Source organism: Rhipicephalus microplus, chromosome 7 (assembly GCF_043290135.1).
Source record: "Rhipicephalus microplus isolate Deutch F79 chromosome 7, USDA_Rmic, whole genome shotgun sequence".
Lineage (NCBI taxonomy): Eukaryota > Metazoa > Arthropoda > Arachnida > Ixodida > Ixodidae > Rhipicephalus > Rhipicephalus microplus.
Window position 1 is genome coordinate 117,756,471 of NC_134706.1, and position 144,179 is coordinate 117,900,649.

At 45.0% G+C, this 144,179-nt stretch overlaps 1 protein-coding gene across 2 annotated transcripts; it reads right to left on the reverse strand.

Annotated features, from left to right (window-relative positions):
- Window positions 1-6,809: 6,809 nt before the first annotated feature.
- On the reverse strand, window positions 6,810-119,399 carry LOC119180338 (fatty acid synthase-like). 2 transcript variants are annotated; one of them, XM_075869600.1, is made up of 26 exons: window positions 119,262-119,399; window positions 115,653-115,805; window positions 111,368-111,694; window positions 109,171-109,371; window positions 105,878-106,000; window positions 103,576-103,809; window positions 98,730-99,031; window positions 95,798-96,187; window positions 91,237-91,426; window positions 88,623-88,852; window positions 86,061-86,264; window positions 78,233-78,490; window positions 72,541-72,757; window positions 69,860-70,114; window positions 69,255-69,428; window positions 61,676-62,900; window positions 58,482-58,630; window positions 57,151-57,366; window positions 39,684-40,013; window positions 31,689-31,808; window positions 28,843-29,198; window positions 26,391-26,741; window positions 12,829-13,072; window positions 11,444-11,680; window positions 9,525-9,752; window positions 6,810-7,047 (listed from the first exon to the last, which is right to left on the reverse strand). In XM_075869600.1, the coding sequence occupies exons 2-26, from the start codon at window positions 115,783-115,785 to the stop codon at window positions 7,001-7,003; spliced, it is 6,741 nt and encodes a 2,246-aa protein (XP_075725715.1). In that variant the 5' UTR covers window positions 115,786-115,805; window positions 119,262-119,399; the 3' UTR covers window positions 6,810-7,000. The 2 variants fall into 2 exon arrangements, with proteins under 2 accessions (XP_075725715.1, XP_075725714.1); XM_075869599.1 differs by having other exon boundaries at window positions 28,819-29,198.
- Between the last annotated feature and the right edge of the window lie 24,780 nt (window positions 119,400-144,179).

Below are 144,179 nucleotides of genomic sequence, written 5' to 3' on the forward strand. Positions count from 1 at the left end.
GTCAGATCTGTGACGCAACAGAGAGTGCTAGGAATCTGTGGGTGATCCACACAGGCCGCCATTTATGGCGACGTTAACGCTACAACTTTCTCTAGTGAGGCAAATCCTTCTGCGCTATTGGAGGAGCTAGAGAGTTTTCATTGGCATGTAGTAGGGTCCAGTGAAGTTGGGAGGATAGATGAGGCCTATGAAGTGCTACAGAGTGGAAAAGTTCTTCGATATTGTGGCTTGGCTGACAGTAGAGAACCGGGAATGTGATTTCTCATCCACAGTACTATAGCGGGTAAAAAAGGGAATAATATAGCATTAAAAATAAGGGTTGCACGCATTTTAATTAAACTCGTTAAGAGGTACAAAACGAAGATGGTACCGGTCTGCGCGCCTACATCCAGCTATGATGCCGTATTAGTTGAAACTTTCTATGAAGATGTGAAATCGGTAATGAGTAAGGTAAAAACTCAGTGTGCCATACTGATGGGCGACTTCAATGCCAAGGTAGGGAAGAAGCAGGCTGGAGACCAGGCAGAAAGGGGTCATTGCATCGGTACTAGAAATAAATCGGATAACTACAGAAACTTCAAGTACTGCATCATGGGCATCGCTTCACAACGCTAATGAATAGCTCGTGGCTTGGATTGCAAGTAGGGTATGTACAATTTTGAACAAGCAAGACCTTTTAACGGCCGGAGATGTGTTTTATTCCAAAGTTCACCAAGACTATAATGGCGTATTTCTGTCCAAGAGCACATAAGTAAGAATTCTCCTGACGAAGAAAACCACAAGAATAATTCATTTGAATGACCTGGGAGCCAAACTTATGACCCCTTGGTCCGCGTCACTTGGTGCATGAAGCTCCATTGCGCGACCGATGCTGCTGATTGTGCTTTCAAAAACGAGCCTTATATCTCTAACATCTCCTCCCTTTCAGACTCTTATTTTGTTGTAGGTGGATTGGGTTGTGAAAAAGAGCGCTCCGCTACTTTCACCTTTTTGTCAACAAGTTTAGGCACAGTGGAAGCGGCGGAAGCGAGCTGAACACCTTGGTAGTCTTAGCCATCGTACTGGCAGGAGTACTTAGGACTGTGGCGGATGTTTGAAAACATGTGACTTATTGGCAGGAGAACACTGAATAGCTTATCCTCGCATACAGACTCACGTAATAGTGCTTATACATGGCACTTTTCACTGATACTTTATCACCTCTTTTCTCTCGAGAACATAAATTTTTCTGAGACCACTGCATCGTTATTGTGCTGATTGATAATAGGAATAAATCCATGAATTTACACAAAGTGGTTGTCAGTTATTGGGCGAAGCGAATGATAATGTATAATTCTAAGGTGAATAATGTGTCTGTTTAAGTCGCCGACATGTATAAATGATTTGTCCTTGTATTTATTTATATTGTTCTGCCAGAAGTATGATTGGTATTAGTGTAATATAAACGTTTTTGATGTGTCTCACATATGCCACATGAGCGTGCCCCCATGTACTCTATATTGAAGGACATCAAGTCAAATATTCAACGACAAAGCCCGGATCTGGAGTCCTCATCTCTACGTTAAGGTCACCGACTAATGTAAATAGTTTTTGCTTGTAGGTGTACTGTATCGTTTCTTCACAGTTACGGTACACGCATATTTTGGCTATGAAAATGGTTTTTTTAACAACCATGAGAGCAGAGGGTGAGCTTCAACACCGAAGCTCGGTCCAAAGGTCCATAATATGTACGTTGAAGTCAACCACTAATATAGATGCCTTGTGATACTATGTGTTTAATATTGTTCTGTCCTGATTATGGTTGATATTAGTTCATTTAAAGCCATTTATTGCACGTCACATCCATGAATTTCCCTGTAGCGGGTGAGAAGCAGAAAGGCTAGGCCCTCAGAAGCTGCACACCTGAAAATCTAAATTAAAGCTGGCTTAGTAGAGCTCACTTTATTTTGTAGTTTTTTTGACGTCGACTCTCAGTTTCCTCCACACGCGCGCCTCTAAATGAGGAGCTCCCTGTCTCATTATATGCCTCTGTTTTCATCTCGGGAACTTTTCTGCTAAGGTAATAACACGATACCTGTTCAAATTAGTTGTCAGAAGTGGTTTTGCATTAAATAACATCGATAGACTTACTAAAGGCTTCACAGCCAATGGCGATAGGAATGAAAGGCGCCTGCTTCCAAAACATGGAATTTCTGTGGCCGAACATTTACTCCAGAGCTGAGATAATATAAGATTGAGAGGTAGAACGCAACAAAAATACATGCATTTTTAAGCAGCCAAGAAGTCATGTTTTAGTCAGTGACTACCGCATTAAACAGAGCGAAAAGCAAGGGTTCAGGAAGTCGAGAGCAATGTGAAGATGTGGCAATAGATTTTCTATACCTTCCTAGCCACCTAGTTCGTACAGGTTCTTGTGCAATATTGGTTGAAAGAAATCATGGAATGCGGCATTTACCAATTGCCCACATCACAAACGACACAGATTGGCAAAAATGAGAACTCTCACAAAGCCCTTTTAGTGAGCTTTGTGGTAATAGCTAAAAACTAAGAAAAATTCTGAAGTTGATGTGATCAGAGTCATTGGACCACGTAGCCTAAAATACAATATTTTAATCGAAACTCAACTATCAGATAGGCAATAATGTCCAATGTCTATTTCCTACGGGGACATACCAGGCGTCCAGTCTCAATGCTTGCTCAATACAAACAAAATATGCATTGCCCATACATGATACAGCTTCCGTTCAATATAGTGTGGTACGACGTGTATCGTCAGGTTGCATAGATGGTCACTGTTGTGAAAATCAGTGTTGCGTTCTTCGAGTAAGATGGTTTCATGTTCGTTGTGCACGCAGTTTAACTGCCTGTTTTTACCGTGGCAGCTACAAGTGGCTCATTCATGGATAAGGTGTGATTTTATCCACCCCTTCCCCAAAGAAACGAAATAGCACACTACAGTTGTGTGCACGTTAAAGGACCCCAAGTGGTCGAAATTTCCGGAGCCCTCCACTACGGCGTCTCTCATAATCTTATGGTAGTTTTGAGACGTTAAACCCAACATATCTATCATTCACGCCAGAGTTTTTGAACACAAAAATAGAATCAGTCATAGGCTGGCTACTTTACGTCACACTCGCTTTAGATTAATAAAAGCTTGTGTGGGGGCTCGTTGGAACATACTGCTGGAACATACTGCACTCGCTCTAGATTGCCCGACCCCGCATGCTTCTTCATTGCAATCTAATCTTCACTTTGTCTATTTCGAAAATTTTCTGCTTGGTGCATTCATTTTGTTACACCAATTGCAAGTTCATGATGACTGTCTCAGACTACCTGACATTTTTGTGATTCCTGCGAAAATGTGTATGTCATGAATTTCCCAGTTAAACTGTCCTAAAATAAAGAGGTAACAAAAACTTCGTGAAGGGATCACTTCAATGTCAGGCTATATGCCTTTAGCCCCAACGTCCTTCTGTTCCTTTTGTTTCTTGGACAAAAAGCCAATAAAAAAATTGAAATTAATTTACTTACAGTGAATTTTCTCTATCTGCAGCGACGTATTTCCGCCAGGACGTAAAGTGCAAGTGCGTAAACGATATAATCCTGACAGTCATTGGGTTTCCACTGAAGTGTGCAATTTTTTAATTAACAGCCAATTTAATCTTCGTCTGACATCATGGGCTCCTGTCCTTCACAGCTTACTTAAATTTAACTAATCCATCATTTTTTCTCAGACACAGCTGCTCTAAATTAGTTGTCTGATTATTTGACTGGTATTCGAAGAGTCTGAGCCTTTTGGTTAAGTCTAGGATGTGTCCGTCACTTTCATGTGTCTACTCTATGGAATCGATCTCAAAAAATAGAGAAAATGTTTTCTGCTGCGCATCTTCAAAAACTAGTGATTTCTACACCATGAGTCTATACCTATTTCAGGCTTTCATGCAAAGTCGTGCGACGGGGCTGCCAACAGGAGCGGGAAATGAGTGAATGATGTCATCATCTATAATATAGAAGACAAATAGGTGTTCTTGCAGCAAGGTTTATAAAAAAAGTGTCGTCAACTAGAGTTATTTAAAAACACTCATCCAAAAGTTTTTGTTATGACAAAATCTCACTTTATATGCCGACTCTGACAATCAACCTTTCTTGTACGAAATTATTTGGGAAGCACTAGATGAGCAGTTTAAATTGTCTAACGTCGGGAACATCTTCCCAATTTATAGATGTTTGAAGTTTGCTGAACCGAACGCTAAAGCTGTCGCATGAGGTGGTAAATCTCTCCTGTTCAGGTGGTCGACGTCCTGACAAATCACTAAAGTTCCTAGCACATGGGACAGCACTTTACACCGTGAGTAGCGTACAGCACCCAGCATACACTGAAAATTGTTGTGGTAAGAGACATATCAACTATGTGTGAACACCTTACACTGTTTACTTTATTCCGACGCGTTTGAACATGCGGTTATATTTCATTTTGGCATCAAAGCTTGGACGTGTTGGTTGAAGATTGCGTTTGTTTGAAGTCTTTTTAGCTAAGTCTGTCGAAAAGTCAACTAAGCTTGGCTTAGGTTTTCTTTTTACAGCTGAAAACAAAATCCAGCGAAAATCTGGCACCACACTTTTGCCAAGTAAGCTTGATTTGTTATTTGCTGACGACCCCTATCTGGTAAACGACTCGAACGCTCTAATAGGATTTTTAAAAGAAAGCTAAAAGAGCCAAGCATGCATTTCAGTCGATGTTAAACAGCAACAGAGAAAGAGGTATAGGAAAGGCAGAGATGTTAACTAGTGTAGAGTGACTGGTATGCTCTAGACTGGTTTCCTCACTGCCACGTGAGCATATGTTAAAATCTGTTGACGATTGGATTGATCACTGCAGGTCAACTTTATTTCAAAATGCCGCTTACATCACAGCTTATCGTTGGATAAATTAGTTGGCATTGTGAGAGAATTACACGGTTCATTGATTGATGATTGATTTAAATGTGGGGATTAATGGCCCAAAACCGCCATATGATTATGAGATAAGCCGTAGCCATGGGCACCAAAAATTTCGATTACTTGTAGTTCTCTAACGTGCACCCAAATCTGAGCACACGGGCCTCCAGCATTTTTGCCTCCATCGGAAATGCAGCCGTCCCATTCAGGTTAGCAGCCGAGTGCCTTAGCTACTAGATCACCATGGCGGGGTGTGGGGGAGAATATACGGTTGTGTGGAGGAAAAATTGGCCGTACAGCAAAAAAAAGTGATATTTACATAGGGTCATGCTAGATGCCTATCCTAAGTGATGTCTACCTCATCCATAAAGACCCCTAAATTCTACCTAAAGACAATGTGTCCGTAGCAGAAAATATGTGCAGATATGCAAATGATTTCTTAATTTTCATTTTATGTCCGAAAAGTCGTTTGAGCAAGCTACAAAAAAAGTAATAAATATACAGATGCAAAACGTCTATTCGTGGAGATGAAACATGAATATCCCAGAATATATTAAGGCTTTTCAACATGAAGCTATGCCACTCTGGCAATCATTGGTTCTTTGAACCAAGCAGGGCAAAATCGATTCTTTCTTTCTATTCTGCACAGTCGAAATTGGCGAATAAAAGCTAATGTGTGCCTCATAGAATCACACAAAAAATTAAGTACAAAAGAAGAAAATTAATGCCCTTAGAAGGTTATGTAAATTGTATAAAAAAACTCTTTCTACACCTTGGTTGGCGCTTGTTTATTTCTGGGTACTCGAAGGCTCGAGTTCCGGTGGTTGCAGAAAACTTTTTAAAGCAAATGAAGCATATGCATGGTAAAACTTACCGTGTGCCGCATGCACCTTTTCTCAAAGGAAAAAGCTTGCAGTAGTTCCACACATGCATGACCTGTTGCACAAACTCAACAGGTTTATATGCTAATATATGCTAATATAACCGTGTGTTTTCCACGGCTTTGCAAATTTGCTTCGAGTGACAGTCGGAATAGTTGTTCTGTGAGATACACAACGCAGTGCGTCCTCTGATGCACTGGCATGGTGTACTCTATGCAGCTGCCACGTGGGACAAAATATAAGACAGAGTGGTAGGTACTTTAAATACCGTCTAAGAGTGCATCAATACAATGTGTATAACATGGTTTTGGGCCACTTGTGCCTTCAATTTGATGACTGCGAAAGCGTGCCCCTCTCCGAAAATTGCGATTTACCGGCTAAGCTAACCCTCGGTTGACGCGTGACATTGCTGAAGCATATATCATCACAAAGCTTGATTGCACATGCGCCAGTACTCCACCAATGAAACTTTAATCTCAGGAAATTTTGTCGATTGACACGCCATTGTGGGCTGTGACGTTTGCACTATGCATAAAGTTCTGTAAGACGTTTTGCCATTTTACCTTGTTGCTGCCTATATGAATTGAGTATAATATAGCTTATCTTTACCTACTAGGTAATATACTGTTGTATGTCAGGGCTCTTTGTGGGTCACCCTTTCTTTACTCTGTCTTCTATTGCACTTTGTTGCGGGCTAAGTTACAGTAATGTGCTTACAAGTGAGCACGAGATGATAACAAGCAGTGCACCGCCGATGTATTCACCGTTCTAGCATCTCAGTATTTGGTAGTTCAACAGAACACTTCTGAGAGATGCTCGTTTGATTCAATACACTGAGACAAAGTGATATCACGAACTTTACCACACGCACATCGCGCGAACGGCCATTTCGTGGCAGAACAATTGAGCTCTGAGGTGACAATGCCATTACAACCTGTAGTTTATTCAACAGAGAGCTTTTGTTTCTAAATAGTGATGAGGCACACAAAGTAGGTTAGAAATTGGCTCCATGACGAACATCTTTTATTCAATTCATGGTTGTCTTGAAAGTTGATGGATTAAATCACACCATACGGCGTCAGGTAACAATTATCCCTCTTCGTAGGTACTCCTCCGTGGTTTCTTTCCATACATGCACTGTACCCAACTTCTGATGGCTTCACTGTGATGCTCACATCTTCTTAGGAAGAGGTTTCCTGAATGCCATCTGCTGCCTTCACTTCTGGAGCTTTTTTTGAATGAAGCAACGCAAAAAGATAAAAAAGAATCACCGAGGCATTGGTTCTTGACTTTGAACCATCATTAAATCACTTGTGAACTCACTGAGATAGCGGCTACATAACGTTATAGAAATAGTGCTCAAATACTGCGAATCGAGCGGAGCTCCATAAACCCGACAGTTAGCACAACACTCTTCAGAAAACATCTGATCGCTACATACATAAGTTGCGAATAAAATGCGTTATGGATATTGAAATCATTCGACACGCAAGAAAGGACCACATCTAATGAAACTGTGTTACTGATTCGTGCAACTAAGGAGAACACATTATGCGTCGGCCAAATGTACACCACGTTTGCAATGGAGGGTGTTCAACATAATATTAAGAAAGCAGAGATTAGCTGGGACAATCAACAAAACATTCTTGGGTTTAAGGCATGTTCAAGATTGTCTCAGTCGCACTGTACTTTCCTATTGCTATGAACCTACTGACCTAAAATATTGTCTTACTGCAACGCATTTCAGAACGATGTCGCACACAGCACAATAAAATTTCTGCAGCTCGGTGTTACAAAATTGAAGCTAATATAAACTAGCTGAAAATCACAAACGTTCTTTTATGCATCATCATCCTATAATCATTGGCCTGACTACGCCCATCGCCGGATCAAAGCCTCTCCCATGTTCCGCCAATCAACCCTGTCTTGTGCTTTCTACTGCCACGTTATACCTCCAAACCTCTTAATCATATCTGCGCACCTAACTTTTTGTGTCTCCTTCCCACCGTTACTTCTCTGTAAATGCAGTCAGTTACTCTTAATGACCATCAACTGTCTAGCTAGCCTTAATGACTAGCAATTGTTTTTATTCAATAGGTGTCAACCAGCAATTGGATAAAAAGAGTTTTGTGTTAGGTAGATGACGTTCTAGTCATGGTTAAGACTTGTGACTTACAAAGAAGAGTAAGTGATGTTCTAAAAGTGTTTAGGAATTGTGGTAAGAGGCTCAGTTTCACATTTGAATTGCCAGCTGAAAATGAATTACAATTCTCAGATTTAGGATTATTTTTGCGGTGAACATCGCCTTTGTTTGGTGTATTCATCTAGAGCTGATAAGCCATTGCTGGCACTTTCATCTGATCACTCGAAAATTGTAAAAAGTGGCATAAGTGTTGGATGCATTCAGTGTTCCTTGTTGAAAGCCTGTTACCACAAAATCCATCAAAGCGTCACAAAGCAGGCTTCAAGAGCTATAGAATCAGGATACGCTTAACGTGTTATCACGAGGACCTGTGAAAAAGTGGAAAAGAAAGCAGAGGTTGGGCAGAAATAAACACAAAATAACCACACCTCAACTTGACAGCACTTAGCTTTGATTCCATAAGTGCATAGGTTGTCGCACGGGATTCAAAATGTGGCTGATAGATACCAACCTGATGCTGTGTTCAGCGTTGGCCAAAGGTTGGGCAAGTATGTTCAGTGTGCAAAGGAAGGTTGAATGGCCAAATTGTGACAAACGGCAAAAATGCGCGACAAAATACAGGAATAATTTTATAGATTGTAGAAATATTGTATAGTATACAATATTCTGTCTTCTTGAAGCAAGGTTTACAATACAAAACTAGTCTCAGCGTAAACATAAAAATAGAGGGGCATGCGCATAATGTAAAAATAGCACATGTTCTCATTTGACCATGCATCCATTGTCAAAGAATCGTTCGAATCTTCCTTTTCAAAAAAGAAAAAGAATGAAAATACTGCATTTCCACAGAGAACAGCGCCAACGGGAATTCCCGTAGGCGTTTTATAAGTCACTTGGAAGTGATCAGCCAGCCTTTACAGCACTATAAGATGCAGAAGTTTCATAGCTCACAGATAGCTTGCAAGTATCATCATCCACTTCGTTTTTTGTTCTCTTGGTCACTTTCAACTTGCGCGATGGGTATTTTTGTTCTTTTTTTGGCTTTTCCAGATATTTATTCCGCGTATTTTAGTTGTGAGTCACCGCCTTGGTTTGTCATTTCTTTCCCATCCCCGCTTTGGTCGCGCTAATATTTGTTCAAGATGTAGTAGTGTTTGTTGATTGTCCCCTGTGCCTTTCAGCTGCTGCTGCATGAACATACCGGCGACTAACTATCGCCGCTACAAAGATTGTTTTTTTAGAACTATGCTCTTGAGGGTACGTATTCTTGAGGTAGGATCTTGAGGGTAGGTATTGAGCGCAGATATTGCGCTGTCGGCCACGGCACCGTTTTTTTTTTGTGTCTCTTGTCGTGTTTTTGAGTCTTGGCATGCATAATATTTTTTGTTTATTACCTTAGTGAAACTTTGTTTGCCCAACTGAGGAACTGTTTACGGACAAGTTAATCATCCACCAGTAAGGGAACCTCACGGGAAGCACGTTTGAAGTTTCAGAACTGATGGTGAAACATGAGCTCAGCTGATGGCAAGTGACGCACAGATATACGTCCTGTATCCGCATACCTGGTGTGGTGTCAGCAGCACCTGGCGCTTCAGACGCCGGAGCACTGCCGCTGCCGCCTTCGCCGATCTCCTTTAACTGGCCCACGGTGAGCTGCCGGATATCTTGGAAAGGCACGGTCATGTCGTAGTCACGCTCTAGTATCTGGCTGAGCTCGACACTCATCAGCGAATCAATTCCCAATTCACCGAGGGTGATGGTTGGGCTCAGCTTCGACTTATCTCGGATGCCTGCACGAGAGGTAGCAGGAGTAGTGCTCGTTATTCGCGTCAATTGTTTAGATGACGCATCAGGATTGGGAGTATGCATGTTACTTTTTACCTCGCAAACATTCACACGAAGAAGGTACCAATGTGTATTTCACGTAAACTCTATTATTATACTAATATTGCTTAGCCGCACTATTTTTAGCGATCAAAATCACTCTCGATCTATGTACACTGTTCAATTTGCAAGCTTAAAACTCAGCTAACTGATATATAGGAAATCATGGTGGCGTTGTAGCTTTTGCGAGGAACAGTACTTGACACCGAGTGGTTCATAATCTCGATGATTAAGTTATTCCTAACATCACACGAGGACGTTCTTACGTGACCATATCCACTCATGGCCAGGAACAAGTGCTTATACAAGTGTCCAGAAAAAAATCTCTCGTTTTTTAGTGCAGTTATCCATAATCAAGTGATCATTTATTGTGATAGATGTTCGCACACTAGACAACGCATTTTCGCGATAATAGAAGTTAATCATACGTCAATTTAAATAGACTGGAAAGTGCGTTTCTGCACTAAGATACATTACAAAAGCAAACTAGAGGTAAACAACGTTTGGACTGATAGACCTTTATCCCAAATTTCTATGTGAGACACTATCCAAAAGTGGCAAAAAGCGGACGATTGATGCTTGCGAGAAAAAAATCTGTAAACAAAAATATTGTCGTAGAGCCTGTGTTTTTCAAAGTTCATCTGTCTTCTTTAAGACTAGTTCTAGACCTAAAGAAGACAAGTCTACTTGTGGAATTGTCTGCTCAACCACACGACCCCTTATTACGGTTTCTTTTTTATATGAATGACGTGAATGTCATGGCAAAATTATGTGGAGCAACAAAACTTCTGTAAGCCTTCAGAAAACAAAATTACGCGGTAAAGATATCGTGTGAGTGTAAGAAATATTTCGCAAGGCTTTCTGTTATAAACAAAAATAAAAATAAATAAAGATAAATAAAAGAAAGGGCGTGAAACGATTACACTTGACCCCTTGCAGCTTATATATATATATATATATATATATATATATATATATATATATATATATATATATATATATATGTATATATATTTGTACAAATATATAATTGTACATCTATAATTTGCATCAATTACAACCACGGCAATAAACCAATTGATGTCTACAGTGGTGCATACAAGAAAATACTGCTTACAGTAGTGATTTCACAAAAGTTTTTTGAGTAGGTGTTAAAATTTTGTTTACAAAAAAGTAAGGCTTCAGTTCCTTAGCAACACAGCTCAAGCCCAGAGTAGCGTAAAATATTGAAGAGATAATACATATCATATTTTGTTCTAATGGCAAGTCACTTGAGCAGCTGCCTGCACAGGAGACAATTTTACGTAGCTTCTTGTGCTAGAGAACAGTCAAGCATGTTCTGTCGTTATAAATAATAGTTCACAATTGTAGACTTGTTTCTGTTTTATATATAGTGTAAGAGATAGAAAAATGTATATCTAAAGCACCTAACAATTCTTTCGTAAATATTCCAAACAACACAGCATTGCTATATTCATTTTAGTACTATTGCAGCATTGTTTAGGTTAAATAGATTGGGCGGACAGGATGAATAGGCCCCCTAAATTATGCGGTCTACAGGGAGCACTTTTTCAAGGCAAAAGCCAGCAGTACTCACCAAGTATGTGAACGACACTCTGAACAAGATCTCGTCTATCCTTGCTGTTTTGTATTGATGATGGGCTGCTCTTGACAAAGCAGGATACGACGGGCTGCTTTTGGCTCAGAAAGTAGTCCATCACCTCTATACAGGAAGATATTGGCTGTGGAAGCAGTCCAAAATATTCCCAGTCCACGCCCACGTTTTCGTGGACTACGCCAACGTCTCCGATGGGGCCCCACTGGATAGCCAAACCTGAATGTGTACCAGTGAACAAATAATTAAAATGCCAGGTTAATCTAGGACACTAATGTGTCCTGTTGGTCAATAATAAAGTTCTTTATTCCACCAGTCCACGTATGAACATCGAAACTCTCATACCAGTAATTTCTTAGCTGTAATGGCTTGACTGCCTCGTGAAATTGTCTTTCCTGCAATGATAAGTCATTCTAGCCTATATATATATATATATATATATATATATATATATATATATATATATATATATATATATATATATATATATATATATATATATATATATATATATATATATATATATATATATATATATATATATATATATATATGAAAGAGCCACACAAAGAAAATAGGAGAGGCGGCCGTTGTCATGTTTGGTTGTTCAATGCTCACTTTGATGAAGCGGAGTTTCCTTTTTTGAATTAAATGAGCCATCTTGTTCGGCAAGCCAATTTACTCAGTATTAAGGCACGGTTGGTAGAATGGTGCGTTCTCCAACCTTTCTGCAAAATATTTTTGTGCGAACACTTACTTTTTACCAATGGGCTATTGCTAGTTTCCTCACCAAATTTCCAATACATTTGCGCAAATAAACTACTTATTCTAGGTTGAATATTTATGTGTGTCAAGACTATAGACAATGCACCTGTCCTGGGTTGCCAGGAGGAGGTTCCTGAAACTTTTTGCAATGTGAAATTTAGAATGACGCGAAGAGTGGCAGTAGTTTAGTTGACGTAAGATTTTATTGATGACTGTACTTTTTATTTTATTATTTCCGAGTATCCAATTGCCGACTAAAAATAAAGTCCTAAATTGAAGAAATACGCGCCTATGTGCCGAAAAGGAGCTAATGCTGTTTTGCACGGTATGTCTATTACACCATCGAAAATTCACGAATGGTTTTCATCAATTTTATTGAAGGCTTTCCTAAGTCTTTTGAGCAATTTTACTAAGTACTTGAAGTTTCTTATTTCAATGTAATTTTGTACTTCGCCTAGCTGACCATTGATACAATTCGCATAATTTTGATATAATTTTGACCGATGTTTCCAGAACTGAGGTAACTTTGTCCCTTTTAAAGCCGACAATGTTGTCATCGATCATGTGAGCTCTACATTTGACGGAGGAGCAGCTGAACTCACCGGGAAGCCCGTCGGCGACCCGTCGCTCACACAGACGCTCCATGACGGAGTTTGCGAAACCGTAGTTTGTCTGACCAGTCTGACCACGACCACAAGACATGGATGAGAAGACAACGAAGTGGTCGAGTTCGGGACACTCTTTCCGCGACACGTTGTCCAGACACTCAGTGCCCAGAACTTTCGGCTTACACACGTCCATGTACATCTCGGCAGTCTGGTTCTCAATCAAGGCATCGCGAAGAACCTGCGAGCACGAGGTGACGAATTTGGCCATTTTCCCAGTTTAATGCAAGTTACGGGGGAGTGTCTGTAGTGCTTTTCAAGATTATAATAAGGTCTCCAACAGTGCTTACACCATCGGACCTTCTTCTCTACTAGAACGACTATATTCTGTATTTTTACTTATTAATATTACTGAATTGAATAAAATTTCAAATACCTCTAACCGGGCATCCGCACCAAGACAGCAGTGAATCGGTATATGTGTAGTTTGAATTGAAGATTTGCTGAAGGGGCAGGGCATGTGACTAATATATAGCATAAACTTTCATCATCACGTTTCAGCAAAAGCCTGCACAGTATATAAACCACGTATTTCTCAATAACTCCAAGAGAAAAAAAATTGTAGTTCACAAAATCTTTTCCTCTGTTGTTCTAAAACCTGGGACCAATGCTTTTCTGATGTGCTTCTCAGTAACGTGCTCTAAAGAAGAATTCAGAATATCGCAGCATTGTTAAGGGCATTCAAACGGCAGTTGCAAGAACTCTATCTCTAATTTGTATACTTCGTAATGGATTACTCTGTCTTCACGATACACATTTTTCACCCTCCTGGTCAACTACCATGACAACCATGCCTGAATGATGCTGGTCCCGCCTTATATTTATTGAAGAAGTATTGTTGGTGAAGCAGAAAATTTTTTTTCAGAGAAATCCGTGTGCATGACATGAAATGGAATGGAGCATATAGGAGGTAAAAATGCCGGCTAGTTGAATGTTGTGTGTAATAAAAGACTGTTAGCTTCCTGGCTGAAGAGGTGTACGTATAGTCATATTCACATGAAATATAACAAGCGCACTGTCCAAAAATCTGTCCACGCGTAATGGAAAAAAAGAATTATTTATCCATCAATGCTGCCGACTGAAGCGGAAATAAAATGCAGAGCACCACCAGTATACAAACCTGCAGCGTGAAGAGGAAGAAAAAATTTTGCAGAAGTTGCTAGATATTTTCGAAACTCCGCTGTTTCTCTCAACCTCAATAGCTTATTTTTCTTGTTGGTGCTCGCGGCGTTTCGACAGTTAAAGATAACACGGGATCCTAACAGCCTATTTCACCGACGTTGGGGCCCGCTTCATCACCGCTACCCGTAAGAGATGTTGCGCACAATGAGACAAAAGTTATGGACACTTGGCGGTAGTGCTGTAAGCCCTAAAAAAACCTCCATTGTTTCTTTTCAGTTTCCTCTTTTCTTTTCCCCGCTGCTGGTCTTTATTTTTCTATTTCCTAGTTTTGCCTGTCAGTGTCTCTCTTACTCTTTCTGTTTATATATGTTTTGTTTTTTTTCTTACTTTTTTGTGGTATATACCCGCTTTCACATGCGTTATTGCAAGCGCTGACAGCCGTAAGACCACCCTCGCCTTTAGAGTCTCTGTACTTAATGTCATCACCAAGGTGTGACAAGATCAACATGAAGACTTTCCACGCGTGCGCTCAGTATGTCTAAGCTGTACGTGCTGTTGTCTGCGTTATGCGAAGTCACATGAGACAACGACCGCCTGCGACAGGATGCGATATACATCTGCGTACAATTCTTCCACTTCAAATTTGGCAGATTTTGTGGGTCTCGAGGACAAGCCAACTACGTGTCAGTCCAGTATTCTTACACGCGTCACGGCCTGTTGGGCATAGAATCACGGTAACAGGAGCACTCGCCCGTGAAAGGATTATACGCCTGAACACGGCATGAAAGACTGAAAGTAGATTTGTAATGGCGCAAGGCAAGTTGCTTAAAGGCCAACTCCGGCGATTTTTTTACCATGGCAGGGTAATAGTGAGTCTGTGTTCCTGAGACACTCTTGTCACGCACCCGATAGCTGTAGTGCTCGGCAAGTATGAGAATAATGTTTAATAAGCAAAAAGACGCAATAACAAAAGCGAAACCCAACCGAGCACCCATTCTATGTATGACGTGGCGTTTGGTAGGAACCTAAAACCAGACGTCGTACAAGGCATGCTGCTCCTGCCAGCGCGATGTATGCAAACTATGAACGCGGGCCAAGCAGAGAGAGAGAGACATGTAGACTTTATCAATTTCCGGCAAATCGCTGGGATGGGCTCCCACCTAGGGGCCAAGGGAGAGACCGTGTCTCTCGGCAGTTTCCTTGGCCTGCCGGATTGTCCGAAGTTGCTTGTTCAGGCCCGAACTGAGCAGCCCAGTATGCCAACGCGCCCAAAGGTCTTCACTGGAGGCCACGACCCCAAAATTTCTGACTTATGTTGGACATTTTCATAGGATATGGTCAAGAGTGGCTTTAGTGGTACAATACTGGCAGAGATTAGAACTATAGACGTCTAGATATAAGTGGTGCATGATGACGGGGTTCGTGTATGTGCGTGTTGGTAGCTGCCGCCACTGAACGGACTGGGCCCGATTTAGCTTAGGGTGTGATGGAGGGTACTCCCACCTTAGCGCTCTATAGTGTTGAGTTATGTCAATAAATTTAGTGAGCCGATCGTTCCATTCCCACACCAGCGGAGAAAAGTCCGTTTGAATGATCGCTTTGTCTGACGTGATTCGGAACGTAAGACCTCGAACCACGTTGTGAGCCACTTCATTCGGACTGTCCTCCGGGTTACCTAGTGGTGTGTGGGCAGGGAACCACAGGATGTGCACGTATTTGCCCGCCTCGTGAATTTTGCCTGTGCTAAGAATCCACAATGTCTCGGGAGAGATTCTGCCTCTGGCGTAGTTTCGAACGGCTGTCGGCTAGTCGCTGAATACACATAAGGCGTTAGTGTGGGCTATGGCCATCGCGATAGCCACATCCTCGGCCATTTCTACGTTACCTGTGATGATTGATGCGCTGCTTTTGCATTGTTGTGTGTGGTATACGACAGCAGCCACGAAGCGGTGACATTCCTGGTAGCGTGCTGCGTCGACAAATACTGTCTCATGGTTGCGCCCAAACATCTTTGACATGGCACTGGCTCTGCTGACACGTCTGCCCTTGTTTTGTTCAGGCTGCATGTTTCTTGATATGGGTTATACTGTGAGCTTGGAATGAATAGTGCGTGGTATGTCTTGTTTGTTTCCGTGTTGAATGTGGTAAGAAATACCGAGATTGCATAGAATCTAGCAGCCTGGCTTAGTCTTGGCTAATCGCTCGAATTGGGAGATTTGTTGCACCTCAATAAGTTCCTCAAGGGTAGTGTGTAAACCAAGTTGAAGAAGGAGTTCGGTGCTGGTGTTTCGAGGCAAACCTAGCACTTGTTTGTAAATTCTCCTAATTAGGCTGTTGAATTTTGAATTTTGCAGTGAACCATCGGTGGTACGCCGCCGTAAGGGTGATGTGGCTTAGAATAAATGATTGGATCAAACGGATGATGCTAGCCTCTTTCGTTGCTATGTGTTTATTGGTAATGTGCCTAATGAAGTGCATCGTCTTAGACACTCTGGCTTCAATGTTGTGAACTGTCTTTCTATTGGTACCCTTACTTTCTATGATCAAACCTAGCACTCAGATTTTATCCACGGTTGGTATGGCGTGACCATCGCTTGTAGTGAGTTTTCTATCGGCCTATGCCTGCGCTTGGGGATTTTGTTTGGGTGGCCGACCTTTAAGTGTAGGGCGAAATAGCAGTAGCTCAGATTTCTTCACCGACAAGGAAAGTCCAGTTCCTTGCAGACGCTCTTGGTTTAGCTCGGAGCAGAGGTGAGTGCGCCAAACGTCAACTAACATGTCCGAGACATGCAAATTATCAGAGCCTTCCGACAGTGGCGACTCTGACGCGAATGATGTTGTTATCTCGCCATTTTAGGGGCGATGCTATTTTTGCCGTGGGTCGTGCGTCCGCGTTGTGTGTAGTAGTAGTAGTAGTAGTATTAGTAGCAGTGGTAGTCGCAGTAGTAGGTAGCGACCTCTCATTTAGTCCTTGGATTATCTACTGCATGGCGGTACTTCTACATGATGAATGTATGATTTCAAGATGCGAGGTGGCGGTACTTGAATGTTACAAGATGAACGGACGGACGGATGGATGCACGTACGAACAGACAGACAAGCAAACGATGGATGGGCAGACAGACAGATGGACGGATATACCGACACACGGACGGGTGGACGCATGGACGGACGGATGAATGGACTGACTAGCGGACGCACAGACGGACAAACAGACGCCGGCCAAACGCTGGCAAGACCCTGTTGTGATAAAACTACGGCGAGATATTAGCAGAACACACGTGTGCTGTTTCGCTCGGTAATCAACTGTCCTGCCTGATCGCTCTGATCACTTCTCACTGAGGGGGGGGGGGGGGGGTCACTGTCACGTGGAAAGCTGCTTTAGAAAACATTCTGCGTCTTGTGTGTGTGGTTTGTGCAACCCAGAAAGCAACACCAACTACCACTCACTGCACACTCTTTCACAGGGAACAGAAAATCAAGCGCCAAACCAGCGAAACGCCGGCCTAACGCCACGGAGGAAAGAAGATTACCTTCGAACACCACCGCGGTCGCATTGTGGTCAGCACGGTAAACGCTGCAGTGGTCAAGTTAGCGATGCCACCAGCCGCGTCACTTCCGTTGACATGACAAAGGTGAAGACACACAGTGTTGAAAATAATTTTGGCAAGCCATGTGAGCCATTTTGATGCAATCTTTAAATATAAATTGCAAACAATCAAAATTTCGCAAGCTTGTAATATGGCATAAATGAGGGTAATGTGAAAAGGAACGTATCCAGCAAATTTCACTGATTCATTGACCTCAAAAATTGCCAGAGTTGGCCCTTAAAAAGGGCGTGGCCTTGAGGGTGCCACTACATTTCCAATAGCTCAGCCATACTTCATCTTCCTCGGCCACCCTATCAACGAAGTATGCTTAATGCCTTATAGGCTTGTATTGCGTTCCCTGCTTCTACGAGGGATGTTTAATGAGGACATTGTGGGTACTATGATGCTTCGCGAATTCATTATCTGTTGTGTGAGGGGTGTTCGTACACTGTATTTACAGTGGTCACACCCATGAGACACAAAGTGAGGGCTCGTCTACAGCGTTATAGAGACATTTTTGCTTTCGGTAGTCTTGGGTTTAGATCAAGCTTAAGTTTCCAATTAGGCAGCTTATTCGGCAAGCTTTTATTGCTTAGGAAAAATAAACGCAGCATCTTCTTCAGTGAAACATATCTGACGAGTAAATAAATGTATACGTTTTTCTCAAAGACCTGGTTCTCGTTAGCGATACGAGTGAGCTGCTTGAACTGCGCTATTTCTAGCACTGCTCAGCTTGTTGTTAACAAGTGTGTCGAGTTCTGCGTCCATTGCTTATTACCATTGTTGAAATATAGTGCGCGCAAGAGTTGTTATTGATACCTGTAAATATGGCCATAATAATAATTACAGATCTTGTAACACCAACCACATTCTCCTTCGTAATTAGCCTTGGCACTCAACGTATTGCGATGTATAAATAAGTAAAATTCAATCACTGCAGCTTCATTCGCAACATTGTGCGACATTTGATGAATATCTTTGTGGAGTATGAGTGTGCCGAGGAGAAAAGTAATGAAGTTTAGTATCGGTATTCCAAGACATTTTTTTGTCTTTTGTTTGAAGTAATGCCGAAATATTTCGCTATGACAAAGGCAAATGTGTTGCGGTATATGTGTGCTAGACTTCCACTCCGTGCACTGTACTTTTTGTATTTCCGAACCCAAGCAACTCTGCCAGTCCTCGGTTTTCTCTGTTTTCTTTTAATTCGGTTTCTTCTCCTAGACGACGCAAACTGGCTCATCCCTTGAGCTTGAATAAGCCACTTCACTTTAAAGTGATAAAGCCTTAAATCAGGCTTTGAGCAGAGAAACAAACTTTATACCTCCAGTATATATATTTAATAGAAAGTTGCGACGTGTATGACCTTAGGTTGCGCTAATGACACAGCGGACAATTATTACGCAGATATAAAGATATCTGCGAGTTAGAGATATAACTCCTATACACAGACAGCAAATACACGAATGTGAAAACAGCATGAACAAGTACTCTCCCTACGGAGACCCACTTGGTCCTAACTCATTCATCGGCCATGCACAGGCTGTTCGAGTTTTGCTACTCACTGCCATTAAAACAAATTTCAAATTTCAAATTTCAGGGCCTGTTTTAGTTCCGAAAAATCTTTTAGGTCCAGTGAAGGCTCTACTCCACCCAGCATCTGACGTGCCAGTTCATGTTCTTTTACTTACAGTTTTGTTCCAAATCGTCAAAAAATTAGAAAGAAAACTGCTGAACCTCCATTGAAAGTTTTTGGAATGTAGTGATGCTTGGAAGAGTCAAGCACGATACTTTGTTCGTAAGCGGGCTTTCGAAATGTTTTCACACAACCAAGTAAATTTGCTCTCTTGTTGTTGGTGGAACAATATTTGTCGAATTTGGCACATATCTATCTAAAAAAAAAACAGTGCACACCAGACAAACAAGTGAATATTCTGTGCGCTCATCTCAGTCAATGAAAGTTGTAGATTACGTAAACCACAGAAATACAATCAAGTATTCTTTTTTCCAAGAACCACCCAAGAGTGGATTTGCCTATTACCCGATATTGTGGAGCATACAACAGTAGATTTATTTCTAAAAGCAGTCATCAAACAATGAACGAGTCCTGAAGCGCTTTTTCAAGGAACAATGAAATAGATTCACTAAAAGATCTTATTGCCTCAAGATTTCAACGTCGCGAAAATTTTAAAAGTTCGTCCAGTACGAGCAGAATTTCGAAGATTTGTCACGCGCTGCAGTCGCAATCTTTCAGCTCTCGTCCCGAAGAAAGCGCTGCAAGCTAAGCAGAGATGTCATAGGCCAAAAAAAATTACGTCGCGCACGCCCTGTGACCTTGAGCATGGTTTCTTTGTTTTTTATTCGAATACACGCTCGTGTTAGTGTGATCGCGCTTGCGCGCGTAGACGTCACGCCTTTTCGTGACGATGCCTGTAACAAATGCATGTGCCATATTTAAAGCAGCCAATGGCTGATAGATGGCCTTCTACGAGTGATTTTTGAGCTTGGTTCGTCATTTGTCGAGTGAAGAGAAAGCAATTTATAGCTGACTTCAACAATGTGTTGTCACTTGCAGGTGGCTTGCTGTGCTATAATATTTGGCTCGCGTGTTCTCGGGAGCTCCTGCTACCAATCGTCAGCGTTTTCTGACCATGCTTCTCTAAAAGCGGCAGGGCCCCTTTAAAAAATTGTGTTTTTACACTTTGTATAGTCACGCACTTCTCTCACAGATGCGCACTGCTATCCGTAGTATTTAGGACGTTTCATTGCGCAAAACTTCACTATTTGCTGTAGTGTCTTTCTCTTGTATTTCATAAATTATAACAAAATTGCTCAACTGCATGCTTTTTTGCATTGCTTGGTGTTCTTACAAGGAAACGTATATTTGCAGATATTTACGACGATTACACGGGACGACAATGCCTGGCACACTGGCGGGCTGGGACCAGTCTCTATCCATTTCGTAGTCTTTTATTTCAGGCAGGGACCCTCTACTGCTTTATGCCCCAATCCTACTACTGCGTTGTGGCACTACCCCATGGCGTTAAAGCGCCAACCCGGCGCTTGTCACGAAAGGGGAGTGTTGGGTGACACATAAGGCTTCAGTCTTACGACGTGACCAACAGTGGATGGTGGTGGCATTGAGTGCGCTTCGTCGACGACTCGCTGTATCTCGTAGGTGAGGTTGGTGATCTTGCGCTGGACTTTGTATGGTCCGTCATAGCGAAATAAAAGTTTTTCTGAGAGGCCGATGTGACGCCATGGGGTCCACAAGACTACGAGAGAACCTGGTGCATACGAAACTTCGCGGTGGTGACGATCGTATTGATCTTTCTGAGAGGCTTGAGAAAGTATGAGTCGTTCTCGGGCAATATGTCGTGCGGCGTCGGCTCGCTCTATGGCATCGCGGACGTATGTGACAGGGGAGCTTGAACCAGCGGGAAGGTGGTTTCAAGAGGCAGAGAGAGTTCCCGTACATAAAAAAGGTAGAACGTTGAAGAGCCTGCGGTGTCATGTCTGGAGGAGTTGTAAGCGAAGTTGAGTTAGGGTAACATTGCGTCCCAGTCACGGTGGTCTGGAGAAACATACATTGACAACATGTCCGTGATAGTGCGATTCAGGCACTCTGTAAGTCCATTAGTTTGTGGATGGTATGCCGTTGTGAACTTGTGGTTCGTGGAACAGGAACGTACGATATCCTGGACGACGCGAGATAAAATTATCGGCCTTGGTCAGTAACGAGCTGTCGAGGAGCGCCGTGATGCAATATGATGTCATGCAGTAGAAAGTCGGCGACAACGGTAGCGCAGCTGGTTGGAAGAGCGCGGTTGATCGCGTAACGTGTCGCGTAGTCGGTCGCCACGGCAACCCATTTGATCCAGGATGCAGAAGTGGAAAATGGCCCGAGAAGGTCGAGCCCTACGCGGTACAATGGTTCAGCAGGGATCTCAATAGGATTAAGAAGGGCAGCTGGAAGCGATGTTCGCCGTTTTCGACGTTGACAAAGGTCGCAGCTGGCGACATACTTTTGCACAGAGCGATATAGGCGTGGCCAGAAAAAAACAGCGCCGGACGCGATCATAAGTGCGGGTGACTCCCAGGTGACCAGCGGCAGGTTCATCGTTAAGCTGTCGGAGAACATCTGCACGCAAAGGGAAGGCACGAAGAGAAGGCGGTCAGGACCATTAGGGCGCATGTTGTGGCGGTAGAGAACACGTTCGTGAAGGAAATACAAGTTCAGAGAAGTGGGTGGAGTAGCGGAACCCAGGCTTTCTATGATGGGAAATAAATCCGGGTCGCGGCGTTGCTCAGAAGCGATATCAAGAAAGTCTGATATTGATAAGACGCAAGCCTCCGTAGCTCTCTCTGTGGCGTCTGGTGGATCCACTGGATACCGTGACAGGCAGTCGGTGTCTTGATGGAGGTGACCAGATTTATACACGACCGAGAAGGTGTATTCTTGGAGGCGGAGAGACCAACGACCGAGACGTCCCGTGGGATCCTCGAGCGAGGAAAGCGAGCAGAGTGCATGATGATCAGTGACAACAGTAAAACTGCGGTCGAAGAGGTACGGGCGAAATTTAGCGACAGCCCAAACAAGAGCAAGACACTCTCTTTCGGTGATGGAATAGTTCTTCTCGGCAGGGGATAAAAGGCGGCTGGCGTAGGCGATGACACCGTCACGTCCATGCTGACGCTGAGCTAAAACAGCACCAATTCCGTGGCCACTCGCGTCCGCACAAACTTCTGTCGGGGCAGTCTGATCGAAGTGGGCTAATATTGGCGTAGTCGTGAGGGCTGCAATGAGCGCCGAAAATGCAGCACTTTGAGGCGAATTTCAAGTAAATGGGACGTCTTTTTTAAGAAGCTCAGAAGCTCGGTGAGAGTGCGCGCGATACCGGTGAAATTCCGGATGAAGCGGCGAAAATAGGAGCCCAAACCAAGGAAGCTCCGGACATCCTTATGAGAAGAGGGCACAGGAAATTGAGTCACTGCGCGAATTTTGTCCTAATCGGGCTGTACCCCAGATGCGTTAACGAGGTGACCAAGTACAGTTAATTCGCGACGGCCGCAACGGCATTCGGAGTAGTTCAGCTGGAGACCAACGTAGCGGAATACTTGGAGAATACTGGACAGTCACTCAAGATGGCTTGCGAACGTCGGTGAAAAAGCAATTATATCATCTAAGTAGCATAAGCAAGTGGACCATATGAAGCCGCGCAGAAGGGAATCTATCATGCGCTCAAAGATGGCCGGCGCATTACAAAGCCTAAACTGCATTACTTTAAATTGGTATAACCCATCGGGGGTTACAAATGCTGTTTTTTCTCGGTCTCGTGGGTCAACAGCGATCTGCCAATAACCAGATCGAAGGTCATTGGACGAGAAAAACTTTGCGCCATGAAGGCAGTCAAGGGCGTCATCTATTCTTGGTAAGGGGTAAACGTCCTTCTTAGTGACCTTGTTGAGATGTCTATAGTCGACGCAAAACCGTCATGTGTTGTCCTTCTTCTTAACAAGCACGACCTGGAATGTCCACGGTATAGATGAGTGTTCGACGCCGCCTTTGGCGAGCATTTTCTCGACCTCTTTCTGGATGACAGAGCGTTCGGCAGCGGAGACGTGGTGAGGGTGGCGATGAATTGTGTTGGCATCGCCGGTGTTGATGTGATGGGCCAAACTGATCTCTGGCCTAAAGGGCGGTTGTCAAGATCGAATATGTCCGCATAGGATGTCAACAGACGGTGGAGGTCTGGTGCTTCGGAGGGCGAAAGATCTGGCGCTATCATTTTGGCAATGTCAATGCTTGACAGGTTGGGCGCAGTGAGCAAGTTGACGTGCGGAGTAGGTTGCTGAGCCAACAGTTCAGAAATATCACATTCTTGCAACGACGACATGATGCCAAGTTTAATACCAGCAGGCAGCACGTGCGTGGAGAAACCAAAGTTTAAAAGAGACAGATGGGTCTGGTTGTGGCGTACTCTCACCACGGTGTGCGGGACAGCAATGGAGTGCTTTAGCACAACGTCGGTAATAGGTGAAACGACATATTCATCATCGCGCACAGGCGGATCACACACGAGCTGCACGGAAGTCGCGGCTTGCGGCGGAAGATGCAGGAACTCGGTGGCACAAAGGCGACTTTGAGCATCACGGGCAACAGAGGCGTCAAAAGGCAGCTTCAACTGAAGAAGACCCGTCGAGCAGGTAATAAGGGCGGAGTGCGCAGAGAGAAAGTCGAGACCAAGAATCACGTCATGTGGGCACTGCTCAAGCACGGTGAACAATACGACGGACTGGCGCCCAGCAATACACACGCGAGAGGTGCACATGCCGAGAACGGTAGATGTGCTCCCATCGGCAAGCATTACTGCACACCTAATAGGAGGCGTTATCACTTTTCGCAGTTTAATACAGAGAGCAGCGCTCATGACTGAAATTTGTGCGCCAGTGTCTATGAGGGCTGTAACGGTAACGTCATCCACCAAGTGGTCCAAAATATTGCGGCGTGTAGGAATCGTGAACAGAGGATTTGCGGAACGGGTCGTTAATGCAGCGTCACCTGCGGGAACTTGATGGTTTAGTTTACCGAGGTTGAGGACCCAGGTCGTGCAGGGGACCTGGATCGAGAAATCATCGGCGAGAGAGATCGGCGGCCTTGGGGTGATGGTGACCGGCTGAACCTTCAGCCCTGAGCGTTAGTAGGAGCAGGCTGTGGATCGTACGGAGTAGAAAAGCGGCGAGAATTGCCTTCATAGCGACGCCATGTCCCAGTGTTCCAAGATGAATTGGATGTCCAACGATTGCGACAGTAGCGTGCAATGTGGCCGGCGCGAGAGCAGTGAAATCAGATCAGTCTATCATCCGACGTTCTCCATTCAGCAGGGTTCTGGTAGCGGAAAGGGTAGCGTAAAGGGTACACCCGCATCTTGTTAACAGAAGCCGAGCTCGCGGTAGTGCGAACAGCGCGAACAGGTGCGATGCCGAGATTTGCTATTTCTTGGCGAACGACGGCTTGGATGAGGGAGACGGTGGATGCATTGTCTTGAGGACCGTCGGAGGCGATGGCTGCAGGAGACTTTGCTTCGAGTTCGCGGCAAACGATTCGGGTGACATTTTCGAACGATGTAGCTTGCGTGAACTTGGGGCTGTCTTCGCTGGTTGAAGTGGCTGCAGTATTAGGCAGACGCGCAAACTGGCGGGTTATGCGGTGGTTCTTGGCGTGCTCGAAGCGCTGACATTCATTCACAACCGCGTCGACGGTGGCGCAATCTTTAACGATCAACAGATTGAAGGCGTCATCTGCAATTCTCTTTATATTTGAGCGAGTTTGACAGTTTCGCTCATGTTCTCGTCCACCTTTCGACAGAGGCCCAGTACGTCCTGTATGTAAGATACATATGATTCTGTCGATGTCTGCACGCGACATTCCAGGTCTTTCCTCGCGGCCTGCCGTCGCCCAAATGGCCTGCTGAATAACTCGACAAGCTTCAGTTTGCAAACGTCCCAGCTGGTCAACTCCGACTCATGCGTCTCATACCAGGTGAGCGCCGTATCGCGCAAGTAAAATACAACGTTGGCCAGCATCAACGTTGGGTCCCACCTATAGTATTCGCTCACGCGCTCGTACAATGCGACCCAATCTTCAACATTCACCTTGTCCTTGCCTGTGCCCAAAAAGGTTCCGGGGTCTCGTGAAGGCAGGAGAATCAGAGGAGGCAGCTGCTGCTGCGGCTGCTGTTGCGGCTGCTGTTGCTCTTGTGGGTGGGCCTGTTGAGCCTTTGCAGGAAAATGAAGGTGGCGACCACTCCGAAGTTCTGTGTTGGTTTGCCGGGAAAGCCAGGTAGGCGTACCCAGCACCTCCACCAATAATCTTACAAGAAAACGTATATTTGCAGATATTTACGACGATTACACGCGACGACAATGCCTGGCACACTGGGGGGCTGGGACAAACGACGGCAGGCACACAGCGGGGGTACTTCGCGGGACGACCAGAGGCCGAAAATTGAGACAATGTGTGCGCGTCGCCTCTGCTTGCCGGAAAGTGGTGTGTACAGAAAGTGAACTGATAATGTCGCGAGGCAGGCTTCAAGCAACCACGAAAACTCATGTTGATTTGATTATCCTCGGCCCGCCTGGTTGGCCGCGCAACCAGGGACGCTAAAGAAAAAAAAACCCTGGGACCAGTTTCTATCCACTTCGTAGTCTTTTCTTTCAGGCAGGGACCCTCTACTGCTTTATGCCCCAATCCCTCTACATCCTTGTGGCAGTATGTTTTCTGTATGGTTGTTTACAGTTATTACGGATTTCACTATGTTTTTGTGATGCTAATTTTGTTGTTCGTGCTGTGAACAGTTTTGTATGTCTATTCATTCTTAAGACTTGATAAAACGGTCAGCTGTGTTATAAAATAAGCCCCATAAGTAAATAAATTGCTCATCATCAATACATTCATAAGATAATCCTAAAATGATATGCTTTTCATTATAGTATTTCGTGATGAATAAATCGGACCAACAATAGCAAATTGTGCTGATACTGAATTTGAAACATCTCTACAGTATCTTATTACTAGTGGTATCTGCGTATCATTTCGCCAATTGGGTTAACCAAAATAATTACCTGATGAGGCAGGTACCGCCTCACTAGTGGAGCTTGATAAACGCAAAAGTGCTACAGGCTCGCTTTCACAGAGCTGAACAACGTTGATTCCTAAGATAATGCAGAAGATATGTCCTTGTAAAGTACATTTCACATTTTAGCTGTTTTGATGCCCAGTCAGCTTACCATGGCCAGGTTGAAAATGCCGCCCACCGGTCCCATACTCGTCGCAGTCTCCATAATTTTGCGTACACCTTCTTCCGTCGATATGTCATCACTGCTGACGAGAACCGTGGCGCCCCGCTCTCTCCAGTGCCTAACGCAGAGCCGCTGGTAGCCCGTGCGTACGCCACTTCTGGAGATTAGAAGCAGCTTGCGGCACCCACGTGTCACCATCCACTCAGCGAGCTCTAGACCGAAGCCACCGAGGCCACCGGCAATGATGTAGGACTTGTGTCCGTAGAAGTGGGGTCGCGCCACCGCTTCTAGGGTCAGGGGAGGCGCACGAATCCTGCGCTCGCTCTCTTCCGGCCGCATCTGAAATGAAACAGCATTAGTATGGAATAATATAAGAATCGTAGATAAAAAATCATTACGAAATCTAACATCACAGTTGCGCAAAGAAAGCAAAGGACGTTATGTCATGCACTCTTGTTTCCGCACAATAGCTGAGCTATAATCTGCGCACATGTAGATACAAAAATTAGAATTATCGTCACTCCAGTCTTTTTGAGGATTAAATTAAAAATTGAAAATTGAAGAATAAACTTAATTTCGACTGCATGTGCTACGTTCGATTAAGAAAGAGGTACTCGAGGGTGACGCGGAAGCCCAAAAAAACATTTGATAGTTTAGAAACTGCGTAGAGCCAACATTGTTCTCATGCGATTACAATTATTAGTATACTTATTACACTTGAAGGGATCTATCTATCCATCTATCTATCTATCTATCTGTCTATATATCTATCTATCTATCTATCTATCTATATATCTATCGATCTATCTATCTGTCTATCTGTCTATCTGTCTGTCTGTCTCTCTGTCTGTCTGTCTGTCAACGAGTAACACAGAAAGCACACGATACATATGCAAGCCCTCTAATCTAGAATCTTTATTTTAAAAGTAAAACACCTGATTATGAGACGTGGACTCATCATACTTTTCTAAGCTGTATCTACAAGGATGTATCTTCCTTTCAAGTTCAAAAGTGCCCCCTGAATAGAAAAAAAAACTACCACACTATGTATCGTCCCGACCCTGCACACAGCCTTTTCATGCCTGATACTTAAGCTTCAGCTATGCCTTTTTGCCGGACTGAAGACAAGAGACCGGAGACTGGTTGCCAATATACCAGAAGATAGCAGCGAGGACAACGGCGGTAAACAAAAGTGGGCCATGTAAGCGGGATGGCGAAAGCGAAAGTTACTTTTCCAACTACACTAGCTTCTCCTTTTAATATTTTTCTTTAAATTTACAAACTAATCTACTTCCTTCAACCGAGAATTTCGAAAGGGCGATATCACTCGTTTGTACGCAATCACAAACCTTACAAAAATATTTAGGACACATTCAACTCGTGCCCAGCAGCGAAGTAATAATTCACGGGTATAATGTAGCCCGCACAAGTTTCATTATTGGTGGGCATGATAATACAGTAGGCCGCATATAGTGCGACGTAGTTTGACATCAAAGAGTGTCAGATGATTATCTCATACCCTTCAAATTTCTCACACACTTCACTAAGGCGCGCCTGATAAGCCAATGGTTGCTTTGGTAGTTAAAGCTTTTCAAATTAATATTGTATCGTTATTGGTGTGGTCGAATAGACTAGTCGATGCACGATTGCCATTAAATAAAACAAATGTACAAAGCAATAGCCATGACGTATTAACATGTCAAATCTTAAGCAACGAAAAAGTGTACGAGATGTCATCCTGCAGCAAAGCTTTGAGGAATAGCACAATCAACAGATTAGAACAACAGTTTTTGATAAGTGCTTTTTGACGAATACCGTGCTGGCTCAGGTTACGCTACTTTCACACGGCGAGATCACCTGGCAGCCTTCGATTTATTAGGTACAAGTGACCTACCACTAGCATAGTCAGCAATATTTCCGTGACAACATTTACAGGGTCACTAATACTGCCGTGTCTTTGGCTCGTCCAGTATCTGTACTTAACGCCCTTGACATAAGTGAAGTAGTTTCCTACACCGCCTCTAAAACCAACCTATTGTTCGTTGGCATCCGTTCGGGCACCAACATTTCTGTTAAGACAACCAGCACCTGTTTCGTTGATACAAGTGACACAGTGCGCTTGTGATGAACGTCAAACAAGGCAGTGGATGCCATGCATATTTGCCTTGTCCATGGTATTTTCTTGCAGCACTGCAGCGTATTGGCAGAATCCTTTATGGTTAACTGGTTCAGTTAGTCATGATCATTATTTCAGGTAGTTTGTTAATTGAAAGTACTTTATTTGTTAGTGCGCAATGTATCAATTAGGTTAACGACAATTATGTCACTGAAGCCGACCACCTTCAGGGACACACTTGTGTCGCTACTGGTAGCGTGCTACAGCCCTATAAATAAACCAATCATTAGCGTGTAATACCTCATCGCTTTGAGCAGGACTCACCTGGACCAGAACTTTCCCTGTGTGTTTAGCCGCAGCCGAGAAACGAAACGCTTGTTCCGTCTCCTCTCGAGTGAATGTGTAGGCCTTCAACGGTTTCACCACTCCATTGTCGATCCCCTCCAGGATCAGTGATCTGATGTGACGCTTCATTTCCGCGGAACCGGGTTCATCGTTCAGCAGGCTGTCCAGCATGACCCCGTGGAAGCTGACGTCTTGGAGAAACACAGACAGGCCCAGACTTTTGTCCTCGAACAGGTCGAACTTGCCGATCTCCAAGAAGCGGCCATGTTTTGCCAAGCAGCGAACGCTGGCCAGTAGCTTATCGCCGACCAACGAATTCAGCACAAGATTAACACCTGATGGAGAGAGAGAGAGAGAAGGGGGCGGGGCCTAATAAAACACCCAATCAGGACGTTGCATCAGCGATGTTGACGATACGGGTGATGGATTTCGAAGATAAAACGATAATAAAGTGGTGTGATTGTCATAGGAGTAGGTTCAAAACTTTCATAATGTGCAATTTTCGAAACAGAGCTAAAAGAAGCTCCGCAAGGAACGAACCACCGAAAAGGGTGTTGCGTTGGAAAGTGTATAGGCGTCTGTAAATGAAGCACGGGTACTAAAACGTGCGAGGTACTTGCCTGAAAAAAAAATGAAAGAAAATTAACTAAGAACAATAGTGGTCGGACAGACAAGACAGATAAACGTGAATCGCAACTGTTGGTCAAGACATCATGTCAGCGTTATTAGTCGAAATGCAGCTCCTCGTTCACTTAAGATTAAGTAAAAGTAGTATCTAAGGCTGCGTACTACTATCATGGTGATTCACACTTTAGGACTACCATGTAATCATTAGGTGTGTAATAGTAAAACACTGTGCATTCACTTAGCCTGTCTTGAGTACGTTCCGTCATATTGAGGAGCATACTCAAAACTGTATGGCGGTGCCTGTTGAGTAGAACCGCTTTGGAGTGTCAAAGATTAGTTGTCGAACAACGCCCAGACATTTTCAACAAAAAGTGCGAGGAAAGGAATTCAGATACTTAAAAATCTGGAAAATTCGATGTTTGTTCGATGCCTTCACTATTAATGCTTCCGCAGCCACTAGCAGTTTAATACGGTTAAAAATATTTCGGACATTTATTAGATAAATTCAATAGTAATTTTTAAATGGGGTAGCAAGAGGATTATGTCAAATGAGAGAAGTAAAATAATCAAATCGTAGAATCCGCAGAGCCATTCAAATTCATAAAGGCGGCCTCTAGCACTATATTATTCCCAAGCAATGGAATTCACTGTGATTTACACCCGCGCTAAAACCGAAACGTGCAGGAGTGCAACGGCCGTATTCTTTCAAGACATACCAAATTAGTGAACGTCATTATATCAGCCATGAGCTGACTTTGTTGTGTTTGTGTGTGAACTGTAGTTGATGGTTATAGCACGCATAGCGCGTGCATACATTAACGAACGCCGGATAACTAGATCTGTACATTCATTGTCTTGAATGGTTTGCATCTGGTCTGGTTGCTGTTCTTGCACTGCCATGCCCTCGTGCTTCTCTCCTTCATGCCTGCGTTTAAATCTAGCTGGAACTACGTATTTGTCTTGAACAGTGAGGTCGTCTGCTTGTTGCACTCATCAGTGCTTTGGTATTGCAATTGATTTGGTTGCACACCACAAAGCTGTTATTTTATTATTAAGCCATTCTTTAATAATATTCGGTTGGATTTAATTTTCCAAAATCACTATATGATTATGAGAGACGCCGTCGGCGAGTTCTTCAGAAATTTCGACCACCTGAAATAATTTAACATGCACCTGAATCTAAGTACATGAACCCCAAGCGTTTTCTCCTCCATCGAAACTGCGGCCGCTGAAGCCGTGATTTGGTGCCGTGACATGCGGGTTAGCAGCCGAGTGCCTTAGCCACTAGTTAACCGTCTCGGTATAGCGGTCCTTTCTATATGCCTAAGCTGTGATGGATTATACGCACTTACAACTTCAATTTTCTTTCCTAAAGTTGCTACCTACCTGCACTAATTAACACGTTACTTCATACAAGTTTTCAAACTACAGCATCAAATGATGTTTTTAGCGTCACAGCAGGTCTACAGCTTCACAAAAGGCTACTGTAAAGGCAGCGAGCACATATCGCATTTTTTCCTACCTTTTAGGAAATATGCAAACACCCCTCGAAACACCTTACATATATATGCAGAGATCCTCCATGCACCAAAAATTACTCTGTATAATGCCGTACTGAAAAATATTCAAAAGCATATACAGAACCTCTTAGCCCATTTGCGTTTATGCGGGATTGCCACTTCTCGAGATATGCAGCAAAAAGCGCCTAATCGTCATTTCCTTCTTTCCGGTGTTTCCCTAAGACTGCGACATAGTGGCCTTATATGAGAATTATTTTTAGTGGCTTGGTGCGAAATATTTTATGCGGTTACTTGCAGAGAACTCCTGTATTTCAAGTTCTTTTGTGACAAATCGCGCATGTTGAGCGTATTTATTTGTTTGAGTAATGCTCTGATTGTACTTACACAACTTTTCACGCCACCTTACATGGAGACCGAATACACTATACCTAGAGGTATACAGTGCATTGTATTATAATGCAAACAACAGCGCACTTGCGAAACATTGACCACGCTAGCATTGCATGAAAACAACAAACTATCATGGTAAGCTTGCAGCTCACGATGCCTCTTCAATGTGCAGATTCTGACAGCTGTGTATGCCGCAATAATCTAATCTCGCGGCATGTCGTCATCGCACAATTCACATCTATGGTCACAAATTGAGATTCACGTTCTACCGTCAAGCAATGCGCTCACCCCGGCCTTCAGTTTCGCACATGACGTGTTCTTCGAAAGAAGTGTCTCGTGTGTTCGAAAAGTTTCGGTCTTGTAGCTCTGGAAACCTCTTCTTAAGAAACTCTTTCTTTTCTGGAGATCCTGCAAAGCACATAAATAGGTAAAAATGAAAGAGTATTACAAAGTACATGAGGGGTTTTGTTTTCCTGAACAAGCAACCAGCATTTATTGAAAGGTCAAGTAATTTTAACCACATAACCATGTGCCCAAGGCAGAAAACAAAAGTGGAGTGGTTTGTATTTAAGTCTTACTTTTTACCGCGGAGCTTTTCTAGAGCCGGGCTTAGTGACAGATTAGCGTCTCAATACTTCGCTGCAGTTCTCATGTACGCCCATAAAGGGCGTTCGTGTTCAGTAGCAGACCAGTAACAGCCGTACACTGAAACATGGAAGCATGGCTCTATAGCACTTTCTAGTAGATTTTGTGGTGGTTGCACCGGAGGGGAAGTGATCGGACGAGAGCGACGGGGGATGGGGCAGACTGGGACAAAAAAGTGTCAACATGCCATTCTACGGACATGCCTACAACTCGCAGGCATATACACAATATACGCAACAATCACAGGCATATACACAACGCCCCAAAGCATTACAGCAACATTGCAGTTTCTGCAGTTCCTCGATAGGGTGGTACTTGGGTGCATTTTCGTGGCTACTTTTTATATAACATATAATGAATAGCTGCTTCGTAATAAAAAGTGACGTTCAAGCAGACGCGAACGTTGAGCATTTTTGGTTGTAGCGCGAAATCGGCGAAGACGGAACACAAAAAAAAAACGCAGATGAGCGCTGACTGTGTCAGCGCTCGTCCATGTTTCTGCCGATCAGTAGTAGAGGCTCGCGACAACACGAGAGCCAAATAATCCTGCTGCCTGGAATTCACAATAACGTATCAAAGTCAGCTAAAAATTGCTTTCTCTTCTCTCAAGAAATCACGGATTATGCCCAAAAATCGCACGTAGCAAGCCCGTCTACAGCTATTAACTGATTTGAACATGGCGCCCTTGCTCGTTACAGAGATCGCCGCGGGAGGCCGCTACTTTTCCGGGCTTGCGCAAGTGAACTGACGTTCAAATACCGACACTGAGAAGCAGCGCATTCAAAGGGAAAAACGTGCTCTAGGTCACGAGGTGCACGTGACGTTTTCTGTGGCCCTGCCATCTCTCCCTGCTTAGTTTGCAGCTGTCGTTGAGACGAGAGAGAGAAAGCAATCGCAGCATGCGATAGACCTTTGTAACCCTACTAGCACTGAAGGGATTCTTCAAATATTTGCTGCATTGAATTCATGAGAGAATATGCTCTTCCAGTGAAGTCATTCCATGGTTACTTGAAATAATGTTTCATGGCCCTTTAGGAAGCGGTATTTGAGATAGCCTGATCATTTGCCAAAGAGCTGTCTGTGATAAAGTATGTATCCATTGCGTACGTATATTTCTTCGTATCTGTGTGAATGCGAATGTGCAGAATTTAGCGAAAAAATATGGTGCTCTTTGGTTGCGTTATTCGGCTCCATTGTCATGCGATGGTTTTGCTTACTATAACGGCAATTCACTGTAAAGTCTACAGTGTCGGAAAACTTTCAAGCAGGTTTATGCAATGAAAAATAATTTAGGTGCCCAAAATACCTCAAGAGAGACGTGGGAGGACAAGTTAGTTGCGTCAGTTGTAACGGAATAATTCGAGAAAAAAAACTGCATGTATACTGCGCCAAATATGTGCAAAGAGCCCTGCCTGCTGTGATCACTGCAGAAATCTACACAGGGATACCTATTCAAGCAAAAAAAGTAAACTTTGAACCGAGACGTGTGCGAAACAACTAATGTGACACTTTTACATAAGTCACCTTCCTTTTTTCTCTAACGTGTTTTTATTGTTTCGCGGGCTAGAGGATCTGAGCTAGGGCAAAACTAGAAATGCTTGACAATTTTTTCTCACAAAAGCAGGAATGGTAACGAGCAGGCAAATGTGCTGCCGCATTATTTCGAAGTGACAGCTCATATTCCCGAACACTGACGTTCAAATACCGACCGTTTCTCTGATAGAATCCCACCCACAACTAAGTGACATTTATTGCAACAAGCCAACCGACCTATCCACATACACCGGAGCCTCTTTCTTCCCACAAATTAGGGCTCTCGGTGGTGTAGAACTACATGGGCATAGGCCAGCCAACTTCGTGGCGTAGAAACAGAACCACAGCCACGTTCTATCAGTTTGCCTCGTTCATAAAGTTGTGCGCTATCTTTTGAACTTAATGTAAAAGCATAGGTCATTGCACAAAGGGCTGGCTGCTTTTCCTTGTGTCCTTCCACATTTGGAGGAAGGTTTCGAAAATGGATACAACGACAGAGTAAGGACAACCTGCTCAATGCAGCCGCCCAACCTGAATTATGTAACTATCCTGCATATTGTGCAAACTACAGTTAAACAGCGCTACCTTCATACACATAGTCGCAATGGCCATTTACAAGATTGAAATGGGCCGTATGAAAGTTTAAAACCATTTAGTGGGCCCTGCATTCTGTTCCTGTCTGTCTAACATGGAGCCACTACTGCTAGTCAAAAATATCGCCGCTCTTATGTCTCACTCCAAATATCTGGCTTTCTGCATCAACAATTGTTTAGCGCCTCTAGAAGTGTAAGTTCTGTTTGGACCTGTCGAGAATTCAATGGGTCATTCAACGAGAGTGGGTCAGTTGTGACTACACCTGCTGTAGCTTCTTAGCATTTAACTTGACTTGTGTTAGCTTGAAGGTGTCAATCGCTGTATGCTTTCTACAAAAGAGCCAATTTCTTCACGTTACAGCGAAAGCTCTACGCGGCTAAGCAAACAAAAAGACGCTCCCTAGAAGTTTTGGTTATTGTCTTCATTGGCTGAGCCATCAGTTACAGCATTCTCCACGTCACACCCAAGCGTGCGCGCCACTGGCAGTACTTTCAGTGATGCCATCTCCTGCATTGTACCCAAGCGAGAGCGTCTTTCGCTGCGACATTAGTAAAACCATTTCTCTCTTCGCAGTCATGACATCGAGTACGCGCTGCAGTATCAACTTACGAATTCTCTATAAGGGCGGGGGGTGCACAGATCACACGAATGCTAGAAACAGCAGACAACTATTGAAGTAACGCTCCGACAGCTTATTACTGAGTGAATTCATGATCGCCGGGCCGATGCTGTAGTACTGGCTCAAGAAGAGGCGAGGGTGGTGAAGGGCAAGCAGCAATTGCGCAACGATGATTTGACAGTTTTCCAAGCCTAATTCTAGCGCAAACGAACAGGCAAGGAACCGGCGCTGTGGGCAGAGCAGCATGAATGTTTCAATGGCGCGGACGCATTGCCTGGAGCCAACGCCCACTTTCAGCGGGAATCCTCGAATGGCACTTTGCCCTCAGCTGCAACGTCAACAACCACCTCTGGCCACATGTTTCAGCTTCGCTGGTCAAAAGGACACTAAAGGTAAACAAGAAGTCGATGTCGATTCCTTGATTAGCAGACCAGAAACCTCAAAGTGCTGCTTTTGTGCCAAAAAAGAGCTTATCATGAAAAATCGATCCATTCTCGTCGAATGTCTGTAGGAACCTCTCAGCGTGCTCTTCATCGATCACAAGGCCGTGGTAGGCAAGGCGAAACGTGCGCCAGCTCTGGTACAGTGGGCGTGTCCATGCTGAAGAAACTACAAGGCCTACACCAGCCATCGCTTCAAACGAATCTTCTGGCGCTCACTGCAGCACCCACATTAGTACCGTTCAACATGTGACGCCACCCGTACGCAATTAACGCAGCTGCTTCGCATCCCATCAGGGCTTTATCTGAAAGAACGCCCAAGCTTTCTTATTTCTTCCTGGTGTGCTCTAGTCGGAAAAGCTTCTTGGACTTCACACGCCTCCACAAGTCATGCACGGAAGAAAGAGGACCAACAATTATTAGCTCTTGCTCGTGGTGCCACGAAGCGCTTGCCAATAGGGCGTCGCGACGGTGTCAGCACCATGCACCCTCAAAGTTGTCGCTGGGTCGCTGGGTTGCGCCAGTAGTCGTTGATATACCGTCACGTCTCCCTGATCTTGAGAAGTCAATAAGGGGCAATGTGGAACGTTTAGGTGAGACAGAATGGAAAGTTTCAATGCTGTTTTTTTTGCTCAAGTCTTTGGTGGCAGGTGTGAAGAGCTTGTCCCAATAGATGTGCTGTCGTCATAGCTGCGCGCACCTTCTTCCTTTGATGGTGTGGCTCGACAATGAGGCGTCATGAATTTGGACGTGCCACTCAGGGAAGACGTAGTGTCTCCGGGCCTTAAAATTGCAGGTGGCGATAATGACCGTGGTGTCGCTGCTAGGGTGTACGGTAGATGCCGAGTAAAAGGTATCAGTTACTTCGTGGTTTCTAGACAATCTACTTGGCGACTTTCTTCTGTGTGACGTTCTGGTCTTGTGACCAGTCTTTCCGCTTCACCTTGCATGCACTTTGAGTACCATCGACAGAGACATCCGCACTAGCACGATCGGCCCGCTGCTCCTTGTCGACAGCATGCTCGGCACCCCATGCGCTCTCCGAGAGCCCGCCGCAGCTGTGACTTTTGAATGCTGGGGGATCCTACACACTATTTCGCCCACATCGCCGGCGCGAACTTTTCAGCGCCTGTCCATGGTTCCAGCTACGGGCATGTTTGTCAGCCGCGTCCGCTCGAACCGGCGAGTGCACTTTCAAATGAGCCCACCGCGTCGTTGTGAGATGCACATGTCTACGACCGCAGCGACACGGCGATTTCATCTCCGTCCACTGCGTTTCTCTCAATGCCGCCCGACGAAGATCTACTGCTTCCAGATGGCCCATACGCATTGACAACCTGGACTTCACAAATGAACACTTTACCGATTGTCGTTCATGTATATACCATTTGTGCCTCCCTGTCTTTTGTACATATGATTTGATCACGCAAATCGCTAGGGTAGGAGCCTATGTAGCGCCACCCTAGATTTGGCCAGGTGACCGCACCGAAAAAAATGGCAGCATATCCACGCAGTGAATGATGGAGAGTGGGGCGAAGCATCCATTCGTGCATTCGTTCTTCATTCCGTACGTCCATGCGTCCGTCTGTGTGACCGTCCGTGCGTCCTTTCGCCCATCCGTACGTGCGTCTGTTCGTGCGTCCGCACGTCCATCTGTACGTCCATCCCTGCGTTCATCCATCTATTCTACACTCCACGTACCACCATCTCGCATCTTTTCATCATATATTTCGAATATGCACTGCCATCCAGCGGACATTCCAAGGACTAAACGAGAGGTCGCACACGCACACTTTCTTACGGCTTGCGCTTTGTGTCTACTTCACACCTTTAACCACCTCGAGTTCATGGTATATACTAGTTCACTGTATTCATGGCACTGTGGCCCAACGCTCGCTAAACCTTTCTAAAACCAAGGGGGTTACGCCCAGCGAGTATAACGCAGCAACCCTTTCTTGTCAGATAGTGCTCAATGTACATGCCAATGGCTGCTAAGGGGGAATGAGAGACAGGGGAATTCGGCTTTTAGTAAACGCGCACGCTGCGAATTTTTCATTGTTCAACAACGCACAGAAGAAATCTCTCACCGGCACCACCTTGGAGGTCAAAATGTAAGACTGGTTACACACTACTACTACTACTACGACTATGAGAGACGTACAGGTGCCGATTTAAGGAGCTTCGCCCCTTAAAGAAGCTAGCCGCGTGGATCGTGCAGTGCGAGCCACGAGGAATTTCAGAACGGCCGAGCTTCTGGCTTGGCTAAACTCTGCAGCGGTGACTTGGCCTGCGCCTGCGTCCCGAATAAAGCTGTGACCTCGGCACGGGCTCATCGCCACCCTGTCACTTCTCCTTCCTCGACAAGCTCCTGCAAGTCGGCCAAAGCAACACCACCTAGACTTTTTTTCAAGGCCTCCGCAAGCCTCCGTCTCGTCAGCGTGACGTCACTGCTGTGAGATCTGTGAGAAAGCAACGCTCGACTGGCTGAGGTCGTAATGGCTTGCTGATTCTGTTCGCCAAATACACAGACAATCTTTTTTTGGTTCGAAACAAGTTTTCAGTAGGCAAACTGTAGGAAGTTATGAACTACTATCTAACAAAAAAAGCTTAGCAATATTTTATCTTTGAATTGATGTACTTATTTACTTGATTTATTCACGCTTTAAACATTTTTGTGCACAGCCGAGCGAAGTTGGCAGTGCATGAGAGTGCGTCTGGCCACATTGATCTTACGTGCTCGCTCGCTCTGCAAGCTGTTGTGGTTGTAGGCTAGTTGCATTTTGTTACCGCTCACGCTGCTTTTTCTTTCTCTTGTGCTGTGTGAGCATGGTTGGGTAAACTACGCAATATGCCTGGATGCTGCTGTGCACCGGGGTGCAACTCTAACAATGCTTATGGACCTAAAGCGCGTCTATCCGTTTCCGATGGACGCCGACCACAGAACCGCATGAACGAGAGCGGTCCCTCGCAAGGATTTTGCGCGGGGGGGCGGGAAGGGGGCCTCCTAACCTCTCCCTCCTGGCCACGGTCCTGCTTCTAAGTGTAAATCTCTGAGAAAAAAATGCTACGAGTGCAACTGGGCCGCGGAACGACAAAACGCGAGCGTGTGCCGGTCATTTGAATGAAGCCAGCTTCCAGGCAGATCTCACAATGATGACGTCACGTAGGCTTGCGGAGGCCTGAAAAAAAGTCTAGGTGGTGTTGGCCAAAAACGGTACACTGCCTTTCAGAAGGATGTGGTAGGCCTCGGACAGGAGTCGGGTGGTGGTATCGCTAAGTATGCGTAGCTTTTCCATCCTGGGAACACACCGGTGCTAGGATCTCGGCGTATTCGTATTTTTGGCAACAAAAAGTTGAGACAGAGAGGAGGTCAATACCTGCGTTGCCCTGGTTTAACACTTCGTTGTGCTCACACGCAGCCCTACCCTGCACTCACTTCTTCGTGCGTCTTGCGTCCCGCATGGCGTTTCGCGCTACCACTTTCCCGCGGTAGATTCAACAGTAGTCATTAACTTGCGTATGCGTTGTGCATACATTTCAACGTCTCGGCAAAAATGTGTCATCCTAGGCAAACTAGTGTAACGCGAAAAGCTTTGTTTTTTTTGCCGAAGAGGGAAAGGACAAAGAAATTACAGCACGTTTAACACAAACCTGCCAACTGATTCTTCCGCTCCACACCCTAATGGATGCTGGCCGTTTTACGCAGATAATGTCGAGTCTGTTGGAGAAACTGTGTGCTTTCGAGGAACATCGGTTACGATTTGTGATTCGGCGTTCATGTTCACTGTGTGGGCACACTCTTGTGGGCTAACGTGGAAAGTAGACGGTGACTCGAGAAGAGACAATGTCTCGGTGTACTGTGGTAACTCAAGAGCTTGCATATGAATGCATGCTAAATAAAATTATGACTTACGTTTAAAGAGCTGTCTCATGTGCCATTCTCTCTACGTAGAGACTAGAAAAAAATTATTTAAAAACATGCAAAACTTTAAACCTACCAAGTTTCAAGATCTCTGCGACTTGCACCATAGTAAAGGAGCTGACCACACTATAAAAAAGTATGTGTGAGTTCTTTCATGTATAGTGCTGACCTATTATGTATATACTCCTTTGTGATTGACAAAACTCACAAAATAGAGTGTGATTAGTGCCAAATGGTGTTTAAGTGGCTGCCTATAGAAATACATTCAAAGAATTTGAAGAATTTCTTCTTGGAGTGTAGACAGTTCATCAAATGCTACGTACCACACTTTTCTCACCCAAAACTAACAGTCACATTCTTAAAACACCGTGAACAAGAATCAAGTAAAACCCGTTTATATTATTCAAGGATATGACATGGCGGAACCATTGCCAACCCGAGGAAGTATTCTGTTTGTGTGCGTGTGTGAGGAAATCCGAAAGTTTATGAGTTATCTAACACGTCTAACTTATACTCGTAGTTCCACTCACCTACAGTGGTAAACACGGTGCAGCCCATGGAAAGAGCAATAGCGATTGCGGCCTGTCCAACGCCTCCGCTGCCACTGTGTATTAGGATCGATTCTCCCGGCTTCATAGCTCCACGTACGATCAGTGCGTAGTAGGCGGTCGAGTATGCCACCGGTACCGTGGCAGCCTCTTCCATGGTCCAGGCTTCGGGAATTTCCCACGTTATGTCCGGGTCGCCAATGACGAAAGTTCCTATTGACCGGCCCGCGATGCCTCCCATGACACGCCGTCCGTTCCAGTCACGGCCTGAATACTCCATGCCGAGGAAGGCCTCCTCACTGACATTGTCACCTGCGGTAGCATTTTGGCAGAAAAAAAATTGTATTTAACACGAACACGCAGAGGCTAACAGGTTAAGTTCTCAGCTTTTACACAATATCTGTATGCTAGAGAAACATTAAGCCCTTAAAGGAACTGAGTCCCGCTCGGTGGAACAGTCTCCGGCTGCTAACTCGAAGGTCACGCATTCTATCCCGGCCATGGTGGCCGCCGTTCGGTTGAGGCGAAATGGTACTGTGCGGTGTCAGTGCCAATTAAAAAAGCCTGAGGTGGTCAACATTTTTGAAGCGCTAGGCTACTGTGTCTCTCATTATTATGTGGTGGTTATTGAACGTAAAAGCCCCAATATTTTTATACAGTTCAAGAAAATACCAAGGACACAAAAAGCTTAAATTGGGGCGCACTCCTAATCTCTTATTCTGTGCTTTACCATGCGCTGCTTTTTGAGCTCCATTTACCAGAAAAACGTGTTATTGTTTATTTCCTCCAATCATGGGGTAAGCGATATTGAAAATGAACTAACTGAGCTCCATGTACCAGTGTGTAATTTCAAAGTTGCAGGACATGCGCGAATTATTTTGGGTGAATATTCAACACACGAGCCAGTTTCAGCTCTGCTACAGAAACAACGTTGTGTGTATAGGGTATTGAGCCTTTTCATGATCACGGCTACCACCATCATCACCATCATCATCGTCATAATGATCATCATCATCATCATCATTATCTGCAAAAGCAGCAGCAGTGTTAGTATAGTAGTAGCTGTAAAACAACATTTTGTAGAAAAGCCAGGCGGGCTAGAACCGAAGTCCCCTGTCGGGTAATATTTTCGAGGCCCGAATAATGATTCTGTTGAATATTTTCAATGTAGCGCGCGCATTTCCTAACTACAAGCTTTCAAAAAATTGCGTTACTTGCAGAAACTTTTAAATAGGTTGTTGCCAAATAACTTACGTCTGCATTGTAGTAAGCATGCTATGCTTACACATGCATTGAAAACATTTGACAACGGCGAATCAGAAGACGTCTTTGCCCCATTTTTTTCACTGACAATGATAAGTAACCGAGGGACTGTATAGTTGGGACAAACAAGCGGTAAATACCGTGCACATAAAATTGCCGAAATAATAGTTTTAAATGTATTTCGGCAACCTGCTTAACACTGGTGATTCAGGAAAGCTAAAGCAGAACCGCGAAAGGGTTAAAGTATCCGCTGCAAACTTTTGAGAAACATAGGGCAGCCACTATCAGGCAGCTGACATGAAACTAACACATCGCACCTTTAATTGTTGCGGGCAAAGCACCTGCGCGAAATCTTGCGGCGACACGTCTGGGATGAAGAAACAAAAGCCACACGCAGTGGGTTGATATTGTCACCAGCTGATTCTATTGGGTTCTCTCGACGCATGTGGTGAAGTGGCGGAAGCTTCTAGGTAGTCTCTCATACGTGAGCACGCGATTCTCGTGAAATGGAGCGCCAATCGAGGTTCTCACGTCATATATCTCAGGCGTCATTATGAATACCTAAAGGCGCAGTGATAAAAAAAATACATGAGCGTGGCGTTCCATACATATTTTTGCTTTTTTTTCTTCAATGTGTTCATAGGGGCCTCATAAAGGAACACCAAGGGCAACTATCAAGTCGACGTTGATAGTTGAAATAGTGATACAGAAGCCTCTTAGTGTTACTTTTGTGCCAAGAAAGGGTTTATACTGAAGTAAAGTTACGTTTTAGAGGTGCGCATCGGGTTAGCGCACTTCAAATCGCCCGCCTCAAGAAGCGGGTTGACTGACATCGCTGTTGCCGTGCGTAACATTGCCTACGCAGTCGCCGACACTAGTAGAGAGAACGAAAGTAGTGAGAGTCACAGCAGCCACAACGGCCATTGATCAATTTCCTGCTAAAAATTCGGAAATGGCAGACGTTTTTTTTTTGTTCCACTGGGGCTCGCTAGATGACACGACGTGTCCAGTGTAGCCACAAGAAAACCGAATTTTCGAACCACGCATCATTCCTCATATAACGTACGCCGGTTGCTTTTTTTCTATGAATCAAACAGAAACGAAGAAGCAGCATTTTATTGCGTCTCTTGATGCATGGAAGGTTCTTTATTTAGTGCAGCTAGATTGACCACTAGTGTATATTTGCAGGCAGTTCGTTTGATATCATCAGTACCATTTTGAAAATTTCATACTTTTGCGCATATATTCTTGTTGTAACGAGGGCAGTGGGCGTGGAGCTCGAGTATAGAAAAGGAAGAAGACTTGCTGTGATCGCAGGCAGTGGACCAGTTCCTACGCAATGGCGTCGCTTCCGTTCCTGTGGCCCTAGTCCCAAGCAACGACGGAGTCATTAAGATGAAAAACCCTAAAGTGATCCAGTCGGAACTCAAAGCAGCGACAACTCACTATCACACCATCACAGAGGTCCGGCAGTTTGGCAAGGGAGGCATTGTCTGCTTTTCTCCTGACCAGCTCTGTGTCAAAGACTTACTTAAATGCTCGATGTTCGCTACCAATCCGGTGAGCGCCTTCATTCCTCCTCACCTAGCATGCGTCAGAGGTATTGTCCGAGGCGTAGACATCAACATGACTCCAGCTGAGGTCCTAGAGATGTTCTCTGAGGCAGGTGCTATTGCAGTTTATAGATGCTCACGAGTTGTAGAACAGACAAAGATCCCTACTGAGTCTGTAATTGTCACATTTGCCGGGTCGATTCGCCCCACTGAAATCAAGGCGTGGCCTTTAATATTCAGAGTCGAACAACTGTCACCTCGTCCCCTCCAGTGTCAGAAATGTTGGCGCTATGGACACACTTTAAAAGGATGTAGGTCAGCTCCCAGATGCCGAAAATGTGGTGAGGCACATACTGCAAATGAATGCAATTGTACTGAAGAAAAGTGTTGTCTTTGTCATGAGCAGCACTGCGCAGATAACGCTAATTGCTCAGCCAAAGCGCGGGAGACTCAAATTATGGAAATTGTTGATCGCAGACGCTGTTCACGAAAAGACGCCATCGCTGAAATTCAGGCAAGAACCCAGGGATATGCTGGTGTTGCAGCCCGACATAATGCAACTTTAGAAGCTTCTCTTTCAGTGTCCATTGCAGACATGATTGAAAAAGCGATGGAGAAAGCTATAGATCGCCTGGCCACCACCCTTTGTGACTCCTTATCTCATATTGTAGCCACTCAGTTGACGCAAATATATGGGACACCAAGAGATATGAAGGATACTTCCCAAGACAACGTAACTCTCCCACCAAGTGAAGCAGACGCAGAGTCATCTCCTTCAGGGGTACAGGCTGCAGGGCCCTCTTGTACAGACAACCAGAGGATAGGTGAAGACATACTAGAGGATGATCAGGATTATGATGATATGGACATGGACATCAAATCCCTAAAGCGCACTCGATCCCCTGTCTCCAAAAATACTGGCTCTTCAAAACATTCAAAAAACAAAAAATACCAGAAGGAGAACCTATCGAAGAGCGATTTTCTTAAAGACAGCATTTTAGATAAGGTAGTTGCCGAAACAATTCTGTCAAAATGATAGGTTCTATCAAAATTCTTCATTGGAACTGCCGATCTATTCATTCAGCTAGTACAGATTTATTGTATTTATCTTGTAAATTCAATCCAGACATTATTGCACTGCAAGAAACGTGGCTGTCAGCACATAATTCGTTTTACCTACCTAATTTCCGGTCTTTTCGCCTGGATCGCCCATCCAAAGGTGGAGGTTTAGCGTTCTTTGTCAATAATAAAATTAGTTCAAAGATCAAAACTTCGTACAAAAGTATATCCCCCGAATGTGAAATTTTCGCTATAGACATCACCTTGCCTGGATGCTCTCCCTTCTCTCTGGTAAATCTTTACTTTCCTCTGGGTGTACAAGACACGCGATGTTTAGACATGGCTGTTAGTTCGTGGTGCACAGAAAAAATTATGGTTGGAGATTTTAATTCTCACCACACTAGTTGGGGTTTTAGGACTGATCAATGTGGACAACGCTTGTGGGACTGGTCTATAGACCATAATTTATCATGCCTCAACGCTAGAACTCCCACATTTATCCGAGACCGATCCCGCTCTGCCTTAGATTTGAGTTTTATAAGCTCGGGTATTTCTAGCGTATCTTGGACTACTCTAGACTGCGCCACCAACAGTGACCACTTACCAGTACTGTTTGAAATTTCTTGCCCCATTATTCCATCTTACTCCCAAGCTCGAACCTTTATCAATTATTCCAAATTTAAAAATGACCTAGAAGTTGCTTTGACTACCCCCACTGAAGACAACGATGAAAATAAAGCCATGAAATTAAGTGCGGTAATTAAAAGAACGTTCAAAAAAGCAGAATTTTCTATTGAGTCTGATACGAGAAAGCCTTGTAGCCAGTGGTGGAATTCTGAGTGCTCTCGTGATCATAGACGACGACAAGCGGCTTGGAAGCAGCTAATTCATAATCAGTCCCCCAAAAATTGGGCAGATTACAAGTTTATTGCTGCTACATTTAAGCGCACCGTGGCTAAAGCTAAAGAAGACTATGACAAAAAACATTTCGACTTTCTTTCCAAACCTAGAAATAAGAAAGCGTTATTCCGATATATGAGATCGCGCAAAATTCTGCCGTCTCTAGCTAACTCTGATTATGACAGGTTATCGACGGAAGAAATGACTAATTCGTTAGAGGCAATCGGAAGAGGTTTAGCTAACAGATTTTCGTCGACTTTGACAATCAACTGGCAAAAGTCCTCTATAAAGACTGACTACGAAAAAGTGACATTGTCCGAAATGTCAAGCGTAATTAGAAACTTACCCTCTTCGGCTCCTGGTCCTGACGGTATAACAGTTCCTATGATTAAAATTTTATTCCAGATATCACCCGGCGACGTCCTCAACCTTATAAACTATTCCTTAAGCAATGCCTGGATACCACATGACTGGAAAATAGCTAGAGTGATTCCCATATTAAAAAAACAAGGGTCAGGTTTTAACATTGACAACATCAGACCAATCTCTCTAACATCTCACCTGATCAAAATTATAGAGAGAGTTCTCAATAATAGAATAAAAGTTTGGATGGCTGACAAGCTAATATTGAAACCATTTCAAATAGGTTTTCGTAGCGAATGCTCAATTTGGTGTGCTCATGCCGACTTAGAGAGCCGAATACAGCTTGCCCGAAAAAGACGACAATACGCGGTACTAGTAACACTAGACATAGCTAAAGCTTATGATAGCGTTGAGCACTCAATTTTATTGAATTCTTTACACGAATGTGACTTTCCGCGTTATATTGTTGATTGGGTAGCAGAGTTTCTAAAATCGAGAGAATTTTATTGTGCAAAGGATGGATGTCACTCATCTAAATTCAAACAGCAACGTGGAGTACCTCAAGGGGCGGTCCTATCTCCGCTGTTATTCAATGTGTTGATGAGCTCAATTCCCATTGAACGAGATATCACTGTCTACATTTATGCAGACGACATTGCATTTTTCGTTGCAGATAGTGACATTTATTCTTTGCATCAAAAATTGCAAAAGTACATGTATTCTCTTGAAATTTGGCTGCATTCAATTTCATTGTCTCTAAACATAAGTAAAAGTGCGCTCCTGGTGTTCCCTATAGCAGATTCTATTCAAATTTCAGTACTTTATAATCAGGAACCGATTCCACAAGTAGAGTCTATCAAATATTTGGGCATTATTTATAACGAGAAACTTAACTGGAGCCCTCACATAGACTATAACGTGGCAAAGGCACAACGAGCTTCAGGCTTATTGCGAAGGTTGAGCAACAGAAAATATGGGTTACGTAGACACACCTTATTAATGATATATAAAATGTACATGCGCCCAATACTCGAATTTGGGTGTATATTATTTTCGGGTGGCCCTACGTACAAAATTAAACCGTTAGTTCTATTAGAGCGAGAAGCGTTACGGTTGTGTTTGCGACTCCCCAGGTATGTCGCTATTAATGTACTATATCAGGAAGCTCGCATACCAACTATTCTTTGCCGATTCCGTATCTTAACAGTACAAACATACTTGAAATTTTACGGCTTATCAGCGAGACGGTCTGCATATGCCTTTATTAGTGACCCCGACGCCTTCTTCCTCGCTCACTGGCCACGCTTTCGTACTCCCCAGATTATTTTTGTACAAAAGAAACTTGAAAGCATAAAGGTGGATATCAGATCGGTAATTGGAACCAAAGCATTAAATCACAATATTACGATAGAATGTGATGAAATTTTTCCCCCACTATCTAAGTTTCAATCTTCGAGTTACTTAAATGACAGGTTAGAAGACTACATAGCTCATGCGGAAATAAAGAACATAATAGCCACAGACGCTTCTGTGAATAAAGAAAAGGCAGCAGTAGGAATCGTCTCAGATTACCTCGGTTGGTCATTCTCGGTAAGACTACCAGACTTCACTCCGGTTTTCGAAGCTGAGCTCCTGGCTATTATTTTAGCGCTACGAAAACTTCCTTCAAACGAAGAGAGTGCAATGATAATTACTGATTCTCTTTCGCTGTGTACTACTCTCACAGCTTCAGAACAATCAAGAGCTCTAGCGACATTACAAACATTAGTTCCACCTCATGTGAAGTTCCTGAAGTTAGTCTGGGTCCCGGGACACTGTGGCATACGGTTGAATGAAATCGCCGATTCACTATCTCGAGCCACACTTGATGGCCCTGTGATCTCGGTACTACCAGAATCGGAACACATAGTGTCGATCAGATATAGAAAATGGGCTATTTATACGGATATTATGGAAAATATTACTAAATATACGGACTATCAGCACCTAACATACCCCTGGAAACCTCAGTGGAGTCAATCTAAAAAGTTAGAAGTTATTTTAACCAAATTTAGATGTCGTGTCCCTCCATTAAACTTTTACTTGCACAGAGCTGGTCTGGCGATATCGCCCCTGTGTCCATTCTGTGAAGAAACGGAAACAATAGAGCATTACTTTATAACATGTAAAAACTATTCATTAATTAGGAAAAGACTTTTAATTGTTCCGTTTCAAGCAGTAGGTTTAAATTTAACTGCAGATAATGTTCTAAGTTTCGGTGCCTTTAGCTTGGGACATTGCCACAGGAGCGTATTCGATGCTGTATGCAATTTCATTCGAGAATCAAAGCGCATGTCATAATAATGCCTGCTTAAATATATTTCTGAAGACACTTGTCTAATTTTGAATGAAATTTGCATATTCATTTGATTGTGACCGGGTGAGATAAGCTCGATTGTCTGGTCTACTCAAAATTTCTGTCTTCCACTGTAGTATTACCTCACCTTTTCTCTTCTTGATTCAATCTTCAATTATTTGTTTAGTTTAATATTCCTTTTTAGTTAATTATTATTTTCTATTACATCATTAGTGTTTTCATTAAGGATAAACCTTTTAATATATCTCATATAGGATACTTCTAGATTTCATGGCCAATCCCCCATAGTGGGTATGTGCCAGTGCGAAGGGGCAACAACAACAACAACAATCGCAGGCTTGCGTTCAGTTAGCCCTTGCGCTAAATAAAGCCCTCATTCACCGAGTCAACTCTTGCTTGTTCAACAACCCGTTTCAAGTGGTGGAGATGCTGGGTACGTCTGGTCCTCACCCTGGAACTTCGCAGCCGCACACTCCAACGACCTCCTACAATGACTGATCCGGGGCCATCTCAGGCCGCTACTTCAGATCTCGCACCTGTGCACATGTCTTCGGCAGCGCGACCCTCCCCCCCCCCAATATTTGGTGGCACAGAGGACCAAGATGTGGACAACTGAATTGCCAAGTATGAACTGGCGAGCGCATACGATAAGTGGAACGCAGCCAATAAGCTCACAAATGTGAGTTTTTACCTGACCGACGTGGCAAAACTATGGTACAGAAATCATCAAAGTGATTTCAGTACCTGGTCGGAATAGGCAAGAACCCTCTTCGAAGTCTTCGGCCGTCCTGCTGTCCACCGTCTTCGTGCTGAACAGCGCTTGCGGGGCAGAGTACAGAGATCAGATGAAACTTTCACGAGCTACATCGAAGATGTACTATTTCTCTGCAACCTCGTCGATTCGACACTGGACGATGCGGGCAAGATCAAGAACATCATGAAAGGAATAGACGACGGTGCATTCCAAATGCTGGCTGCGAAGAGTCCCCAGACGGTCGCCGAGGTAATTCAGCTCTGCCAAAGCTATGATCAGGTGCGTAGGCAGCGCGCTTCTACACGTTGCGCTGCTCAAGACACCGCGGACATCTCATCCCTCGACTATCGCCATCACACCGACGACCACTCTGCGTTGATGCCACTCATAAAGCAATTCATACGCGAGGAGGTCGCCCGGTAGCTAACTATCATCACAAGAACTACCGAGCCGATGGCACCCTTGTCGCCTTCGCTTCGCCAGGTCATTCAATCGGAAGTTGCCGAAGCATTGCCGCCAGCTCAGGCTCCACCAACTGTTACCGCACCACTAACGTATGCAGCCGCAGTTGCTCGGCCACGTGCGCCATCGTCCCGAGCCATCTACGAAGCTACTCGCCACGTTTATTCGCCGACGCCACCTGTCCGCTCGCTGACCGTCCCGTCTCCGGCTGTATACGAAACAGCTCAGAACGTTTATATGACACCGCCGCCTGCACAACCATTTATGGTACCTTATTCAGCGAACAGTGCCCCTACCGTCAGCCAATAGCGCACTCCGGATAATCGGCCGATATGTTTTTCATGTGTGGCATCGCAGGCCACGTAGCTCGTCACTGCCGTCGTCGCAGCTTCCCTTCTCACGACATTGGAGGGGCCTCACATTACATGCCCACCATGCCCACTCAGCCGCGATACCCCGTTCCTGCCAATCCACCTCTGGACGTACGTCCCGGTCGCTGACCATCCGGCTCAAGCCGTTCACCTTCTCCTCGTCGTCGATCTATTTCTGCAATGTTGCGTCGCAACAGCCCACCGCGAGGAGAAAACTAACGGGCGCTGTTCCGGAGGCAAGAACTGCGTTGGCAGCGAAAATTTTAATTTCTAACTGCTGTCCCACGAACGAAATCGAACTCTATATTGATGGCATTAAGATGCACGGACTTGTTGACACTGGAGCTACCGTATCTGTAATTAGCGAGAAACTGTGCCGAAACTTGAAAAAAGTGACCACGCAACCTACTGACCCATCTTTGCAGACAGCTACGTCCCATCATATTATGCCTCCAGTTTTGTGCACTGCACGAGTCGTCATTCAAGGTGCGATGTATGTCGTCACATTTGTAGTTGTATTCCGTTCTTCGCATGACGTTATCGTTGGGTGGGACTTTCTTTCGTCAAATTCTGCTCTGGTCGACTGTGCTCGTTCCGAACTCGTATTATCTGTGCCGTGGTATGACCCCGACGATGGCGCCTCGTGTAGAGTGTTTGCTGCTTCTGACGTTGACATTGTGCCTTTTTCAGCTGTTGTTGTCTCGGTGTCATGTGCCTCCCCTCCGAAATTGCCTGTGTTGTTTATTGCATCGGTCCCATCTGCGTGCCGTCGAAATATCATGCTTCCGTTTGCCGTAGTCGTTTTTCGCAACGGTCATGCTGCCGTTTATGTGTGCAATCCCTCGGACAGCCCGTCATCCCTACTACGTGGAGAATGCCTGGGAAGCTACGAACCTTACGAGTGCATTCTTCCGGCTACTGTACCCGATTCTATGGTTTCGCTCCCAATTTGTGCTGTCACTCCTACCAACGCGCCCAATCATGTTCTGGACGTATTCTCGGATGCCATCGACTCTGAGCTCGCACCAACTCAGCGCGAAGAGATTATAAATCTGCTACTCCGCTTTCGTTCTTCATTCGATCGTGACCAGTGAGGCTTAGGCCGAACCTCTGCAGTCGTTCACCGTATTGACACCGGTCAACAAGCCCCGCTAAGACAGCGTCCGTACCGTGTGTCATCTGCTGAACGCCGTGTCATTGACGAACAAGGGGACGACATGTTGAAGCGTGGCATCATCGAGCCCTCCAACAGTCCCTGGGCTTCACCGGTTGTTCCCGTCAAGAAAAAAGACGGATCCATCCGATTCTGCGTTGACTACCACCGACTCAACAAGATAACGTGCAAAGACGTAAACCTTCTGCCGCGCATTGATGATGCTTTGGACTGACTACAAGGAGCAGAGTTCTTTTCTTCGTTAGAATAACGCTCCGGCTACTGGCAGGTGCCCATGGCAGAGGATGACCGCCCGAAGACAGCCTTTGTAACACCGAATTGACTATATGAATTCACTGTTATGCCCTTTGGCCTCTGAATTGCGCCTGCCACTTTAAAAGGGATGATGGATACCATCTTGCGAGGTCTGAAATGGAAAACGTGCCTCTGTTGTTTGGGCGACATTGTGGTATTTTCAAGCGACTTTGCGACCCACCTCAGCAGCCTCGAGCAAGTTCTTTCATGCCTTTCCATGGCGAGACTTCAACTTAACTTGAAAAAATGCCACTTCGACGCTCGCAAGCTTGTAATTCTTGGCCATGTGGTTTCCAAGGTACGGCATTCATTGGTTGATTGATATGTGGAGTTTTACGTCCCAAAACCACCATATGATTATGAGAGACGCCGTAGTAGAGGGCTCCGGAAATTTCGACCACCTGGGGTTCTTTAACGTGCATCTAAATCTGAGCACACGGGCCTACAACATTTCCGCCTCCATCGGAAATGCAGCCGCCGCAGCTGGGATTTGAACCCGCGACCTGCGGGTCAGTAGCCGAGTACCTTAGCCACTAGACCACCACGGCGGAGCAAGGACGGCATTCTCCCGGACCCTACGAAACTTGATGCAGTCGCGGCGTTCCCAAAGCCAACCACCATCAAAGAGCTTCGAATCTTCATCGGCCTATGTTCTTACTTCCGGCGCTACGTCCGCAATTTCGCCTCCATTATTGCCCCCTTGACCAATCTTCTTGCCGGAAGTTCTGATTTGTCAGCGTGGTCGCAGGCGTGAGGTGATGCATTTCAAGAACTCCGACGGCTCCTCACCACGCCTCCTATATTCCGACATTTCGATCCGTCTGCTCCAACAGAGCTTCATACGGACGCTAGTGGTGTCGGGGTAGGGGCCATGCTGGCCCAACGCAAGGATGGCTTTGACGAGTACGTCGTTTCCTATGCCTGCCGCACCCTCAGTAAAGCCGAGAAGAATTAAAGTGTAACCGAAAAGGAGTGCCGCGTGATTATTTGGACAATCGGAAAATTTCGGCCTTATCTATATGAACGTCCGTTTGATATAGTAACAGACCACCATGGGCTTTTTGCTGGTTATCTCACTAAAAGATCCTAATGATCGGCTCGCTCGTTGGGCTTTGCGGTTACAGGAGTTCGATATCCGTGTTATCTACCGTTCTGGCCGGAAGCATTCCGACGCCGATGCCCTGTCACGTTCGCCATTGGCTTCAGAGCCTGTCGGCTTGCTTATCTCCACCAGTGCTGCCTTGGCCATTTGCATTTCGGACATGCCTTCAGAGCAACGCAAAGATGCTTGGAGTTCTTCTCTTTTGGACTTTCTCTTAAACCGGACTCCCACTCCAGTTCCCAGGACGCTTCGCCGTCAAGCAGGACACTTCGCTATTCGGGATAACCTGCTTTACCGCCAAAACTACAGCTTGATCGGCCGTAAGTGGTTGCTCGTCAGTCCCCGACATCTGCGCTCTGACATCTGTACCACTTTCCACGATGATCCGCAATGTGGCCACGCTGGTGTGTTAAAAGCATACACTCTTTTGTAGCTGCGGTACTACTGGCGCGGTATGTACCGTTTCATTCTTCGTCGTTACGTAAGGTCTTGCCTTACGTGCCAGTGACGCAAAATGCCCACTCAACATGCCACAGGTCCCTTGCAGCCATAGCCATGTCCAGCACGAGCTTTCCATCGTGTCGGAATAGACCTTTATGGTCCGCTTCCCTATACTTCGAGTAGCAACCGATGGGCATTGTTGCTATCGACCACCTAACGCGGTACGCTGAAACAGCTGCGTTACCTTCTGCTACCGCAAAAGACGTTGCATGTTTTATACTGCAAAACCTGGTTTTAAGGCATGGAGCACCTCATGAATTACTAAGTGACCGCGGCCGCGTTTTTCTCTCCGATGACATCAAAGCGTTGTTTAGCCAGTGTCGCATCATACACCGCACTACCACAGCCTATCACCCGCGAACTCATGGGATGACAAAGCGTTTTACACTTGGGGATATGCTGGCCAAGTACGCTTCATCCGACCAGTCAAATTGGGATAGCATACTGCCTTTTGTGACATATGCTTACAACACTGCAACGCAAATCACCACTGGATTTTCGCCTTTCTTCTTTATGGACGCGAGCCATCATCAACAATGGATACCATTCTTCCTTATCGACGAGACTCTTCAGAGATGACTACCGTTTCTCGAGCAGCAGCACACACTGAAGAATGTCGAAAGCTTGCTCGTGCGTTCATGTCACATGACCAGACGCGCAAAAAACATCGCCACGACGCGTCAACCACACCTATGAGCTTTGCGCCGAACTCACTGGTGTGGTTATGGATTCCTTCTACTCCTCCAGGACTCTCCCACAAGCTTTCGTCCAGGTACCATGGCCCTTATCGAATTGTACGTCAAACATCCCCTGTCTACTACCTTGTCGAGCCACTGGATGCATCTCCGGACAAGCGCCGTCGGGGAACAGAAATCGTACACATCTCTCGGCTCAAGCCATACCATGACCCTTCTGTGTACACCTGTCCTTAGGTCTCCAGGATGGCTCCCTCATCGCCCGGAAGTGATTGTAACGAGGGCAGTGAGCATGAAGCTCGAGTATAGAAATTGAAGAAGACTTGCTGTGATCGCAGGTTTGCGTTCAGTTAGCCCTTGCACTAAATAAAGCTCTCGTTCACCGAGTCCACTCCCGCTTCTTCAACAACCCATTTCATTGTCTATTTGCCTTAACTCTCAGCAAGTAAGGCACTGCTGCTGCTGCTAATATTGTCGTTTTAGATATTTTCTTTTTTTTTATTGCGACAAAGACTTGCCTTTAAGGCATAATATTTTTGTGTTAAATGTGTGATGTTAGGCCGGTGTTGTGTATGAAGTGGAGTAGTGTTTTGTGGAATCTGTTTTCATGTATCCAGAGGTTGTATCTGGCTTTATCACTGTAGCGAAGGCCGGCTTGAGCGAGGTGACTGGGGCGTTCTGGCTGCAACCCTTTACGTGTTCATAACAAGTGGTATGTATCTGCTTGCATCGCAGGAGTGGGACAAAACGGACACGTATAACGAACTCGTAAATGTGACCAGTTTCATGACGATATAACAGCCGGTGTAAGGGCCACCCCTGCCCGAAGCCTTCTAAGCACAACTTCCTCCGCCCTAGTAAGGTGAGGGAGGAGATGTGTGGCTATAAGAGAGAAAAAAAGAGGACAGTGATTCCCGTAACTGTCTCCATCAGGGTGCGACACCTCAACAGTAGCTCACAAGGGATGGGGGTGAGGACGGATTAAAAGGATGGGAATAAAGGTGTAGAGAGAGATAAAGAGAGATGCCCTGAGCCAGCGAGCGAGAACATACCGAGGGAATAGGAGGGTTAGGAAAGATGGAAACACGGTCACAGGAGTCCGAGGACGGGGCACCACTTGCGAGAGCTCTTGTCAGCGTCAGGAGATGGCGTAGGGCAAGTCCAGTAGGTCAGGGCTGCGCTGTCGTTAGAGATCCGCGTCAGGAGTTGATGTAGAGCCAGGCCAGTCGACCAGAGATACGCTGACGTCGGAGATGGCGAGGGCACAACCGGTCGGCACGGAATCCAGTGAGCGAGTCCCCCAAAGGGGGGAGAGAGCAGACACATGGTGGAAAGAGAGCACGTTTATCCTGCCGGAGAACATTTTTACGGGTATGGAGTATGTATAGGGGCTGAGGTGGAAGGGGAATGGCTGGAAGGTCTATGTTTGGAGGGCAGTGCGCCTGCTGGTCAGCAGCAATGTTGTGTGGGTTCGCAGCATGGCCTTGAATCTAATGTACTTTTACGCAAGCAGCCGTAATATGGTTCAGCTTATGAATCGCGTCGCAGATCTCCATCGCCTTGTGTACTTTATTTAGCCCCTTAATAACTTCTAAGGATCAGTGTATACGTCATTCTGCTTAACTGTGGGCAGCTTGGAGGTAGCATCCTGGATTGCGTCGTGGATGATTGAAGCTCCATCACAAGAGGAGTGGCTTCCGTGGATAGATAACGCTGGTGGTCTCTGACAAAAGTATGCATAGTGCTCAGGAATGATGTCCTTCCAACGTCTTGTAGGATAGGAGCATCTGTATAAGTTTGCAAGTATTAGCGCATGGGGCCTCGATGATGGAGCGTTCGCCAATTGTAGACGATGTATCGGAGCGCCATAACATCGTTGTTTTATTAGATGTGATGGTGGTGAATTACGAGGAAGGCATAGATTCGGGCTGGTTGTCAATGCGAGGACCACATTAAAGTTGAGCATGTAACGCAGCAACAACCGGTACAAGTTGCCTTTTGATTTCACAAGCTTTTTCTCTTTGCGTAACCAGCTCTGCAATCGTGGTAGGCTGGGCGTGCTCCTGTAAAGTTGGTATGGGAGTGATGCGAGGTAACGCTGTTATTGCGCGCATAGCATCACGGTTAATAGTTTCCAACTGTGCCAACTGGGCCAAAGTTTACTGTCGAAAATGCGCCTGGTATTGAGCTTTCACTGCGACCTAAATGGTTATTTGACTTCAGTGTCCTTTAAGGATAACACGGTGCATAGTTTCCTACAGCTAGCGACAGATACTTCAATACAGGTTTCTTGTAACCAACCATTCTCAGTTTCATGCTTAGAGAGCTCCAAAAACGACAAGCCACTGGGTGTGGCTGTCACCACCTACTGAATGCAAAGCTCAATCACATCAGCACGTAGAACTCTGCCGCACTTCCGTACGGCGAGCATCAAAAAGTCATTTCAAACCGGAAACCCGAAAGCATTGTCATTGAAAACAAAATTTTCATCTTGTGGGGCCACGGCCATTCACTCGTGAAGAGTTGCTTAGATATAGTCGGCTAGAACAAACACGGCCGAATTAAAATGAAGGCTAAAACTTCATCATCGCTTGCTGTACTGACTGCAGCGTGATGACGCGAGTAAAGTATAGGGTTTCACCATGGGCTCCCTTTGAGGTCGTCAATAGCGCCCTTGTGTCGATCACGCACTCAAGCTAAACAATTCAAGTAAAATACCTTTGAAGTTACTGAATGCGAAGCAGCATACGACCAAGCTCAATCCAGCGTGCCTGGTCACCCCTACTGCACATACCCAACAGCTGGCTCAAGCACTCCCAGAACGGACACACGTGCTAGTGCGTTCCGGCCTATGAAAGCGGTAGAGTAAGACGTTGTGGTCAGGACGCTCTGGCACGTCCTAGTGCGTTTGGGTCTGTGGAAGTACCTCTCTAAATGGCTGTGGCCTGTCCTCCTTAAACTCTTCTACCGTTTACGTGGTGGTGTCGGGGAAGAAGATTCGGCAGGGAGACGCACGATTAACGCACGCGCCCTTGCTTGGCGTGGCGTGCTCCGGAAAAATTTCGGGACGAGTAACAGCAACAGAAACTACAGTGAATTCATATGGTGCTTCACTTGCAAGAATGCGTTAATATAGAGCAAAGTGCCCGTAATGAACGGAAGTTTGAGTCGGCCCACGGGCTGCTTTGCCTGCTAGTTATGGTTATGTTATGTTTAAGTTGTGAATATTTGCTTATATTATTTTGTAGAAGATGCCCACAAGTTGACGGGAATTATTCTCGAAGGTTATGCAAGCGACGAAATTCCATTTCTTTATCCTTGCTACTTATGAATGAGAATGGGTGAAAAACAACTCGCTGTGGGTCCGAGTGACTGTAGATTGTAGCACCTGCTAATAATCCCAAGGCCTCGTATATAGTCTTCACAATATCCAGACTAGACAATGGGCCGAGGCAAAGCCGCACCTGCAAGGCTAACCAACGATTAAAAGTATAATTAGGCTAGCTGCTGCGAGTTGTCATTTCTGTCATTTACCTTAGGCTTTCTTAGTTTTTCTTGCAATATGCCTCTATATAACATTGCATGTTACAGTGATGTAGATATGAACAGATTGGAAGCATAGTGCATCTGCCCTCATACGAATAATGCCTAAAGGAGCACTGACCATGCCTTAAGGCAAGCCGAAAGGGGCTTTTTTTCTTTTTAATATAATGCACTATCAACGCACTCCACGCACTGCAGCCAGCCAACATGTATAAAATATTTTGCTATGAATCTAAAAATTTCTTCCGCCGCCATCTGCAGGCTTGCTGCACCGCGATAAAAGCTATTGTACTGCGTTATTGTACAGAGTACTGCTTTGTGTACTGTTTGTGTACTGCTTCCTGCATGCAGCGAATTAGCAGAAATTTTTGTCGGAGTTGCTGGATGACAATTCACTAATTCTTACTTGCGTGAATAATGTGCAACTGACAAGTAATAATAGAGCTGCTGCTTGTATTTCGCTAGTTAGAATTCCCGTGACTTGAGAGCTGTGTTCACACGTGAACAGTGAATCGCCCTCATCGACGCACAAACTCGAAGGGCATTTAGGGGCGAAGCATGTTAGCGTCTAGGCTTTCTGGTTCTCTTCTTGGGAGGATAGGAATATTGTACTCATCAGCTTGGACGCTGAAACTAGGTCCGAACCTACCGGGAGGGCAGGTGCCACCACCAAAAGTTTGGTGCTCCTGAACAATGACTAAAGGTAAAGGGAAACAATTTTCTTGATCTGTGACAGCCTCTGTGATCACCCTACCGTTTCTGAATGTGGCATAAATTGATGATGTCATATGACTACAGGCGTCGTGATGACGTGATAAGGTGACCCCATCCCGTGACCATAATTTTTGCGTCACTCTTGCTGGCGGCACTGACCCCGGCGGTGAATTATGAAGTTTGCTCAAGAATCTAAAGCTTTCGCTTTAAAGTGCATCTCTTATAATAATGTGTAGTCTTATCTACGAGAAAGCGCTCCCTGTGGGGATCCGTTAAATGAAGATAGGTGTGTTCGCTGTAGCGTTGAATACTCGTGTTAGGTAAACATGCGAAAAACATACTCACCGCGTGCAGTGTCCAAGTTCACTTTCCCAGTGGCAAGCATGACATCCCGGAAGTTGATAGCACCGTAATAAACGTTCACGTACAGATCTTCTCTGCCGATTACATCAGAAGGGGAGAGATAGCCCGTTGGCGACTCGTACCACTGAATACTCGACAGGTCTCCGCGCGTTTCGACTTGAAGGTACGCGAACTGTGTGGTCGTCTTTGCCTTGCCACCTGCAGAATGTTGAAATATTACGAGTAGATATGACAGTAAGTTTATGGCAAGGACACTCATCTAACAAATGCAGTACGAGCACAAACATTTGTGCAACCATGGTAGCAGTGGCCACATTTCCTTCCTGTTACGTCTCTGAAGCATGGTCATCCTGGGTGAAATACATTTTTAATGCAAAAAATGTATTCACGAACGAAATGTGTATATTGCAAGAAGTTTTGCGCGGGAATGGCAGCCTTCAAACTAATATAGAAAACTATTTATACTTGTAACCGGTCGTCACGTCGCACAGAAGGAAAGCAAACCAATTTTAGCCCCGATGTCCCTTGCGTGTCTCTTTGCTATAAGCCGCCAGTAGGCATCTTCGCTCCCTATGTAAATGTTTGTTCCATGTCATCATGGCAGTGGTGCACTCGTAAAATGTCCGCAAACATTTGTTCACCTGTCCTATTAGGAATGTTGATTGAACCAGCAATTTATAAGGTATGAATTCATTCAAGCACCCAAAATCAAAGGCATAGGTGGCCTTTATACTATGCTTTTCTTAACTATTGATGTGCATGGTACCACTCAGGCGAACGTGAGTGCTGTCTTTCTTGACATTCATCCATCAAAGTGCATGAGGTGTGAAGCAATGTTTAAGTTGAAAATGAAGCAACTTCACCAACTAATACTTTAAAATAAAAAGAATCCACCTTGCTTTTTGCTTTGCCTTCAAGGGGCGCTATACAATACTACTAGTTCAAGATTGTAGTTAGTTGATAATATTGCTAAATATTAGAAAACACTCTCGGCATCATATTGCAACAATTTATTGAATTTTTTCACTCATGTTAGCAAGTTTGAGACTGGCGAGTTTGGCATAGCAGACGGAAAGAAGGGGCTTTTGAGGGCCTCACACGCAATCGCTCTGCTCTTTTCAAGCAGTTGCTTATAGCTGTTAAAATAAATAGCTAAACAAATCAACCTGGGCATATAACTGTATGTAGACGAAAAGCAAACGTTTCTTAAGCCCTACGGTGCGACTCAGAGCGCATATATTAACAGTCAAAGTTACAAACACGTCCTGCAAAATACAAAGAAACAGACAAAAAAGTGGATGCTAACAACTCACTGACGGCGCGGTGCCGGTAGGATCCCCACTGGCCGTTCCGGTAGACGTTCATGACCAGGTCTTTTTCTATTATGTCCTTAAACACTGGGTTGGTGGGACTGAAGTTGGCTACGCTGTTGAAACCTACCAAGCTGGCGTCAAATACACAGCTGGAAAAAATGCAACGAGTAAGTTATCGCGCGTGAGGCTTTCGTAACGATTGGAACGTCGTTTTATTGGAACGCCGTAAATGATTATCCGCATTGCAGCCTAGCAATATGAGAACAAAGTTCGTATGGTCGGACAGAGCTATAGTCATCAATGCAGCTCAGAATGACTCTTCCGCCTCTCATATAGCTGTCTATCGACGTCTCTCTCATGACGCAAGCGGTGAAACAATGACTGACGTGCGCGCTTCCGTTTTCAAGTTATATGCATAACACGATTTGTCAAGAACCAAGATACTCAGAAGTATATAGCTGAAATGATTTCAGGTCGCAAAATGTCCGGTTGGGTTAGTGGGTGCCTATTCACATTTGAAGGCGTGCACGAAAAAAAGACCTACGCAAGGTACAGAGGGAACTACAAGAAGCTTGGTTCCCAGCTAGAATATTTGTGGTTTTTTATGAAAACTAATCATTTTTTAAGGACTTGCAGCTGAAAAACCCAATGCTCATGCGAGAAAAAAATTCTTAGTCGCTGATGATATGCGTGAACTTGCACACATGCGTCAAGAAATATTAGCTCCCACTACGGCGTTGATGCTGTTTTTAGAACACCAAAATAACGGGAAATCCCAACAAAAGAGTGGATAATAAAGGTACGTCTTGTGTGTTTAGGTCTCATGCAGTTACCCCCGAAACAAGTACGCTGAGTGTACAGTGGGAGTCGTGTAACACATTCCATTATCAACACGCCCCTCTGGCCTGTCTAAGGCACTCGTCGGTTGATTCGCAGGTCATGGAATTGAATCCTAGCCACGGTGGCCATGTTTTAGACGGAGGCGAAAATGCTTCAGACTCGTGCGCTTAGATTTAGGGGAACGTTAAAAAATTGGTCATGTTTGCACCAATTATATATTTCGTCATCCATTGACGACACGTAACGCCAAATATATCTGGAGCTAGAAAAACGGTATATCTGGAGCTAGAAAAACGGCCGCGAGCGCATCATAGAAGGCCCAATATACTCCTATGTAACGCTGACACGCGCGCTCGCTAGGCACAGCGACGCTACGTTAGCAAAACGCGAGCTCTCTATAGTCTGACGCGAGGCGCGACTAGCGTCCGTCGGGGCGGCACGACGGCAACCGGCGCGAAATTCTACATGCTGCATTTCGCGCCACTGCGTTACCCAGACAACACTGCATCTTCCTCTTTTCGTGGCGGAGGGACGCGGGACGCACCGAAACGCCCATTCGTAAAAGCAACACAGCGTGGCGCGTGCCTGCGAGTATATGGCAGGACCAGTGCCTGGCGTGGCAATGTCGACGTCACGCGACGAAATGAGCGCCGGTGAGCACACGCACCACGTCACGTCGAAATGTATTGGCGCCTTGACAGTGGTATGTAGTCATGTTATCACATGACACGTATCTCATGATTATCATGTTTGCACCAGTCACATACCTTCGCCATCCATTCACGTACCATAATACCAAATTTGGAATATTTTAAGCAACTGAAACGACTGCCAGTGCATCATGACCGTGGCATGTAGTCATGTTGCTACATGACATGAATGTCGTGATTATCGTGTTTGGATGTGTCATTTACCTATGTCGTCCATTCGCGTCGCGTAATACCGAGTTTGCTACATGTGAATCTAGCGAAACGGCCGCGAGTGCATCATGAGCGTAGCATGTAGTCATGTTGTTATATGACACACATCTTGTGATTACCTTGTTCGCACCAGCATCATACCTTTGTGATCCATTCACGTTCCGTAATACCAAATTTGGTATCACTGAAGCTAGCGAAACGGCCACCAGCGCATCATGATCGTGGCATGTAATCATGTTGTTACGTGGCAGGCATCTCATGATTCTTATGTTTGCACCAGTCACATATCTTCGCCATCCATTCACGTACCGCAATACAAATTTGGTATATGTGAAGCTACCGAAACGCCCGCGAGCCCATCTTGAGCTTGGCATGTTGTCATGTGGCTACATGACACGCATGTCATGATTTTCATGTTAGGGTCTGTCGCTTGTGTTCGACATACAGTCATGCCATAACATACAAGTTTTGCAACATGCCATGTGAACGAAACCACTGCAAGAGCTGCAGGACCGTGATATGTAAATCATGACATTCATTCGATACATATCATGATTGTCATGTTTTGACTAGTGAAGTATGTTCTTCATACAGTCATGTTATGCCATACCAAGTTTGGTATCGAGATCATTATCAAAACGGCCAGGAGAGCTAAACGTCGCACGCGGCTAGATAGATAGATAGATAGATAGATAGATAGATAGATAGATAGATAGATAGATAGATAGATAGATAGATAGATAGATAGACAGACAGACAGACAGACAGACAGTCAGACAGACAGACAGACAGACAGACAGACAGATAGATAGATAGATAGATAGATAGATAGATAGATAGATAGATAGATAGATAGATAGATAGATAGATAGATAGATAGATAGATAGATAGATAGATATATAGATAGATAGATAGATAGATAGATAGATAGATTGATAGATAGATTGATAGATAGATAGATAGATAGATAGATAGATAGATAGATAGATAGATCCAAAGTCGTCGATGTTCGCTAAGAAATGCTTCGCATTTATCAAACCATACAGCCCTGTTGTATTGCTTAATTAACATTTTCGAATAACCGGAAATTCCTAGCAATTACTAGTACTAGCTCATGCGCATAGGCCGGCTACCTAAATGTTGCGTTCCCATTGTCACATAAATTGTAGAGGCATCAGTGTATGAGAATTTCGAAAAGACTACAGCAATGCACTTTTACTCTTTGATAACGACAATTTTTTTACTGGAGTAGCTTGATACTTTGTTTACATATCCGTAAATGCTTGTCAGGAACTACACAGTAATGAAACTGCAATTTAATTAGACTCCTGCTTTTACTGGGAATATTTGCAGATACATCGCATGATAGGTATATATATTTGCGCACTTCGTATTTCTGTAAAAAAAAATTGCAGAGTGAGGTTCATACATACCGAATGCGGCCACCAATGTTTTCCTTTCGAAGGCAGTTGGTTAAACCGAGGATGCCACTCATACCGGCGTTTTCAGCGAGTAGCCATATATTTTCTTCTGATTGCTTGGTGTCGTATTCAAGAGATTTTTGCTTCAAAAACTCAACCCAATCAAACTGCCTATTTCGCACACTGATAATTGCATGCTTGGTGACGTCGACAGCCACTGCAACTTTCCTGAACAGTAGCAGTGTTGATAAGTTGTTCGACTTCAGAGCAACCATCCGAAATTCATGGCCAGTAAATGCTGCAGTCAATGCTTCCACAGAGTAAACTTCAAATGGGAGCCCAATCATTTCAGACAACCAAGCCTCAGCTGCAGTTAGCTTTGTGCGATAACATAGGAGAACGAACCCGTGTTCCTTGCACTGCGAAGCCATCGTTCCCGCCAGATCATTGAGATCACCATAGGAATTTAGCATACCACAGAAAGCTACCACTAAGTCAGCCCCGGGTTGTTTTTCTTCCGAGACCGAAGAATCTCCCTCTGAAACTGCATGCTTGCCTTCGGGTCCTTGCTGCGACGCGACGCTGACCGAGTTCACGCCTGTCACAGCGTTTTCTGTCTTGAGCCGCACATTATATGTGGAGAGCAGAGCTGACACTCGGGTACTAATGGCTGCCACACTCTTGTCACTCGCGATCTCGAGTACGGATAGCTTAGTGGAGCTTGTGTTTTCAACAACTACGTCAATGACATCCCGTAAGGGCTCCTCCTCTAGAAGGGCAGTGTTCAAGATATCTTCATTCAGGGCATTGGTGGTGGATGGTAGTGCCGATTGCAGTGTTGAGGTCAGTGTTGCCGCATCAAGTGCTTGTTTCTGGGTTTTAACAAGTAGCTGGAGTAGACTTTGGTTGGGTGCAATGTTCTCGGCATAGCGTTTTATCAGTTCTTCTGGCAAATTCATTGAACGCATTGATGTGCGATGAGAATGGCTGTTAGTTTCTGCACTCAATACCTGCAAGTGTCCACTGATGCAGTTGCACACGTCGGCATATTGCCGCAAATGGTTCTCCCGATCTCCACGGGTGATTTCGCTGTCCATGTAAGCGACAAAGCGATGCTCTTCTATGATTGGGGCATGAGGTGTGGGCCTCCGCTGCACGGTGTTAACCTTCGCGCCTTGAACTTCGACGCCACCAGCTCGGCGCAAGTTGTGGTGAGGATTATAGACGAGATCGATTCCTGCATACATAAAAATGGGGTGGTTCGGATAATTTGACATGTGGTGCTAAAATACGGTACTATATTTTGATTTCTTTTCGTTTCATATGTTAAGAGCACATAGACTGTGGCATAATCAATACTGTCAACCCATTTTGCAGTGATATTCCTTTGAAGTACAATGTCCCCAACTTGCCATTGCTATTAGTTGAGCAAGTTCTCTAATATATACAATTAACAAGTACAGGCTGGTGCTTTCAAATACTCGTTAGGTACTGCTTCGCATTTTTAGAGCAGTTTCCTTTAATGAATCACTACGTAGCATTTTACTCAGACTCCATTCCATACTCGCTTTCTCAATTTTCCAAACGCCTAATATATATATACATACCTTTAGAAGATACCCATCTTGTAGTTTGGGTCATGCTGAAGGCAGACGAAACAGTATTACGTAAGACAGGCGCGACAACTACACCAACAACCCTCTTTCAGCTGGAAGTTTTGTCTCGCAATCATCCCACGATTTAATTGAAACGAAGCTAGCAATTCTAGCCTCTAGTTGATAGAGATGCTCACATAGCTTGCAGAAATCCCATTGCTCAACACCTTCAAGGTTGTTTCCTGAGAGGGCGATTGATAAATAGCACAATTTGTTGGCGACCCTTTTGTACAAAAAAAAAGATGCTGGTTGATTGTTGCTCTGGCTGCTTTAAAAATAAATGTGTGATTTTTTTAAATTAAATTAGTGCCAATTCATGGCACCGGCCACTCCTCTGCTCTTGCACAACAGTCGTCGTAACATTAAAAAAACCAACGCAAGGCTATACACAAAGACACAGTACAATACTCACGTATTGGTTCCTAATTCCTCTATACAAACATTTCTCCATGAAATAATTTGAAAAAAAACTTATATTCATCGAAGTTGAATCTTCATAGAAATTAAAGTTCACAATTAATGTCTCTTGGGAGCAATTTCTTAAATGCTGCACTGAACCTGCAACAAATAGGTTTTAACGAAGATTTATCTGCCATATGGAAACAAAAGTATGTTGTAGCGAGAGACACGGGTTACAAATAACGCAAAAACTATTGATTCGCCGTAGTAGTATTTTTGTGCTATTTCTGATTCCTCCAGAAATTGAACTAATGTACACGCAGCGGTGCTTTGTAGGTATCATTTTGGCCGTGGGCTCAAGATTTTTCTCTATTCATGGTGGCAGCTCATCGAAAGAATTTACTTTTTGTAAAAGTTTATTTCGATGTCCATCATAATCTTAGATTGTAGAAAAATGTGATCGACATCTATTTCAGCTTCCACATATGCGCAGGTAGCACTGTCAGCTTTCCCTATTTTCCTGTTCTCTGTTAACTTTAGGGCTATATTCATATGTTTTCCCCATGTTTGACCATACCTGAGCATTTTCGTTATGCCCGTATGGCAATAATCAGCATTGCTTTTAATTCTAACTAATCGAGTCAGGTGCAATATTAAAGATTACTTTCTATTGCTAAATAATTGAGTCAGGCGTGACGGCCAAGTATCATAGTGTGACAATTCTGTATAGTAATGAACGCTATAGCGTTAATTGAAGATGAGGACAGAGGCAAACGAGGACGAGCCACTGATAGCCCAAGCCACTGCTCTTCCAAGTTCTGTATAGAGTGCGGTATGGCATTTTGCACTTGTAAAAAGGCCCGGTACATCCGCAGCAACAAAAGTATGCTTGACTCCGACGTCATAGAAATCCATTTAACACAAAAGTAGATCGTTCTACTAGAGCTATATAACTAAAGGCTGTTTTTTTCGCACTTGTAGCGTAATTTACCCGTATATGTATTTAAGTTGGTGTTGAAGGAAAGTGTAACTTTAAGAACTCATTTTTTTCCTTTGTTCGACAAATTACTGATAACTAACAAACAATAAAGCCAGGAATAGCATAGCGAATGTTCTTAGAAGTAAATGTAGTGTGATTGTGAGGAAAAAAAGTGGACGAAAAGATTAGTTGGCGCCGACAGGATCTGAACTTGCGAGCTTCAGATTATGCGCCTGATGCTCTACCACTCAGTTACGGTGGCGGTAATGCTTCCATCCATTCCGGTAAGAAGATTGGTCGAAGTGGTGTTATTGGAGGTAAAATGTATGGACGTAGCGCTGGCAGTAGTAGCGTAGGCCGATGAAGCTTCGGAACTTCTTGATGGTGGTCGGTTTCGGGAACACCACGGCTGCATTTGGTTTTGTAGGGTCTAGAAGCATAGTGTCCTAAGAAACTACACATGACCAAGACCTCCCGTGGAAAGGCCCGTAATAAATTGCTTGAAGTGGCTGAGGTGGCTTCCAAAGTCGCTTGAGAATGCCACAATACTAACCAAATAACAGAAAGCACGTTTTCTATTTCAGACCTTAATGTAGAGTATCCATCATTCTTACGAAAATGACTGGCGCGTTGCAGAGGTTGAAGGGCAGAACGGTGAATCCGTATAGTTTACCCGATGTTACAAAGCCTGTATTCGGGTGGTCATCCACTGCCATGGATACCTGCCAGTGGCCGCAGCGTAAATATAACCAAGAAAGGAATCTTGCTCCCTAAAGACAGCCAAGGCATTTTCAGTGTCACTGTAGAGAGTAGACGTCTTTACGCGTTCGTCAAACGGTGGTAGTCAACCCAGATCCTGCTGGATACGTCTTTTTTCTTGACTAAATCTACCGGTGAAGCCCAGGGATTGTTGAAGGGCTCGATTATGACAGGTTTCATTGTGTCATTAACTTTTTCGTCAATTACACCGCGTTTACCAGATGAAACATGGTACTGACACTGTCTTAGCGGGCCTTGTTGACCAGTGTCAATACAGTGAACAGGCCGAGCCTCCATGGTCACGGTCGAATGAAACGTGAAAACGTTGTAGAAGGTTTATGATGTTTTTGCGCTGTGTTCGTGTGAGTTCGGAGTTAATTGCATTTGAAAACACGTCCAAAACAAAATTGGACACGTTGGGAGGGTTGGCAGCGCAAATTGCGAGTGAGGACGTAGAATAGGGAATGGTAGCTGGAAAAACGCACTCCTAAAGTTTGTAGCTTCCCAGGCACTTTTCACGTAGTAGAGATGGCGGGCTGTCTGAATGATTGCACATATGAAGGGCAGCCTGACCAGTGCAAAAAGTGATGACGGCGAGCGGTAGCATGAAATTTGGACGGCACGCAAAAGCGACCGATGACATAAACAACACAGGTAATTCCAGAGGAGGGGCACGTGACACCAGGACAAAAACAGCTGAGAAAGACGTAATGTAGACGTGAGACGCAGCAAACATTTTACACGAAGCGCCATCAACGAAATCAAAGCACGGCAGAGATAACGTGATTTCAGAACGAGCGCAGTCGACCAAAGCAGAATTTGACAAAAAAAATTTGCCCAAGGATAACCTTATGCAAAGAACGGAATAAAACTACAAATTCGACGACGTATAGCTTGAATGACGACTTGCGCAGTGCCAAAAGCTGAAAGCAGAACATGATGGGACGTAGCCATCTGCAAAAATAGTTCGGTAAGTTGAGTGGTCACTTTCCTTTAATTTTGGTGGACTTTCTCGTTATTTAAAGATACGGCAGCTCCGTTGTCAACAAGTCCGTGCACATTGTTGCCATCAATACAGAGTTCGATTTCGTTCGGGGCACAGCAGCTAGGTCTTGAAATTTTCTTTGAAAACGCTGCTGTTGCCACCACAACTGCGCCCGTCAGTTTTCCTCTTGCAGTGGACTGTCGTGACGTTACATTAGAGAAATCGATCGGTGATGAGGAGAAGGCAAACGGTTTGAGCTTGATGGTCGGTGACCGGAAGGTGCTTCTGGAGGTGAATGGGTCGGAACAGAATATCAAGGTTGTGTGAGCATGTAGTTTGAGGCCGCTCATTGTCATGAGAAGTGAATCTGCAATTGCGGCAGAGACAAGCTAAGCGGCCTGAAATGCCACATCAAAAGCATATTGGTCGATTATCAGGAGTGCGCCTGTAGGGGCACTGTTTGTTGAATAAAGGACCGTTAAAGGCTGTGCAGAGGGCGGCCACGTACAATTGTTCTGAGTTTCATTTAGTGCCGAAGACGGGATGGTGAACGGGCGGGTAGGGGGTGGCAATGGATAAACGTTGCGAGTTGCTTCGTACATAACCGGAGATGGTGAAGCACGGGTCTGAGCGACAGCGGCAGCATGCTTCAGTGGTGCGGTAACAGCATGAGTTGACGGCTACCCTTCGGCAACTTGCGATTCAATGGCCTGGTGAAGCGAAGGGGACAAGGGCGCCATCGGCTGGTTGTTTTTGTGAATATAGACCGCGTTAGCAGCCGTACGAAGTTCTCGCAAACGAGTTGCCTAATGAGTGCCATCAAAGTGGAGTGGTTAGTGGTGTTATGGTGAAAGTCTAGGAATGAGAGGTATGCTGTGTGTTGAGCAGCACAACGTGCAAAAGCGAGCTGCCTACTGGAGCTCATCGTAGATCTGGCAGAGCTGAACAACCTCGGTGATCGTCTAGAGACTCTTCGGTGCAAGCATCTGGAATGCGCCGTCATCGATTCCTTTCATGATCTGCTTGATCTTACCTGCCTTGTCCAGAGTCAAGTTGACGAGCTTGCAGAGAAAGAGCACATATTCGAAGTAGCTTGTGAAACTCTCATATTTTCTCTGTACTTTGTGACACAAGCGCTGCTCAGCAAGAAGCCGTCGCCCGGCAGGAATGGCAAATACTTCCAAGAGTGTTTTTGCCAATTCCGACTACGTACTGGAATTCTTTCGATGGTTCCTGTACGACAGTTTCACCTCGTCGTACAATTAAAAGTTCACGTCCGTGAGCTTGTGGGCTGCATTCCTCGTATCGCAAGCGCCAACCATTTGTACTCGTCATTCCAGTTGTCCATATTTTGGTCGTCAGTGCCACCACATTTGGGAGGGTCCCGTTGCCGGAGAAAGCCAAGGCAGAAGACAGGCACAGGTGCGGAATCTGGAGTGCCCTGAGACGGCCCCAGATCAGTAGTTGCTGAAGCTCGTTGGAATGTCCAGCTTCAAAGTTCCAGGAGCTCCTGGTAGGGGAGCACATGTGCCCAGCACCCCCACCAAAAAAAACGGGGTGTTCTACAAGCAGTAGTTGACTCGGTGAACGAGAGATTTATTTTGCGCAAGGTGTAACTAGATGCAAGCCGGTGATCACATAGCGTTTTATGCTTCTTTTTCCATTCAAGCTCTATGTCCACTGCGCTCATTACAGCACATATATACACTACAAAATCAATGGAGGGATGACTGCCAACGTAGCTCAGAAGTAGAGCATCGGACGCGTTATTCGAAGGTCACAGGTTGCGTTCCTGTCGGTGGCAAGGTATCCCTTTTGTCCACTTTTGTTTCTTCACATTTACAATACAATTGTTTCTAATCACATCCCCTATACAATGCCATGGATTATTGTCGGTTTGTACTAATTAAATTGACGTTGGTAGCACTTCTTCAAACCGAAGACCAATGAACATGATGTATAATGAAGCCTTGGTGTCAACTGCAGTAGTTACTGTCAAGATCGGGATCAGAGGAAGCGGTGAGACAGCCAGCCAGATGAGTGCAGCTGATCGCACTGACAACTTCGCCGAGGCCATGATGCCGCTACCGTAAAGAGGTAATGAACGCTGCGGCCAGACTTGAGGGAAATGGACCGCACACCTGAGCCTTAGCCAACGGAGCTTGAAAAGTCAGCGGATGAAAAAAAATAAAATTAAAAAAAATTCAAAAGCCTTGTGGATGAAAGTTTCCAATGAACGAATAACTGTCCATTTTTGTGATGTGACTCTGCTGCCGCAAAAATTCCAATTAAGTGCCGTATAAGGAGGTTACAGGGTACAGAACGACCCAATTAGCTATCTTTGGTTTTTTTCTCGCCCTTCTCACCAAATCACGACTGCACCCACTTCGTCTACGTAACAACAAGGCAAGTAGTGTTTACGTCCACTTTGATTTCTTCACATTTACAATTACTTCTAATGACATTCCTTATGCTTCTTTTGGAAACAACTCGCCGTGGTGGTCTTGTGGCTAAGGTACTCGGCTACAGACCCGCAGGCCGCGGGATTGAATCCGGGGGGGGGGGGAGCAGCTGAATTTTTGATGAAGGCAAAAATGGTGTATGCCCGTATGCTCACAATTAGTTGCACTTTAACGAACCCCACGTGATCGGAATTTCCGGAGCCTTGCACTACGGCGTCTGCTACAATGAAATGGTGATTTTGGGACGTTAAACCCCTAATATCTATTCATCCTCTTGGAAACATTGTTTGTTAGTTCTCATCTTTACAGACCTGGTAACATAAAGGGTACAATTGGCAAAAACAATGCTCACCTTCATCTCCAGCTCCTTCGGCGATCTTTGCGTGAACGATGGGGTCGACACGGATTGATTGTACCGCAAGTGGTAGCAGAAATGCTCTTTTTGGCTTCCAGATGAAGCTCGTGTGCATTACCGTGTCCATGAAAGCCACCCAATTGCCATCCCACTTCAGCTTTGCGTATGGTTCTGCAAAATAGATGCTCAAGTGAGTGACGTCCTAACTTTATATCCTCGTGAAACTGGCACTCGTAATTTATTACAAAGATGTGCGTACTAAGAAGTTGATTACCATTACTGACAATATATTGTACTCCGGAAGACTTTCTTATGGCGTAACCAAGGTATGATCCACAATGTTAAGTAGAGAAGATATGCATAGAACGGGGGAACAATGCCGTTGGAAGACCTAAAGGCATCGATAGCCTTTTTATGAAGTTTCCAGGAATCAGGCAGGCATAATACTTTGCTTGAATAACATAATTTTCTTTGCTTGTGATGCACGTAAAAAGATTACTCACACTTCTTAACAAATATATACTAACAAAATAATTCGGAAGGAGCCTGAGCAGAACTCTACATATTGGGACATGTTAGTATTACCATTAAGTTTTTCTTACTTGTTGAGGAAGCCTTGAGGGTGCCCTGGAATGCTCCATAGTAATGATATCCGCGGAGGCTCAGGTTCTTGTAAATGTCTGCACAGTCCATGTCGTACTCAACGGGTTCTCGGGGCTTTCCAGGAGGGTCCCTCATGAGCACCGTCTCTCCTTCTTCGGCGAGGCGGATGCGGCCTTTGCACACCACCGCTCGGTTTTCGCACACCTCAAACTCGCCAGAACCGGGCAACACGGTGATCTGGAAACGAACTCCACCTGGGCGTTCCAAGGTAAGGTCGGGTGTTATTGCGAGAAATTGACAACACACAAGGGCTGAAGAGCACTTTTATTACTTCTGTTGTTTCATGATTCTGTTAGTTTTGTACCAGCAGCACGTGCTCACGTGGTGGTAATGTAACTAACTTAGAGCATACGTTTACAATGATACTCGTAACTAGGCTTCGAGCAAGCTAACGAAGGCAAGTAGTGCTCCGCCATCATAAATGCTAACAGCAGGGATCAGTTTTTGGCAGCCTACGAAGGCCACGACGTAGAGATCACTCTAAGACTCCCTTCTGACAGTAGAAAAAGCCCACCGCGTGCTAGTCGTGTTTTTTTTTTCACGAATAAAGAAAGCATCACCAAGGAAATAACCACAAATTCTAGTTTTTTTATCCCTGTGAATATAATTCCAAAGATTTATTTAAAAGCCCACATTACGCATATACGTGGTCTGCTAGTAAACTATCCCACCTTCGGTCCAAGGAAAAAAAGTGACGTAACTGGACCTTTTCGAACCTAATGACTCTCACAATATTCTACTTGGTACTACTAACACTTCTTCCAGAGGTGCTGCCACTGCTGGAAGCATTTCGAGATGACCGCTTTTATAATGAAGTTCAACTCAGCCCTCCTGCAGCTATATTGTTCTCTCGCGTCGGAATACACGTTCTTTTCAATGCCCTATTCATTTTGGGAGACAACCTGAAGTCGCAGTCGTCATATCGGGATAGCAAGGGGCCTGGTGAACTTCAGGAGCCTTGCTTTTCACCAAAAAGTTCTTAATCAACCGCCAAGAGTTTGCAGGAGCATTGTCATTGTCATCATGAATGCGCCAATTTCTTGTCGACCACAACTCCACTGTCAAGCGCCGCACAAGTTGGGGTTCAATGACAGCTAGGCTGTTGAAAGAAAGTTGATGAAGACTTACAAAAGTTGTTGATTTCAGGTAGATTCTCGTAGCAATCAAGTAGGCTTCACCAAAAAGTTTTGTAAGAGACCGGTCAAAGGCACATTAGCATAACCAGCCAGGGCGATGGTTCCAGAACATGGCTCAAAAAATTTTGACCATGTAGAGTTCTCTTGTGTGCGCTGACATTGCACAGTGCGCAAGCTTGTAGCATTTTGTCTCCACGAAAAGGTGCAGCGATGACGGAATGGAACCCGCATCTTTCGGGTCAACAGCCGGGCACAATAATCACTGGTTCTTAGCTCCTGTATCAACAAGCTCTTCTGGTGGGCATGTCATTATTTGCGAGCCGAGCGGCATCATTTTCAAGGAAGAATGCAGTAAAACTTGTTCAGTATTATTTATGTGCTTAGCCAACTACTAAAGAATAGGGGCTACAGAAGCGATCACACAAAATTTGGGTTACTTACGCAATAGTGGCACGAAGAGCGAGGAAACAGCCGAGGTCACGCGCACTTCTTCTCACCTCAACTACCCTTTCAGATCCTTTGCTACAGACCTATTATATGGTTGTAAATAATGGTTCTAAACAAATATCCATGGTTGTAAACAAGTTCCATGGTTGTAAACAAATATCGAGGCGTTTGTAGCGACGCCATGGCGCATAGGCTTCACCCAGCCCAAAGCTCTGCACCGCCCTCTACGATCACTTGACAACTGGCACAGCAGCAGCGTTCGCGCGGGAAGCTCCCCGAGTTTGCTCAGGAGCAGCTTTGCAGCTGCTGCAACGGCTGCGACGTGATCATATAGGGCAGATACAAACGTTGGCTGGGCGGAGCCTACGCACCACGACGTCGCTACGAGCGCCTGAACATGCCGACGGCGCCCACCGCTATTTACAAACGTGGGATAGGTACATACTGTGCATAGTTATACTTGCTGTACCCTGTCTCGTCCTTTTTGCCCTCGTCCGCCCCCCCCCCCTCAAACTCTTTCACGCCTCACTATGCTATACAAAGATATGCTATGTTTCACTCTTTACCCTTCTCCTACCTCTTCTTCTTTCACACATCTTTGCCTCATACTCTCATGAACTACAATGTTATTTTAGTACTAACGAATCTAATGACGCGGCCCCGCGAATATTCAAAGCTAGGCTGCTATAGATAGATAGGTAGACAAACACTCAAAGCTAAGAAGTGCTTCACATATATTAGATGATAAAACAACTTGGCAGCACTTGGTGTGTAAAGTGCGGGTTTCAAATGCATTTAAATAATCGCTCAGGGACTAAGAAGAGCACTGAATAAATTGTCCCTAATTTGTACCAATTAAAATCTAATTAAAGCAGCCGAGAATGTGACATACAAGAATACACTTTAGCGTAAGCTCGACTTACACGGTGACACACGAAGTTCCACTCCTTCTCCATTCTACAACGCAAGATTGTACCATAAATGAGAAACAATAGATAGAATAAATTGAGAAAGTTCTTCAAAACGTGTATATTCACCCGTTGGAGGCAAGATCGTGAACCGCTTCATCTTCACGTCATCCATGACAGCAGGTGCCTTGTTGACATCCTTTCCATAGTGGTTGGCCAGAAACCGCCAAGTGAGATACAAGTACCCAGATCCAGGAAACACGATACGGCCATCTGGTTGGTGACCGACAAGGTATTGGTCTTCGGGACGGCCTTCAATATCGACTTCCGTAATGTCTTCCTTCCCCTGCAATTTCACCAATATAGTATCTGATGTGAATATTCGGGCACCTTGTTTAATAAATCGTTACGCGTGCATGCCTTACGGCGCTTAGCTCAACTACAACATCCGCAAGTCCAAACGTACTATACTGCAACTAAGTACCTCAACTGCCTCAAAGCTTGTTGACATGTTCTTGATTTTGGCCGGCGTTGTGTTCAAGCCAGTAATTCTACTTGTTAGCTCAACTGGCTCTCGTTCCCTGTGGACAGCGGCACTCAAGAATGAATTCCAATCATGATGTGCTGTATGTCATTGAGTAAAAATAAGCAAATCAGGATTAGATAGCAAGTACGTCGTTACTTGCTCTCCAATCAAGTGGCCCCGCCGCGGTGGTCTAGTGGCTAAGGTACTCGGCTGCTGACCCGCAGGTCGCGGGCTCAAATCCCGGCTGCGGCGGCTGCACTGCCAATAGAGGCGGAAATGTCGTAGGCCCGTGTGCTCTGATTTCGGAGCACGTTAAAGAACCCCTGGTGGTCAAAATTTCCGGAGCCCTCCACTGCGCCGTCGCTCATATACATATGGTGGTTTTGGGACGTTAAACCCCACAAATCAATCAATCAATCTCCAATCAAGTGAATTCCTGGCTGATTGTGTTGCATAACTGAAGCTATTATTCACTGTATCTCCCGCTACCATACCGCCCCTCCATGTCTCAAAAATCTTCCAGACTTGGAAGTTTGAAGTATGACCTCGAGAAAAAGACTCTCGGTAAAAGTGATAATGTCCGGTGTGCTCCTTCAAAACTGTGGATCCATCGCTCAGACTTCAAGACCACACATCTGCACTTGTATAAAACGTAGTTTGATAAGTTTTCAACATATATAACTATAAAATTGCTGTCGGTGCTTACGTTGGAGACACTCGCTACGTGCTAAGTGCATCCTGCCGGGCGAAAATAAAGCTTTTTCAGTCCGTTCTATTTCTCTGTAGTATGTTTGTTGGTTTTGATACCGTTTTTACGGGCCCAAAATGGTGCCATGGTGGCAATGTTAAGTAAAATAAAAGCAGTGTCAATGCTCAATTCGTTGTAGTTCGTTTATAGCTCCGCATTTTGGAAGCCCCGAAATTCTATAGTCGATTGTAGGAGTTACGATAGTGCGTATAATTGGTGCAACCTAGTCATGACAAGAAAAAAATTACGTTTATAGGAATCGTCCATATGGTGAAGCCTGGGAACACGGTGAATTTACCGGCTGTTCAAAGTAAGAATTCATGGTTTCTGTTAAATTCAGCAATGAGAAGACCATGAAATTACCTAGGCAGGTCACTAAAGTACGAGGGGGAACACAAAGTTAGACAGTAACTATCGCGGACAACCACACGGTTAGCTATAATTTATTGCCTTTTTTTTCGTTTTTGCAGCAAGCAGGCATGTTCCTATTGAAAATTGGAGGCAGTCATGTTTATACCAAGTTCCACTTTCAATAACTCTTCTAGCAAGTCTGTGCTCAATGACCCGCAGGTCGCGGAATCGAGTCCCGGCTGCAGCGTCTGCACTCCCGATGGAGGCGGAAATGTTGTAGGCCCGTGTGCTCAGATTTGGGTGCACGTTAAAGAACCCCACGTGGTCGAAATTTCCGGAGCCCTCCACTGCGGTATCTCTCATAATCATATGGTGGTTTTGGGACGTGAAGCTTCACATATCAATCAAGCAAGTCCGTGCTCCGAGATTTTCCACTGCAAAGTTTAATTGCGGTTTCCATGATTACGCATGCAAGGCGTTTATGACTGGCGCAATGTTCAGAAAAAAACATTCTTTATGAACGGGCGATATCGGTGCGGCGTTAACAGCTCGACGACAGACACGCACGTTTTTCAACGTATTAACGGTGAGCTATTTATAGACCCCATTCATCATTCGCGGTGCGCCGATCTCGGTAGAAAGTGAGCGCCTTCTCTCCTTTACCAGCGAACCATTCAGATGGCGCGAAGTGCGCGTTCGGCTTTGCACTCGTTTCGATATGCGTTGGGTCGTAAACCTGCAATTTACTGTATGTGGGGCGTTGTAGGTCCTGCCCGCGTCCGTGCGTGCGAGCGTGTTTATAGGCTTCCAATGCAACGCTCGGTGCCGATGCGACTCTCATTTGTAACAACTGCCTGAAACAGTGCGTGCGCGCGTGCACGCACTGATTCAGGCAGTCCAAATAAATGATTCCAAGGGAAGAATCGAGATAATTAAAACGCAAGGCAAGAGAGCTAACACTTTATTTTTATAACTGCGGTGACCCGCGCCTGTTTTCTTTTTCTCTCGTGTGACTTGCCCGGCAACCGACAGTTTTACAAGTGATTGATTGATTGATATGGGTGGTTTACCGTCCCAAAACCACTATATGATTATGAGAGACGCCGTAGTGGAGGGCTCCGGAAATTTAGATTACCTGGGGTTCTTTGACGTGCACCCAAATCTGAGCACACAGGCCTAACACATTTCCGCCTCCATCGGAAATGCAGCCGCCGCAGCCGGGATTTGAACCCGCGACCTGCGGGTCAGCAGCCGAGTGCCTTAGCCACTAGACCACCGTGGCGGGGCAGTTTTACAAGTGGATCACGTGCATTCGTACTTTTTGTACTGTCGTGGCCCCCCACAATACTTCAGACCTCACCGGCGCTTCCGTGAAGTTACTTCTGCAATCGCGAAAAGGCAGCTTCAGCCGCTAAAATCTTCTTTGAGCGTGCCAAGCTGACGGCAGGGCACCAGTTTGCCCCACCAACTGTAGAACACGTGCTTCGCATGCCGCACGCACCCCTGCTGCGGCGACACAGTGAATCGCCTGTTCCCCCGGCCGCGTCTATCCCCGACTTCCCCGAAGCTTGCCGCCACAGCCGCAGCGCAGCGTTCTCGTCGCTCCAGAAGGGTTGCGTTTGAGTTACCGAGTGCAAAAAGGTCACTTCGCTCGCTAAAGATGTCGCGTTTGCGAGAGAATTGCGTTGTTCAGACGTAGTGAATTACCATGACACTTGCTAGATGGTGCTCACTCTGCGAGTGAGTTTCATAGTTCTTAACGTTTGATCAACACGTTAAGTGTCGACCTGTGAACGTTGTTAATTGTTGGTTGTCCTGCCTGCGTTCTTTTTGTGCCTTCTTCGTGCTTGAGTAACGCACTCAAAGTTTCGTTGCGCTCGTCGTTCTTCGCATGACACCCGAATTTGTTGTTATAGTGTTCATTTCTTCACGCTTGTTGCTAAACTGTGACTTTTTGTTTCAACTCAGAGTAACAAGTTGAAAAAAATTACACCCGTAAAAATAACGCACGCGTGCCTCTGGCTACGCCTGAATCGCACCACAAGTTTGTGTCTCGCGGTTCCACTACACAAGCGCCCCGCCGCGGTGGTCTAGTGGCTAAGGTACTCGTCCGCTGACCCGCAGGGCGCGGGTTGAAATCCCGGCTGCGGCGGCTGCATTTCTGATGGAAGCGGAAATGTTGTAGGCCCGTGTGCTGAGATTTAGGTGCACGTTAAAGAACCCCAGGTGGTCGAAATCTCCGGAGCCCTCCACTACGGCGTCTCTCATAATCATATGGTGGTTTTGAGACGTTAAACCCCACATATCAGTCAATCAATCAATCCACTGCACAAGCGTCTTCACTGTTATTAGCCGCCGCATCATGAAACACAAGCTTGAATTTTCAATAAATGCGATGAATGCGCCTCCCAGTTACGCCTCAATGTGTGCAGAAGCATTCCCAATAAACAAAAATGTGATTCCTGAACTGTGCATAAGCAGGGAATGTTTTCAGGCTGCCATGTTGACCATTTAAAGTGCGCATATTAGTACCAAGGCTAGAGTAACAAGACAACTGAAACAAAATAAAAGCAAGTGAGAAATAGAACGACCGAAACAAATTGGCAGAAAATATCAGAGCAAAAATAGCAAAATCTAGGATAAATGGAGAACAACCGAAATCAAACTATGGAAAAGAAACCAGCGAGAAAGTAAGAACTGCCAAGCTCATCATTGCCTTCAGGCTTGGCGAAATTTGGGTGAAGCTGCCTTTATTTTTTATATCGCATTCTTGTTATTGCAGCTTTGAAACATAAGAAGATGTGGTACACGATGGTGACAGTGTGATTACTCTCTATTCATGGAAGCGACTCGTGACAACAGCGTGATACTCGAACGGCGGTAGAGTCCTAAGTCGTTTTCGAACGTCACTTTTCATCAAATTAACTGTTACGAACATAGCGCACAAGTTAACATTTAGTATCGATTGATGGAACATAACAGTTCAGCTTTAGTAATCAAAATTACAGTTTGAATAAGCCTTTTTTGTACACTCGAATAAGACTCGATTCGAAGTCCCTGCCACTACTATTGCTCCTAAGAACTTTACACCTTCTTACCACTACTGTTCAGCACTATCAAGGAGATGAGATGTTAGTAAACCACACACTTGCGCAGGTTTGGGATATTGGCACTCATAGGCTGCTGCATCTCCTAGTCACCTAAGAAAGCGGGCGGGGGGTAATGTCCACCCTATCTATTCACCTAAGAGAGAGGGTGGACGCTGCCACGAAATTTCAGCCCCCCCCCCCCTGAAGGTTCATCGCAGCGATCGTAGCAGCATTTTTTTGGCACGTATTGAGTCATGACAACGAGTGAAAGGCTTATTCCTTCTCACATTGACCTCACGTGTCTTTTATTGCTGTATAAGTAACCGGCACTAACTGCGGGTACAAATAAACATGGTAGCGCCCGTGAAGACGCCACCAAGCGCTTGGATTCGAACTTGCGCTTGCTATTCGCCCACTGCTCTGGCAGCATGGAATAAATGGTGAAATGAGTGATCTCCTTGTGCCGTCCCCCTCTGAAGACAAAGCAGGCGGTTCAATTTGTCGTTATTTTCGGGTCAAGCTGTTTGTTTAACCAGCACTGCTATACACAAAGCGCCGGAAGTTTTATGATGGTTCTTGTAATCAGGACAATATAGTCCCAAACAGACTGCAGCCGAAGCATCAGTGCATTAATGTAAAGCAAATACAAGCGTCAGTTTGTAAATTACAGGTCTCTTAGCGCACAATGACGACATTATCAATTCGAGAGGAAGGGCACCAGCTACCATGCATGCAGTGATTTTTTTTTTGCCAATGCCATCTGGTTTCTTTAGTCACCCTACGCGTGTGAACAGACGCCAGAGAATCGCCGAGTTGTCGAGAAGAGAACGCGACGTGGATAAATACATGTGCAGGAACCAACCACACTTCGTTTTCACTGAGGGTACATGTAGCTTTCATAGTGCTAAAAGGAACTTCCGGAATGTAGCATATATCCTCCACTCAGAGTAGTGCAGAAATACCATGCTTTGGATAAATTAATAAAAAAACACTCTCCGGAACAACTGAAAGTGCTTTGTCGTTATTGAGCAGTCAAAGTAACAAACAAAAGTTCGCATATGCACTGAACCTAAGCTGTATATATAAATGCATTAAAATCAAAGTTACATCATCTGGCATAGGAAAGTCGTCCCACTTTGCAACATGCCAGGTCTCAGAGTGGTCCCAGGCGGCCAGGTGTCCAATGTTGGGCGTACCACGCGGTAAAGGCCACGGGACAGGAGGGTACAGAGCCGACAAGTCCATCTGGACTCCCAAAGTATGAAGCTTCCCCAGTGAGCCCAAAAAGTATTGGAGGTTGTCCGCCTCACGTTTCATGAGGCCCACGCAGGTGGCAGCGGGTCCTACAGCACGCCGCAGGATGGCCTGCCAAAAAAATTGATGTGGCCGCACCGCAGATCAATTACTTTAATGGGACCAAGTAAATACAATATTGTGAAAGCGGCAGATGCCTCAATAAAAGACTACATCTGACCATCACGACGGCCAGATGTAGTCTTTTATTGAGGCATCTGCACGTGACGCGATGGTGCAACGAAAACGCGAGACTTCACATATTATAAAATTTTGTAATGTGACATCCCATCATTACGTAATCACGTTACGTCACTTATTCAAACATGAGCAAATCCCTCAGGCAGTGGTAAATAGCGTGTTCCAGGCTGTGAAAAACAACGTTAGGTGCAGAAATCCTTCAGAGTAGGGCAATTTGTACACCGAATGGGAGCCCAGAAAAAAAAAACATGACTTAAAAATTGAGCATCTTAAGCAATTTCATAAGGGTCCTGGTGAATTTCTATAGAACCATCACTCGACGCTGTGAAGAGACGGTCAGTCTCCTTTGACTGTGAGCAAAATAACAATGCCATTCTACTTTGTGACAGAAAAAGTATAAAGAATGTGCTACGTGTACAATACCCGAAAAAAGAGCGCTATTCATTCTTTTGTGCATCCTTGTATGCTGATTGCTTTGTTTAGTACATATACATGTTCGGTGAGAAAAATCTAGCCAGCACGAAAGCCAAGAAATTTTGTGCTACGTGCAACATAAACTACCTAGTCTCGAGTCAAAAGCAGGCCGAGAAATGCTACGGTTTAACGCAGTTAAACAAAATTTGCCAAGTGATACTCCTACGCTTCTGTCAATGTCTTTCTGCTAACTCCGAGATAGTCTGCTTGGCCGCTGTTGCCGCGACATGCGATGCGCGTAAAAGGAAGCACGCGATCGTCGAGATGCTTATGGCTGAAAAGTGTCGGCACGAGCATATCGGCGGGAATGTTACGGCATATGGCGTTTTTGGTTTAGGCAAAGGCAATGAGTAGTGAACACAGCTCGACCACATGCTTTTGGCAAAAGGAGCCACTGTGTAGTGTTATGGCCTCTACCGTATGCACCTGCAGTGCGCCGCTGGATGGCTGCGCTCGTTGCCGGATCTAGTCATGGAGGTCATGGCTGCGCTATGCTATAGCACACAAGCGCCCTATGTGCTCGAGCCGCGAAAGCGCGTAGATTATTTTTGCGGCCAGCAACTCATGGCGGTGGCACGAAAGACTCTTTTTGAGTCATGTCCTCCACGATCATCTACGGCAGCGCGTCTGGCCTAATTGTCGACGCTACGTTTGAGCCAACCTTTGAGCCCTAGGGTCTTTCGGCGGCATTCATCTTGCATGAACTTCGAGCTGAGATTCGTCCGTGGAGGCGTTTTCTAAGTTTGTAGCAAGAATAACAACGCTATCGGTTTGCGATCAGTCACTCTCTTCTGACCAAACCTCGCAAGAAATGGGAGCGACTACGCAGAACACGTGCTGCGAAAATTGTCAAAATTAGCGTGAATTTCTCTCCCCCTCTGCACCAAATAGTTGTGCCAGGACGTTACCACACCAAGTATTTGCTGATGTTAAATTAAAGGCTCAAAGTTTTTTCTCTTCAGCAGTCACTTTTGAAGATTACTTCCTTCGCGATTCTTTATTCACAAGCATCAGTATTTATGTTTTACATTGTTTTGGGAGATGGAATCTTTTACCACATTCGAAAACAGAAGCAGTATTTAGAATTCATCCTATATTTCTGTCAGCGTCAATATGTCATTTGAATTCCGTCACAATATATAGTCATTTGGCAACACTTGTTGAATACAGTAGATATACAACATGATTTTTTTTCTAAAGTTATGCAGAGAATCTTTATGCAGGAACATTTCATGGGCTTGTGTGCTCCTAATGTTGTGTTCCTGAATAGAGCTTCACCTTCTTATTTCCAACTAGAACACACCTCAAACGTTAAGGTTTCCATTGTTCAAGGATTGAAGCACTACTCATAAATTGATCTGTATTGAAAAGAGTGACGTAATCTAAGGTAAATTCTGTTCGCACATTTTTCTTACGTGCTATACTTCTAATTGACAGAACCACCTCGCTGCCACCAATTGCTCCCGAACCCGGTTGCAAAAAAAGATAAAAGTAAGTTTACGCCCAGCAGGCTAGTCTGCATGCATGCAGTATCAGACAGAGACAATGTAAGCGAGGTTAGCTGTCTTACGGTTATTACCCATGTGGCATGAAACTAAGTAGCCTATAGCCTACTTTCCTGCCAAGTATGTCTACTCTCCCCCATTTCCCACTCCACATTTCAAAAGTGAAAAATCGTCACGCTTTCGCAATGAAAAGCGTGACCACCAAGCTTTATTTGCGAGGAAATTATTAAACACTGACGTCCACACATCATTGCAGCAATTGATTTTAAAGGTCAACTGCTGATCTAAACAAGTCATAATTTCACTAAAACAGCTAAGCAATAAATGCAATAGCAACATATTTGAATGTTTTATGGAGCAAGACTAGCATACTTAGAAGCAATAATAATTGTAGTATAGATGCGCTTGCTAAATGACCAACTTTTGTGCGGTGCGGCCACAGTAGATGACAACAAGAAGGCTCGTGTGTATTGATGGCATTGATGAGAAGCGCCTCCCGTGGGCGATGCATGCTGTTACTAAGATCTATTGGTCGCGAGACCGAGCAGAGTCACCGCATGTCGGCAACTGGCCAAAACAGTCAAGTGTGAATTGCTCCTTGCGTCGTCTGCTAGCCAAGTCGTGTTTTTATGTGCGTCATGCAAGTTCTTAAGGTCTAATTTGTTCGAGCATGTCAGCGTGAGTGTACTGTTTCTACGTATGCCTGAAACGACGTACCAAAGCATTCGGTCTTGCTCGGCTGCTAATGCATTGCAATTAGAGAAGTGCAACATTCTAGAGTGCTGTTTATTGTCGTCATATACCTCCATTCACCACAATAATTTCAGAGTGGGTGCCGCTTTCTGTTTCATGCACATCGCCAAATGCCCTTCGCATTCTCCCAAACATGAGAGCTACTAAATACTGTGTGAATCCAGCGTGTTCTAAAGACTCAGTTGTTAAAAAAACATCTTTTAGGCCATGCACTGGTGCGCTGTTGGTAGGTGTACAACTTCGGTGATCATGCGAGGAGCCTTAGTTGTGTTTAGATTGCCGTAGCACCACTACATAGAAACCTTACTATCACATTAATTGTGGGAGTTCAGCACTTACACTATACCTAAAACAGTTACCGTGCGCAACCGTGTGCTTAGAATTAGGAACGCTTTAATGAGCTCAGACGCTGAAAATGAATTGAGGCGACATGCCGTATACAAAATGTCGTATTGTTTCAGTCAAAATTTTATATTTTTAACTTAATTCATTATTTGTGTGGCATTGTTATTAACCGACAGAAGGAAGTGATAATTTTTCTCTGAAAAAAAAAACATGCTTGTCCCATTACCCAGTCCTTTGTTGCCGCTCCGTCTTGCACGTAATCTATCAATAAAAGCTTTCTGCTGAACTCTTACATAAGATTTTTACTGGTGCAAGATCATGTGCGTACGCGTAATAAACGTAGTGTAGTGCAAAGCGCCGTCAGCCACTAAGTTTTCTTTACTACACTTATCGACTGAATCACATGTTATGGTTAACAAAATGAGAAATAAACATATAATGTGTGAACCACGTGGTACTGAAAAAAATAGCACAGATAGGCGGGCTTTCTACAACCTTTCATTCTCTCTTTTTTGTAGTATGGAGATGACATAGATGTAAATAAGTAGTTTGGTCATGCTGCAGCAGTTCGTAGCAGGTTGGACACAAGCTAACCACGTAGCAACGCCACAGGAAAGGCCTGATTTAGTGCAAAAGGGTGAAGAGCATCACCCAGGGCTGAGCATCCCTATGAAAGGCAGAATGCACTTTACTAGCGGGTAATGCTAACGTTGCATAGGCGTTGTGACCCAATTCAATATAGAAGAGCATAGATATTAACAGTAAACTGTAGTGAACGCATTTGATTTGCTGACGATCGGATCAAACCGCATGCAGCGAAGCACCGCTGCGTGTATTTGTATACGCACCATACAGTAACATAAAAATTACAAGAGTGGTCACTCGTGCCTAAAAGTGGCTGAGCTAAGCAGCTTAACCCCACCGGTAAGATTGCAACACATCACCTACTGCTTTAAGGAAACAAGCGTACCAGTTATTTACTACAGTACCTTTTCTATTGCATTATACATCTACGTGTTTTTGCGCATGTGATAGTGGCCCGAATCCGTCTTTATTGTTTGCGATTGTACAGTGTGATAATATCGGGCTGGGATCAGGCATGAATCGGGGGCGAGAGAAGTGCACATGGCGTCGACACGACGGCAACGTTGTCACGCTACTCGTTCGTGAGCATTTGCGGCAATGAATAATTACGGGCAGCACCAGGGAGATGTCACAAAATATGCGTGATAACGCGCTGGCGTGCGTCGTGCTCTTCGCTTATTAGGGGCGAAGCTTCTTAGGGCGTGGGCTGTGCGTCCCCTGTAGCCTGTATGTAGCCACCTCTGGTTTAGTTCTTGCAGTGTTCACTAGATGGCGGTACCGTCCCCTGTATGTAGCCACCTCTAGTTTAGTTCTTGCAGTGTTCACTAGATGGCGGTACCGTCTCCTGTATGTAGCCACCTCTCGTTTAGTTCTTGTAGTGTTTACTAGATGGTGGTACTTGTAGCTGATGATGAAAAGATGCAAAATGTTATAAACTAGAAAGCGGTACTTGTAGTTGATGAAAGACGCGAGATCTTATAAAATAGGAATGATGTCACATATGGCGCGTGTCATTGGTTGAAGGCAATCGTTCGATTTAGTGCGGCGATGTACGCTAGGGGGAGCGTTGTAATAAAATCCGTTCGCTGTTGGCGCGCGCTCGGAGTCGCCGGATGGATAAGGCTGCACAGCGGAGAGAGCGCAAGGCACAGACCATAAAGCCGTCATAATGAAGGGACATCGCAAGCCATCCATCGTCTAAGAACAAATAAAAGTTGATTTGTGTATATACACACACAGCGTTTCTCACGTCTTTACATGATGATCGGCTGGGCGAATTACACAGAAGATTCACAGTTTACCGATGAATCCCTCCGGAGCTTCGCCCATTCATCATCATTCACCCCGTGAATATGCCGTAATTTTTTTCGGCAGCCTCTCAGCTTGACTGCTGGTAGGCACGAACGCCATAAGTACTATGTTAAGGGCGTATTGCAATTGTCATTTAAGCCTTGACATGTGGGGTTTAACGTCCTGAAACCATCATATGATTATGAGAGACGCCGTAGTGGAGGGCTCCTAAAATTTCGACCAGCTGGTGTTCTTTAACGTGCACCCAAATCTGAGCACACGGGCCTACAACATTTCCGCCTCCATCGAAAATGCAGCCGCCACAGCCGGGATTCGATCCCGCGACATGCGGGTCAGCAGCCGAGTACCTTAGCCACTAGACCACAGCGGCGGGGTATTATTTAAGCCTTAACCTAACATTTCCGGTATAGTGATGTTCGGCGCAGAGATCTTGTGCTCTTCATTTCGCATACTGTATTCGTGGAATGCTTCACAGGGAAAAACAAAAAAAAAAACTGCCCGGAATGCTTCGCAGCACGTTTGCGAGAGAATTCTTTCTTGGCCTGTGAAATTGAGTCACCACTTGCATTTTTAAGTTTTCTTTGTGCCGCTACATGTATTCAAATTCACTGCATAAGTGAGAATTAGTGCCGTTAAGTGAGTATCGATATCTGTGCCGTTCGCAAATCGCTTGAAGCTATAACGAGCTCAATAAGAGAGAAGTAGTGAATCTAGAAAAAAATGGCAGCATATCCACGGAGTGAATGATGCAGAGTGGGGCGAAGCATCCGTCCGTTCATTCGTTGTTGCTTCCGTCCGTCCGTGCGTCTGTGTGGCCGCCCGTGCGTTCATCCGCCCGTCCGTGCGTGCGTCTGTGCGTCCGTCACTGCGTTCGTTCATGCATCCGCTCCTGTGTCCGTCCATGCGTCCATCCATCCATGCAGCCATCCATGTGTCCGTCCATGCAACTGTCTGTGTGTTCATTCGTCCAACTATTCAATACTCCAAGTACCACCATCTCGCATCTTTTCATCATATATTCCTCATATGGAAGCACCGTCATCCAGCGGATATTCCAAGGACTGAGCGAGAGGAGGCGCACGCACACTTTCTTACGGCTTGCGCTTTGTGTCTACTTCTCACCTTCAGCCACCTCGACTTCATGTTATATACTAGTTCACTGTATACAAGGTTCTGCGGCCCAACGCTCGCTAAACCTTTCTAAAACCAAGGAGGTTACGCCCAGCAAGTATAACCTAGCAACCCTTTCTTGTCAGATAGAGCTCAATGTACATGCTAATGGCTGCTATTGGGGATTGCAGCGTGCGCGTTAACTAAAAGCCGAGTGCTCCTGTCTCTCTCTCATTACGCCTTAGCAGCTATTGGCATGTACATTGAGCATTAGGTTTATTGTTCAACAACGCACAGAAGAGATCTCCCACCAGCACCAGCATGAAGGTCAAAATGTTACAATCGTTACATTCTACGACTCTATGAGGGACGAACGGGTGCCGCTATAAAAAGCTTCGCTCCTAATAATAAAGTACGGCCTCAGAGATGAGCAGGCTCGTAGAAGTGGTCTCGGAGACTGTATAATAATCCTAGTCACCACAAAATGGCCTTCGAGACAGTCTTTTCTGCAGTCTTCCATCTCTGAGGCTGCAAAGTTTCATCACACCCGTTTGGTGCGCCGGGAACCCAAATCAGCCACAGAGGTCTATGAAAGGGTTCTCTCTTCACCTTTTATACTACTCTATGCACGCGCCGCCGACCGCCTATACACACTTGCGTGAGGATGGTGCTGACACCTATAGGAAGCCAGAGCAACGCATGGTAGCGCTGCGACGCCGGACAGGCAGCGTCATCTTTGGTAGAAATCTCGAAATCGGGCATTTATATTGAACGTTTTCCCTTCCCTCCAATGCGCTGCCGTTCGCTTACGTGCCTCTGTGTGTGTGTGTGCGTGTGCGTGTGTGTGTGTGAATGATGATGGCTGTGGCGGCGACAGCAAAATTTAGCCGAGACTGGCCATATAGTTGCTATCGCAATAAAACCCAGGTTCTAAAGGGTCGAATCCCGGCGCTAGTTGGTGCATATGCCAGTGACGCCCAACACTAAAGAGCTGTTCGCTTATAGCTGGGGGCTCTTCAAATTACAGGATAACGCACATCTTTTGGGACAACTTTCTTTTTTTTTGTAGTGAATTGCTCTCTGTTAAAAACATGTAGTAGGATGAACGTGAAAGTAAAATTCATTATAAAAGCAATGACAAGAAGCAACCTGTGTACCACCTCTCTCGCCTCTGCTTCTTACGTTCAGTTTAGTTTTCGGCTTTCGCACTACTACAGTAAGTTTAGCGTGCACAATTAATGATAGTGCTAGGCTGTCCAGCTAATGATTTACATGCCCGAAGAACAAAAAAGGTGCGTTGAGCATATCGCATGATGAAACCGTGACAACTTCTCATATTGTGCCGATCGATCACTCACCTGCAAAAGGCAGTGTGGTCCTATCTCCAGCAAGATGGCATTCTTCGGTACGTGCTTGATGGCCTCGCAAAAAAGCACAGGGTTCAGGAAGTTGTTCACGTGGTACTCGGCAGAACAGTATTGCACTCCAGGTTCCTGCCAATGGCTCTCCGGCATTGATGTGCTAATCCAGCGCTTGGTTCGGGCCTTTGGTTGTGGTATTATCTGTTTCATTTTGGAAAAAAAAATCAGATAGTGCGGAGAAATCAAATTCTGTTCTAGATTGCTGGACTTGTTTTTGCCGCCTATTATAATAATCTGGCCGACTAAGTCGGCGAAGGAGGCTACACAACAAACATGAAGAATCGTATTTACACACAAACGAAGAAAATGAACGCCTTGCAAAGCAAACGCAAAACTAACTAAAACAGATGAGCCTGAAGCATCTGCCATAAAGGAAAGAAAAAAATCTCGTGCCGCCATATTTTTGTTACCTTTTTATTGCAGTGCTAAATTACTTACAACTATGTAGATTTCGGAAGGAAAACTCCTGCGGAAGAATGTGAAAATTTCTTAACTTCCTGTGAATTTATTCCGCGCGCGACACAGAAACCAGAATGCTTAAAAGCATGCCTGAGCATAATCTATGAAAGAAAAATACGAGATTGAATATTTTGTCTTTGTTTTCGTTTTTTAGGGAGTAATAGCAGTAAGGGTGGTTGACGAGTAAGGTTGGAAAAATATCTGACCACCCAAGAGACCAAGTGTGTTAGTGTGTAATTTGCTCTTACTTCAGTGGTCTGTGCGGATGGTGGCGGAAAGTCGAGCCACGCTATGATTTATTTGAATCGGCGTGTACTGATGTTCTGCAACAGCTTTTCTGGCAATCTCTTGAGTGGGTGATTTTTCCACAGGCAAGGTGCAATAAGTCTAATCCATAACGCTACTCTAGCTACCTAGTTTTCAGGCTCCACCTTATACTACCAATCTCGGCTATGGCGACTTGGTTGTCCTCGTCAGGATTGCGCTAGCTCCAAGAGACCTTTGCCTATGTCCATGCTTGGTATATAACATCAACGTCAGAGTCACTGTACACAGCTCGACATACAGCCCGGCCCTTTCACTACAGATGTTGGCGGCCAACGTTATCACATGCAGAATGACACGTCTTCTTTGGGTCCGGGCAGCAGCGTAGCCAGGAAGTGGTATATAAGGCTCGCCCCCCCCCCCTCATATTGTTCTCGCCATTACATAGAAAACAAAAAATGACCGTGTTAAGGGGGTTCCTTTCCCGTAATAGAAGACAAGCGTTACCTCCCCCCCCCCGCCCTCCGAAACTATTTTTGGATATGCGCCATGGACGAGGTGCACTTCTACAGCGGGAATCCTTCTTTTGCAATTCGTAGTTGCAAGTTGCAGCGAAAATCACAGAGAGGAAGAGACTTCCTTTTCTGGGGTGTTGGACCGCAGTACCAATGCCTATCTTGCAGCCTCAGTGAGCAAACTATACCTAGGTAGTGAATTTTGGGGGTCACGCACTTATTGCACGCACTCCTTTATTTATAATTTCTTGTTGCCGCGCCGCTGCACGTCTGCGCCGCCGCGGTGGTCTAGTGGCTAAGGTACTCGGCAGCTGACTCGCAGGTCGCAGGTTCACATCCCGGCTGCGGCGCCTGCATTTTCGATGGAGCCGGAAATGTTGTAGGCCCGTGTGCCCAAATTTGGGTGCACGTTAGAGAACCCCAGGTGGTCGAAACTTCCGGAGCCCTCCACTACGGCGTGTCTCATAATCATACGTTGGTTTTGGGACTTTAAACACCACATATCAAATCAATCAAATTCGTTGCACGTCTAACTGCTGTCATGCGCAAACTGCGCCTGTTTCACGAGGAACAAGGCACACAATCTTGAACCTTTCGATAAATGTACGCGCACAACAGCAACATTTGAGTATGTTCGGGAACATACGTGGTGGCTGGTGCTGACGCTGGAGTCTTCGGTGGCACATGTGTAAGTGCCGACGCGCTGCACCACCTGCAGGCAGTTTTATCCATGGCCGACAATCTTTGCATCGTTATCGATGTACAGTGTTTTGCTACTGTTCAGATTTTTACTTTTCCTGGTGCAGGCTCACCAAATGAAAAGTTTACCCGTTAATCGAAGTTCATTTATGTCACGACTACATGACAATGTTTGCGGTAACTGGGGAACGACGCGAAATATACAGCACACAAGATAAAGAAGGACATGGGAGGTGCGTTGTCCCTGGTCCTATAGCTTCCCTCCTGGCTTTAGAATTCGCGCTTCCTCTCAAGATTCCCTTGTTCAATATTTGCCTAAGCCTCAATATATGTGAGCGGAAGGGTCGACATTCTTTAGAATAAGCATTTTGCAAGTGCTCAGAGCACAGGCCGTTTTTGCAAACCTTGCCAAAGAACACTTTTTTCTTAGTGATATACGCTGTTGGCGATGCACCTGAGTTCGACTACACAGCAGTACTATTCATGGGATCATCCAAAAATATTACTTTAGCAATATGTGCTCACCTGTTTGCCATGCTATTTTGATGTAATGTCACATTACCTTTTCAAAAACTTCTCGAAGGGCAGGACCAACGCTGTGGACGTGCTTGGTGTGGAAAGCCACTCCCATGCTGTTCACCTTGCGGGCAAATATGTTCTCAGCTTGCAGTTGCTCAATCATTTTTTCCACTGCTTCGCTAGTGCCGGAAACTGTCACCGAATCTTCCGCGTTGTGGCACGCGGGGTACACGTCTGGGGAACAGCGTTGTTTCGCTTCTTCCCAAGTTAGACCTGAATTTCAGCCATCAAAAATTACTCAATACTATGAAAACTTATCTTGCTAAGGGAACACATCAAATCAAAGGCTGTAGTATTGGCCAACGTCGAAGCTAGGCGCGCATCTATATCAATGTGCGCGTTCATTGCCAAGCTCAGATTCTTAGACGTGTCTATACCACATCTGCCTCAGGCAAGGGAGGTGTTGTAGTCACACAGTTAAAAGGAGGAGAGTGGCTCATGCTAGGGGCTAATGTAACTGCAACAGCAACTGGTGCACCAAGGACTGTAAGATGTTCTTTAGCATGAAAATATAATCTATACGTAATCCCACATACCGATACAAAAGCCGAAACCACCATAGTACATATAACAAAGTAGACGCTGCAGAACCACTGAACTGATGTTTCTCTATGCTTCACACTGGACGAAACTCTTTTTTTCTGTCAATATTGAATAATCATTTATTGAATCTAAATGCGACTTTAACCTGCAAGCATAGGTTCGTCTCCGCTTGATTGTTTAACGTGTGCATATTTTGCTTCTTGAGAAATTTTGCTTCTAACTTGTAGATTGTGATATTCATTTTACGTTAGTAACACGTTGATAACGGCCTTTTTATTAGGGTCACCCTATAAGAAAAGGCCGGCATACTGACTAACTCAATACTAACCGTTCTCTTTTCACAAATGGCACTAGTCTTTTATTAGGTGAAGCTCGTAAAATGCAGGTTAGCGAAATTTCCTAAAAAAACTGGGGGCGTTTGTGATACCAATATCGAGCAACGTGGAACTGCAGTCTGCAAGATGAGTCGGTTGTGGCATGGCATTCGAACAAGCAAATGAGTCATGAATAGTTGTCAGCTGCTTCTTTGGTGCAAGGGCAATAGTTACAAGCAGCACAAGCTGCTTGCGGTATGTAGCAAAGGTAGTAAAATACACTGGAAACACGTAAATACATGAGTGTACAAATTAAAACGTTTTTCTAAATGTGTAGCACGTTGTTTTTATGAATCTGTGTAGTATCTTTTAGAATGTGATAGCACAGGCAAGAAGTGCTTTTTTTATTAGTGTCATTATTTCTTGTCCCAGATGTGTAAGCATTTGCTCCAAAATACGCCGTACCTGTCCAAATGTGTCCGTTTCAACTACTGCAAACTCCATTGTTATACGTCAATGCAACACTAGATTGATAACTTGCTTGCATGAACTGAACCTAAATGTTTTCTCGCTTAAAAAGGGCTCAAGCTTGCACATGATGACTTGGAGACTGCTGCAACACCCTAGTTCTGCAGAGGGCGTAAAGCGTGAGTTCCTTCCGTCATTTGTGTGTGTGAATATTCACCATGGTATGTTTCCCAATTTTAGGGTGTGTTTAAAACACACCCCTCCCCCCCACTTCACCCGCATACACACCGCGATGATTACGACAGCTTGTCCATTATGGTATAAAAAGAAAGAGCGTGCAAACACGAACTAAAAAAAAGTCATGACTTCAGAAACACTAACGAATCCTGTATGTTTTATGTCAAACATTTACGAACCAGTTCCACTCTCTGTTAGTACATGTTCTTTGCATGCTTCGTTGATGAATGGGGCCTTAGCTTAAGGGCACTTCAAGCCTTTCTCTTATCGCCTTCTTTTTTCGCCGTCTTCAATAAGAACTTTTTGAGTATTTGAGTAATTTAATTTCGACCCTCTCATGATGCAGCTAAATAAAGCTTTACAACATCAACGTACACAACCTCACCGGTTCGCTACACCCGGGGATCGTTTCTATATGAGGTGTCATTCCTGATCTGCAGCAAAACGTCACAGATTGACCCTTGGCCGAGATATTAGCTGAAATTCAGCAACTGAACCAAATACGCCTAAGCATTCAGTGCTGGGCTAGCCAGTGCACATTTCAATTCAATGGCGAATGACGCTCCAAAATCACGCCCACACTGCAAAAGCTGAAAAACAGTTAATGCACCCGTCTTTTCTATTTGTTTTTGCTTTGCAGTGTGGTTGTGGTTTTGGCGAAAAATAAGCACTCATTTCAAACAAAATTCATTATTGCCAACATAGTGTAATTATGTTTCTTTAGAATACGTATCACAGCTATTAATATACCCTGAAAACAGTACCCTACAACTTCACTGCCTTCATTGTCAAAGTATTTTTTATCAAGGTTGTACAAAACGAAATAATGGGGCCCGAAAATTTCTCTTCTCAAAATAGTTGCCCAGGAAGACATGCAAGTAAAGGACTCCTTCTGGAAAAGGCACAGCAACACAGCCACCAACAAATAAAAAAAGAGTAGGGGAACACAAGACAACACATCTTCACAAGTTTCAATCTGAATCAACTTGCTTAACTTTCAGGAAGCAAACGTCGAACAAATAACTCGTGACTCGCCTACTGCTGCCATGGCACCGTCAAATCCGTAGCCCGTTTCCAGGCAGCGGCCTCGCCAGTAGGCGCAAAGCACGACCTGCTCCGCGGTCAAGCCTCCATCTGCATATGCACAGCCAATCTCACCAGCCGAATGACCAAACATGCCATCGGGTTGAATCCCCAAGGCGTTAAGCATGTCCACGAGTGCGACCTGGGTATGAAACATTCAACCACGTTATGAAAAGCTCTGATGCTGCCGGGAAAACAGTGATACACGAAATACTCAAAAGCCTGTTCGACATCGGGCGTAATAGTCCGCTGTGATGCTGCGCCAAATTAAAGCAATATTACATACCTTTCAAAACGGCAGGGAGCTTTAAAGGCCTAAGCAGTGCTCTAGCAGACTAATTAATTGCCTTAATTAGCTTTCCTTATACATTATACAGATTACTTCATTTGTTTAAAGAAAAATATTTTGACTGTTTTTTGAGAACGTATCTTTTTGTCTTATATTGCGCTCAAAGCGTCCCGTGCTGCTTTTTTCGTACCGTATCGGTATTCATGATGCGCCCTGTTGAAGCTGAATCAACACCCACCAGCTCAACTTATACCTCTTCTAATTGCTATAGTCAATGCTTGCTTTTTGCTCACAAGTCTCAAGGTTTTCCCCGTACGGCATTTCCTTCAAAATTCCTCATTGCTCAATGGCAAAGGAAAAAAGCTACATGGATCTTTGCCTAACGCTGCATCACTAGAAACCTCTACACGCTTATTTTATCCTATTTGTATACTTCAGCTGTGAAATGCATGCTACTGAGCACCAGGTTTTTAATAAATCAATGCAACAGGTCAGTAGCACCCGCTTTAGATATAGCCAGGTTATCTTTACGTAGTGGAGGTAACAAATATGTTTAGCTTTTTTTCGAATTCCGAAAACTGAAGCTATCGAGCCATTGAAGAGTATTAAGTTCACCATTTTGCACACTCCTAGAGCCGCATTACGAAACCGACTTAAGCCACCAGGTTCGCTGGATGCAGTAAGGTGGCGCAACATATCAACGTGTGGTAGACGCGTGAGTCGACAGGGCACTGGAAAACACTGGCAACAAATGACCCAAACGAGTTTACATAAGCAAAAAATTTAACTATAGTCATAGCGTGGTCTCCATGTGTTCCCTTGCATTGCAGCAGTGAGAAGTGCAATTTAGGCGACTTTCTTAATGCTTGTAAGCATTGTACGCGAATTGCATTATAGTGCACCTGCGAACTGTTGAATCTGAAGTGCCGAATAAATCACGTACGCTAATTCGAAATTAGTCAAACTATCTTGTGTCTTGAAATGCTTGAGTAACAAGAATAGAAGAAAAAAATACTCGCAAAAACTTTCTCCGAAATAAAATAATGGGCCACTCATCTTTTTTCGCCCTGTCTTGTAGTACCCCCATCCTGGGAATTTATTTTTTAATACGTTTCAAACTGTAAAACTGCAATAAAACGAAGCACAAATTTTCTAATTATTCGAACTTTCGTCATCTAAAGCAGAAAGGTTTACCACGAAGCTAAGCTTCATGGTTGTGTCCATGTTTGTTTATAAGCTCCGTAAAGTAGGCGTGCGCAGTTTCTCATTTTTAACGCACGATCTTAAGAAATAAAAGGGCAAATTAGTGAAATCATACTGCCTTGCAAGTAATGAACAGTAATGCACTATTTGCCGAGCTTGGATCGTCAAAAACCTCTTGAAACGTTGTCGAAAAGCAATGCCAAACATAGGTTTTCATAAGCAAAACAGGGACGACCGCTCATAATGAGCATACGTGGTCCTCAGTGCTTAAGGGAATAAAAACATATCTGCGTCGGTTAAATTTATGATACAAACTCATGACGTGACAAGACGTCATCGGAGACATTGTGGGCACATCGCAATCAGATAAGGAACTTTGACAAGTGCACCAAAAAGCAGGCGTAAAGTGATAGGCCTACTAAAGAAACATTTTGCAACAGAAAGACACCGATCGTATCATTGCCGTCATCTAACATGACCTCGCCACAGCTGACGTCACTGCAGTCTGTCTTGCCATCCACAAAGGTTAAACCAGGGTAGACCATCAATTGACCTAAGACTCTGCCCAGGTGCTGCTGTGAAAAACACTGCTATCAGCACTCTCATCGCACCCCGCAACGGTTGTCTATTGGCTAAGGCGCTCAGCTGCTGATCGGCAGGTCACGTAATCGAGATCAGGCTGTAGCGGCCGCATTTTGATTGACTTGGAAATGCTCCATGCCCGTGTGCCTACATTTAGGTGCACGTTAAACAGCCCCAGGTTGTCGAAATTTCTGGGTCCGTTCACTACGGCGTCCCTTTATAATCATATGGTGCTTTTAGGACGTCGAATTCCAAGAAGATGAGGAAGTTCGCGCTCTCAACGCAGCCATGCGCTAACTTGTCGAGACCAAGAGAGCCGTTCGCATGCAAACATGCATGCACTGCAACAGAGCAGCCTCTTTCGTTGGCACTAGGTGCAGTTTTTTGAAAGTTAAAGACCTTAAAATCTTCTTCCACCAAGTTGGATTCTCCCCTTGGCTCTCGCTTCCTGTGTGTTCGATGGTTTTATTACGTACTCTGGAATGTTGCAATGACGATTGTCTTTCGTTTGTGTATACTGCGAATCGGGATATCTGCTTGTACACTCAACTAAAGTGCTAGCAAAGAAAAAGAAATCTCAATGTGGTTACCATCATTACATTGTGGTTTACTTAACTCTATGACGAATGTGTAATCAGCTCCTTCTTATAACTAGAATGCTCAGTTCCTAAAACGTGCTTGCACAATACTGTGGGGCTATGACCAGCTTCGATAACTCAGATTTGATACTTTATCAGATTACACACTATAATAGTAATATGTGGTGTTTACCTCCCAAAACCGCAATAAGAATATGAGAGACGCCGTGGTGTATAGCTCCGCAAACTTTGACTATATGGTGTTTTTTAACGTGCACTGAGATGACAGAGTACACTGCAGATTCAATCCAGTCAAACAAAACTTCATATGACACGTATGACACATATATGCACTTGTAGCACCACGCCAGATTTGGCTAGGTGTCCGCGCCAAAAAAAAAGCGAGCCGCATTGCTCGTGCAGCGCAAGCCACGAGGTATTGGAGAACGGCCTAGCTTCGGAACCTGGCTTGACGGTGCAGCAGTGGCTCCATCTACTCCTGCGACCCGAATAGAGCCTTGACCTCGGCACGGGCTCGTCGCGACCGTCTCGCCTCTCCTACCTCGACACACAAATTATCTTTAGACGTACGAAAACACGAACTAGTCACATGTGTTCATAAAGAATTTTCGGATAGGAGGCACAAGTTCCATAAAAATGTTCAATGATGCGATGACACACCACACTGAAATGTGCACTAGGCCAAGTGAGAGCAATTGTTTCCGGTCGCAGGGCGAAAAAAAAATCGGTCTTCGTATTACTTATGCACTCGATGTGGCCACGACACCACACCAGCTTGGTACGCCGCACGCAGCTTAGCATGGAAAGGGTCATGGGGGGCAATGAAAAGGCCGTCCGCTTGAAACTGCTTTGCTGTACCACCTCGTTCTAGAAATGTCAGGAAGGAAAGCTTCTGTTGAAAAGTTGATTCGCCTCCACATATCGAACTACAAATGCACACTTTTCCTGGGCAATCGCAAAGGAATGACGCAACGCTAGATTCTCCCAGTTTTAGTGTGTCCAAACAGCCTAGTAGGAAGACACTCTAGAAGGCGTTTTTTTTTTCGTTTCAGAGATTGTGAGCGCCCATCCGGCTCGCGATCTAACAGAGTGGTGGACTCTTAAGCATCTGCATGCCCCTTTACTCTGTTACCATATTCACAATTTTGATGATCTATGTGATGTCACCTCAATAATAGCATTGTCATCGAACAACTCGTTTCTCTACCTCAAGATGCGCTATTACGTATGCCATCTTAACAGCTGCATACTGGGTCGAGCATTTGAACAAGCTTTCTATCATTTTCTATTAAATATTGTTGTGTCATTTTGTAATTAACTGTTCCTTAGGAACCATTCCCCCGTCATTTTTCATGCTATGTAAAACGAATTGTTACCTTTGAACAAGCAGCCTTCGTGATTACACCAGAAGTGGAATATTGTCGCTGCATAAAAATTTAGAAGCACCTTCTCTCAAGTCATCACAACGCACCCAAATAGTAGGCATTGTTAGGAACACATTGTTAGCTACCGCTGAGCTCTACGGCCATTTGACAGAGCACCGTGGCTTAATGACCAGAGGTACTGCATCAAATGTGACCTTGACTTTTAATACAGCAACACCTAAAAACATATATGTCCCGGAAGATGTCCTCAGTGACTCGTTGGTAAAGGCTACCGCGTTGAAAACAGCGGAAGGCATTTGGGTTCTCAGTTTTCAGATACATTTTCCGTTCTAGTAAGCATGCGCACAGTTGTTCGTCACTGCTTGTCTGGCCTTTTCATAAGACTTCATTCTGTTTTCACATTGTTTTCAAAGCTGACACATACTGTGTATATCAATAGTACTAATGGTACATACCTGGACCACCGCAATGGAGACAAAACATGCCGTAATCGTTTTGCACCGAGGCTCGTCAGAGATCAGCATATCCATCAAGTCTTCTCCAAATTTCTCTTTCAAGAGTGCGTGGGACTTCCGAATGGATTCGGCGAAGATGTCGAACTGCATCATCTGGCGTGCCATGCCATTCCACTGGCAGCCGACTCCAGTGAAGACAAACCAGAGGGGTCGCTTTTCAGATGGTACCTTCTCCACGATCTTGATCACCTCCTTGTTGACACCGTCTACTGGCACGATGGCATATCCTCGATACGGGAACTGCTTGACACTTCGCTGGCCGATTTGGTTCAGTAGGGCGTAGGCAGAGTCCGGATATGGTCCTTCGGCCTCCACTCGGCTTAGTGTACGCTGCAAACGCAGTAATAAAATGAAGAAAAAATGAACTGCCTTCGAAATAACTTTAAATTAAGGTAGGGGTGTACCTCTCAAGATCTCAAGAGCTTGATCAATCACCTCCCTCCAGATTACATGGCTGTTTATCAGGGAAACCTAGAATGCTTTTGAAGTAGAAATGAGAAGCAACAGTTTACTTGCTTCTGCTTTGCAGCCTTTTTATTTTAAAAAGCAAAATTTGCAGCTCTGTAGGCCATTCCTAGCTCTCCCTTCTTAACAATTGCAGTTCAAAGAATAAGGGAGTTTCGATTGAGTGACTCTCAATATAAAAAATCAAGAGATGCCGCAATGGTCAACCCTTTAGCAAATATGATATGTGGTGCTGTGGAATGTGCCTCTAAGTGAACCTTTATCTGTTTCATAATCCTTCCAATGTGGCCGTTGTGTTTTGAAATCGAGCGCACATCATCCAACATATATTATGGGCAATGTCTCTGCAATTAGGCTTCTATAGTATGTGGAAAGAATGATTTTGGTACCGGGCGTAAAAACATGATGAGCATTCTATGACGGCACAAGACAACTGACTTCACATGAACGTAAATATTTGTGTTGAATCACGCAATTTCACTCGAATCGGAGACAACGCATGCATGAAATTTCAAGATACTATTTTTTGTAGCTTTGTGTGCCATCTAGCTTGACATCTTTCTTTTTTGACGCGGGAGCGTTTTCAGGCTTTGCTGGTGCAAGAAAAGGCTCAAAATTTATATTGTTACGGTGTATCACCGACATAAGCAAGCGTGGCACTTGACGAAGATGACGAAGACGCCTGTGCGTTAAGCGCTTGCGCGAGAGGCAACTCGGCCATCTTGTTCGGCTGCCGATTCTCTGTTGGCGCTACACTATACACTTATATTGCGGCCCGTCACATTTCGTGGAGGTGCTGGTTATCCGGCGGCCCGCGGGTTCGAACCCACTACTTCCCGCAGCCGAAGCGGACACTCTACCACAAACGCACGGCAAGCTCCTTCCCACGAGAAGCTATCTTTTCACCCACTTCTCTTTCTTCACAATTGCATTATGATTAGGTCAATTAACTCAAATAACTTCTATACTTTTCCTGGCAATTGGCAATATTGTCCGTTGGATCTCATTGTATATATATATATAAATAAACATATATATATATATATATATAAATATATATATATATATATATATATATATATAAATATATATATATATATATATATATATATATATATATATATATATATATATATATATATATATATATATATATATATATATAGGTTGGGTGAGTTATACTGACATGAGCTGGAGACCATGCTTTTTTCTGACTTACTCGTACGTGTACACTGTCCTTTTTTTTCACATGCACATTCAAAGTGTTTACGTTCGCCTACCACTTGATGACTATTGAAGGGAAACGAACGAAGATTAAAGGTAAATAGCCGACCTACCCATTAACGGGAAACCCTTCCTTTATGCACGCCGCACGGCGACCGACCCATTACGGGGAAACCCTTTCTTTACGCACGCCGTTACGGACCCTCCCGGCACCGCGGCGACAATCTTGGGTGGCCCGACACACGTCGAGAACTGAACAGCACGTGATATGAACCGTATGTGGACGTACATGGACAGTTGCTTTCGTTCTCAGTGTTGACAGTGGTTCTTCTTCTTTTTTACTTTCTTTTTTTTTCTTTTTCGTCTTTTTCTTTCCCCTTTTTTGGTTTTTCTTTCCTTTTTAGTTCCCTCTCACTATCGCAAACATCTTTCAAGGCGAGAGGGACGCGGCAGCATCGAAGTTTGGAAGCTCATGTCAGTATAACTCATCCCCTGATGAAGGGAGGACCCCTTCTGAAACTGTTGGAAAATAAATATATTTATCCTTGTTGACAACGCTCCCGTTGTGCCATATCCCATACCTTCACGAAGACTAACTGGCCCATTGAATTATTACTCCCACTATATATATATATATATATATATATATATATATATATATATATATATATATATATATATATATATATATATATATATATATATCGGACATGTGTGTGTGTGTGTCTTGCATTTAGGTACACATAACCTTTTTACTCACGCTGTCTAGAGAGCACACCTTGTGGGCATTGTGGATTCTGATGACGTGCAACTATTTGATTACGTACACGCAGTAAATATTTCAGGCTAAACAAACCACCAAGCATGCGTTGTGTCTGGCTCAATTTATTATGTTTTGCTGCTCTGCTCTTCTGGCAGGCCATTCGGCGTTAATCCTGAGCACCTATTTAGAAATATTGTGCAACTTACGCTGTTCCTATGGCATCACAATTTGAATATACCATGTTCTCATCTATAGTGGCACATGTCGACTCGCTGTCGCTTAACTGGCTGCAGTGTTTCACTGAAAACGTTGCCATAGGTAACTTATAGTGCATCAATTATATGAAGATTTGCGTGTCTGTTCGCACATGTTTGAGCAGTTTTGTAGAAAAAAACGTTAACTTTTCTACATGAAACTCACCGTCAGTGCCTCCTCGGTCCTTCCAGACATTAGAACAAGCCTCGGAATATCTGGCTTCTCACGAGGAAAGCTATCGACGTGGGGTCCTGGGTTGGAATCCAAGATTGCGTGTGCGTTTGCACCACCAATGCCCTGAGAGCTGATGCCTACCATGCCTCCGTCGAATGGCATTGCCTTGTCAACTACTTTCACACGGCCGTCGCACAACGAGGTCATGTCCGGGTGCGGCGCGGTGAAGTGCAGAGTTGGCGCTATTGTACCGGTCTCCATGGCGAGAATCACTTTGGCAACAGCAGGGATACCTGTGAGCGATGGCACCGAAGTTAGAAAAATGCTTCTTGACTGGAATAAGGCAAGCCACTTGTCACGTTGATATCTCAAGTGAGCAAACGAGCGATAGTCCCTGGAAGCCTTCGAAGACCACTATAAAAATCTACATTCGCAGAAAGAACCCAAGCCTGACTGCAGTAAGTGACAGTAATTCACTGTATTATTTTGCCTAACCATTTTGATGTCATCGGCATACAAGAAAACAGATTAACAAATTTTAATAGAAACATAAATATCGTAAATAAATACAAGATTGGGCCTAATACCCACCCCCGAGGGACACCACTAGTCAATTTGTACAAGAAAGCCATTTAACTATTTAGGGCAAGATTACATGATCTAACAAGCAGAGCTTTGCAAGAAGTTCAGACAGTTGAGTCTACAAAAAAAGTGTGCAAGCACAACTAGACTCAGTTAGTGGCCGACGACGTCAAAAATCTTTCTCAGGCTCTGCCCCCTTTGAGAAATAGATAGGGAGATTTGCGTCATAGATCAAGCAAGATTTGGCTGATTGAGCGACCAGCGAGAAAAGTGTATTCGTTCGGGATGTGTGCATTTTCATAATAAAGAACAATATGTTTCGGAAAGGTATACCTCAAAGTCCTTGGATGTGGTACACAATAAAAAAATGGGGTGCTAATTACAAACATCAGTTTTAGATCCCTATTTAAATGTTGGAAAAAATACATGTAGTTTTCCAGATATTGGGAAATTTGGAGGTGTTTAAGTAGTGATAAAGTAATTTAGTAAGTAGCAGGGCAACTCCCTTCGTAAGCAAGGAGGCCGTTGCAGTGAGCGAAGTGACCTCATGCTATTTGTAACTTCAACGTGCGCTTCCAGCAGAAGCCCAAGACGTACCAACCACCCGAATAGCTAGGTAAGTGTAGGTGCACGGAAGAGCACGCCCTGTGGAGACGCGCATGCATGTCAATGTGCGGGGCAGTGACTCAAAGCACACCCTCCAGACCCTTCGAGCCATCTCACCAGTGACAACAAGAACACGCTGAAATTGTTGATCTCTGAGTACTGCTAGCTGTGAATATTGTATATAAATAGCTCGTCATTAGCCAACTGGAGAGCGCACGCTTTGTGGCCTAGTCGGTTAGCAACACGATTTGTAGAGCGAGGGGTTGTAACTCCGGCTCCTGGCAAAGGAACTTCTCCTTGTAGTGTCTCTTTTGCTTTGTGATCAATTAGTTTATACTTTAGAACACAGTATTCGCCACAGGAATGTGTTGCTGGAGCCGTAGTGGACCTCAGCAAAAACACTCTCGTGGTAAATGTTTATCACTCACGTCCAAAACCTCACTTTAATTGAAGAACAATGGTGTGATAGTATAGGATGTTTCTTAGATCGAACTCACTTCTTTCACGCAATCTAATTGACTTGGCGAGTGTGGAACCAGGAAGAACTGGTCGGTTACTAAGGATATCCCACGTAGGAGCCTGCGGAACACCTAGGATCCGTGAAACGCAGTTTGAGAAACCGTGATTTAAATGTTACGTTAAACAATATGCACAAAATACACCGCTGCCACTCCTGTACGGGTGGCAAATATGTAATAGGCACCCCCACAAGTTCCTAAGAGTCAACTTCCCCCTACCCCCCCCCATAAAAAAAGAAAAGAAAAACTGGCAATGTCATGCCCTTGATTTCTGAGAAGTCTGATAGTAATATACATTCATTGATCAGGTAGATAATTGAGTCAAACCTGGTTAACTCTCTTCTCATTTCTTGCTTTTTCTCTTTCAGTTGTACGGGGATGCCGAGGATTCCGAAGCTATATTTATATTGGGACCAAAACGAAAGCATTCTGTTTTGTTTTGGGCACTTCCAGGTAGCAAGAGCTTCGATATATAACGGCTACCGTTAAGGCGCTCTCGCTCACAAAACATCAACTGGAAGGCCTAAAAGGGCATCACTTAGGGGTATGTGCTACTGTAGGAAAAGTAAACTTTACTAGACAAACAAAAAACATTAAGTAGTTACAAACGGGCCTCACTCCACGGCTCCGCTAGTACGAGCGCCTCAGAATTTTCGAAGCGTTGGGTAAAGCCACTTTCAGTATGGGGGAGAAAAGCTGCGATGTCATGGGGGCCATTTAACGTATTGTCACTTAGTATGGGGTGGCACTACAAAAGTCATTTTGCATAGGCTGAGTCTGCTTCAGAGAAAAGCAGTTCACCACACACCAAATGCTCAGTATGAAGCCCATACTGGAGTGCCATTTTCAGTCCTTGCGGTTTGCCCATTTGCGAATTTAGGTGGTCTCACCCTCGCTCTAAATTGTCAAAAATACTTCCGATGTAACAACCACGGTTTCTTGTTAGTATGCAATCTGACTATACTGAAATAAATTTGATACAACATGAGACAAACGCATCATATTTTTTTGCGCACAAAATATGGAATGAGCAGCCTGTCATACCGTGTACCACGCTTGCTCAATGAATTTAAAAAAATGACAGTCGCATAGAAAATTCTTCACGAACTACAATCAAGTGGTATGTGCTTGAGCACTTGTCTTCAGGACAAAAGGGCACGCTACTCTATCACTATGAAACAATTTTTCTGTTACATGTTCTGTTTATATATTATCGTTTATTTTTCTTCTTTTGAAAGCTGACTTGATTGCATGTTTCTTTTTTGTATCAACACAGTTGTAATGTGTATATACGAATGCTTAATAGTCCATACAGCCTATACAAATTTGTCTCATTTGTGTGCAGTAATGTGTGCACAGTCATTACTGTACATTATGTTCGCTTCCGTGATGCACTGTTTTACAATTTCTGTTTTGTGGAAGCAAGTATCGTGCGTCATAATTATCATGTATTTCTTCAGATATATATATTTACTTTTGTTACCTACTTGGCTACATATGAGGACCAGAAACTTCTAGTGGAAATGTAGAACTAGAGATGTTTGTGTGCATGGTACGTCGTTTACTTTGGCTGGCAGGAATCGGTCAACAACCTTTGTCTAGCTGCTTGATAGCAGCGTTTCATTCGTGCCCTCGCATTCGTTATCTTGCTGCAACTAATGCCAAATAAACTTATTGATTGATTTATTGAATATTTGATCGATTGATAAATAATTGTTTGATTGATTGATTGAGAAAGTGATGGTACTGATGAGCTCACTTCGGAGAAAGGTGATTCTGAGCACGCGACGAGCATAAGGCAGAAAGAAATGCACCGCGAGAAATAACAATCCGTACTGATCGAGATATTCGAAGGATTCTTTTCGCTATTCCGAGCATGTGTGAGTGCTACCGCTCAGCTAGCGCAAGTAGCACTGACAATATTTCCAAAAAAGTGCCTTTTCCCCTTTGTGGCCGCCACTTCGGCAATTTTCACTCCAAATGAGAAATAAGCAGTGGCCGTTACCCTTGTTCCGACAGCAGGAGAAGCATACGGAATTCGCCCCGCCGCGGTGGTCTAGTGGCTAAGGTACTCGGCTTCTGACCCGCAGGTCGCGGGTTCGAATTCCGGCTGCGGCGGCTGCATTTCCGATGGAGGCGGAAATGTTGTAGGCCCGTGTGCTCAGATTTGGGTGCACGTTAAAGAACCCCAGGTGGTCGAAATTTCCGGAGCCCTCCACTACGGCGTCTCTCATAATCATATGGTGGTTTTGGGACGTTAAACCCCACATATCTATCAATCAAGCATACGGAATTCGGGGGCAACTGCCTATATAGCAATATAAATAGAAAATGTCATTTCATTGAATCGATTCTAAATATCTACACATGCCAGTTTAGAATGGTTACTATACCATTATTGCTTATGATGATTTTTTTGGGGAAAGAGGGTGTGTCGAATTTTGTGTATGTGTGTTTCTCATGTGAAATCGAAACGCAGTCATAAAAAGAAAATAATGTATAGCTAAGTGATTCAGGTGCTTGATTTGAAACGTGGGCGTCTACGGTTCCAAGTTAGCACCACAAAGTACAATTATTTCCGTGTTTGTCTTTCCGCCGACAATCACCTTACGTGATCCAGGTGGAAATACGGACATTTTTCCTGTTTATCTAGTTGCAGATATGTAAAGAGGTAAAATTGTAGCAGTTTCATCATTACATAAATATAATAACCACAGACCCTTTCAAAGCTTAGTGCAGCCTAAATAGTCTATACTATAGTTTGCTTTCACTTGGTGTGGCTCAGCAAACACATATTGTTACGTAAGAACATATGAATTTGTCAGAAGATATTTGCAATTACCAAACGAACTCTAGCTAATAACAGCAAAAACTTATTCTTTGAGTTCGGATGGTCTTGCTAACATCATCATGCAACAACGGTAAAATTTTGATGAGTGCTAACAACTCACGCTCAAAAGTAAATATTGGGCTTACAAAGCCTTGCTCACCACAGCAACGTCAAGAAATTGTGATTATAGGCGTTCAAAGCAATCACTATACCGAGATAAGCTTACACATATTGAATGAAAAGTCGCTACGGTCTGCTAGTGGACTGTGCAAAGGCTCCTGATTAGCCTCAACGAACCTACCAGAGGCGCTTTCAGAGTGTCCCATATTGCTTTTGACAGATCCAATCAAGAGCGGTTTCTCGCGCTCTGGTGTGCACAGCACGTTGCTGATCGCCTCCAACTCCTGGGTGCCGCCGACCTTGGTCCCGGTGCCATGCGCCTCGACGTAAACCACTTTGGCCGGGTCGGCGTTGACCTCGCCGTAGGAGTCACGGAGAAGCTTCTCATGCCCAACGGACGAAGGAAACGGGACGCCTGGGAGAAGCAAAATTAAGTGAATATGAATAGCGCGTGTCACTTGTACAAAATCGCAGAACACTGTTTATCGAAGAGGAACTCAAAGTGCCATGACCTGTCACGGGCTTTCACCTCCGACGACCAAGAGTGCCAGAACAGCATGCGCAGCAGCACTGCTTCCGCGCCCACCTGCCTTTCTGCAGTGCCCGTGTAGCTTTCCCTTCCAGCCACTGCTCCTGGGGTCTCTTCAAAGTTCGCACTCGTGCATGACAGTTCCTACTTAGTCGCCCACCTATCCCCACTCGACTGAATTTATTGAACCGTCTTCGAATATGCGCTGTCGATAACGCGACATTGTCAGTATCGGATGTTTCAAGTGGTGCTTCAAACGTCCACTCACAGTGACGGGCTACTTGATTGCTAAACGGTGCCCTCTTCTTCCCCGGGAGTAATTGCATTGATTATGAGCGAACGCTATACTGGTTCCACCTCTCGAGTGACACTTATTGAGCCTCCGTGAATTCCGTTGTGGTTCGAGCTACCGCTACCCGTCGACTCTTACGCCGGCATATGACAAAAGCTTTTGCAGCTGCCACATTTCTAATGGATGCCTCGCAATTTCAGCCAGCTTTTTTAGCACTTTTTCAAGTCGTTCTTTTTAAAATAGCCAGAAAGCTCAGCTGTTTCGAATTTGGGTCAATGTACGTCGAGTTCTTGGTCGCGTTCGCTATGTTTTGCCGTCTTTCGGATATCTGACTGCCTCGATCGTATGATGAAACCATTACCACAAGAAGTCCTTGGCCAAGGTCATGAACCTATTGGCAGCACTGATGGTATTAAATGAGCCCATTATACAGGTAGGCAATTCTCAGTAGAAAGCAATTTGTCTCACGACGAGAACAGTTCCCACAGTGCAATGAAAAATCTCCTGCAAAACGGGGTTGTTGACAATACAGCAACATTAAATAAATAATTCTGTGAGCAGTTTCTTTTTATTTTATTTTTGATATGAACGCTTTATGAACAAAACATCAAATTGCAGGTTTTCCCCCACTGCCCGCTCGACAATATGATGTATTATCATCATGGTTTAAATATTGAGAGAGCACACTTTTAATCATTGCCCGAATTTTCAGTCTACTTGGTCGAGTGTGTTCGATAGATTACTATAGGATAAGGGCCATAAAGACACTGCTTCTGTCGGGAAGGGCTTCTAATAACATCCGAGATTTTACGTTCATAGCCATGATATGTTTATGAGAGACGCCATATTGGAGGGCTTTGAAAATTTCGACCATCCCGTGTTCGTTAACGTGCACTAACATCGCACAGCACATGAGTTTCTACCGTTTCGCCTCCTTCGAAATTCCATCCCCACTGCCGAAATCGAACCCAGGACTTTCGCCTGAGAAGCCGGCCAACCTAGCCACTGTTCTACCTAGATGGACAATGGCTTCTCACTGCCTCAAACTTCCTTTTTTTCTCTCTGCCGCTCTTTCTTGCATTACTATTTTGTGCTCACTAGTGGCACTCAATGTGAATAGATCCTCCAGAAATAAGAAATTTGACGCAGACTGCGGACTGTTCACGCGAGCTCATATCTAGGCATCGATTTGCTATAGCAGACAGCGGCGAATAGCAAATGCGTGTTGGTAACAATGGTGTCAGCTGTTGTGTGCGCTGCACGTAAGTTGTGATGAGATTCGGCTTGTAATGGAACGCCATAATGACTACGCATAATTGCAAATTAGGACACGCATCAATATAACAATTGCGTGCAGTGGCTCACAGCTCTGTTTTCTACTTTGTGTGAAGAAAATAGCATAGCCATTCAATTTAGCAAGGCATCTAAAGACATTGCACACAATGAAGAAAATAGTGTGTCAGACGCAATTGTTTCGCACAAATGGCGAGCATAAAAAACAAAGGTAGTTGAGAACTATTGCGATTGTAAAATGAAACGTTTGAGGCCGCCTTATAAACGTGGTGGGGGAGACGCCGCATCATGTAAGAGCGTTCCTTTAGCTCTAAGCCCCATTAGCACATGAATTCAAGGTAGGAATAGTTCGTGACGTAGCGGACTCACCCAGTTCCTTGTAACCATCTGAATTGGTGCTGGCGTTCACCACCCTTGCGTATACACGTCGGGCGTCACAAAACTTCTGAAGGAAGAATGCACCGACAGCTTCACTGCGAACGTAGCCACCGCCTGCGTTGGCAAGTACAGGTATTATGGGTAAGCTTATCTGCAAACATAACATAATGGTAGAACGTTTTACCAAGACATCCAGGCTACTCCGGTATATGGTTTTAAATACCTGCGTGTAAATGCTGGTTAATAAGAATGATTGACTGGATTCCTAGCGAAGGTCAACGAGTGAAGGGGGGACAGACAGTTCGGTAGACAGATGAAAATAAAAAGCTTTTGCAACGTGGCAGCAGCAAGCATAGGACCACGTTGATTGGTGAAACATGGGAGAGGACTTTGCCCTGCATTGGACGTTGTTAGTCGGATGATTATGATGACCTGCACAAAGGTGTAATTTGAGAAGAGTCTGGCCGACCTGTTATGAGCATATAAGTTTCCTAACGAAAGCAGAGCGAGTACTTTTTCCGCTGTGTGCGAGACTGGGAATGGAACAATGAATACCTATCATTGCAATTTTGGCGCCTAAGTATCTATAAAGCACATGGGCCCGGGACGCCTACCTGTGATGATGTATTGAATTTTACTGAATAGTGTTTTAAGTGAAATTCACAGATTTTACCTCCTCCACCCCTATTTCCACTCCTCTGCTCGTGCCGCCATTTGTAGCAACTCCCGTTGAATGGATACGAGCCCATTAGAGATAAGGCGCACACGAAATTGTAACTTACTGGTACAGGCCCCATACTGAGATAGCTAGAATGTGGATATGTATTGAACGTTACGTGTTTCACTTGCTCAACATGGTCTTTTTGGCGTATTGATGCTGTTGGGTGCCCTAACCACCGGTGAGTGGGGTGCCGCATTATGAGGCAGGATCTATTTGCTGGCAGTCGCTTCGATGCAAGTAAATCGTCCACTTAGGTTCGCATTGTGGTAATCTTAAATGACGCGAACTTGTCGACAGCATTGAAAGTAGTAGATTGCATTAGAATGGGGTCACTACCGTTTCTATAAAATGTGCTGCAGGGCCCGGAAGACGACAAATAAGCCTACTACGGAACGCCATCTTGCGTAAGAGAATTGCCTGCAAATGATACTTCGTACACTGCTGATCAAAGCGATATACAAAGAGAATATAGCATTCAAGTTATGTCGAGAGGAAACGTGCGCTTTCTAATCAGTACTTGCCGAAACGCCTGCGCAATAATCTAAAGAAGAAGCGTCAGGAAATCTCCAAGGCCAGACGTGCAGCTTTCGGCTCTCGACGAGTTTTCACATCTGCGTCCTTTCACTTGCTACGTTATTCTCACCCATGAAGGTGCAATTATTATTACTATTATTATTATTATTATTATTATTATTATTATTATTATTATTATTATTATTGTTTTTGTAAATATCATTTAAGTATTTATTTATTTGTTTATTTATTTACAACATGATCTTGTGGGAGACCTGGGGAAAAACCTTATACAATCGTCCTGGCCACCCTACACGTGCTACAGCATAAAAGGTGGTAACGAACAAAAAACAAGAAGAAAAAAAAACTGGGAAATGAAATGTACACATATTATAATATACATGAATATCCTTCACGCGAAAAAAAATGTGTACACGTAATATACTGTACAAGACTATCCTTCAAGCAAAAAAAAGTTAACCTGCATTTATAGGCATAATAAAGAAACTATAATAAAATGAATTTTCGCCTTCAGAAACGGCGAAGTACAAAAAAGAAAAAAAAGACGGTGTTATTTATGAAGCATATTCATAATAAAAATATTGTGGTCAAATTTTTCCGTAGCTCTTTAAATGAAGTTTCGCGAATATTAAAAAGCTGCTCTTTACTGATTCTATTAATTAAAGCTGGGAGCGTGAACCGAAGCATTTGTTGACCATAGCTAGCGCGACATTTCTTGATTTGGCCATTCTTCAGGTTTGCGTATAATATACTTTAGTAGGGTAGCCTGTATTCCGACTAGTGTTTGTAGAGTACTAGTTTTTTTCATTGGGTTAGATTTATACTGTCGACATAAATTATACTTTTACACTGTCGACAAAAATTATACTTAAAGATTGCCTTTACCTAGACAGTGTTGTTTTTTATAAAGAGGTCACTATTGTGTGAGACGTATGAAACCTTGTATGCTAATCGAATCAAGCGTTTTTTTTAAACTGCGAGCTTGTAAATGTTTTCTTTCGTTGTAGTGCCCCAATCCAGTATTCTATAGTTAAGTGTTGGTACAAACAGAGAAATATATAACATGTTGATGCTTATGGGGCATTTAAAAGAGAAAAGTGCATGACACTTAGTGCACTAGATAGTTTGCTAATTAGGTAACTCTTGTGGTCATCCCATAATATGTGCTCATTGAAATAGATGTCGAAAAGTTTTTATTGACAATACGAACTCAATTTCTGCATTATTTAACGTTAACGTGGCTAGTTGAACATTCTTGTTTCGTGGTCGAAACCATATTTCCTTAGTTTTGCTAATGTTAGTTTATAAGTGCTTTTGAGTCATCCAGTAACTAATATTTGATAGCGCTTCATTACCTTTAATATTTAGGAGTGTCGAGCTTTCTGAAAAAATAGACTGGTGTCATCTCTCCATATAATGAGTTTGGCTGTATCAAAAAAAGGAAGACGAGGACGAAGATAGAAAAATTTGAAAAGAAGGCGTGCCACTTGCTGAATATATTTCTCTTTTTACACTATCCAGCAAACTACATGTTTCTAGTATCTTTTTTTAAATATGTTAGTTTCTATCTCTTTCTCTGTGCGTCTCTTTCTTTCGCTGCCTAGGACACAGGGGTCGGGTCGGGTTACCGAGAGCTGCAGACTTAATTGCCAACAACTGAAGTCGGTCTACTTGGCATTATCTATGGCTATCACCTTCGCCAGCACAAACGCTACATAGCTAAAAGCTTCTGCTGTTGCTAATACCACGTTGCTATTGGCATCGTTACACAGCTGTAAACAAATGGTTATATAAAATATATCTGACTGTTCATTATATATCTGCGCCTATGACATTCATGCATATCTTTGAAGATATGTCGTAACCTTTCTCGCAGCAAAGAATATTACACCAGACTCATAGTGACTATCCCTACACACGCTTCGCACAACATCGACTTCTGCCGAACTTTTCGCCCTGGTTGGCAACCCAGTCTTCAATTGTTCTTCACTCTCCATTTCTCGAATCTAGCGCTGAAAGAAACTCTCACCGCCTATATCAAATGGCCTGCACTTCCCGTCGGTCGACAGGACGCCCAAGGTCTGGAAGTTTTTCATGAAGTGCGGATCGAGGGTTACGCTGGCTCCTCCCACGATGGCCGCCTCGCAGCGTCCTGATCGAATCGCGAGCAGCGCTTCGCTCAGGGCTGTCATCGTTGACGAGCAAGCCGTATCGACCGTCATGCTTGGTCCTGGGGTATCGGAAAATAATAGGAGATCTCATGCACTGGTATCATTCCTTAAGTCTACTTTCACGCCACTGGTTATCAAGTCGTGTAAGCGCTGGTACGTTTATGCATAGCTCAAAGAATAACCAGCTTCATTTTGACAAAGGCAATGTTTTCCCTGAGGATTTAAATGTTGTCACTTAAGACAATTATGCTTGAAATAGTAAAATCGCCGTGAACAATTCTGCTTCTGTTACGCAGATCTGTGTGGCTTAGAGTGTACGTTTTCGCAAAAATGTGTATGACTTCTCAAGTTCTGACGTCAGTTTTCACGTTCTCTGCGACAGTAAGCTATCTGACAGTAAGCTATCCAGTAAAGAACTATCAACGCAAGTAAATAGCCATCAACATAGCCAAATATGCACCATCGGCCGAGCCTCGCTGTCTGCCTTATATAACATCAATTTCTATAGAGCACGTGGTAAGCGACACTTATACTTTATTGACATTCAATTATTCAGACGAGGCCCTCATGTGATAATAACTCATTGTCGAAAAATATAACCGCATTGCAAGAGACAGAGCAATAATATCTACAAAGTATTTATGGTTTCGCACATAATATCGACCACGAAATGATTGAAAGTATCTCTTTTATTGTCTTTGTCGGCTGTCTTTTGTTTCACCATTTAAAACTAGCGTGCCACTGAAAGGTGGTAAATGAAACTCCAAAATACTACAATTTTGCAGCATTGAACTTCGCTGCCTGCCAGTGCAACTTTGAGGGTGTATTTTTATGCATTTGTTGCTATTGTAGGGAAAACGTTTTTATTCGGATGATTACACTAATCTCGACTTAGTAGCGCTGCAAGTACATGTTTTTTTTTCACTTAGTGGAAGAAAATTTTTATTGACCTTTACGAGCTTCTAACAATGCGCTCTGTATATGATTTCTAGAGAAAATGGTTTTATTCCAGATAGACAAATATATGCTAGTGTGCGAATTGAGTAATTCATTTTTATTTTTTCCGCCAACAGACGTTTTATGAAAGTAGCACATGTTAATTTAGAGGTTCCTGTTGTCGCTAGTCTCCACAAAGATGCTTTTCTACTTAGTTGCTCAGTGGCCGATGCTGTACTCAGTGAAATTACATGATTGCTGTTTTCATAATCACAACGGCCACGCGATAATTTGCATTTAGAAAGTTGATAAAGTGAAATTATCTGTTTTATCTGCACGCCTATGAGCGCAATAAAAACAGTTTAGATAACTTCCACTACCTATCACATCAGCAGGGTTAATATGACCAACTGTTGAAATAGGCCATTGAATACCTTGAAAACGGCACAAAAATGCCATAGCTACTGGTGAAGTACTTTATCCGTGAAATATAATAAAATATACGGCTGTGCAGTTGGTTGTATTTTTCATCTTCCGCCATCTTGCTTTCCAGTTTGCATGGTTACAAGAAATACGATGATGAAACAACTACCTATGTTTGGTCAGGTGTAATGAGAACAGTTCAGACGCTTCTTTGAACTGTAAGTTTTTGTGTCACATTTTCTAGCTGTTTCTCTTCATGTCCTTTTTAGAACAGCAAAATCAAAATAATACAGCTTGTAGACTTGAACAGTTTTCAAGGTATTAGGCCCTACAGCTCCCTACATTCATGGCTGACTAAACGAATATGTGGTGTCATTGACACGACCAAAGCGCTCCTCGTACGTATTTATCATAAGCGGTTATGCAAAAATACTGCAAACTGCCAGATTCATGCTAGGCATCATCTAGGCCTTTTGTTTCGCCACAGTGAACATCTTCAAAGAAAATGTTCAGAGATGTACTCATAGGAACAGGAGCAGCCCATTGTCATTGTCTTGAAACCATGGTGGCTCTTCATCACAGAAATATATCACAAATTTTCCGCATTGCAAGGAAATTGTGCTGGATTCTAGGCATAAACGAGACTTTATTTTTCGAGATTGACCTTACGTATTACTGAGTGCGAGGTTTACGTACCTTGAAGGTCAAGAGAATATGAAATTCTGTTGGAGAACATAGCCCTATGGCATCCAAGTATGGTAAAAGCGTCCCCTCTGGCGGTGTCCAGCTTGAATGCCTCGCCTGACTCAGCGACCGAGTTACCAACGAAGACGCCAATCTTGCGCTTCCTAAGCATTTCCGGGTCGTAACCGGAATCCATAATGGCCTCGTACGATGTCTCTAGCAGAAGTCGCAACTGTGGATCCGTCACGTCAGCCTGCTTCGGGTACGTACTGAAGAAGTTCGCGTCGAAGCGGCTCAAGTCTTTGATCTTTCCATGAACTCTTGGCATTCCGTTGTATCCTGTATGATTGCAAGGAGTTATGTGGAGAGTTATATGCTTAATATTCCCTAAAAGTTGTTCATAATACAATCGAAATACTGTCAATAATAATAATTTCTGGAATATTACGTTCCATATTTAGAATACGACTATGAGCCTCGATCTAGCAGAGGGCTTCGAAAATCGCGATCATATGTTGCCCTTTAACACGCACTTCTACCGCATGGTAGGTGCGGCCTTGTGACTGTGCCTGTGACGAAAACAGGAGGCCGCAGCACGGATCGACCATACGCATTTCGAAGCAGCTGTGGAGCCCTGTAACCAAGGCACATACAACCACGGCGGACGAAATGGTTGCCTTGCGTTTGACCGATCTATATTCATCAGAACTTTGCGCGATTAATTTTCCAGGACCTGACATCCCCACAACTACAACGTGGTGGTGGTGAGAACAAACCATCACGTAATAAACAGGATAGCTAAAATAGCATTGAAAAAGTGCACTGCAACAAGTTGCTAAAGGACGTGTCTTTTGAGGTTCAAAGGTGAAAAAAATACTTTTTTAACACCTACGCTGCAAACGCAAACTATCATCACTGGTTGTTTTAAAAGCTATTATCTCCTAATACTACCTCCTTCTAAGCCATACTACCTTAGGGTGCAATAGGGGGGGTGTAATGACGTTCTGTGTCCTCAATTTTATTTCAATGTGTAAATATATATATATAAAGTGGGAGAAAGACGGTTAATTCACAATCTCCCATTGTTCATCACGGACGAGACCTAGAAAAAAAGAAACTTCAAATTTTCCTATATCCACCATGTTTTCTTTTTATTTGTTTTTAAGGCTCCCTGCAGTACCTTCCGTAGTGGCGGGCATGCATGTAGCTCTGCAGGGATAATAAGTGTTGCACCAAGAAAGCGTAAAATTCTCAGAGCGCTTAGTAAATACGTGAGAACTCTAATCAACCACGTCTTCATGTCGTCCAGTGACATTGTCGCACGGAATGATGCGGAGGACCTTTTTGGACCTTTGAGATCGGGTTCATGCAGCACTTCAACCACAGTGCCTCTACATTTTTTTATTTTTTCATGAATTCAAATTAACATAAAACGTCAAACGTGCGAACTGTTGATGCCACCAATCAGCACCGCACTCACAATAAGTATACAGTCTTGGATAACGAACTCAATAAAATTCTTAGAGTCATATAGCGACATCGTATGATACGTGTTTTAAATGTCCTGCGAATGTAGCACATTTTTTTTTCGCCCGCCAAATGATGTCTGCATGCACGTTTGTAAAGTTGTTGTTTGGCATGATTTTCTTTTTGTGAAAAGGTCTAAATAAATCAGTGTGCTTTCAGGGAGTATAGAGGGTAAGCACTCAGCTATGGTGTATATGCAGCAATTAAACGCGCCGGTAATACCTCCAGGTTGTGTTTCGTTTTCACTAAAAGTACACTATGAAGTTTTGCCACGAACCAATACAATGTCGCGAAATCGCAAGTCCTACACAGAGTAGCCGTGAAGACGAGAACCGGTCCATTGATCATGGTATGGCTCATGGTTCATTATAAAGCCGGGATCCTTCGTCATAAATTACACAGTGATCCTTGCTAACATTCCCACCCGTTTACAGTGTAATGGTAAATGCACTGACATCAAGAACTGTCCGAATGGTGGTACACAGACAGTTATCGTGTTGCATGGCATTCGTATACCTTCGAGTATATGTCACCCTGTGTACAATTCAAGCGAAATGCTCACAAGTAAACACTCATAAGCGTTTCAGTTTTGTGTTTTTAATGTTTTATTACAAACTTCGCAATAATTATAGCCCAGACTGAGTCCGTGGCAAGAAATGTTATTTTATTACTATAGAACGATTAGTGAATTTTATTTGCGTAGCCCTTTCAAGAAGACATTTCTGCAAGAGTAGAAAACGTTGTTCGCCCACCTGTTTAGGTACGTGGGAATGTTTTGCGGTAACCTTCCACTATACTTCACTGTACATTGTCTCGAACATGTCGAACATTTTTCGACATATCGGCAAAAGCTGGGATTCATACTGCATACACTCATTCTAGTAGCTTGTGCTCTGGAAATGTCGTATTATTGAACTTGAAGCTGAGTGAAATAGGCTTTATTCAGCAAACTTGACCTTAAAGCCGACAGTTGGTTGAGTTGCTGCGTGTTTATTATTAAAGAAAACTTGACAAAAACGACCAACATAGAAAAATGAGAAATAAAAGCGTACGTCGCATTACTAGCATGAGAAGTTAAATGAAAACCACAGAAAGATACACGCACTCCGTATGAAAAAAACACACACGCGGTAGTTGAAAGATTGAAAACATGACTAAATAAGTCAAACACGTGGTACACTTCAGTTGCTAGTACCACGTCGTCCTGTCCCGTCAATGTATATCTGGTTTGGCTTTGTGTTCACACTTTCTTTAATTATGAACCTAAGTGTTCACTGCTTTACATCCTTTATTCATGCAAGGGCATAGTTCGGTCAACCTTACGCCATGTCAAATCCTAGGACTCAATTTGACGAGCCAGCAGCCATTGTCTGTAGCAAGCTTTAGGCATATATATGATTGAGTAACTTTTTATTGACTTAGCAGTCATAGTGCTAGAATTACTTTATTATGCTACATATTCATTTGCCATGAAGCGAGTAATTAAAAATGAAGTACACTGTAAGCCACAGATGGCCCTAGCTAATATATAAACGTTGTAAACATGGTTGTACTAATAGCATAATAACATTTCAGTGGTGTGATAATGCTGACAATTGGCAAAGCATAATTTTGAAAAAAATGTGTCAATTTTGAAATATTTGTGAGAAAATTTGGGCAGCAATATCTCTAGGCCACGTTGTCATGTTGTGGACGCAGCTGCACACCTTTACAAATTGCGTGGTTCTACACTCAAGCACAGAGGTATACTTTTAACTTTTCTGCAGGAACCTGCACTGAATGACCATGTGGAATACATTTTTATTCCATATAAAGAAGTAAGTTAACCAGAAATCTACATTACGCCTACGTGCTTGGTTGCCCATTTGTCAAAAGAAATACTACTGTCACTGTACGAATTCAGTTGCCTTCATGTGTAGGCGGCCACTAACTACGTGCCTTGTGCACCTAATGTCTTTGGTTTCTGCTTGCATAGTGGCATTGTGAAGTGTGCATGTCGGCGTGCTATAACATGAAATATTTTTCTGTGCTGCCCCACAGCTCTGAATTTTATGTACTACTTGGGCTTTACTGCGTATGTTGTTTCACGTGTTCGGTATTGAGTATGGGTTTTGTATAAAAAGACGAAAATATACATATGCTTACACTTACGTGAGAGCTACAACTGTTTTGATTCTCATAAATTATTGCGAACACTGCTTCTCGTAGCTCATGTCGCACAAGGCTCTACTGAGAAGCATTATCGCTATCACAGGCTAGTTTTGAAACTCAAGCGTACTAGTATGTTGATAAACGTAAAACAATGCAGGTAAGTCGGCAGATTGCAGATATTGCGCAGACAAAAATCACAAAGCCCCATTGTTAGCTTATTTTTCACATTTCTTATATATTCACTGTGTTTTATTATAGCCCATTGAACTTATGTTAGATGTATAAGTACATCGGTTCAATTCTTACTGGGCCGAATAAATGGTTAGGTAAATATTGAGATCTCGACCTGTGTAGGTTGATATTTTTCAGTGGAGGCATTTTGTCATGAAAAATTGAGCTATGTCTGACACGCTAGTAAACTTGCAAAATACTTCAAATGTTCCTACGTGCGTTTGTGCAAAACTACTGTTCTGTACTTTACACTTAGGAAGAGTGGCACACTGTCGTTCCTAATGCCAAAAAATAGGGCTTTTGTGAGCCTTGCTGGAGCATCCCAGTTTTCTCTTCATCACGTTACCAAACGCTCTGTTCAAATAAAAAGAAAGCTTGCCAAGCACACCTGGAGGCCATCGCGAGAAATCCTCGGTGGCCAATTCCACGCCTGCGTATAGCTTCTCCTTGAACTCGACCAGGTGATCAGCTTGAGGGAAATAGGCTGAGAAACCGGTAATGACGACGTCGTCCTCATTCATGGTGACCTAGAGGAAAAACGCTGAAGTAACGAAAATGAGGTCAATTGAAGTCGAAAGACGAACTCACATACTTTAGTATTAGCCTTAATAAGATCTCAAAAATAACAGATTGATTTGACGAAAGCCGGAGATCAACCTGAGGTGTACTAATAATATAAATATTATTTGATCGGTTATGTGCCGAAGCCGTGACATAATTATAAAGGACATCATACAGAAGGTTTTCAGATATTACCACCACGTGGCGTTCTGCAAGGTGCACTGACATCACACGGTATAGTGAATCAACCGGTTCTATTTTTGGTAGGTTACCTGTCTGACTTGTTTGCACACTCACAATCTGTAGCAATGCGCTGATACGTTTCTGACTTTGAAATCTCTGATGGAATCCTATGTAACCGGGACTTCCGAATTGACGACGGTAAATGCTACTTGTCACACCGATGCAACCCTGTGTTCGTATATGCTCCACGTACTCCACTGATCCTCAGAGCGTCCGCTTTATAGTTTTCTTTAAAACCAGCTGTAGATTGTAAATTTTACTATATTAATGTGCCACTTACAGCTTTGACAAAAAGAACAATGGATGTCCACATACTGTCAACGCTGGAGGGCATGCTCATGGCTACTTTTCCGAATCACTCGCGCCTTTGCCACTTTGATCACGTTCTGTACACATTCGAATTAGACATTAACTATCCTTTACTAAGAGGGAATGATCAAAATCACTGGCTAATTGTACCTATGAATCACCTAGTGAGGTATGCAGATTCAACATCTCAGCTAGTCACGACGGCTCTTGTTTCAACCAGTTGCCCGCTACAACGCTTCTTGCTATGTTCCAGTGCACCCTGCGTATAGCGCGACTAAGGCCGCACCGCTCTTGTGCCTATAATAGTCTCAATCTTCTCGCTAAATACCGTGTTAGCCACATCTGTATTATTGCAAGTCACCCGCGAACTTATTGCTTCACAGAGCGTGCCAGCTGTACTGTTATCGACTGGATTTTGTAGTATGCCGCCTCCAGCCACAGCAGTTAGAACTTCGGTCTTCGCTATCTAATAAAAGCTGCCGAGGGCGCCTTTTGTAAAGACATGCTTTGTTTCCTGTCTGCTTACGCGACTGTCGAGAACCATGGTCTGCGATTGTCGCTGTTTTTCTTCACCGTCCCGACTCTCGTGGTTCACCTTCAATACACCAAACCCACTTCCGAGGCTGCTCGTTGTGCAGGAGACAGCCGGCAGTTGTCCCATTGCCTTAGAATTGTGTAAAGAGAAGCTACGAAAGTTTCTTTTGCGTTAAAATTCTGGCTTCGCAGAAATTTTGGTTTCGGCGTTGGTGTCGGTTGTGGCTTCGTTGGTGGTAAGCAAAAATTTATCACCTTATGTGATAACAAAACAAAAAAAAGAATAAAAACTCTTGCGTAAGAGTCGGGATTGAAGCCACGTAGTTTGCGTGGCAAGCTGGTGCTCTACACAACAGCCACGTGACACCTTGAAAATACCGTCAAAATAACCACCTTTGCTGGTAAATTCAGTGAAGAAAATTTTCGTTCTTCATAACCACACGCTTCCTGTATGCATGCTTCAAAACACAACATGTAATATCGCAGTAATAATGCGTGGAACATGCGTACATTGCTATCGGGCGTCGGAACATGTGGTTACGATGAATTCATGGTTTAAAGGGGGCCAACCTCTACGACAGGCACACACGTTACTGCACCTTTGCTTTTAAAGCCACGAAGTGGGTGCACAGCAAGCTCGAAAATATTTCACGCACACAATCGCCCTTGGTTTGAAGCATCGTACTCATTACACAAAGTGCGGCCATGTGCGAAAGATTCACTAACACAAGCCATTTTGAACTCAGTGCGCACCAGAAACAGGATGTTGATATCGCGTTCAACACCTAAAGGAGAAGCTTAAGGGTCTCCCACTTTATTTGATGACGCGTGGTGACACCTCCAGGTGCCACCTGACTTGAGGCTCGTTGGTCATTGGCTGCCTACTACTATTTCCGCAGTTGTCATCAGAAGCCCGTTGCCACAAATGACAGAAGTATCTTCAAAGAACTAAACACAAGAAAGCTCTAGAGTCAGGTTCAATATTAATATTCAAAAGACAAAAAGATTTGGCAGATCTCATGGGTACCTTAGGAATCGAGGTTATGTGAAGTATGCGGAAGAAAGGTTACTATGTCGTAATTGATTTAATGAGCGGCACGTTACGACTTGACGCTAAATAAATCTGGCAAATATTAGCAGTAAACTAAGACACCATTATTTTTAACCAAGCTCGGAAGTTTTTTGAGGAGTATGTTTACGTAGGACTATTACCAATTAAAACACCTACACGTGTAAAAGAAAAATACTGAAGAATAAGAATAGACTGTAGCGATTCTATCAGGCATTTTCAAACAATGGCTGTCAATCTACCACAGTTACAAAAGCAGAAGGCATGCAACAATTGCGAACACCAGTGCTACTATATCAAACCAAAAGTTGAAAGATAACAAAGAAACTTTTAAAGTACAAAACATCATGCGACGTCCGATGAAATGAAAAATATTAAAAATGCCTTTAGGAGCCAGGAAAACGGCTGAGTGGATTAGACAATTAGCAGGGGTTAGCGACATTGTCACCAATGAAGAAGAGGGAACATGAGTATGACAGATAACACGATGATCAGGTAAACGTTGCTCAGTTCAAGATATAGAGCGGATACCTAGTGATGGCAGACGTAGACTTGAGTGGTAGCGTTTTATCTAAACTGAAAGAATCAGAAAATTCGCAGGCGTAATATGAATACATATTGCTTTCTTACTGCTTTCTTATTGCTTTCTTACATATAGGCTTTCTTACTGCAGTGACTTACTGCAGCCAGTTTGCTGTAGTCCCGACCAGGTCCTACAGCAAACTGCTCTCGCGAACTATCTCACCTAACATATCAAGAAAACTTCAGACATTGGTGATAACGTTGTGAAAGAGTGCGCAAAGACTGTCTGTAACCGCAGCAGCAACCATTTTTAATCATTATGCGCGAACGGAGTGGGACAGCGAAGGCGGATCACTTTCAGAGACTGAACACCGCAAAGGGGTGCACTATCACGCCTCCCATACCCTGCTACTCTTGTTGCCAACAACCACTTTACACTTCAATCTATCACGAGTTAAAAAAAGATTTTAGGGCTTTTTATAAGTTTTTTAAGACACTCTTTTTTGTGAGAGTTTTTATGAACACAGTAAATAAGAATATTTACAGGCGAGAAAGTATACGACACCGCTCAAGTGCTTAGGTCTTCAGAGATCACTTGCATTGTTTAAATATGGTTTTATCGCAAGCATCAGTCGTATGATAATATAGGTTTTTTTGAAGAGCGTCCCTTCAACATATGCACCGATACCTTTCTTTCCTAACTTCGAATGTTCCTTCCCTCAGAATCTAGAGTAATACCTGGATGAAGTGCGCGCTCACCTTTGAACGTGAGCTCCCAATGCGAACCCCGTTGTCGCCGAAATAGAGTCGCTTTGGTTCCAAGAGAACGGCAAAGTGCGTAAAAACCTGCAGGTGAACTCTCTCTGTGTACTGCTTAGCCGCAGGAAAAGTGTGCAGGTTGTGGACGAGCTTCTTTCAAACCACTGCATTTTTATTCCAATTTTATTCCACTACTGCACCATCATGCCACTCAAACGTCAAGCTGTCGAGATCAACTCGATAGAGATACAAAAAGAATTTACTTCAATGTCTAGTGTGACTCAGTGAGGTGCCATATTGAGGGCAGCGAACAGAAAGCATTATGGAGATAACGAAGTCGGCTTCGACAACAACATATTTTTAAACTACAGGCATTCTTCCTTCTCCATTTTATTAGGGTAGAAAGAACTTAGTCACTAAACACAAGTGTACATTTCCACTATCCGTCCAATATCAAGGCTGTCAAAGCTGATAGCTTGTGATGACGCTTTCGGCCTACAGAGTAAAAACCAAAGCAAAAATTTGCTTGTCAGGCTGAATGAAGCATGCCATTAATAGCAACGCATGAAAGATGGTAGAAAATATCGTTCGTTGAATCTAAATTAAAATGCGGAAAACCTTAGTCACACTATCTTGTCTGTACAATGTTTCGTTTTCTTGTTATAACATTGGTACTGGTTAGTTGTAAGGATCACAAGACATCAACTATGTATTAACATTCGCAAACAGACAAAATTCCGCGTTGTAGTGAAAGATGCACCAAAACTCATGTTTTGTGAGAATCAGTTTCGTGCTGAGCCGTCAACGGAGAGAAGCCAACGCCAAGTTCATTGCTTTGCTCGAAGTGTTACGAGGTGGATATTTGGCTTTGTGTCAATTGGAAATTGTGCATAGTGTATCCTTACCAGCAGCGACTTATATATTGAGCAGCTCGCGATACACCTTAACGTAAGCACATCGCTAGAGCAGTGATTTTGGTACTGGCGCAGATGAAGTAAATGTTGCGGTGCTCTGATTGACATATAACTAGTACTTTATTCGACATATTAGCTTAAGTCCTTGCTACAGCTTACCTAGTCGTTTGTGTACATGTTTTATTTATTGTATTTGTTATTTTATTCCGTAATGCCACTCCTACCACGGTTGTGGCATGGTAGAGTGTAGTACATGCAATAGTTACACTGAAAAGCGTTTGAAAAAACAAAAATACGGGTTTAGTCCTCAAACAAATAATTTACTTAATCCGCAAGTAAAATGAATAAACATGCAACACACATATATTATATTCAGCTGCTGTGAAAACAGGCCAATAAGTTTGTCATCAAAAAAGGATGAAAATGTTTCACAAAGCATCTGCTTCGGTTATATAGCTACTGATTTCTTTCCAGTTTGTGTCTGTTCGGCGAAATAAACAAACTGTGGAAGGAATCATTATAAACTCGAAAGGCTGTTGTTGTTAATCTTTGTCTTCAGCATATAGAATAGCCGGAAGAAAAATGAATAATTTAGCTCATGTCAACTTTGTAGTGTCTCTTAATTAATCAATATCATATTTTTTAAACGTGGTAAGTGGTTTCTTTCGCATAAAGGGGCTAGCTTAGCGCGAGCTTGCATGTCGTTTAGTCACTGAGCTGCGTCAAAAGTCATTAAAAACTAACGCTATGGCTCTCTTCTGGACATTTGAAATCTTAAGAATATTAGTTTTGTATGCGGTCAACATATCAGCATTATCTGAAACTTATAAAATGCTCATCTGGTTTATATTAGAGCGCATAGCCAATACTGCAACCACCGTAGGTGCTGTACTGGCATAACGCATGTATGTGTTTTGCTGCATAAACATGTTGCAGTAGTAACATGGCTATGCCATAAAATATTTCCTAGTGTGTGGAGGGTCTGCGTTTTGATTCCGGCTCAAGCAGTAATCTTTATTTTTCGCTTCAATGAGAAGTATATGCCAAAGACGACCTCGCTTTTGTCATCATTGCGCTTTCTGTTAGTTGCTCTTTCGTGCTATAGCGTTAAGAATTCCTAAGCCTGGGTCGCTATACACTTGGAATGACTTGTGGCGCATATCTTCGTGCAATGGCTGATGATATGTGGGTATGTGTCACACTTGTGTGGTGAAAAGAACCGTATTGGTGATTTACGCGGAGTCATGCTCATGATACACGCCATCTATGTCCGTTTTGCTACATACGAAAATAAGGAGATAGATAGATAGATAGATAGATAGATAGATAGATAGATAGATAGATAGATAGATAGATAGGTAGATAGGTAGATAGATAGATAGAATAAACAGTCAATCGATAAATTTACTTATCTATCTACCCATCAATCAATCAACCAATCAATCAGTCAGATAGACTAATTGAGTGATTTATTGATTGAATGAATGATTGATTGATTGATTGACTCCAGTGGTCAAAGGTCATTTGGTTTAATTTAAAATGCTTCGCATTTCAAAGCTGATGCAGTCAGACGGAGACACTGTTTGTTTAAGTGGTAATCACACAACTTGCGAAATACTCCGCAGTATTTGTCCTTGTAGTACAGTCGATAACTGAACTCGTTTGCATAGATGGACTGCAGGTAAAGCAGCCCTAGCTCCTTTGAATTACTAGACAGCGCTTTCAGTTAGCGTTGTCTTAATCGAAATTTTTTTTCTTGTTTTGACCCATGCATGTGCAATTACAGCGAGTACCGTAATTGAGGGTTCATGACATTCAGCGCACTTTGTCTTGTCCTAATTTATTAATAATATTGTTGTCCATTGTGCATGTTTTTTGTTCGAACTCGTCACAATCTTACTTCACTGGCATTCTCTTTATGACATGTTTTGCACTGACTAAGCACAGGTTTCATGAGATGACGTTCTTCATTCCTCTCTGAAATGCATTGGCATTGGAACATTTGCGACATCTGTGACACGTGCCATGACCGGTACGTTAACTGTTTTTTTTTATTTTCCTTTGAATGTTTCGAATAGCAGACTAGGTGCCTTCGTACCTGATCATAGTTTGTACTGTACAGCGCACACACAAAAAAGACAAAATACAAGCGCGTATTGAATGTGCTGTCTGTGGAGTCAATTTTTCTTCTAGGAGACACAGAAAAAAAGCCATAAAAATTGTTTCGAACCCCGTGACACGTTCACACGTGGTCCCAAATCTTAAGTGGGGTAGTGTTACCACTCTATTAGTTTTGTTCTTTTTGATATTGCTAAATAACATATGTTGAGAGTTGGCGTAGGCCATGAGCACTTTTTTATTTCGCGTTACAGCGAAAGCTGTTATGAGACCCCAACTCGGGTCTCGCGCAGTTGTCTGCCGGCACCCGCGCTGTTCGTACCCACATTGCCCGAAATTAGGAAGAAACAAAAACCTAGCACCAATAACACGGTGGGGATCGTACCCAGGTCCGATGGGTGTCAGCCCAGTATTCTAAGTATTCTACCACTGAGCTGCGCCAGTGCTTTCAACTTGTTGGCAAACTTGCCTTAGGCAGGCTTGATGTCGGAAAAGCAATCGTGTCAATACGACTTATAAAGCGTTTTAAAACAGCGAAAAAACAACCAGTCATCGCACAATGCGAATAGCGTAACGAGCGGGCCGTGCAGTGCTTAAACCAATTTCAAAAACTTGTTCTTGTTCCCCTAATAACTGTGGCGCATACCCACTTCAGCCACGCTTCCTCATCGAGGTCAGCCACTGCAAGGTCAATTGACACAAAATTCCTTGCAAGTGCTTAGCGGGTGCCACGCTTCTCAGAAGAATGATGAAAAATGGCAGAGCGAACGCCACCCTACTACCCAAAAAAGTTTTTATTGATTCCCAAGTGGGTATGAGGCAAGTGTGCTTGCTATAGTTACCCCTTGAGTGTTTCGAAGAGGCTCTGAAAGGTCGCTCTTCTAGCTTCCGCTGTGACTGTGCTGCGCCTTCTGCGCAGGCCTGGTGTTTTTTTTTTTTGTTAATGTTGTTGTTGTTGTAGACAGCTACACAATTCTAATTACGAATTACGGGTCTGTCGTGGAGCATTCATGGTGAAACGAAACCCCCATCTGAAGAACTTTTTATTAAGCTAGATCGAAAAGAATATGTCTCTACTGACAATAAGAAATTAAAGGGGACCATTGACGAAGGACCGTGGCCTCACTTGCCGCAGTACAATATTGAAGTTATAGTTGTGTCCAAGCAGCGAGAGTTCTTCAGGATTCTCCAGAACACTGCACACTACTGTCCATAACATTACTGTGACACTGCATTGGCTGTCCACGACGGCAATTAGGTCATTGCGAAATGGTACTGCATGTGCCGGCCAACGCTCTTTTTACTCTTTCATACCTTTGTTTCTAATTCTCCTTCTGTATTCGCTATTTCTTCCACCTTCAAATTCTTATAGCAATTGAATCCTTGTTATGACGTTTTATTTTGCTATACTCCAGAAGGCCATTGTGTGCTAGGATAGCCGAGTGGTTTAGACGCTCGCATACAGATTGCGCGGACGCGGCTTCGAATTTCGTGATTGAATTTCTTTCGGCTAAAAGCTATCTCTTGTTATACATTTCTTTCACCCCCTCTCTTTCCTTCTCTTTTTGCACTTGCTCTCTAGCCCACCACAGTGTTAGGATCCCACGTCGGAAAAATCGCTACAGGTGTTCTGGGACCTTAGATGAAGAGCAGGATGAAAAAAAAAACAAAGAGAACTCGAGCTTGTTCTTGATGATGATGATGATAATGATAGAGGGAGATAATATAAAAAATAAGGAGTTTTACTACAATCCGTTCAGTTTGTCGCTTGGCCCATAAGGAAAGAAATAGTGAGATAGAAAAAATTACAATTGACTACCTACGAAACAGGGCAAATCTAGACCTTGACTTCTCTGCTGTTTACTGAAGCTTTGTGCACATGCACTAGGACACAGACGAAAGGGACACAGGGACCAGTGTGCACTAACTACTGCTTTATTAATAGATAACAGAGCGGAGTATATACTTTTTTGAGCCCTTCAAGATCACTGCGCATGAACAAAAACGGCATCATACGTTCCTTCAAATAAACCAATAAATCCCTTAATAGATGCAGTGTACTATAACATGTTATTCAGCTCATAGTTATGAACGGCACAGAAAACACGGGAAACACAAAACGAATAAAACACAAGGACGGGCACCAGACTCGCACCTAATTGTTGTTACCGTCGACTCATATTTATGTACAGGCACGTTGTCCGAAAAAAAAAACAGGTGATGCAACACGCGAGTATTTTTAAACAAGGTACACAGGAATGCAGAATTCTGTACACTACCCCCAACGAGCAATTCACGAATTTGTTTCGATGCTTTATTTGACACGCCTTCCTTGGCTTCTGCACCGGCGAAGTGATAGGGCATAGCCGAGATAACTGCTCAGGTATATTGTCACCAATCTTGTCTCACTCAAGGAAACCTTCCGCAGAACTGCTCGTCAAGCTAGGACAAAAAAAGAAAAACTGCTCCAACCCAACCTCTTCGTCCTCTTCCACACGAAAACCACGCGAATTCATGCGGCATTAAAAAGCGGCTCAATCCCAACCTCTTCGTCCTCTTCCACACGAAAACCACGCGAATTCATGCGGCATTAGTCCCCCCTTTTAAAAAGCATCGACTCGATGCTTCTAAATAAAAAGAAGAAGAAAAAAAAAAAAACCCATAATTAGAACACGCGTTGACGCAGAGAATGACAAAGTGAGTGCCAGGGAAAACAAAGAGGGCGCACAAGCACTTGGACCATGCGCGAACACAACAGCACCAGTGGAAGAGTCAAGAAAAAAAAAAAACACCACATGAGATCACTGTCACGTTTGCGAAGTAACTCGCAAGCACAGAGACTATTGTGTGTAGTACGGCTTGAGTCGTACGACATGCACAGTTTCGGGCCGATGTTGTCGACGTGACGACACTGTGCCGTCCGGAAGTACTTCGTATGTAAGGTCACTCACACGTCGGATAACCTTGTATGGTCCGAAATAACGGCTCAGAAGCTTTTCAGACAAGCCTGGTCGTCGGACAGGAGTCCACACCCACACTCGTTCACCCGGGTGGTATGCGACGTTTCGACGGCGAAGGTTGTAACGTCGTGCATCTGCGTCTTGTTGGTGACCGATGTTCACGCGAGCCAGTTGACGAGCCTCTTCGGCGTACTGCGTGTATTGCTCGGCTTCTGGAGAAAGAGCATCGCTATTATCGTACGGCAGCATAGCGTCAAGCATCGTTTGTACGTTGCGTCCATAAACAAGGTGGAAAGGTGAAAATCGGGTTGTTTCCTGCATTGCCGTATTGTATGCGAACGTGACGTATGGGAGGATATCGTCCCAGGTTTTGTGCTGCACGTCCACGTACATTGACAGCATGTCCGCTATGGTCTTGTTGAGCCTTTCCGTCAGTCCATTACTTTGTGGGTGGTAAGCCGTTGTTTTTCGGTGACTCGTGCAGCTCAGTCTGAAAATGTCCTCTAGCATTTGTGCCGTAAATGATGTTCCTCTATCCGTAATCACACATGACGGCGCGCCGTGCCGGAGGACGATGTGCTGCACGAAGAACTTCGCCACTTCAGACGCCGTGCCGCGGGGTAATGCCTTTGTCTCAGCATACCGGGTCAAGTAATCGGTTGCCACTATAATCCATTTGTTACCAGTGGTCGACAAAGGGAAGGGTCCTAGAAGGTCCATTCCCACGAGGTCGAAAGGTGTCCGTGGTGGTGTAATAGGGTGGAGAAGGCCCGCAGGTTTCACGGGTGGCGTCTTGCGACGCTGGCACTCGCGGCAGCCTTGCACGTAGCGGTGTACACTGGTCGAAAGTCGTGGCCAATAGTACTGCTGGCGCACTCTGGCGAGAGTCCGCGAGTAGCCCAAGTGTCCCGACGTGGGCTCGTCATGGCACGCGAGGAGGATGTCATCCCGCATGTCGGCTGGTACAACGAGGAGGAAGGCTTTGTTGCTACCTCGAGCATTTTTCTTGTAAAGAATGCCCCTCCTTAGACAAAAGGATGACAATTCGCGAGCGATGCGCCGAGGAGTGTGAGAATTTCGGCCTTCTAAGGAATCAATAATAGGGCGCAATTCCTGATCGGCTCTCTGTCTAGACATAAAGTCAGAATCACTGAGGGCTCCGAGAAAACCATCAGCATATTCCGAGTCCATATCAGGATGTCCCACGGGTGCTCGAGAAAGTGCGTCGGCATCTTCGTGCTTGCGCCCAGACCTATACACAATCATGATGTCAAACTCTTGCAAGCGCAAACTCCACCGAGCGAGACGACCAGACGGGTCACGGAGATTGGCCAGCCAACACAGCGAATGGTGATCGGTCACCACCTTGAAGGGACGGCCGTAGAGGTAAGGTCGAAACTTTGCCGTTGCCCACACGACTGCGAGGCATTCCTTCTCTGAAGTGGAGTAGTTGGCCTCGGCTCGAGAGAGAGTACGACTGGCGTAAGCTATGACATGTTCTACGCCGTTGTGCCGTTGTACAAGGACAGCGCCAAGTCCGACGTTGCTTGCATCCGTGTGAACTTCGGTATCAGCGTCCTCATCAAAATGCGCAAGAACAGGTGCCTCTTGCATTCGCTGCCGTAACTCTGTGAAAGCTGCTTCTTGCTCTGTAGTCCAGGCAAACGGTACATCATCTCGGGTGAGTCGCGTGAGCGGTTCGGCTATCGTCGAGAAGTTGGTAATGAATCGGCGATAATAAGCACACAAGCCGAGAAAACGCCGTACCGCTTTTTTGTCTGACGGCACAGGAAAGGTGGCGACTGCTGCAGTTTTTTCTGGGTCAGGCCGCACTCCATCCGCACTCACAACATGTCCCAGAAATTTCAGCTCATCGTAGCCGAAATGGCACTTCTGGGGTTTTAGCGTGAGTTCGGCCGAACGAATAGCTTCCAGAACCATTCTTAGACGCTTCAGATGTTCTTCGAAACTCTCGGCAAAGATGACCACATCATCAAGGTATACAAGGCAGCTTTGCCACTTCAAGCCAGCGAGGACGGTATCCATCATTCGCTGGAATGTTGCGGGAGCCGAACAGAGGCCGAAAGGAAGAACTCTGAATTCATAAAGCCCATCGGGAGTTACAAACGCTGTCTTCTCTCTGTCTCGCTCATCGACCTCTATCTGCCAATAGCCGCTCTTCAAATCTATCGATGAAAAATACTTCGCGTGTCGTAGCCTGTCGAGAGAATCATCAACCCGTGGAAGCGGGTAGACGTCTTTTTTGGTGACGCTATTGAGTTTCCTGTAGTCAACACAGAATCGCAGCGTTCCGTCTTTCTTCTTTACTAGAACGACTGGCGAGGACCACGGGCTGCTCGACGGTTGTATCACCCCGTCGTCAAGCATCTCCTTTACCTGCGTCTGTATAGTCTCGCGTTCTTTAGCCGAAACACGGTAAGGTTGCTGGCGGATTGGGCGAACATCATCGTCGGTAATAATTCGGTGCTTTATGAGGGGTGTTTGACCGACTCTAGATGAAGAGGCGAAGCAAGATTTAAATTCCTTCAGCAGGGTATGCAGTGCGGCCTTCTTCTCGTCCGAAAGCTTCGAACTGACGTCGATGTGGTCCAGAAACTTATCTCCATCAACCATTTCCTCGGATGCGAAGCACTCGGTGACATCCGCTACACGGTCTCCGAAGGCCACGGTGGTGCCGCGGAAAAGATGTCGGTGCTCGAAGTTAAAATTTGTGACGAGTATCTGCGACCGTCCGTCACGTACACGCAGAATGCTTCGCACTGCACACACACCTTGAAGCAGTAAAAGGGATACGTTGCTCTCGGCGACCACGTCACCGTCTTGGAGGTCTTCACAGGTGACTTCTACGAAAGCAGTCGCTCGGGGAGGCAACGTCACGCTTTCGTCGGCAACACGCAGCGCAGGTCTACGACAGCTATCAGCGCCTCGATCGGTTGCAAGTTGCGTCGAGAAAGTCACCATTCGCTCGCGGAGATTTATGATCGCGCCATTCTCTCGAAGGAAGTCCATTCCAAGGATGAGCTGACGAGAACAGTCGCGTAGTACGAGGCAGGTTACCACAAACGTTGACTCGCGTATTTCCACTCTTGCGGTACAGCGACCCAATGGAGTAATAACGTGGCCTCCAGCAGTGCGAATACGCGTCCCATTCCAAGGTGTCATCACTTTCTTAAGACTGGTTGCCAATTTTCCGCTCATAATAGAATAATCTGCACCTGTGTCCACCAATGCGCTGACCTGAAGACCGTCTATCAGCACGGGAATGTCGAGTGAGACTCGGCCACTGGGTTCAGACGCACAATCCGGCATTTCTCTCGCACTGCACTCAGACGTCAATTCAATGTCTGCAGCGTTTTGTGGAAGCGTCGATAGGAGGTCTTCCGCACTTTTAGTCCCAGCGACCTCGCCCCCGAAGGTCGCTGCCTTCAGTTTTCCCGACGAGGGCTTGGGGAACGTCCCCGTGCCATCGTACTGAGACGTGGTCCAATAGCTGCGGGTCGTCGTGGAGATGGAGACCGCGATTGACGCCGTGGGAAAGGCAGACGTTGCTGCGCGAGGTAGTCCTCAATTTCTCTTGGCCTCTGACCAACTAGGGGACGAGGCGAATGAATAGAGAAACCGCGCAGTCCAAGTTGTCGGTATGGACATTCCCGGTAGATGTGACCGGCTTCACCGCAATGGAAGCAGAGGGGTCTTCTATCCGACGTACGCCAAATATCGGACTTCCGCGGAGGGGCACGGCGACCGTCGATGTCCAAACCAGCATGCGCAGATTGAATTGAAACTGGCGGCATCGTCTGGATTGGGACTGCAGGGCTTGAGACCGGCATGGAAGTGCGCAGAGCTTCGGCATATGTGCGGTTCCCAACATCAGTGGACGCAGGAGGTGGTTCTAGATTTGTAACCGTTGGTTGAGGGCGACGGCTGTGAAGCACCTGCTGGACCTCGTCCCGAATAATATTGGTGATGCTGCTTACCTCCGGCTGTCTCGCCCCGTGTAGTTTCGCGATTTCCTCGCGGACGACGGAGCGGACGATTTCGCGAATCCACTCAATGCTGTTGCTCCCGAAGCTGGCGGAAAATTCAGTAGGTGATGCAGAATTCACTTGCCGGTTGAGTAGGGCTGACCGCTGATGAAGTACCCTCTCCATCGTAGTGGCTTCGGTCAGGAATTCTGCTACACTCTTCGGAGGACTCCGCACTAGACCAGCAAAAAGCTGCTCCTTCACGCCTCGCATCAGATAGCGTAGCTTTTTTTCTTCTGGCATTGCCGGATCCGCTCGCCTGAAAAGCTGCGTCATGTCCTCCACGTACATGGTGACGGTCTCATTAGGCATCTGGATGCGTGAATGCAATGCACGTTCAGCACGATCGCGGCGGTCGGGGCTCCGGTAGGTCTCCAAGAGGCGATGCTGGAACTCGCGCCAGGATGTCAAGACATCACTTCTGTTCATGAACCACGTTCGGGCGCCGTCTTTCAAACACGCGTAGACGTTGCGGAGTTTGGCGGCTTCGTCCCAGTAGTTGATCGCTGCGACGTGTTCGAACTCGCTCAGCCAGTCGTCCACATCCTCAAACAGCTCTCCGTGAAAGGGACTAGGCATCAGCGGGTTCTGGACAGTGCAATAAATTGGTGCCGACGACGTAGGAGTTTCCATGACGCCTTGAGGCGAAGTCATAGTCGCTCTATGGATAAGCTGTGCCGGTGTCTCTGGTGGTAGGCCTCGTTGGCGGCGGCTTGTTCTGTGAACTGGCGTGTCCACGGGCACAGGGCTTGTGTTCCGGCTCCTGGATGGGCTCTTGTGCATGGGGTGCGTCGTCAGTTGTCGTACCCAGCAGCTCCACCAATCTTGTCACCAATCTTGTCTCACTCAAGGAAACCTTCCGCAGAACTGCTCGTCAAGCTAGGACAAAAAAAGAAAAACTGCTCCAACCCAACCTCTTCGTCCTCTTCCACACGAAAACCACGCGAATTCATGCGGCATTAAAAAGCGGCTCAATCCCAACCTCTTCGTCCTCTTCCACACGAAAACCACGCGAATTCATGCGGCAATATTCATGCTGATTTGTTATTTTTGTTGTAGGGCTGTCAGCTGCAAAGAATAATATATGTAATCTGCATATACGTACACATAAATATCCTGTAAGGTTAGTATAGTGCTCATAAGTATGTGAAATAAAAGTGGACAGAGAACCACTCTTTGGACAACTCCATGAATCTGTTTGTATTTAGATGGTGAGCATCCATCATTTACACAATAATATTCTCTTGATTTAAAATTCTGCTTTTCACGCCATCATATACTGTCGAAAATTTATCATCTGTAGTCTGTTAATTATGACGGCACGTTCAACGCTGCCATATGCTTTCGCAACGTGAAGGGTCACAAGTGCAGTGTATTGTCTTCTTTTCTCAGCAAGTTGTACACGGCTCTCTTTGTCATCATGTGCCCACCAGATTAAGCAGTCTGATCTAAAGCTAATTTGTTGTTGTTTGAGTGTACGCTTAAATGTCAAACAATTAGTGATCCTGCCACGCATAAACCTGTCTATCAATTTGGCCAGGTAAGAAGTCAAGGATATTGGCTTAATATTTTGCGTGAAGCTCCTAAAGCCATGGGTCTGTACTTCCTCTGTGTCCGCTTCGTAACCAGCTTTGCGAACTGCCCACTACTTCAAACATTCCACTACGCCCAATCACCGGTCCACCACCTCACCAACCATAAAGCACCTTTGCAAATAAGAATAAGCACGAAACAAAAGTTTATTTGTATAACATACGCAGTCCTACGTCTTTCCAATGATGTAATGGGCTAACTTTAACGAGAGGGTTACGTGTTACCGATGATTTCCCCATCTCGAGCTTCGCCCACTTAGCATCACTTAATCCGAGGATACGGCATGATGTTTTTCTATGTTGAACCCTACTATCTGTTTCTTGGGTCTCGGAATTACCTTCGCTATTATCTGTTCACAATGAATTTGGAATCTTTTAAAGGATATGAAACGGGTTGGTGAACAAGCAGGAGTTGAGTTGGCGAAGGAGAGCTTTATTTAGCGCAAGGGCTAACTGAACGCAAGCCTGCGATCACAGCAAGTCTTCTTCCTTTTCTATATTCGAGCTCCATGCCCACTGCCCTCGTTACAATCACCCCCGGCCGATGAGGGAGCCATCCTGGCGACCTAAGAACAGGTGTACACAGAAGGGTCATGGTATGGCGTGAGCCGAAAGATGTGTACGATTTCTTTTCCCCGACGGCGCTTGTCCGGAGATGCATCCAGTGGCTCTACAAGGTAGTTGACAGGGGATGTTTGGCGTACAACTCGATAAGGGCCATGGTACCTGGACGAAAGCTTGTGGGAGAGTCCTGGAGGAGTAGAAGGAATCCATAACCCCACCAGTGAGTTTGGAGCAAAGCTCATATGCGTGGTTGACGCATCGTGGCGGTGTTTTTGGCGCGTCTGGTCATGTGACGGGAACGCACGAGCAAGCTTCCGACATTGTTCAGCGTGTGCTGCTGCTCAAGAAACGGTAGTCATCTCTGAAGGGTGTGGTCGATAAGGAAGAATGGTATCCATTGTTGATGATGGCTCGCGTCCATAAAGAAAGAAGAAAGGCGAAAATCCAGTGGTGTTTTGCGTTGCAGTGTTGTAAGCATATGTCACAAAAGAGAGTATGCTATCCCAATTTGACTGGTCGGATGAAGCTTACTTGGCCAGCATATCCCCAAGTGTACGATTAAAACGCTCTGTCATCCCATTAGTTTGCGGGTGATGGGCTGTGGTAGTGCGGTGTATGATGCGACACTCGCTCAACAACGCTTTGGTGGCATCGGAGAGAAAAACGCGGCCACGGTCGCATAGTAACTCCTGAGGTGCTCCATGCCTTAAAACCAGGTTTTGCAGTATAAAAAACGCAACGTCTTTTGCGGTAGCAGAAGGTAACGCAGCTGTTTCAGCGTACCGCGTTAGATGGTCGATAGCGACAATGACCCAGCGGTTGCTACTCGAAGTATAGGGAAGCGGACCGTAAAGGTCGATTCCGACACAATCGAAAGCTCGTGATGGACATGGAAACGGCTGCAAGGGACCTGTGGCATGTTGAGTGTGCATTTTGAGTCAATGGCACGTAAGGCAAGACCTTACGTAACGGCGAACGAAACGGTACATACCGCGCCAGTAGTACCGCAGCTGCAAGCGGGTGTATGTTTTTAACACACCAGCGTGGCCACATTGCGGATCATCGTGGAACGTGGCACAGATGTCAGAGCGCAGATGTCGAAGGATGACGAGCAACCACTTACGGCCGATCGAGCTGTAGTTTCGGCAATAAAGCAGGTTATCCCAAATAGCGAAGTGTCCTGCTTGACGGGGGAGCGTCCTGGATACTGGAGCGCGCGTCCGGTTTGAGAGAAAGTCCAAAAGAGAAGAAATCCAAGCATCTTTGCGTTCCTCGGAAGGCATGTCCGAAATGCTGATGGCCAGGGCAGCACTAGTGGAGATAGGCCAGCCGACAGGCTCTGAAGCCAATGGCGAACGTGACAGGGCATCGGCGTCGTAATGCTCCGGCCAGAACGGTAGATAACACGGATATCGAACTCCTGTAACCGCAATGCCCAACGAGCGAGCTGACCATTAGGATCTTTTAGTGAAGATAACCAGCAAAGCGCATGGTGGTCTGTTACAATATCAAACGGACGTCCATATAAATAAGGCCGAAATTTTTCGATTGCCCAAATAATAGCGAGGCACTCCTTTTCAGTTACACTGTAATTCTTCTCGGCTTTACTGAGGGTGCGGCTGGCATAGGCAACGACGTACTCGTCAAAGCCCTCCTTGCGTTGGGCCAGTATGGCCCCTAGCCCGACACCACTAGCGTACGTATGAAGCTCCGTTGGAGCAGACGGATCGAAATGTCGGAGTATGGGAGGCGTGGTGAGGAGCCGTTGGAGTTCCTGAAATGCATCATCCTTTCAGCGTGGTCGCAGGCTGATTTGTCAGCCTGCGACCACGCTGACAAATCAGAACTTCCGGCAAGAAGATTGGTCAAGGGGGCGATAATGGAGGCGAAATTGCGGACGTAGCGCCGGAAGTAAGAACATAGGCCGATGAAGCTTCGAAGCTCTTTGATGGTGGTTGGCTTTGGGAACGCCGCCACTGCACTAAGTTTCGTAGGGACCGGGAGAATGCCGTCCTTAGAAACCACATGGCCGAGAATTACAAGCTTGCGAGCGCCGAAGTGGCATTTCTTCAAGTTAAGTTGAAGTCTCGCCGTGGAAAGGCACGTAAGAACTTGCTCGAGGCGGCTGAGGTGGGTCGCAAAGTCGCTTAAAAATACCACAATTTCATCCAAATAACAGAGGCACGTTTTCCATTTCAGACCTCGCAAGACGGTATCCATCATCCTTTCGAAAGTGGCAGGCGCATTGCAGAGGCCAAAGGGCATAACGGTGAATTCATATAGTCCATCCGGTGTTACAAAGGCTGTCTTCGGGCGGTCACCCTCTGCCATGGGCACCTGCCAGTAGCCGGAGCGTAAATCTAACGAAGAAAAGAACTCTGCTCCTTGTAGGCAGTCCAAAGCATCATCGATGTGCGGCAGAGGGTATACGTCTTTGCGCGTTATCTTGTTGAGTCGGCGGTAGTCAACGCAGACCTGGATGGATCCGTCTTTTTTCTTGACGAGAACAACCGGTGAAGCCCAGGGACTGTGAGGGCTCGATGATGCCACGTTTCAACATGTCGTCCACTTGTTCGTCGATGACACGGCGTTCAGCAGACGACACACGGTACGGATGCTGCCTTAGCGGGGCTTGTCGACCGGTGTCAATACGGTGAACGACCGCAGAGTTTCGGCTTAAGCCTGACTGGTCACGATCGAATGAAGAACAAAAGCGGAGTAGCAGATTTATAATCTCTTCGCGCTGAGTTGGTGCGAGCTCAGAGTCGATGGCATACGAGAATACGTCCAGAGCATCATTAGGCGCGTTGGTAGGAGTGACAGCCCAAATTGGGAGCGAAAGCGTAGAATCGGGTATAGTAGCCGGAAGATTGCACTCGTAAGGTTCGTAGCTTCCCAGGCATTCTTTACGTAGTAGAGATGACGGGCTGTCCGAGGGATTGCACATATAAATGGCAGTGTGACTATTGCAAAAAATGACGACGGTAAACGAAAGCATGATATTTCGACGGCACGCAGATGGGACCGATGGCATAAACAACACAGGCGATTTCGGAGGGGAGGCACACGACACCGAGACAACAACAGCTGAGAAAGGCGCAATGTCAACGTCAGAAGCAGCAAACACTTTACACGAAGCACCATCGTCGGGGTCATAGCATGGCACAGATAACGCGAGTTCAGAACAAGCACAGTCGACCACAGCAGAATTTGACGAAAGAAAGTCCCACCCAAGGATAACGTCATGCGAAGAATGAAATAAAACTACAAATGTGACGACGTACATCGCACCTTGAATGACGACTTGTGCAGTGCACAAAGCTGAAGGCTGATTATGATGGGACGTAGCTGTCTGCAAAGATAGGTCGGTAAGTTGTGTGGTCACTTTCTTCAAGTTTCGGCACAGTTTCTCGCTAATTACAGATATGGCTGCTCCAGTGTCAACAAGTCCGTGCACCTTAATGCCATCAATATAGAGTTCGAATTCATTCGGGGGACAGCAGTTAGGTCTTGAAATTTTCGCTGCCAATGCGGTTCTTGCCTCCGGAACTGCGCCCGTCAGTTTTTCCCTCGCGGTGGGCTGTTGCGACGTAACATCGGAGAAACAGATCGACGACGAGGAGAAGGTGAACGGCTTGCGCCGGATGGTCGGCGACCGGGACGTACGTGTAGATGTGGATCGGCAGGAACGGGATATCACGGCTGAGTGGGCATGGTGGGCATGTAATGTGAGGCCCCTGCATTGTCGTGAGAAGGGAAGCTGCGACGATGGCAGTGACGAGCTACGTGGCCAGGGATGCCACATGAAAAACATATCAGCCGATTATCTGGAGTGCGCCATTGTCTGACGATAGGGGCACTGTTCGCTGAATAAGGTACCGTAAATGGTCGTGCAGGCGGCGGCGTTATATAAACGTTTTAACCTGTTTCATATTGTCACGTCACTCCAGGGGGTGTCGTCAAGGTTTATTGATGTTCGAGCTACAGGGCTCTAACCAAGTGCGTCGGTTGGGCTTGTTTGCCAGAGCGGTGGTCCACGCGCACTTCTTTCTTCTCTGTGGTGTGAGCCTTCACCTTGGCATACGACCCACTACTAGAAGTAGGTGGCAATATTCCTCCTCAACAAAAAAAAGAAAGAGCATCGTCCTGATGCTGTAAAGTTATTGAAAAAAAAACAAAACAAAGTATGTTAAACAATGATAAAGGGCACCAATAATCAAATGTTAGACGCGATAAGTTCACCAATGATGAGGCAATTGTCAGTGCAAAAAAATAAAAAAAACACAGGAAAAGTGGTCTTTTAGGAACCCGCAAAATAGGGCTTCATGCGCGCCACGTGAACTATGTCAGAGGTTGGTTGTTTTCGTTGTGCCCATCATGACGACGTAGCGTCCGGAACCACTTCGTAGTTTACGTCGTTCACGCGGCGTATTACTTTATACGGACTGAAGTATCTGCTGAGCAACTTTTCGGAGAGTCCACGGCGTCGAACAGGGGTCCAAACCCAAACATGGTCTCCCGGACTGTAAGATACGTCATTGTGACGCATGTTGTAACGTCGTGCATCGACCTGTTGCTGCTGACCAATGTGTAGCCGGGCGAGCTGGCGAGTTTCCTCGGCACGCTCTGCAAATTCTTCGGCGTCAGTTGTTAATCGATCCGCGCCTTCATAAGGAAGCATCGCATCCAGCATCGTCTGAACGTCGCGGCCGTAAAGAAAGCAAAACGGTGTAAATCGGGTTGTTTCTTGAACGGCGGTGTTATAAGCGAACGTCACATAAGGCAAAATGCGATCCCACGTTTTGTGTTGGACGTCGATGTACATGGAGATCATGTTTGTGACTGTCTTATTTAGTCGCTTGGTTAAGCCGTTGCTCTGCGGGTGGTAAGCAGTCGTCGTTCGATGCCTAGTGTTACTTAGCCGAAAAACTTCATCAATAAGCTGTGCAGTGAACGCTGTTCCTCTGCCGGTTATCACTGTAGATGGAGCACCGTAGCGCAGGACAATGTGGCACATGAAGAACTGTGCTACCTCAGAAGCCGTGGCTCGTGGTATCACCTGTGTCTCAGCACAGCGGGTCAGTCAGTTGCAACAATGACCGATTTGTTGCCGTCGGACGATAAAGGAAACTGGCCGAGAACGTCCATACCGACTTGGTCAAATGGCTTGTGGGGTGGATCAATTGGCTGAAGTAATCTAGCCGGCTTGCTTGGTGGCGACTTTCGACGCTGGCATTCACGACAGCTTTTAACGTACTGCTTCACGCTTGCCGAAAGTCCGGGCCAGTAGTACGCCTCACTTACTCTGGCGAGCGTTCGCGAGTAACCTAGATGACCAGGTGTGGGCTCGTCATGGCACGCGGAGAGGACTTCGTCCCGCATGTCCTTCGGAACGACGAGGAGGTAAGCGCAGCTCGTAGAACGGGCGTTTTTTTTGTACAGGACATTACCTCGGAGGCAGAAAGACGTCATGACACGAAATAGATGGCGAGGTATAACGGCGCTATGACCCTCCGGATTGTCGATGAGCGGTCGAATCTCTTCATCCTCTCGCTGGCGTCTGCTCAAGTCAGATGAGCTAACGGCGCCCAGACAACCGTCATCGTCGTCTTCTTCTTGATTGACTAAAGGTATGGGTGCACGCGACAGCGTATCGGCGTCTTCATGCTTCCGTCCAGACTTATATACGATGGTAACATCAAATTCCTGTAGACGCAAGCTCCATCGGGCCAGTCGTCCAGAGGGATCACGAATGTTTACCAACCAGCAGAGGGCATGGTGGTCCGTCACCACTTTAAATGGACGACCATAGAGGTACGGGCGAAACTTGGTGATCGCCCACACTACTGCGAGACACCCTTTCTCTGTGGTCGTGTAATTCACCTCGGTACGGGACAGTGAGCGGCTGGCATAGGCAATAACTCGTTCTTTGCCGTGTTGATGCTGGACGAGCACTGCGCCGAGGCCGATGTTACTGGCGTCAGTGTGCACCTCTGTGTCAGCATCATCGTCAAAATGCGCAAGAACAGGGGCTGACTGCATCCATTGTCGTAGCTCGGCAAAAGCAGCCTGTTGTTCGGTAACCCATACAAATGGTGTGTCGTCGCGTGTAAGGCGTCAAGGGTTCCGCTATCTTCGAAAACCCTCTATTAAATCGTCGATAGTAGGCGCACAAGCCCAGAAAGCGCCGAAGAGTCTTTTTGTCTGTAGGATGCGGAAACGCGGCTACAGCGGCAAGTTTGGCGGGGTCGGGTCGGACTCCTTTCGCGTTGACTACATGGCCAAGGAATTTGAGCTCTTCATAACCAAAGTGACACTTCTGCGGTTTGAGTGTAAGATCTGCTGATTGAATAGCCTGTAGCACACTCCTGAGGCGATGAAGATGTTGTTGGAAGGTTTCAGAAAAAAACGACAACATCATCAAGGCATACGAGACAAGTTTGCCACTTCAGACCAGTAAGCACAGTGTCCATCATTCGCTGGAAGGTTGCGGGCGCTGAGCACAAACCAAAAGGAAGGACTCGAAATTTATACAGGCCATCAGGGGTAACAAAGGCCGTTTTCTCGCGATCTCGCTCGTCAACCTCGATTTGCCAGTACCCGCTTTTCAAATCCAAAGAGGAAAAATAGTGGGCGCGGCGTAATCTGTCTAACGAGTCATCGATGCGTGGCAGCGGGTACACGTCCTTTTTAGTCACGCTGTTCAACTTCCGGTAATCGACGCAAAAACGTAGCGTTCCGTCTTTCTTCTTGACTAGGACGACCGGAGAGGACCACGCAGTGTTGGAAGGCTCGATGATGCCGTCGTCAAGCATTTCACGAACTTGCGTACGAATGGCTTCTCGTTCATTCGCTGACACACGGTAAGGCTGTTGGTGTACTGGGCGGGCGTCGTCGTAAGTGATGATTCTGTGCCTAGTGATCGAAGTCTGGCGCACCTTAGAGGAAGCAGTGAAGCATGACTTGAATTCAAGCAAGAGTTTTCGCAGTGCTGTCTCGTTTTCTGGTGTGAGGTTAGAATTAATATCGATATTGTTTAGAGACGTATCGGCGGCCTCCACTGCCTCCGACGAGAAGCAGATTGGAACGGTACCTAATTCATCTGCAAACGCTAAAGAAGTGTCAAGGAAAAGGTGTCGGTGTTAATTGATGAAATTTGTAACGAGCAGTTGAGATCAGCCATCACGTAGCTGTATGATACTCCTAGCCACACAAACACCTTGAGTCAGCATGTGTTCAAAATTACTTTCTGCAATCGCTTCACCATTTCGCAATCCACAGCATGTGACGTCGACAATAACACTGGCTCTTGGAGGAAGCGTTATACTTTCAGCAGAAACACGAAGAATGTCGGCACGTTGTTGGTCGTCCTGCTTGTCGATTGCTCGGTCGGCTGAGAAGGTGATGCGATTCTTTTGAAGGTCAATGACAGCTCCATACTCCTGCAGGAAGTCAACACCAAGAATAACGTCGCGTGAACATTCACGGAGCACAAGGAAACTTGCTACAAAAGTATAACCGAAGACCCGAACTCTACTCGTGCAGGTTCCAATTGGAGAGACGGTGTGGCCACCAGCCGTTCGAATCACAGAGCCATGCCATGGCGTGATTACCTTCTTTAGTAGTCTCGTTAATTTGCCACTTAGTATAGAATAGTCAGCCCCGGTATCAACTAAAGCACCAACTGCATAGCCGTCTATCAGCTCCGGTATATCCAGAGAAAGCCGCACATATCGCTCAGTCGAATCCACACCCTTTACTGTTAGCGTCGATCGGAGGTCTTCAGCACGTCGACTGCCAGCGACCTCGCTTCCAAGGGTCGCTTCCGTTAGTTTTCCCGGCGGGGACTGGGGGACCGTGCGGCAGCATGGCGTTGTGGCGAAGATGAAAAGCGCCTCGGCGACGGTGAGCGCGGCTGCCGTCCAGAAGGCGGTGGCATGCGCTGTTGAGCCAGCTAATCCTCAATGTCCCGGGGCCGCTGGCCATACCGAGGAGGCGCTGAATATACTGAAAAGCCGCGCAGCGCGAAGCGCCGGTATGGACACTGGCGGTACAAATGGTCCGCTTCACCGCAGTGGAAGCACAAAGGTCAGCGAGCAGGAGTGCGCCAAACATTGAATTTCCGAGGCGAAGCACGTCTGTCGTCAAGGTAGTGGGCTGGTTGTTCCGCAAGATGCACAGGGTTGGCGTAAACGAGGGGTGGGGGCGTGCGTGTGTTCTCGTAGTACCGTAGAGGCTGCGCCAACTGAAGTGAAACGGTAGGAGGTGCCTGAACAAACAGCGGGGAAGAGGAAGCTGGGCGCTTCAAGGCTTCCGCATAAGTCGCACGGTGGTAGTCAGCCACGGCGGGTGTGGCGTTATCCAGACTCACAGGGTCACGCAGGGCATGATGCAGCTCGTCCTTGACGACACGTGCAATAGAACTCACCGTAGGTAGTGGTGGTGTGGCAGCCTTTTGCAGTTCCTCGCGTACTATAGAGCGGATAAGGTCGCGCAGACACTCGGTGTTGCTCCCAAAAGTCGTGAGAACTTGAGCAGCGGACGTGTTCACTTGCCGCTCATACAGGGTGGATCGATGTTGAAGCATCTTTTCCATCGTGACGGCTTCAGACCAAAACTCGGCGACCGTGTTCGGAGGGCTCTGTACAAGGCCAGCGAAAAGCTGCTCCTCAACTCCCCGCATCAGGTGACGCAACTTCTTTTCTTCTGTCATACTTGGATCCACCCGTCGGAACAGGCGCGTCATATCTTCCACATAGGTCATGGCAGTTTCGTTGGGCATCTGGATGCGGGCCTGGATTGCTCACTCCGCTCGTTCGTGGCAATCAGCACTTCTGTAAGTTTCCAACAGCCGGCGGCAGAATTCGGGCCACGATGTCATCTGTTCCTCGTGATTCATGTACCAGGTACGTGCTCCATCCTCCAAATAGAAGTACACACGGCGTAGTTTGGCCGCGTCGTTCCAGTCGTTCAAAGCAGCCACGCGTTCGAAGTCGACCAACCAGTCCTCGACGTCTTCGAGCTCGTTGCCATGAAACGGTGTCGGAACCTGTGGACTTTCGAGGGTGTACCGAGTCACCGGGGGGTTTCCCGTACCTGTTAAAGTGGTTTGAATGGACGTGTTCATCATACTGGGGTGAACTGTAGGGTCAGCTTCGGGTGGCAATCCCCTGATCCTACGGCTTGTCCGATTAACGGCAGTGTGGATTCGCACTGGGCTTGTGGTGCCGCTTCCAGGAGGGGTGTGAAACGTCCGTGAGGGGCTACCCAGCACCTCCACCAATTGTCACGTCGCTCCAGGGGGTGTCGACAAGGTTTATTGATGTCCGAGCAACAGGGCTCTAACCAAGCGCGTCGGTTGGGCTTGTTTGCCAGAGCGGGGGTCCACGCGCACTTCTTTCTTCTCTGTGGTGTGAGCCTTCACCTTGGCATACGACCCACTACTAGAAGTAGGTGGCAATATACAGCCGGAGACGGGACGGTCAGCAAGCGGGAAGGCGGCGACGAATAAACGTGGCGAGTAGCTTCGTAGATGGCCGGAGACGCTGGCGCACGTGGCCGAGCAACTGTGGCTGCATACGTTAGTGGTGCGGTAACAGTTGGTGGAGCCTGAGCTGGCGGCATTGCTTCGGCAACTTGCGATTGAATGACCTGGCGGAGTGAAGGCGACAAGGGTGCCATCGGCTCGGTAGTTCTTGTGATTATAGATAGCTGGCGGGCGACCTTCTCGCGAATGAATTGCTTTTGATTGGCATCAACGCAGAGTGGTCGGTGGTGTCATGGCGATAGTCGAGGGATAAGATGTTCGCGGTGTCTTGAGCAGCGCAACGTGTAGAAGCGCGCTGCCTACGCAGCTCATCATAGCTTTGGCAGAGCTGAATCACCTCGGCGACCGTCTGGAGACTCTTCGCAGCCAGAATTTAGAATGCACCGTCGTCGATTCCTTTCATTATGTTCTTGATCTTGCCTGCCTCGTCCAGAGTCGGATCGACGAGCTTGCAGAGAAATAGCACATCTTCGATGTAGCTCGTGAAAGTTTTATCTGCACTCTGTACTCTGCCACGCAAGCGCTGTTCAGCACGAAGGCGGCGGACAGCAGGACGGCCAAAGACTTCCGCGAGGGTTTTCGCTAATTCCGACCAGGTACTGAAATCACTTTGATGATTTCTGTGCCATAGTTTTGCCACGTCGGTCAGGTAAAAACTCACATTTGTGAGCTTATCTGCTGCGTTCTACTTATTGACGGCGCTCACCAGTTCATACTCGGCAATCCAGTTGTCCATTTTTGGTCCTCTGTGCCACCAAATATGTGGGGGGGGGGGGTCGCGCTGCCGGAGAGCGCAAGCGCAGAAGACAGGCACAGGTGCGAGATCTGGAGTAGCAGCATGAGATGGCCCCGGATCAGTCATTGTAGGAGGTCGTTGGAGTGTGAGGCTGCGAAGTTCCAGGGTGAGGACCAGATGTGCCCAGCACCTCCACCACTTGAAACGGGTTGTTGAACAAGCAGGAGTTGACTCGGCGAAGGAGAGCTTTATTTAGCGCAAGGGCTAACTGAACGCAAGCCTGCGATCACAGCAAGCCTTCTTCCTTTTCTACATTCGACCTCCACCACTGCCCTCGTTACAGATAGTTTATACCATTAAGAATTACACAGGCAAATAATTCGAATGAAGTTTATCATAAGCATTGTAATTTACCTTTACAGAAATCACAGTGCCACGCCTTCTTCTGGTGGATCAGGGCTGCAGCATTTTGGGAAATTGGAGCGCCGGGAGGGCACAACAGACGATGCTTTCCCGATTTCGCCTGCTTTCATTTCGTGCCATGAATTGTTTCGGCTGGCGTAAGGTTCTGCTATGGTGAAAGAGTGACTCAATCTGAGTGCTCCGATGTCCATGCATGCGAACTAGGTTGTACAGCTCGCCACAAATAGGCAGAATCATCACAGAACTTTCCGAAGAAGAAGAAAAGTGGCAGACAAAATTCTGTGTTTTGGGGTGTCATAAGACGCGAAAGACATCGGACGCTTCGTTTCATTGCTCAGCGCTACTTCAGGACTTGCATTTTTGTGAGGCTGCAGCTAAGTTTGACCTTTGTTAAGATATTTGAGTTCCCATTCACTATGATTAGGGCGTTGTGGATTTAGAGTTGAAGCATACCGCGTAATACGCGAATTTATAGAGGACATAGAGTTTACTAAAATTAACTATAGAGAAGACTTTCGCACCGCGATCGTTCAGCTACCATGGGAATGAAGGGTAGTAGACAGATTTGTCTAGTCTTCGTACTTGCGGGCATCGAATCGCACTCGTGGCTTCGTTTATTGTTGTGTTTCGGTTTTGTTTTTAAAGAAAGAAGAAACACTTTTGTACTTTGTTACCCATTTTCAAAAGTTAGGCCTAAAAATAATTTGGTGAGGCACAAATACTGAATATTTGCTGATTTTTGTTTTGTGAGAAAACAACTCCAGGCCACACGAACACACACGGAGCCAGAAGCAGGCTAGAAGTAAGAAAATTAGACAAATCTGTGTACTACCCATCATTCCGATGCTCGCTGAAGCGCCGTGCGTAGCAGCTCCCATAAACACTAGCGCCAGAGTTCCCTCTAGTGTATATTAGGAATCTCTATGATAGACGCGACACTGTAAGATGCTTCATTAAGGAATAACAGGGTCTCTTGCGCATTCACCTAAGACGACATGAAGGTGAAAACCATCTCGTTTTTATTGTCAGTCGATGTGCAGATTCCACAATGCCAGTGCATGAGTGTCAGCAGGATGATGTCATGGGTGTGAACCCACCTTCCATTGTGGCTGGGAGAGAACACTGGTGTAGCTTGGGCGTGGGCTAGTGCTGGTGTGCCTTGAGTGGTGTGAGTGTTCCTTTTCCACCCCCTGCTGAGGCCCCTGCCGAAGCCCACGCCCACCACCATCCACACCACCCTTCGAAAAATTGCTGCACAAAATGAGGTTTTGCATTGCCCCATGATCAGGTGACCTTCAACCATCTCGGATATCACGCGATGACGTGTACGTAAAGTCACATGACGCTTTCATGACGTCACAATTTTCGAGATTCCTGACGCCATATATGTTGTCGTCACCACGAGATGATATTTAGGATCACTCGATGGCGCCGACGTGGCACGCGAACGGTTAATGAGTCACCTACAGTTTTCGCCTAAAAGCAAAAATTTTCCGTCGGTGGCTATAGCATCTCGTCACAGAGGCGTCAACAAGAGCGACGCAGAAATTATCGCGTGATTGAGTCACCATAGGACGTCATCGTGATATCACGGATCACAGAATGTGTAAGGTCACACACCTTACACATTTTATAACACTTTGGACCTTACACGTAATGTGCAAAGTCATCATGATGGTCTAATGATCACGTCTTCACACGACATCGCCGCTTTGCACTGTCCGTGTGATCAGCTCACCAATCACGGAGACCGAGAAAAACCAAGTGGGGTACTGAATGTTCGAGTGCCTCCGCTCACAGAAACAGTGCAATGCCGCTTCAGGTGCAGAAAACATTCACATGGATGTGGCAAGAACCAATAAACAAACGTTATAAAAACGGCATTCGCCTTTAAGTCGTCTGGGGTGAATCTATAAAAGAACACTGCAAGTTTTTTTCAGTCTTACTCAGTGCTTATTTTGCTGTTTACTACTTTGTTATATTAAAACGTATCTGCATGGGATTCGGCACACTATGCC

What these genes read in the sequence shown, in the direction of transcription:
- LOC119180338 (XM_075869599.1), bottom strand. Translation starts at nt 115,785, where the DNA reads ATGAATGAGGACGACGTCGTCATTACCGGTTTCTCAGCCTATTTCCCT. An exon ending in GAACTTGGACACTGCACGCG is followed by an intron (nt 40,014 to 57,150) that starts GTGAGTATGTTT and finishes ATGCTACCGCAG; the next exon opens with GTGACAATGTCAGTGAGGAG. An exon ending in GTGCGAAACTGAAGGCCGGG is followed by an intron (nt 29,199 to 31,688) that starts GTGAGCGCATTG and finishes TCTCTCCATCAG; the next exon opens with GTGTTAATCTTGTGCTGAAT.